Below are 136032 nucleotides of genomic sequence, written 5' to 3' on the forward strand. Positions count from 1 at the left end.
GACCATTGCCTGTGTGACAACGCTGTCACCAGCCCTTACCTCTCCCCACACTCAGTCCTTTCTTCTCCCCCATTATTAAGGAGATCCCTGAGGGGTGCAGAGCATCCTGAGATGCTGGTTCTGGAGACAGACCGTCCTGGGGAGGAATTCCAGATCTGCCCTTTCCTTGCTGAGTGATCCTTGGCCAGGGTCTTAAACCTTCTGAGTCCTGGTTTGTATGGAATGAGGCGGGAAGACCTACCTCTCACGGTTGTCAAGGCTAAATGAGATGATTGATGCATGTGATGTGCTGGTACCTTAGCCTGGGCTGATCCAGGAGCAGACCCTAAACCTAGGACGTGAGTTGCAGGTCGTCCATTTTGGGCTGTGACCTCAGGCGCTCCTGCAACTCTGGCCGTGGCTGAGCGCTGACCTTGAACCATCTGGCCTTTGACCTTGCTGATGAGCAGAGTCCTGATCTGAACACAGACTGACTTCTGTTCTTGTCGCAGACTGACCCCTCAGTCAAACCATATCCTGGCTCCTGACCTGGCCACAGACTGAGTTTTGATCCCAGCCACAGACCGACCCCAGCTATCTCTCTGACCCTGATCCAACCACAAACCTCAGACCCAGGCTGACCTCTGACCCCAACCATAGCCTGACCTCTGGTTTTGGGCAGAGGCTGGTCAGGTTAAGATGAGTCACTGGTGTCCCTTAGCCCCTCTCCTTGCCAGTGGGTTGAGGGTCAGCCCCCTCTAAGTAGGAGAGCTCCCCTGGGGGACACTGGTGACACAGCAGGGCCTTCCTGATGCCTGCAGTCCCACCAAGGCTGACCACGGCCACCAACTCGAGCCCTGCATCCACCAGGCTGGGACTCAGCACCGCTCCTTGGTGGACTAGCCCTTCTGGAGCCCGCTTCCTGCCCTAGTTCTTTGGGGACACTGATCTCTGAGGGTGCCGGACAGGGTGTAACCCTTTAAAATAGAGAACTTTTAATGAGCCCTGGTATGGGAGGCAGAAGACCAGGGTCTGAGTCCCAGCTCTGCACCAACTCTCTGTGTGACCTTGGGCATGACCTTGCTGGGCCTCAGTTTCTCTACCTGCCCTGCCTCTTTCCTACCAGACTTGGGAAGTGCTCCCTAACTCAAGGGAATCTATGAAATGGGAGCAGTGGTTTATAACTCAAGACCTATTGAGATGGACCAAGGAGACCGTTGCCTCAGAGCCTTTGCACTCTCTGTTCCACCTGTCCAGAACACTCTTCCCTCAGGCACCCACAGAGCTCACTTCTTCCTCTCTTTCAGCTTCCTGTTCCAATGCCATCTCAGGAGAACCTCCTCTGACCACACAGATTAAAATTCCTCTCCCTCCCCAAACATTCTCCCTCCTTCTTCCCTACTGGATTTTCCTCCAGAAGTCATCACCCCCTGGAACACGATATATGGGAATTATTTAACTCCTTATCCGTCTCCCTTGCCCAGAATACAAGTTTCCTGAAGGCAGGAACGTCTTTCTGTTTTGTTCACAGCTGTGATGCCCACACCTAAAACGCAGGAGCACAGGAGATGCTTGCTGAATGCCCGTGAAGCGAATGAATGAGTAAATGGCCCATGAAAAGCTTTGAAACCACCACAGCCAGCACTGGAGACTTAGCTGATGGTCTTTGCTGCTGTGGTGACTGTCCTCATCAACGGGTGATGTAACCACATAAGGCGCTGGGCTGGGCTGGCCTTTGAGATGGTAGGGCCCCGCCTCCTCATAGGAGCCTGCTAAGACCACTCGAGTCTGAGCTGGCCACACTCGCTTGGCGCTGCAGTGGTTACCGCATGGGGCAGTGGAACAAGCCCTAGACGGGGGATCTGCCGGTTTGGGGTTCGATTCCCAGGTGCTCTGTTTCCTAACGGTGTGACTGTGAGCACAATTATGTCCTGTCCTTGGGCCTTTGCTTCCTATCAGTCAGTGGGGAGAACATGAGTACCTTCCCCATAGGGTGACGGGGCACCCACAGTCCTGAACACGGTGCTGGGCGCACAGCGTGGCCACTGGCTGGCATCCTTGGCGCGCAGGCACCCTTGCTCTCTGTGTTGTTCCAGGGGCCACCCCGCCTCATCCTTTGAACTGTAAGTCCCTGCAGGGACTGGAACCTGACTCTCTTGGTTCCCTCCCTGTCTTCCCAACAGCCTGAGGCCAGGCCTCCTCCAGTAAGGTGGAGAGGCCTTCTATTGGCTAATGGATTGACAAGGCAGTGACCGTGCTCTGGGTACCTGCTAGTTACAGCCACCAGGGGGCAACCTGGCGATGTGCATAAAGGGCTGCCCCTGGTTGGCAGCTTCCCGTCTGCTATACTGGAGCCCACCTGGTCCTGGCAGAGGAGGGCGGCTTGGTCTGGACGCTGGCCTGACAGCTCTCTCCACCATTCCGTCGGGGGACAGAGCCCGGGAGACCTGGATCCTGAGTGTGGTTCTGCCGCTCACTCGCTATGTGACTTTGGGTCGGAACCTCTCCATCTCCGGACCTCAGTCTCCTCAGCCATCAAAGTAAGAACACCAGCCATCGTATCCTCTCACGTGGGGAGACCCAGTGTTGGTCTCCATTTGTTTTTGATCAAGAGTGGTGTTCTACCTGCCACAAAGTGTTCCTTCCTTTTCCTCCTGACTCCTTCTTCCTGGCAGTGAGAGGAAGGTCTCACCTTGTTCTACGTGCTGCCCTCTCTTGACTGGAAGAATAACGACAGCTTCAGGGAGTGCCCGCCAAAGTGGCTTTGGAGGCCAAAGTGATCCTTACTCAACACTACTGGGCCCCCTGCTGTGTACCAGGCCCAGTGCTAGGCTCTGAGAAGACAGCAGTGAAGATGAGACAGCCCACGCCTTCAAAGAGATCAGTCATTTGCAGGGGGTTGCGCACTAGGCTTCTCCAATCTGACAGGGTAGTGTAATGGTTAGGGGCATGGACTCTGCTGGGAGGGTGCCCGGGTGCACATCTTGACCTTGCCGTTTACTTGGACAAGTTATTTGACTTTTTCTGTGGTTTGTTTCCCCAAATATACAACAAGGATATTACTACTACCTGCCTCATGAAGGCTACTGCAAAGATGGAATTAGTTTATACATCTAAACGACCTAGAACAGTGCTCACTCAGTGCCAGATAGGTGTCAACTAAATAATAATAAGCACACGTTTGTGGAAAGATAGAAGGAGCAACATGCACGTTTTTCCAATCTTTTTTTTTTAATATTTTATTGATTTTTTACAGAGAGGAAGGGAGAGGGACAGAGAGCTAGAAACATCGATGAGAGAGAAACATTGACTAGCTGCCTCCCGCACACCCCCCACTGGGGATGTGCCTGCAACCAAGGTACATGCCCTTGACCGGAATCGAACCCGAGACCCTTCAGTCCGCAGGCCGACGCTCTATCCACTGAGCCAAACTGGTCAGGGCACGTTTTCCCCATCTTAACCGGGTAGGAGCTCACCTGTCTCTCAGGAAGTCTTCTGTGAGGGCCAGGTCAGCCGGGCCCGTTGGGCAGCGGGCATTTCGGTTCAGCACGCCCCCCCCCACCCCCCCCCCCCCCCCGCCTTAGAGCACAGACGCTGGTTTTCACCCCGCCCTCGGGCAGCATCTCCCTCGGGGTCGAGATGACGCCTGAGCCGGGCACCCTGGCTCCCACGGCAGAGTCGGGAAGACCCTAACTGCATGGCGAGGGAGAAGCAGAGCCCAGCCTTTAAGGCAGAGCCCAGGCCGGTGGCCGTGCTGGAGTTGATGGTGGTGCTGATGGTGGTGCTGCTGTTGGTAGTGATGGTGCTGGTGGAAGTGGCGAAGGTGGTGATGCTGGTGGTGATAATGGTGATGTGCTGCTGCTGCTGCTGCTTCTGGTGGTGGTGGTGGTGGTAGGAGCTCTTGGTGGTGGTGGTAGCTTAATCTAACCCTCCTCTGTCCTGTGTGAGCCCCATCTCCTCAGGCCCAGCCTCCCTCGGAACCTCAAATCTCAGGACAGGATGGATGGATATTCCCTCTGAACTTCCCAGGGACTATTTCTGAGCCCAAAAAGTTGGTAATAATAGGAGTACCACATCCCCTGCCGCATCCTGCCTATCAGGCTGTGAGAGTCCTCATCTCTCTGTGCCTTGGTCTCTTCATCTGTAAAATGGGAAAGGGGAGAGAAAGCACATTGGTCCCAGACTTTTAAAGTTTGCTTTGAAGATTTGATGAAATCTGGGCCCTGCCCTCAGGAAATGCAAGCGCACACACACAACCACACACACATGCAAGCACATGCATACACAACCACACACACAACCACAGTCCATGTGTGATCAGGTTTTCAGCTCTTCTGCAGATTCATGGACCCCAGCTCAGCCCCCTAGACGGGCTCATCGCTAGCTCTCTGGTCTGCGGCCCTCTCTCCTGAAGCCCGAGCTGGGCCTGGCCCACCTGCACCAGGCGGCACCGGGGAGGCCTGGTGCGTCAGGGCTGCCCTTGTCTGGTCCAGCCGCTCCCCACCCGAGCCCCCCTCGCAAGGCTGCTCGGGCTCTGGTGTCTTGGAGGGCCCTCTCGGCCTGCAGGAAAGGTGGGGTCGGCCGGTAAAAGCCACACACACTAGGGGTGGGTGTCAGTGGCGATAGCATCTCTGGCGACTGACGTGGGTGAGGTGAGTTCTCACACCTGGCCTCCAGGAGCAGTGGCTCAGTGGAATCGGAGAACGAGATTTGTCACCTCTGACCCAAGAGGCCTGGAAGGAGGCTTCTCTGGGGCCTGGACGCCACTCCCTAGACACGGAGCCTCAGGTGGGGGGCCATCAAAGAGCAGGAAGCATGAGGTCCGGGCTCTGGCCCAGCTCAACCTCAGCTAAGAAGCCGTGCATGGCCCTGGCCGGCTTGGCTCAGTGGATAGAGAGTCGGCCTGTGGGCTGATGGGTCCCGGGGTTCGGTTTCACGCAAGGACACATGCCTGGGTTGTGGGCTCGATCCCCAGTGGGGGGCGTGCAGGAGGCAGCCGATCAATGATCCTCTCCCATCATTGATGTTGCTATCTCTCTCTCCCTCTCCCTTCCTCTCTGAAATCAATATATATATTTTTGAATATATTTAAAACAACAAAAGAGAAGCCGCTCACGGTCACGGCACATTCCAGGTTACAAGGCATCCCCACCTGCATCGTTTAGGTGAGCCCCCGGGTGGTAAGGCTCGATCTCACGGTGCAGGAAGGGGCTCGGGAAGACTGGGTGCCTTGCCCGCGGCCCCACAGCAAGGCAGGAGCTGAGCGAGGCCCTGAACCCAGTTCTGGCTCCCGGTCCAGTGCTCTTTCCAGAACCCGAGGCCCCTCTGCTGAGGCTCCTGTGACTGCTAACGCGGCAGCCGCCTTCTCGCTCCAGCCTCCGTCTCTGGGGACTTTCCAGCCCTGACCTTTTCCAACTGTCGATTCTCACTGTCCCCCGGAGGGAGCAGGTGGGGGAGCATCACCCCACTGGACAGATGGGGAACGGGTCTAGACAGGGAAGCAACTTGGCCAGGGTTTCAGCGCAAGGAAGTGGCAGGGCTGGGAGGAGAACCCCGGGCTGCAGACCCCCCGCCACGAGTCCGGGGGGCCGACTGGAGCTGGGTTTCTAAGAATAAAGCGCGGCTCCCAGGACCCACCGGAGGGAGAGCAGGGACTTTCAGACCCAGCTGTTTCCCAAGTGTGAGCTCAGGCCGGCGGCCGCGCGTGGGGGTGGGAGGCCGACCGCTTCCTGCCGGGCTGGCGCGGTCCCCGTGAGGTGGTCATCAGCGGCCGACCACTTCCCGGTCTGGGCCGCCTTCCCCTTTCTGAGCCGGGTGGCTCAGTGGGCCGCCCCTTTCGTGCTGCTGCGGCCTGGACAGCGTCTGGCCTCTTTTCATTTCCCCCGCTCGCCGCGTCCCTCTCGGCAGCCACCAACGGTCGGTCGGAAGCCGCTCGGAGCGGCCTGCCCGGTCCCCTGTCCACAGCCGGGCCCTCCCTGCCAGCGGGCCTCTGCCCAGAGGCTCCAGGGAGCGGCTCCTGCCCGGCCGCCCCGTGTGCTGGGCGCCCGTGGGTGTCCGCCCTCCGAGGGCTGGGCTGAGGCCTCACATTCCCACCGAGGCTCAGAGAGGTCGTGCTGACCCAGGGTCACACAGCCAGTGAGTGGCCGAGCCAGGATCGGAACTCAGATGCGTGTGATTCCAAAATCCGCCTCCTTTGCACTTTTGAGGTCCCCAGGAGGTCCCCGGAGGAAGTCGGAGCCGGTGGAGGCTCGGGTGTGAGAGACTTGGGAAGGATCCTGCCAGACACCAAGCTCTCCGGGGACAGCGGGGCGGCTGCGGCTCCCAGCACCCAGCCCTGTGCCTGCTCCCATCCGGCTCCGCAGACTCTCATAAGCCCTGGGCTTGGTGACAGATGTGAGGGAGACGCGGCCCTTATGAGTAGCCATCCTCCTCCTCCTATGGGTGCAAACTTTTAAATGCCCCTCGAATCCCACATGGAAGATCACAAAATCCTTTAGGGCTTCTAGCACGGAAGCCAGAGACTCGCGGGATCTCAGCATGTTAAGGGGGCAGCGGACTGTAGGGATAAAGAACGCAGAGCCAGACAGGCCCCGGTTCAAATCCCGGCCCTGCCCAGCCAACTGTGGCCTCGGGCAAATGACTTCGTTGCCTCACTGTCCTCACCTGAAAGTGGGGACGCAACAGAAACTGCCTAACTGGCCTCCATCTAACCAAGTCTCTGGATTGACAAGCACCTCCCTTCCTCTGAAAGGCAGGCTGGCCTCTCTGTGCCACCACATTCTGGGTGCCCCAAGCCGGCCGGCCACGGCCGGTGCCAGCACGTTTCTCCTGCTGGCTCAGGGAGGGCTGTCTCCAGACCGGTCGCTGCCCGCTGTCATTCCTACACCAGTGGGACTGGAATGAGAGCAGGACAGAGGGTTGTGTCCCCGAGAACTAAGAAAGGGCTCTGGAAAGTTCCGCTGAAAGAAAACATGCTGTTGAGTTGGGTGTGAGCAAGACAACTACCAAAGACAACTGGGAGGAGAAACAATTGTTCAAATCCCACACAAATGCGTGTAGGTTGCAACTCGGGGACATGATGACAAATCCAGAAGGATTCTGCGTATAGGTCGCTTCCCGGGTGTCTGTGAAGCCTCTCCACGCTAAAGAGACCCAGGTGGGAACACAAACTGCTGCACAGGTTCGTGCAATGCGAGCAGCACAAGGTAATCCTTTGGCCGCAGGCCCGGGTCTCAGAGAGGCTTGGCTCTGCATCAAAAGATCACCTAACCAATGTACGCGCACCAGCATTACGCTCAATAAAGTGCTCATTTTATGTATCCGAAGATGTCCTGCTTTAAATATTTCTTCTATTAACAAACCACCTGTCTTGCTCTCATTGGGTAAGAGATTTCTGCTATGAATAGCTCTTACCTCACAGGGCAGATGTAAGGGCTGAAGAGGTAACATATGCAAAGCTTTTGGTGCAATGTCTGGTACACAGCAAATATTAGCTCATATAATTATGTCCAGAACCAGCCCTCCCACAGACACCCCCTCGCAGATGAGAAGCCTGAGGCTGAGTGCATAGGGTCTCAAAGTGAGGCCTAGAAGTGGGATCCTTGAATCCAAGTCTGATTCCTGCATTCTCGAGGGTCTCTCCCTGGTCCTGAATTTTAGAGGGACTGCGCTTCCCAGAAGACCAGTGGCAGGCACGTGGCAGGCAGGGAGGTCACTGGCAGCGGGTAGCGCTTTCAGCATCTCTCAAGATCACACTCCCCTCTCCCTGGCCTCCCACCACCCACCCCACTCGGGGGAGAGACATGATTTCTTCCTCTAGTTAAATGTAAGGGAACCGCTGAGTTTATTGTCTCAGTGGCCTCTCTGTATTCACAGATCCCAGAGGCCACTGGGGCGTGGAAGAAGAGACCAAAGGCCAAGAGCCTCCATTGTCTGAGTACCTACTGTGTGCCAGGGACCGGCAGGTAGTCTGTAATTTTATGTCAAAGAGTTTCATTCATGTCATTAATTATTTGGTTTTATTTGTTTGTTGCCTCCACCAGACCAGGAACCTCTGGGGAGCGGACACCAGGTCTGATTTATTTCATGCCCCCCGAGTCTAGCCCAGTGCCTGGCACACAGTAGGCACTTCACAAATGTTTGTTAGACAGATGAGCAAACTGAACAAATGTGAATAACGGGGTGCCACGGATTTCTCGCTCTCTCCACACTAGACATTCTGGCTGGGGCTGTCGTGGAATAGGTCTGGGAGACGTGGCCTGGCCTGGTGCCCAGCCCTCTCCTGCTCCCTTCCTCTCTCATCCATCCCTCCATCCCTCTGGCCCCTGACCTCGTCTTCCTAGGGTGCCTGAGAGGTAGGTATAGGTGGGGCAGGGCGGACCCTGGGAAAGCGGGCGCTGGGTGAAGCCCCCTCTCCAGGGATGGATGGGTGTGGTTTGGAGCTTGGTCTCCTCTGAGTCACCTCCGTGGTGTGGTGGGCTGACTCAGAAGGAGAGAGAGAAGGAGAACTTTGTCGCTCCTCCTGTTTCCATGGGTCCTGAGCCCAGCCGGGTGGGGCTGGGCGTGGTGGGAGGAGGGGAGAGGCCACCACAAGGAAGGTGTTAAGGCCACAAGCAGGGGTCACTGACGCAGATCTCAGATATCCCAGAGCACCTAAGCCCCACGCGTTCCGCACAGGGACACCGAGGCTGGGAGAGGCAGCTGGGTGTGGTGGAGGGAGGAGTCCATCTCTGCTCCCTGAACCTCAGACTCTGCACCTGAGAGTCTAAGCAAGAGGGTGAGACCCAATTCTCTGCCAGCCAGCGCCTCGTTGGAGTGCCAGGGCTTTGCCCAAAGGCCACTGGGGCCGGGAAGAAGAGACCAAAGGCCAAGAGCTACCATTGTTTGAGCACCTACTGTGTGCCAGGGACTGGCAGGTCGTCTGTACACATGATCTAAATTAGTCCTCATGGCAGCCATCTAAAGCCCCATTTTCCGGATGAGGAAACTGAGGTGCAGGAGATGATGACTTGCCCCAGGTTGTACCCTGAGGTGAAGGTCGAGCCAGGGCCCCCTAGCTGCCTGACCCCAAAGTCTTCATCCTCGATCACTAGTCCACAAAGCTCCCGTGTCGCCCCTACCTACATGGGCACCAAGGTGCTCAAAGTGTGTCTTCTGACCCTGAACGAGAACTTGGGAGGCCGGCCAGGCCGCTGGGTCTGGACTTCGCTGGGGAGCTTGTCCTGCAGACCACAGTCCCCCCAGACCACCCCTCAGTGGGACAGCTCTGGGGTAGGCATCTGTTTTTCCCTTTATTGTTGCTGGGGCTTTTTCCAACTTCTTGTAGCAAATTTGGAGACTACAGATACACACAGAAAAGAAAAAGAAAATTCATTCCTTATCCCTGTCACTAGAATATTAACATCTGGGTGCATTTTATTCTGGTATCTATTTTATGCCCACCCCTCCCACTTTTGTTTTTATAAAAACAGGATTATTTGTCAATAGACATTTTCTAAGCCCCCATTGGGAGTGCGGGCCATGCTTGGTTCTCAAGAGCCACAGGCTCCTCTTCTTGCCCACCCCACCCCCACATTCTGCTGGGCCGTGCCGTGCCCCTGAGGCATCCCATCACGGGCCTAGCGGCTCCGGGCTTGAGTTTTGCAGCTCTGAGTTCTGGCCGTGTGGCCACAGCTGTGTCACTTGACATCTCTGAGCCTCGCCCCCCCGCCCCCCCCCTCCCCCCCGCTCCCCGTCTGTAAAGTGAGAATCACAGCACCTGTCCCAGGACAGTTTTGAGAATGAAATGGGTAAACCCATGGAAAGGCACATCGAGTGCCCCGCAGATATTCCGCGCGCTCTCCGAGGGCGGCGGGCCTCGCGCCTGGGCCGGTGCTGCTCTGCTGGCAAAGCCAGACCTGGGTCGTGGAGGACGCCTACTGACAGTTCAGTGATTAGGACAGTGATGGCGAACCTATGACACGCGTGTCAGAGGTGACACGCGAACTCATTTTTTTGGTTGATTTTTCTTTGTTAAATGGCACTTAAATATATAAAATAAATATCAAAAATATAAGTCTTTGTTTTACTGTGGTTGCAAAGATCAAAAAATTTCTATATGTGACACGGCACCAGAGTTAAGTTAGGGTTTTTCAAAATGCTGACACACCGAGCTCCAAAGGTTCGCCATCACTGGAGTAGGATCTTGCCTGTTCGAGCTGAGGTCAGAGCCTGGAAAACCTTTCGCCACCCTGCGGTGTTTCCAGCACACGCAGCATCAGGCCCCCATCGTCTTCCTTCCCGCGGTGGCCAATGTGGGTGTGTTCTCAACCGAAAAACCCACATCGACTTCACAGCTGGCGACCACCAGCCCAGCTCCTCCTTGGTGACAACCATGACCCCTCTGAGTTCCACCCCAGGTCCCCCCTCCCCGGGCTGATGGGGGGATTAGCAGGGTAAGCAGAGGACAGAGATGGAGCACGCTCGGAGGATGACCTGCCAGGATTCAGGTGGGCTCAGGGCAGCTAGTAGGTGCTCAATAAACGCTTGCTGCGTGAACAAATGAACGCAAGAGCAGAATCTGGGGAGAAGAAATCTTCATCTTTTCTGTCCAAATTTCAAACCCCAGAGCTGGCCAGGGCCAAATAAGTGATGTGCACACCCACCTGGTGATGGCTGCCTGGAGGAGGAGCCGCCTGTCCTGGTCACCCACCGCCCGCCTTTGCCACCTGCCACTCCTCCTGGTGCAGAGCCACCAGCTGGCAGATTCCTGGGACGGTGGAGGCCACGTGTCTGGCTGCACGGCTGAGGGCACCGAGGCTGAAAGAAGCCTGCGCAGGGCCAGGCATCTCCACCCCTCACGTCTCTTTCTCTTTGCAGCTTCCCGCTCCCCATACGCCCGTCCTCCCGCCTCTCCCAGGAGCCCCCGAGTGTCGGAGCGGATGCCCCCCCACCCGTGTGAAGAGGCCTGCGGCTTGGGCTTCAGGCCCTGGCTCCCCAGCTTTCAAATTCTCGGACTCCTCTGAGCCCCTGCATTCTCATCCGGGGGGCGCTGGTGGGGGCTGGGGGTGGGGAGCAACAGTCCCTGCTCCCAGCTGGGTGAGGCCTGGAGGCAGGAGAGGGCGTGAGAGGCGCTTTGGGAGTGGGAAGGACGACGCCTATGCCGCAGATGGACCCCCCTCTCCTCACTCCACCTGGGCGCCCAGGCCACTCTCCTGCCATCGTTAGCTTCCCGTTCTCCTGCCAGGGCTCCTCGTGCCCCCGCAGGCCGCTGCTGCCTCTCCAAAGGCCTTCGAGGCCGCTGGGAGTGGTGTGCATCCTCAGGTCCTTCGAGCATTCGATGCCAAAGAGAACGCTCGCTTCTGTGGTCCGCGGGGTGCCTGCTGGTGCGGCCGCTCCCGTCCTCTCCACGATTCGTACCTGGAGGGTTGCTGGCGCAGCCTCCTGTCCTTTCTCCTCTGCTCTGTGCTGGCACGGCTGCCCGGTGGTCAGATAAGCTGACCACCCCCACTGGCCCGGCTGCTGGACCCAGGTCTGAGGCCACGGCTTTCGGCGTTCACGGCAGTACTCGAGGCACCCACCACACTTCACCAGAAGTAACTGCTCTCCTTCCGCTGGCCCGTCACTCAGGGGCCCTGGCTCCCCCAGGCCCTGGAGACCCAAGACTTTGCACTCACCTCTCCCCCGCCAACTCTCTCTGATCCCAGCCCCACCCTGAGGCCAACACCACCCACCCTGGCCCTGGTGGTCTCTGGGCCCCCTGGGGCCCCAGCCACTGCCTGGTGGCAGGAAGTGGTGGGGACACAGGCCACACTCCCTCCCTCTTACTCCACCATGCTCCACGGCCATATGCAAATAGCCTGGGATTCCCACGTCCATGGAGGGGTGGCTACCTGCTGTCTGGGAAAATAGGTCCTCTGCATGACCCCTCTGGGACATTCCTGTCACCCCAAACCTTTGTGGAGCAGCAGGTCCAAGGGCCTGCTTTTCCCAGAGGTCACCAAGGACCTCCATATCAGGAGAGAGAAGTCCTTAGAAAACTTTCCCGGTGACTGCTGTGCCATTGGACACCTTGGTGGGACTTAGTCCAAAATCTTGAGGGCCTACTACGTGCCAATTACTGTGCTTGCCCCGGGGATGCAGCAATGCAGGGCCAGACAGGCTCCCGGGGACACTGGTTAGGGATCGAGGCAGAAAATGGCACAAATCTTGATTTAACTGCAGCCATGATGAGCGTGCAGAGAGGTGCCATGTGCTATGAGCAGAGCCAGTCCCGGGAGGTTCCAGGGGGATATGACCTTCAAGCTGAGGTTCCAGCTTGAGGAGGACATGGTCAGGCAAGTGGGGGAGGAGTCAGTGTCTCTGGTTGAGGGAACAGCATCTACAAAGGCTCTGAGCAGAAGCTTATGCTCTTTATAGTCCTGCAAGTCCCAACTTCACCAGCCACCACTTGCCAAGCTCCTGGGACAGGCGGGCACAGTGGTGACAGCTGGGGCTCTGGTGTCACATCGCCTGGGTTTGAGCCTCGCTTTGCACTTACTAGCTGTGCGATCACGTGTGAGTTACTTGACTCCTGTGCCTCAGTTTCCTCATCTGTAAAATGGGAACGATACTAGTAAGCACTTCCTAGAGTTCTTGGGAGGATTAAATGGGGTCATTCATATAAAGTGATAGGCACAAAATAAGCCTCAACAAGCGTCAGCAGCTCTCATTACTCATAAACCCCATCCACTGAGCACCGACTGTGTGTCAGACAACATGCCACATGCTGTGCAGTTCATCGTCACACAGATCTGCAAGCTTGGATTCACTGCCCCATTTCACAGATGAGAAGACTGAGGGCAGAGGACCGAGTCACTAAGCTGGAGATTGGTTGAGTTATTGGAGGAATCAGGGGCGACTTCTTGGAAGAGGTGGTGGCTGTGACGAGTTTACAAGGATGGGCATCCTCCCAGCCTGATAGCCCCTGACCCCAGCCTCTTGGGCTTCCTGGATCTGGTGATGAGACAAGGGGACTGCTCCGGGCACTCCCAAGGCCTTCCAGGAGTCCCAGCGAGGGAAGGCCCCATCGGGCCAGGTTCTCAAACCACAGAGCCTCGAGCGAGCGTCAAACAACAAAAAGGCCTTTCTCACTCTGGATGAGTCACCAGACTGAGAGAACAGACGCCCGGTCGGTCCCTGTGCTGAAAAAGACGAAACCGCACATCTGAAGAAGTTTCCCACGCCACCACTGGCTTTAAATAGCTGCACAGAAGTGGAGGAGGGAGGGAGGCGGGAGGGGTGGGAGGCAGGGCTCTCCCCACCAGCCCTGGCTGGGGTCTCCACCGTACCCACTGCTGGACCCGGACCTGAAGCCCCCCGGAGGCTGGCTGTTGAGGGGAGCTCAGACCCCCTGGGCACCAGGGCGCCAGCAGAGGTCCCGAGCCCGTGGTGGGCCAGGGGGCAGTGGATGGCCAGCTGCAGAGACATCCAGCTGGGCAGTGGGTGTGTTGGGGTACAAGCCAGGGAAGGGGGAAGTTGACCTCACTCTGCACCCTGTGCAGCCTCCAGGCCCCCAGCCTAGCTTCCTTGCAGGTCACCTGACTCCCCCTCAATGCTCAGGCTGCCCCCCCGCCTGCTGCCTGGGTTCGTGACTGAGCCCTGAGTGGTGTTTCCGGAGGCAGGCCAGGAGCCGGGGCTGCTGACGCACTTGCCGCCCCCCAGCAAGGCCGGGTGAGAAGAGCAGTACCCCCACCCCCTTTCCCGTAAATGAGCTCACCCACCCAGGCCTTGAAGGGATTCTAAGAAGTGGGAGCCTGAGCACCTGCTCCTCGCCCACCATCTCAGCTTCTGCACAGGCGGCGGAGGTGGCAGGTGGGGGTAGACGGGAGGGGCTGGGAGAGGCCGGGGGTCCCCGCTTCTCTCCAGCCCAGCCCTCAGGCCCAGGCTAGGGTTCCGAGGCTGGCAAAGGTTCCTCCCCTTCGGTGTGGAAGAGTACCCTCTGTCCAGGCTGTGACTAGTTCCGGGGCTGTGACTAGTCTTGATGGCGGGGGCCCATTTCAGAGGTCACACTGGGGGAATCCCAGAGATGCCTGGGAGTTCTGTCAGGTCCCCTTCCTGGTGTGCAAGCAGCCTTGGCGGCCAGCAGTGGCTGAGAGCCAGCCTTTCGAGGCCATCTGAGCCAAGGTCCAAGGAGGGCAAGGATTTGCCCAAGGTCAGTGGAGATCCAGGTGGAGCTCTTTGTGGGCCCGCACACCTGGCCGGCCCACCGGTATCAGCACAAGCACTTACTGAGCACCTACTGGATCCTGGGGAGGGACCCAGGATGAAATCAGACGGCCCCCCACTAGGGTCAGAAGCATAGCAGAGAGTCATCAGGGCCCTGGGCCGGGTCCTCAGTGCTGGCTTCTCACCTAGACCTCTAGGCTTTGGAAATAGACAGATTCTAGGACCCCAGCCGTGAGACAACCATTCGGCAGGTTGGGAAGGGCCCGGGAATCGGCAGCTTCCTCAAGTGGATCCGATGACGGAGCTGCTCTGGGACATGAGGGCTTGAGGGCAGCTGCTGCCTCCTCAGGAGGGTGGTTGCCAATGGGAGGCTCACTCCACAGCTTTCCCTCCTGCTTCCACCTCCCTGCACATGCCCAGCCCGAAGAGGCCCAGAAATGATGCCGCACCAAGGTAGGGGCTGCGGGAATGATGCCCTACAGCTCCCCGCTGCAGGGGAGATGGGGCCAGTCTGCAGCTCCACTTGCTTACTCTCGCTCTTGTCCTGGCGCTGAAGGGGCTTGGCTCTCTCAGGCCGGGCAGTGCTGGGTGGCGCCTCTCTGGGTAGCTTGGGAAGCAACATGGAGCACACAGGCTGGGCTGCCTGATGGTTAGGGATGAGCCTGGACTGAAGGGGGCTGGCTGGCAGCAGTGGGCTGAGGTCTGTCACTCATTCCACCCCTGTGCCCAGACCTGTGTCCAGCCAGGACCAGGGTCAGGGAGGATTCCATGACTGATCGATTTGCGGGGGAGGGGGGACCTGGGGCGGCTGGAACCCTGGGGTGAGCAGGAAGTGCTTCCCTCTCTGTGTCTGACCCTGAGGCCCAGGGGACCTTGGTCCTGCCCGCAATACCCAGCTCTGCCACCTTATAAGGGTGCTGTCCTCTTCTGTACAATGGGCAGACTGATCTCCCAGCAGGTGCAGGTGGAGTGGGGAGAGAGTGGCTGGTCCAGAGTCACAGCTGGGGTAACAGCTGCAGTCAGGCCCCTCCGCAGGCCCCGGTGCCCCCCTCCCAGGGGGGGCACATCCCCGGAGCCTCTCTGGCCAGAATGGAGGTCACTGCAAGGAACCAGAGCCCTGTCCCCACCCCTTCGAGTGAGGCTTCGCTTGTCGGCTGTGGGACCTCCTGCAGGCCCAGCCACTCCGCAGGCTCCCACTTCCTCATCTGTCGGCAGAGACCCCCAACTCCAGAGGGTCCTTGTGAGCATCAAATGAACTGCGTCGCGTGACTGTGTGAAGAACAATCACCATTTCAACACCCGTTACTGGTTTTTTCTCTCACTAGAATGTGAGTTCCCGGAGTGGGGAGGGGTCTGTTTTGTGTCCGGGGCCTGACACAGTGGCTGACACTTGTAGGTGCTCCGTTTGTGCTTGTGGAGGGAATAAAGGGGAAGAGAGACAGCGGTCCTCTGCGAGCCTGCGCTCCTTGGCCCTTGTTCATCGCGACTGTGTGTGCACGTGTGTGCACGTGTGTGCATTGTGTGCATGTGTTTGCATGCATGCGCACTCCTCAGTGTGGAAATGTGTGCCTGGGCCTGTCTGGGTCTTTGTTTTGCATGTGGGTCTAGCGTGTGTCTATTTGCATGGATGTCTCAGTCTGTGTGCCTGGACATCTCTGTGTATGAATGTGCTCGCCCACAGGTGTCCCAGCCTTAGGTATACACACACCAGGGGGATGCATTCTTTGTATAGGGGGGAGGGCTGCCCCCTGCTCTCCTGACCTCTCCCTACCCCAGGGGCCCACCTGGAAGAGCCAGACTATGCAAAGCAGAGGCCAGGCCTGGGGAAACCCCTGGAGAGGGGCCTCTGGGGACGGGCCAGACCTCACCTAGCACCCCCACTCCCTGCAGTAGGACAGTCTACCCTTTCCAAAGTCCGATGGCCCTCCATCCCAGGCCTTCTGTGGTCAGGTGCCACGCACCCAGGTTTCCCTGCTTCCCTGGCCCCACCCCTCCTGCTCTGCCTCCGGGCTCAATACGGCGCCTGGCGTCCCCGCTTCCTCGCTGAGACGCCCCTTCCGGACCTGCTTCAGCGAGCTGCACCGTGAAGCCTGGTGCTCCGCCTGCGTCGCCCCGGCCGTCCGCCGGCACCTCCTCACCACAGCCCCAAGAGAGAGGTCTGGCAAGAGCCCCGTCCTACCAATGAGGGAACTGAAGCTCAAAGAAGTTAAGAAACGGTCCAGGGTCACACAGGAAGTGAGTGAGAGTCAGACACGAACCAGACTCCTAGTCCAGGTGTCTGACCCACGAGACCACACGCTTCAAGTCACCTAAGTGGCCAAGCCCTGCTGGGCGGACCCACCCACCCCCCGATGGGCTTCAGGGGCCGGGCACCATCCCATGTGCCCACGGCTCAGGAGATGGAGACACAGACCAGGGGAAAGGGGCCCTTGCCCTCCCAATGGAGGAACCAGGCCCCTCCTCCGCTCCGGGTCTGAGACACAGGTAGACCTGGAACCCTCTGAGCCCACCCCAGGCAGCTGGCGCACAGCCCCGGAGTCTCCCCATTGCCCGGCGGTCCGCACGGGGAGACAGACCCCTTTGGGCAGGGCTTTGCTTTCCCCAGAACGCGCTTCCATTTGGCAGCGGTGCGTGTGCTGGGGGAAGCATGTGGCTTTGATTTACATTTCACCCTGGAAAAACAATGGTTTGGATTAAGGGAAGAAACAGTTGGTGAAAAGTCATGAAAAGAAAGGAGGGGAGACGAGGGGGGCTCTTGTAGCAAACACGGGCCCCAAACTTTCAAACCCACATTCCAGAGGTTTCTCAAGGCCTGCCATCCAGCCGTGACCTCCAACCCTGGCACACTCCCGAACGCTGCGGTAGCTGCGCGGAGAAGCTGTCCCACTGCCTCCTCTGGCAGGAGAGGAAACTGAGGCTCGAGGGGAGGGGGGGTGCGACCCTCCCAGGCTTAGGAGGGATTCCGGTGGCTTCCATGGAGCGCAGAGGAAGAGGGGCAGGCGGTGAAACATGGGGTTCTGCTGCTCCCCGTTGGTAAGGAGCGTGGCCTCTCCACTGAGAAAGGAAGACAAGGGCGTGACAGCAGCTTGAATCGCCGCTGGAGCCGAGAGAAGCCCAGGAACTCTGCAAGGTGCAGTGCTTGCCTCTGAGCGACTCACCCTTCCCCATGCCAGGCCCTGCACGGGTCTTCCCAGCACTCGAACCCCCATTTCACAGGTGAGCAGACTGAGGTGAGCGCTAAGAACCGTGCCCAGGCCCCCCAGCCGGGATGTGGTGATTGGGTCTTGAGGCCAAGGCTGGGTGGCCCCAGGGCTGTTCGTAACCACTGGGTGTGAGGCTGAGGCCGGAGAGGAATGGAGGAGACTCACACTGGGGAAGTGAGAGTGAGAGGAAATCGGGAAACACTCCCACAAGAGCGTGTTGTGTCTCCTGAATCACCTACTGTCAGCTGGGAAGGCCCTCACAGATCATCCATCATCCCCCGAGGGGCACGGGGAAACTGAGGCTGAGGAGGGCGGGGCATGTCCGGGCCATGCAGGGCCTGGTGCGGGGCCCAGCTGCCGCTGCGTCTCCTGAGAGCCAGCCGAGGCCTGTGTGGTGTGTGTCCGGGCTGTCCTGGGGCCGTATGGGTGGCCTTCCCATTCGGGGATGATGCCCCCGGCCCCGCAGGCCAGCCTAGAGCAGCAAGCGGCCTGGGCTCTTCCAGGACCCACAGCCACGCCTCTGACACGGCTGCTTGGGGTCAGGACGCTGTGGCTGTGGTATTGGGTCCATCTGAGACCAGGGTCAGGGCTGGGTGTGTGGCCGGGGCTGTGTGTCAGGAATCAGGGCTTGGTCTGTGGCTGGTGTTCAAAGCCAAGGAGTCGAAGACAATAAAGTGACTGTAGGACATCACATGGACTTCAAACCCCAAAAACCAGAGTTACGAATGGTGAAGCTGTAGGGACTGTGAAGGGCTGGGGCAGAGGGCAAAGCGGGGGCTCTCAGGTCTCAGGAGATGGGGGTTCGCCCCTTCACACCCACCACTGCCTGATTCCAGGTGTGTGCACCTGGCTGTCTCTCGCCTCCCTAGGAGAACCCCACCTCGTTCCTCTGGGGAGAAGCAGCTCCCAGCCAGGCCCGCCCCTCTCCTATGGAACCGGAAGAGCCATCTGCCCCTAGTTCTGGGGTCCAGCTGTGCCCAGATCCCAGTCTCACCTCACATGACGGGGAGAAGAAACCTCTGGGGGCCACGAGAAGGGCAGTTCTGCAGGGTTGGCTGAGGGGATGCTGAGTGATGGACCGCTGTGGGCATCATTCCCATCCAGGACCCTCATCTGACCCCTAAGCCCACCCTGCCCCTGATCTATTCCTACGACTGAACATGCCACCATGCCAGGCCACAGGAAGTTGAGGCAAATACCCTATTTTATGGGAGTGGGAGTGGAGCTTCAGACAGGTGTCTTCACTTGCTCAAGGTCACCAGCTGGCAGGGATGGGCTGGGTTCATACCCACTCCGTACACAGCCTCCTCCATCCCTCTGCCTGTCCTGGGCCCCTGGGGAGCACACAGGAGCTGACCGAGACACCCAGCCATGGAAAAGCCAGACCCGCCTTCTCAGAATCGCAGGAGAAGCTCCCGGCAGCAGGGAGCCAGCCACGGCCACGTCCCAGCCGGCCAGTGTGGGTGCCGGGGTCCCGCCCTCATGCATGATAATAATGATGACAAGCATTTCTTGAGTGCTCAGTAGTGAGCTGGTACTATTCAAAGTGATAGCCATGCACCCACTCATTTTATCCTTGTAACTACCCTATGCAGTGTAGGAACTGTCATTAATTCCATTCAGAAAATGAGCTCCAGCCCTAACCAGTTTGGCTCAGTGGATAGAGCATCGGCCTGCAGACTCAAGGGTCGCGGGTTCGATTCCAGTCAAGGGGATGTACCTTGGTTGCGGGCACATACCCAGTAGAGAGTGTGCAGGAGGCAGCTGATTGATGTTTCTCTCTCATAGATGTTTGTAACTCTCTATCCCTCTCCCTTCCTCTCTGTAAAAAATCAATAAAATATATATTTTTTTAAAAAATGAGCTCAAGTTTTCAGAACAGTTTTAGATTTACAGAAAAACTGAGAAGATAGTCGAACAGTTCCCATTTATCCCCCCTCCCCCAACGCACACACATTTCCCCTGTTACTGACAACTGACATTAATGTGGTGTGTGTGTGTGTGGCACCAATGAGTTGATATTACTGACATCCATACTTTATTCATGTCCTTTTTCTGCTCTAAGATCCCACCCAGGACCCCACTTCACATTCAGCTGCCACGTCTCTTTAGACTCCTCTTGCTCTGACGGATTCTCAGACCTTCCTTTCTTTTAACGACCTTGACGTTCTGGACATGCTGGTCAGGGATTCTACAGAATTTTGGAATTTCTCCGCTTTCTCACAATTAGACTGGTGTTAAGGGATCCCACGAGGAGACCACAGAAGAAACGTGCATTTTCATCGCATCATACAAAGGCACATACTATCCACATGACCTTTTACTGTGGACGTTAACCTTGACCCCTGGCCGCGGTAGCGTTTGTCAGGTGTCTCTACTAAAAGTTACTTTCCCTACCATCACACCCCTCCCTTCCCATATTGATCTCCTCGGAAGGAAGTCATTAATCCATGTTACAGGTGCAACAACGGAGGCACAGAGATGTTAAGTAACTTGCACCAAGTCACACAGCAAAGGTCAGAGCCAGGATTTAAACCCTGATAGTTTGGCTCCTGAGCCCGTGCTGCTAACCGACTGCCACCCACTCCCAGGAGCACAGTGAGGCATTTCTAAGAGGCCTCATTAGCACTATTTTAGCAAAGTAGGGCAGTGGGGGGCGAAGTGCAAAGACTCGGGGTCACACTCAGGCTTGACCCTGCCACTGAGACTTTGAACCAGTCACATCACATCACGGCGCCTGACACATCGTCGATGATCAACAAACGGGAGCTCTACAAGGTCCAGGAAAATGGTGGCCCTGCAGCAGCAGGCTCAGGCCAGGGAGACCCGCCCAGCTGGGGGAGGAGAAGCCAGCCGGGGCCTCAGCTCCTGTCCCCCCGGGAAGGTGCCCCCTCCAGCCCGTCCTGCTTAGAGGACAGTTAGCACGGCTGCCGTGACTTTGTCAAAAGGGCCAGGGTGGGGTTCCAGGTGTTGCTCTCAACCTCGTCTGCTCCAAACTCGTGACCACCACACCTTCTGAAACAGTGAAAAAAACAACCCTGAACAACCGGGCAGGACGAGACCTCAGAAGTCACCCTCCCCGCTCTACAGAACGAAATTGAGGGATAGAAAGGGATTGGGCCAGGGGTGAGGTGCCAGCACATGACAGGCCCAAGATAGGGGCCCCGTGATATCAGCAGGCATTCAAACACCCTACCCTTGACCCCCACCCCCGTCTCATCCCATCTAACCCTGCCACAGCCATAAGCCCACCAGCCCCATCTTTTTTGGGGGGTCCTCTCAGGGTGGAGTTTAAGGCTGCATTCTGGCAAATGGAAGAGGTGAGATTTGAGCCTGAATGCTGGGTACCCAGCCGTATGTCCCCCCTGTGCTCCCAACCTCACTTGTAGTAGCCCAGGCCAGGAGGTCCCCAGGGTTGGACAGCAGCGTGCCCAGCCCCCCTCACCCCAGCATCTTTGCAGAAGTGTGGCCCCTCCTTGTTCCACAAGGAACACTGGCCTCTCCTCTGCAGCCCATCTCACGAGAGGTAAGAGGAAGACAAACCCACAGACACAGGCGCAGCAACCCCACACCTGCCACCGGTTCCCCTGGTGGATTTTCCCCCGGCCTCTGAGTGCAGAGGAGCCCGCCAATCCGGAGAAAACCCGGCTGGGGGCTGGGCAGCTGTGGCCTGAGGCGGGGCTGGGGGGTGGCGGGGAGAGCTAGTGGCCAGGGGTGTGAGTGGGCAGCACATTGACCAACCCCATTCAGTTATTCATTGTGCTTCAGTCTTGACAAGCGTCAGAGTCCTGCTGGGTTGAGGGACCCCAAGACCCAGTTCTAGTGCCACTGACTGGCTGGGTGACCTTAGACGAGTGGCTTGGCCTCTCTGGGCCTTGGTCACCCACCTATAAAATGAGAGCTTGGGCCCCTCAGCGTTTCTCACCCCTGGCTGCTCGGGGGAGTTTTTAGACTTCTTACACATACAGTGCTCATTTAACCAGTGGTTCCCAGCCTTTTTTTGGCCATGCCCCACCTAAGCATCTCCAAAATCCTGATGCCCCACCCCCCCACCCTGTGACATACAATTGTTATAATTAAAAAAGTGAACGCCTATTGACGTGGAGGAAGCCTAAAAGGCCATTCACTTGGTCTAAACAAGCTTCCAAAGAACATGGCATCCATGAAAGAGAAAAATAAAAAAAACGAAAGGACAGTTTAAGTACTGAGGAAGAAATCACTAAGAAGTTGTTTAAAAAAATAATAATAATATGAAATGGTATGAAAAAATAGCAAATAAAGTTTCAAAACATATAATAGAGAACTGCAATGCATAAACATGTCACAATATATGTGTCTAGACTGTATATGAGGCCCCAGAACCATAAGAAATGCAAAAAAAAAATTCACTGTTAATAACTCATTCTCGAATTGTGCCTTTAAAAATCAAATTGCCCCCCTGTGGGTGTGTGCCCCACAGTGGGAACCACTGATTTAAACCCATGGCAGGTGAGTCAACTGAGCAGCCAGGGTCGAGGGGCCCTTTGGCACTGACATTTCACCGGAGCGTAGGGATCAGTGCCTGGCTCTGCCACCTCCTGCTGGTGTGCGTGGGCAGCCCGCTGCGCTGCTCGGTGCCTCGGTGCCTCCATCAGTGGCCATCAGGCTGCTGCCCGAGGCTGCTGCCCCATGGGTCAGTGGGCCAGTTTTGGGACGTGGGCCTCCATTGCTCATGGGCCCCTGGTACAAGGGAAGGATGCAGTGGGCTTCCCGGAGCTGATGCCTTCCCACCAGCTGCCTGAGCCCCACGCCGTGTTCCTGTGTGGCCCCACAAGCCAGCGCTGTCCCCTAGGGCAGGGGACCCCAGGGCACCAAGCTCCCCATGGGCGGGTGTGCAAGCAGAGGCCGGAGGACCCCTGGGCTGGCAGGGACCAGGCTGGTTCGGGCATATTCAGAGGGTCGGACAGAGATGGGGCCCGACCTGTTTAAGGATGTCCCCTTCTCCAATACCAAGATCTAGAGAGTCTAGAGTCTAGACCAGCCGTGGGCAAACTACGGCCCGCGGGCCGGATCCGGCCCGTTTGAAATGAATAAAACTAAAAAAAAAAAAAGACCGTACCCTTTTATGTAATGATGTTTACTTTGAATTTATATTAGTTCACACAAACACTCCATCCATGCTTTTGTTCCGGCCCTCCGATCCAGTTTAAGAACCCAGTGTGGCCCTCGAGTCAGAAAGTTTGCCCACCCCTGGCCTAGATCATAAGGTGGGCTTAGGGCCAAGCGTCGCGCATTATCTCAGTCCATCTCGCTTCTACAAGGCTGTGAGCACCGGTGTGTTCACAGAAGAGAAAGCCAGGCCTGTGTCGCTCACTGCCTGCTGGCCCTATGCTTGTCCCTGAGGCTCAGCGTGGTCAAGCCACTTGTCCGAGGTGTGGTGGCAGCAAGCGCTGGCGCCCGGATCTGAGCTCAGGACCATCAGATGCCCAAGCCCTGAACTGTTATAGCCCAAGTTGACTGAAATGATCTGAAAGCACTTTCCATCCCCTAACTCACAACCATCTAAAAGTCGAACTACCGTCATCCCCATTTTACAGATAAAGAAACTGAGGCGCAGGATGTGCCCCAGGTCACAGAACCAGGAAGGAGCAGAGCCAAGGTTCAAGTCCAAACTCCACACTTGAATAGCTCTGCCTTCAGACCTCAGTGCAGACACCGTATAAACCATGAGGTCTCCACATCCAGCACCCAGCCTCTCCGGCCTGGACTCAGATCGCAGCTCTGCCAACTTCCTGGCTGTGTGACCTCAAGCAGCTTACTCGACCTCTCTGTGTGTTTCAGTTTCTCCATCAATGAAACGGGGACGGAAAGGAAGTACCCGTCTGAGGGGGGCTCTTCTGACACTATGCATCAAGGTAGCCTGGCGGAGAGCAAACCCCAAACATGTTATCTGTGATCGGTATGATTCTACGTGTGCAGAGGGCGTACACGTAGCTGGTGGCCGCGGTAACTGCTGGGAGGGGGATGGCAGCAGGGTTGCCACTTTGCACTCACTACACTGCTACTGCAGCTCCCAGTTTTTTCAATGAACATTCACCTCCATTGTTATACACTTTTTTTTTTTTTAAATAAAGAAAACCCTCTGGCTGAGCTGAGGTGTGAGTAGGCGTCAAGAGGTCTCCTGTGGCTCCTAAGTTGAACTCGTTAGAGGAAAATAGAGAGAGCGTCTGATTGTACTTTGTACAACCTGAGTCACGGCTCGTGGGCGTGCGCGAGGCCAAGGCACTGCCGTCCAGGTTAACAAGAAGCCGTTTCCCTCCCACTGCGCACTCAGAGCGGCGGGAGGAGCGCTGGCCACCATCCCAGTGACCTCGGGGTTAGCCACCCCTCCTGCCATCGCTTGCGAAGAGACCTTCATGTAGTCGCTCAGCAAATTCTCCCTGATGCCTCCTCCGTGCCAACCCCTCGGCTCCCTGGGCTCAGAGTGTCCCGGGACGAGGCAGAGGCAGCCTGTGACCTGCAGTCCAGCAAGGGAGCCCAGCTCTATCCAATCACTCCCTAAGCAAAGGTTGGAGAAGGGGCGGGCACAGGGGCTCTGAGCGCCTCTAGGGGGGCAGTGGGTGGTCAAGGGAAGGAGGAGATGAAGGGTGCACTGCAGGCAGGGAGGGAGGCCTGTTGCAGGAGGCCAGCTGGCTCAGGGGGTCATAGCGAGCCCAAGGGAGGGAACGTGTACCTGGAGATGGGTGCGAGGGGTCCATGGTGTGAGACGAGAGGGCATGAAGGGGCAAGGCTGGGCCCTACAGGGGATTGTGGTAGGGATTTGGACTTCATCCCCAGAGCCACAAAGCCAGAAAAGGAAACCAGGATGAGGTTTTACCTAGTGAGATCCCTCCAAAGCCCGAGGAGAAGAGATTAGATGGAGGGTCAGAGTGGACCCCAGCCAATCTCCAGTTCCTCTAAATGCATAAGCCTGGGCACAGAGCAGCATCGATAAATGGCTCTCCCCCCATGTCCACTCTCCATCAACTCACAGAAGTAAAAGTTAGATAGCAATCTTGCTTTAAATTTAATGACTTCTTTTTCTGATTACAAAGTATGTACTTATAGTGCAGATCAATAAGAAATCACCAAATTTAAAGGGCCGCCATGGGAATTCGGGGTTCGGCGCCCTTTCTGAGGTTCTCTTCCAATGGAACCCAGGGCTAGAGGATGTCGTTGTAGGAAGAGAAGGAGTTCCTACGCCTGTTCTAGGAACTGTCCTAAGATTCCCAAGTCAGTTGAGAGGCAGTGAGTTCTCCATGCGTGGCTGACAGGTAGGACCTGGGTGGCTGCCTGCCGCCAGTGTGCCTGATGGAGGGGTGGGCCACAGCCCCCCACGAGTGCCAGCAGGGCCAACGCTGCAGCAGGAACACTCCAGGCCCCTCGCTAAACACCCTTGAGGAAGAGGAGCAAGAAGGAGGAGTCCAACTTTGCCCAAGGGTTGGCAATGGCCCAAGGTGGAAACTGACCAACCTCGGGCCGTATTCCCAGGAGGCCTCAGGCCCAACAACAGAGGCCCACCCACAGCTTCCAGGAGAGGCAGCTGGATGAAGGGTTTGGGGGTCCAGGGTCCAATCGGGGCTCCGTTCTCTGCCGCATCCACTGAAACCTCAGACAGACTCCTTCCCCTCCTGGTGCTCAGCTCCCACCCCCCTCAGAGGCATCAGAAGGACGTAACATGGGAACAGCCGGCACCATGATGGTGGAGCCAGCTCAGGAGCTCCCGCCAGGGGCTTGGCCCTGCCTCAGCCGGGCCTGGGGGACGCCAGAACCCTCCCTCCTCTCCTGCCAGGCCGGTCCTCACTGCAAGGGAGGGTTTTGATCCCCCTGAACCCCATGCCCAGCTGATGCCCAGGATCTGATCTGGGGTGGGCAACTTCAGGGGGTGGCCCAGGCCAATCCAGCTGGGACTTGAGGTCTGTACAACTGTCCTAGAGGCATCTATTCGGGGAGGAAGGCGGGGGAGTCTGCCAGTTTGGGGGGTAATTATTTTGCAAAACTTTACGAAGTTTCGGAAAATCTTGTTTCCCCCTTCATTGAAACCATTGTTTTTCAAGGGAAATTGAATTAGAAGGTGGTGGCGGCTGGAGGGGCCCGAGAGGGAAGAGTAAGCCACATGTTTTTCTAACTAACTGGGCGTCTGTCCTGTGCCAGCAATTCCAGGAGCTGCTCACACTTGGTGAGTAGGACCACCAGGGCTGCAGCCGGAGCCCGGAGAGAGCCCCCCGCAGCTCCAGGGACGGTGGCAAGGCTGGGGGTGCCCCTAAATCAGCCCTCCTTCCTCTGGCCTGGGAGGACAGTGGACTTTAGCTGAGAAGTGGGGCTGAGGGAGCCCTTGGTGCTGGGCTGGAACCCGGGAAAGGTTTCCACAAAAAGCTCTGGCCTTGTGTAAGCCTCTCCTCTCTGCAGCCAGTAACAGTGGCGAGCCGATCCGAAGGCGAGCTGGCACGAAAGCTCTTCTGCAAGAGGCAAAGTGCTGCTGCCTTCACTTCAGTTAGCCGCAACCTCATCACCTGGCTGAGAGCTGGCCTATCGGCACCCTCCTGCAGGCCAATCCCATGCGGATGCTAGAGCTGAAACGGAGCTCCATGGGAGAAAGCGCAGGGATTGACTAGCGATGCCTGCATGGATGCAGGCATGGAAGTAATGCCACACGTGCCAGGTCTCTGCCATCTCTAATCTAGTCCAATTCCCTCAACCTACTGAGAAAGAAGCTGAGCCTGGAAGAAGCAAAGAGGCATGAAATTTTCAAAAAAATGACTCTTCTTGCTTCACACGCTCTCGATAGGTCTTCACTCAAAAACCTTCAATGGCTCCTGCGGCGTTCGGAATAAAATTAATGAAAATATTGAGCTGGTCATTCGAGACCCACTCTGACCTGGTTCCAAGAACACGTTCCAAGTGATATCTGCCTCCCTGGGACCCTGTTCCAGCTGAGCAGGACCAGGCCCTGCCCCGCATTCCCCTCCGCCAGGCCTCTGCCTTGCTGTGCCGTGCCAGCCACCCTTCCCGTGCCTCACCTGGCCTGCTTTCTCTCCCATCACTCCCACCCAATGCCCCACGGCTTCCCTCTCTACTGTCCTTCCCGGTCCTAGTCAGACTGTCTCTTTTAACAGTATTCCCCCGTGTTCTCTCCCCTGCTGGGCAGTGAGCTCCTGTAACTGACCAGGTCGGCTTCATTTTTCCCCTCCCCCTCTCCAAGCACAGGGCCAAGCAGGTAGATCCTCAGCCACTGCTCACAGAGTAAATGAAATGAATGTCTAAGCTCACAGGGGAAGGCGGCGGCCTCCTTGCACTAGACCCTGACCTCTGACCCCCTGGCCAGTGCTCCTCCCAGAGCCCCAGGCGTCCCTCTGACCGGCTGGCTCTTCTGTGTCAGCTCTCTCATGGCTTTCCCAAGGACAGATCAGCTTTGCTTTCCCCCTTCCCCTCTGCCTCCCATCCCCCTCAGAGGCATCAGGAGGACCCCATTTCAAGGCTGGTCTGCTGGTAATGTGACCCCCACATGGAGAAAGCCTGGAATCCCACGCCTGAAACCTCACCATTCTCTCTCCGACCACCCTTTGGCTCAGGACACTTGCTTCTCCTCACAGGTAATCCTTCAGTGGTTGTGGGCGGACATGGGGACGCTCTGGAGCTCTTATGATCCTTGATCCTTAAGCATGAACTAGCCCAGTGCCAAGAAAAGAGCCCTGGACTGGGGGTCTAAGGCGCATACTCTGACTTGGTGACCTTGGACCAGTGCTCCATCCTCCCTGGGCCTCGTCTGCACAGGAAATCAAAGGACCCCTCCAGCTCCAATAGACGAGGCACATTCATGCCCCCCAGGAGAGGGGGAGGCCTAGGACTACCTCACGGGGCTGGAGATGGGCCCCACGGTGCCCTGCCCCGAGGGCCTGACCTCTTAGCCCAGTTCTCGAGGCCCCTCCTCCTGGGTGGTGTGTCTCTGGCCTCCAGGGGGGCTGATCCTCCTAAACCCAACTGTCTCCAAGGCCTTGCTAGGCCAAGTGATCCATAAGCTGGAAACCAGAAAACAACTCTGGCTTCGCTATACATTTAACAAATTGGGGATGGTGGGTTAGAGTGGGGGGATGCCAGTTACAATTACAGACATTTACTTAGTTAAATATATATGTACATACACACACACATACATATATGTATACTAATAAAGGGTAATATGCTAATTAGACTGGATGTCTTCCCGATGACCTTCCGGGCATCCTTCCTGACAAAGTCATGGTGGTGGGACTGAGGCAGAGGCAGTTAGGGGCGATCAGGCTGGCAGGAGAGAGCAGTTAGGGGGATCAGGCCAGCAGGAGAGAGGAGTTAGGGGGATCAGGCCAGCAGGCAGGTGAGCGGTTAGGAGCCAACAGTCCTGGATTGTGAGAGGGATGTCTGCGAGGGGTCCCGGATTGGAGAGGGTGCAGGCCAGGGTGAGGGACCCCCCCCCCATGCACGAATTTTGTGCACTGGGCCTCTAATATATGTGTGTGTGGGGGGGGGGGGTGTACTCATTTACATTATATTAAAAACAAATAATCCCTGCAAAGAAAGGCAGGATCCAAGAGAGAGGCAGACAGAAAGGAGAGAGGGAGGGAGGAAGGAAGGGAGGAGAACTGGGCTTTGGTGGCTTGGGCATGCCCATAAACATCACAACCACATGCTAACGTCCTGATGGGCAGCAAGCCCTGCTCTACCCCCACTCCTCTTCTTCCCCTTCCCCTGCTCCAGGGAGCAGATGCCAGCTCCAGGCCTTTGCTCCTGCCATCTCCCGCCATCTGGAGCGTCCTCTCTGCCGGCTCAGTCCTGCTGCTCCTCGGGAAGGTGGAACAGGGTGGCAGATAAGGGTTTGGGCTCTGGGCTCAGAAAGGTCTGGCTTCCAGTCCTTCCTCTGCCACCTTCCTGCAAGTTACTTCACCAATCGGAGCCTCGATTCCCTATCTGAAAACAGAGATAACAGTAACACCGCCTGCTGGCTTAGGGAGGTTTAAATGAAATGCTCTGAAGCACTTGGAATGGTGTCTGGTATATACTGACCACATAACTTTAAGGAATTAGCTACTAAATAATGACGCGTCCACACATGCTCCACTGACAGCCTTCACTGACTCCCCAGCCCACGATGCCCCCACCTCTTCCTGGCCTCACTCGGCAGTCTGACTCTCCACACAGCATGGGGGTGCAAATGCCAGGATTCAGTGAACACAGGGTCCATCACGGTGCCCCACAGGGTGTATCAGTGAGTGAATGAATGAATGAATGAGTACTCAGCATGGCTGTCCTGCAAGCCAGTTCATTGCAAGAAACATTGATGGGCCTGCAGTGCACTCCATGCTGGGATTTCTTAGCTGCCTCTATGCGTCCTTCTCTCAAATTAGACCCTGAGCCTCCCTGACCCACCTCGGAGCTGCCTCTGTTAGCAATGCCTCAGTTGCCCACAGGGCAGGGCCTGCAGTAAACACTCGGTGAATGTTTGTCATCGATGAGCCTGTGGGGGGAGTGGCTGCAGCCGCTCATCAAAGGCCCAGCCTCTGAGCAGGCCTCAGCCACAGCTGATCCCAGACAATCGTGTACTTTTTGATTTTTGAACCACGTGCATGTGGCACTAATTGTTCCAGTTGCTCTTGCTGCATAACGAATTCCCCTAACACGTAACAGCTTACAACAGCCAGGCTATTTTGTTCGTGATGCTGCGGTCAGGAGTTCAGGGAGGGCTTAGCAGGGCCCTTCTCACTTGGGGTCTCCTGTGCAGTGGCAGGCAGATGCCGGCCGGGGCTGCACTCATCTAAAGGTGTGGCCGGGCTGCACGTCCGAGCTGGCCCACTCCCACGGCAGGCAGCTCGGCTGGGCTGGCGACTGGCGCACCAGTGGCCTCTGCAGCGTGGTGTCTTCGGGGTAGTCAGATGGCTTTCATGAGAGTTGGCTTCTCAAACACTATTGTCCCAAGAGAACCACGCAGAAACGACGGCCGTGGTTCATTTAGGACCTAAAATGAAAGTCCCTTTGTGTCACTTTCATTATACTCTGTTGGTGGACACAGACACAGGCCCACCCAGGTTCCGGGACAGAGGACATAGAGCCACCTCGTGATGACATGAGCGCCAAAGGATTTGGGCCATTTTGAAATCTGCCACGCTGTTTTACAATCGAATTAATTTAACTTTTTTAAAATGTGAGGAAACCCGTCTCCACACTAACTAGTCAAGTCCACACCAATGTCAAGAAAGTACAAAAATAAACAGAAGGAAACAAAAACATTGCGTTACTTTCCTCTTGCTGTGCAACACATTGAGCGGCTTAAATCAAGACAGAGGTATCATCTCACAGTCGCCGTGGGTCAGGGGTCCAGGCACGGGCTAGCTGGACCCTCTGCTCAGGGTCTCACCCGGCTCGAACCGAGGGATGGGCGGAGCCGAAATCTCAATGGGGCTCAAGTCCCATTTCCACGCTCACTGGTGGCGGCAGCATTCAGTTAGTTGTCGCCGTGTGGTGGTGGTCTGTTTTCTTGCTGGCTGTCACCCAGGGACTGCCCTCAGCTCCCAGAGGTTGCCCGCATCCTTGCCACATGGCGGCCCTCAAGCGAGTCACAATGTGGCCGATTGCTGTCCTCCCGGCCAGCGCTTCACCCTTGACACTTCACCCTCCTGTGAAGGTTCCTCTGATTAGGTCAGGCCCACCCAGGAAAACTCCCTTTGGTGAGCTCCAGGTCACATGCACAGACTCTGCCCATATTCAAGAGAACGGGATTACCCAGGCCTGTATTCTGGGATGGGAAAGATCCCTTAGCATGCTGTCTACCACAAACGTTCTGAGACTCCAGCTAGGTCCTGTGGCCTGGCCCTGAGGCTTTCTGTCTGGATGGGAACCCCTGAGACTTCTGCCCTGGGGGTGATCACAGTGTGAGCAGGAATGGGAAAGGGTGCTCCACCAAAATCGCCTCACAGAGCAGCCGCTGGGAGAACAGACCAGACGTTGGGGGGCCTTTCCGGTAGAACAGTCTGTGACTTGGACCATCCATCCCAGCTCCGTCCTTTTGGATCCTGTGGGCTGAGGCTGGTCATGGTGAGCGGAAGATTTGAGCGTGGGCTCTGCAAACTGTCAAATGCTGTGCTGGTGCATGGGGCGATGATGATCAGTCCTGCTTCCTGAGCTAAGCCACGCTGGACTTCCCAACTTCTGCAGGACTCATCGGCTGTACAGAATGGAGTTCAGCTCCCGATCCGTGCTTATGATTTTAAGTAGCTTTGGGGGTTCCTATAGCTGGAAGTGGCTCAGAAGGGCCAGGCCGTGTCTTCTCAGGACAAGAGATGGGCTCGGGGACTCCCCTAGGGATAACCCTCCGAAGGACTGATAATACATGGTGCAATGCCCAACATTTGCTATTTCATGGTTACTTAATACGCTTAGGGGGAAAGTCTAGGCGCAGTGGTTCTCAACCTGTGGGTCGCGACCCCTTTGGCGGTCGAACGACCCTTTCACAGGGGTCGCCTAAGACCATCCTGCATATCAGATATTTACATGACGATTCATAACAGTAGCAACATGACAGTTATGAAGTAGCAACGAACATAATTTTATGGTTGGGTCACAACATGAGGAACTGTATTTAAAGGGCCAGAAGGTTGAGAACCACTGGCTAGGGAATCAAACCTCTGACTCCACAGGTAAGATCTGTTAGGATTAGACTACGTTTATTTAAGTAAAAAGAATGAATGTTTTTCAAAACATATGTTAAGAAAATACCTATAAGGGATACTATGTACTGTATGAGTTTAGAGTAAGAAAACTTGTGAAGTTGTTACCGGAATGACTGAAATTTGGAGAACAAGCATCTTTGGGAAGACAGTTCACCACAGAGCAGCCCCGCCGCCCAAGCCTGTGGGGTGTGGCTCTGTTTCTTCCTGAGTCATCAAGCCAGAAGCTAGGGCACTCCAGGCGGCCCCTGCCCCAGCCAAGCGCAGGGTGCGCTCCCCCGACAATGGGCAGAGGCAGAGACACAGAAAGCATCTCTTTGTAGATCGGTGGCCTGGCTGGGCCTGCAGGACAGTGGCCTGCTGTGTTCCATGAAGCTGACCAGTGTGTAGTCTGCGGCCACCTCCACCAGGCCAGCTGCAGTGGGTGCCAACTTCGCTAAGGAAGGCTGAGGGGCCCTGAGGCTCCTGAGTCTGATTTCTGGTGCCCGGGGAGGGGACTCGGAAGGAAAGCTGGTGGCAAGGGGGGGGGGGGGGTCCAGGGCGGGGTGGCTGGAAGACATGTGACCCAAGCACCGGCCGGAAACACGGGTAACCAGCAGGCCTTCCCCTCAGGTACAGAAAAACCAGCATGGGCAAAGAGTGAATAAGTCCACCTCCCTGCCCGAGCCTGGGCAGAGAGGCTCACCCCGTCTCTAGTGGTCATGGCGGAGCACGGGGAGGGGCAACTCAGGAGAGCCGGGGGAGAGGCTCTGGAGGTCCTGGTGGGCCCCTTCAAGGTGCCCGAGGACAAGCCCGCAGCCCCTGTCCCATGTCAGGTCCGTGCCAGGGACCACACGAGGGCTCAGAGCCAGGTGACTTGCTGGGGAGGCCCTGGGTTGAGGGGGCTGCAGGTGGGCGGAGAGCAGGATGGGAAAGGAGAGGAGTCCGCGGCTCCTGGGCACCTCCTGAGAGCTGTGATGATCAGAGCGGCTGACACCATGGAGCCCTGAGCGTGCGCCGGGCCTGCCACAGCAAGATCTCATTGGGTCCTCCCGACTCCCCGGGGTGCGGGGCACTATTTACAGACCAGAAACTGAGGCCCAGAGAAGTTAAAAAAAAACTTGCCCAGAGTTGCACAGCCGGGAAGCGGCCAGGCCCTGCCAACCTCTAGAAATGTTCTTTTTCAAAGTGCATTTTTATATAAAGAAAACATGTCCTATGTGTGAATGCCACCTACCAGGATGCGCTCACACCCATCGGGGGCTGCAAACCTCCTGCGACATCACTAACCTCCATTCTGACATCTCCTAAGGCTGCTAGAACCCAGGCCCGGCTTGGCCTCTGCCGTGTGCCCAGCCCCAGGCCAGACACCACAGGAGGAATGGGCAGAAAAGACTGTGTCTCCAGGACTTGCAGAGGGTGGATCCTGCCACCTGGTGAAATCTGGCCAGTGGACATTTGCTCGCCTCATCCGTGCCAGGCCTCGAGCTGGGCTCCAGGGGCAGACACCCTCCTGACACAGAAAGCTCTTGAACTTGGAAGCTCTCGTCTCGTTAGGGCACAAGCAGGAGCCAGATAATTGCAGGACAATGACTTAAATCACCGGGAAGAAGAAAGACCCTTAGCCTTCAGTCCCCCTATAGCGAACAGGGCCCCCATGGGCCGGTGCTCTGCTGGGTGGGGCAGGCAGAGTGCTAGGAGCCCCAGTGGGGGGAGGTCTCGCCATGGACCGTTCTGAGACAGCCTCTGGGAGGAGCGCAGTCCGAGAGCCTCTGGGGATGGCCCCGGCACAGAGGAGGGGCAAGTCGTGTCCACCAGGGAAGGTGAGCCAAGACCCTCAGGAGGAAGGAGTCTGGTAGGCAAGGCGCCTTGACAGTGATACCCACTCGGTTTTCCGAGTGCAGACGCGGGCCTGGCCTTGTGCTGAGCCCTCATCATGCAGAACCTGTGGGGAGGGAATGAGGGTCCCATTTTCCAGAGGAGGAAGCTAGTGTGACCAGCCATCTGGGTGCCCTGGACTGTCCCAGCTTTAGGACAGGAAGTCCCACGTCCCGGGGAACCCCTCAGTCCCAGGACAGTGGCTCAGCGTGGAGCAGAGTTGCTCAGCGTCGGCACGACTGCCATTTGGAGCCGCTCACTCCTGGTTGTGGACTGTTCAGGCCCTAGAGGGTGTTTATGAGTGTCCCCGGCCTCTGCCCACTGGGTGCCAGTCGTATGCCCTGGTTGTGACAACTGAGAATGTCTCCAGTCATTTCCAAATGCTCCCCTGAGGGGCAAATCACCAGGTCTGAGAACCATGGCCCTGGAGGAAACTGAGGCTAAGAGACTCAGACACGTGGCCAAGGCTGCAGAGAGGTGAGCAGCAAGCCTAGGGCTATTTAGGTAGAAAATACACGGAATTTCCACTGCGCCCCGTGGCTGCTCCCGGCCTCGGGGAATCAAGCGATTTGGACCCAAGTCCTCGTTCTGCCGCCAGTGTGCTGTGTGTCCCAGGCAAAGCACGCCCCGACTCTGGGCCCAATTCCCTCGCCTCTGAAGTGTGGGCTTCAACTTGACAACCTGTGAGGCCCTTTGCTTTGAGATGCTTTGCCTTCCCAGGGGCTGGCTGGCCTGGGTGGGAAGGTGCGGTGTGGTGCAAGGCCCGAGGCAGGGGCGGAGGAGGGGAGGGGGGGTGGTGTTAGGTGGTGAGTGCCAGGGCCTGCTGTCTGGGTTTGGCCACTCTCACACCTCTGCCCACAGAGTCTATCTTGTCTGGGCACAGGAGGGCTCTGAGCTGCTTACAGTGGGTGCCTTCAAAGGAGAACAGAGGGGGCTGGGCAGAGGCGGAGAGAAAACAGGGTTGGCAGGGTCCCGCAGCCCTTCAGGAAGCCTAAGCCTGTCTTTGTAGCCTTCGCCATCACACCTGCCTTTGACTCTGCCTGCCAGGTCTTTGCACTCAGTGAGTGCTCAAGAAATCGCGTTTTGAGTGAATGAATGAATGAATGCATGCATGATGAATGTATGTCCAGCCCAGCTCTCACCACAGCTGTGCAGAAACCAATGTCCCAGGGCCCCTTGAGCTCTCCCAGGCTCATAGTGTAGCCCTCACCCACCTCCGCTCCTTCCTCCTCAGGTCCTTCCTGGTCTGAGCCCCTGCCAGGCCCGCCCAGCAGCTGCCCAAGGGCACAGAGAGGGACTACACGCCCCTCCCCCCTGCACGGGGTCCATCCCCCTCTCTCAGAGAACACCTCGCGTGTAAGCTGGGGGATGCCTGGCAAGGAGAGGCTCAGAGCCCCCCTGCTCCCCACCTCTCCCGCCCCCCACATTGTGGTTTGTTAACAGAGGAAGCAGCAGCTGGGACCGAACATGAGGCCTAGAGACGTGCTTGCTGGGGCCGTGTGGAAAGTTACAGCCGCCACCCCTGAGGTCTTTGAACACCAAACTGTTTGTGCTCCCCACAGCTATTTGTGGCCAAGGCGCCCACCGCCCCACCCACCCATCCCGCTCAGCGCTGGAGCCTGAGCAGAACTCAGAGCACTGCGGCTAGTCCCCCACCAGCCGGGAACCCAGGCCAGCCCCGGCCAGCCATGCCCCAGCCGCCAAGACAGCCTATCCCAAGCCAGACAAGCCAACAAACCCAACCTATTTACTAGCCCAGTTCTAGAAACCCAAATGACTTCTCCCATCCCACTACCTCTCCCCAACTAACCCTGCCCATACCAACACAAACCAAACACCTGACCAACTAACCCAACCCAAGTAATGAGCTCAATCCACCGAACCAAGCCTAATTTAACCAACCAGACCAGCTCAAGTAGCACTGCTCCACCAACCTAATCCAGCGTACGCAACGAGTTAGCCCAACTCAACAGACCCATCCCAAGTCAGCCAACCCAACTCCCTATGATTGATTGAATGTTTGTGTCCCCTCCTTAAACTCATATGTTGAAGCCTAAATCCCCAACATGGTGGTGTTTAGAGGTGGGCCTTTGGGAGGTAATGAGGTCATGAAGGTGGAGCCCTCACTGTGAGATTAGTGCCCTCATAAAGGGATGAAGAAAGCAGAGCTCTCTTTGCATCTTGCGAAGATACAAGAAGAAGATGGTCATCTGCAAGTCAGGGAGAAGGTCCTCCACTCACCGAGAGCCTAACCCTGCTGGCACCCTGACCTTGGACTTCCAGGCCCCCGGACTGTGAGAAATAAATGTTTGTTGTTTAAGCCACGCAGTCCATGGCATTTGGTAATTATCGGCCCAAACTAACTAAGCCTCAGTTCAGCAGCCTAACACAACTAACTTAGCTGAATCCAACTAACCAGCCAAATCCAACCAAACTAGCCCAAATCAACCCAACTGAACTAACATAAACAAAGCCAACCTAGTAGTCCAGCTCAACTAGTCCAGACCAATCCAATTTACCAACTCAAGCAAACCCAGCTTCCCCCGCCAGCCGGGAACCCAGGCCAAGTGATTCAACACAATGCAACTAAACAGGCCACTTCCCCTAACCAGTCCAAACCAACTAAGCCAACCCCACCAACTCAGTTTGACTAATCCAACTGACCCCAGCTTAACCCAGCCCAATTAACTCAACTTAACTCTGTCTGGTGTAGGACAAATCCTCCCACACCAGCTCATTCCTATTTAACTCAACCCAGTTTCAGACACTCACGCTCTCTCTTGAGAGGGCACCCCAGCCCAGTGCCACTCAACAAGTTATTATGAAGCAGCTAATTTTCTTCTGTATTAACTTCACCAGAAGAGACTGGTGAAGAAGAGCGCCTAGGCCCTGTCCTCAGGGCCCTCTCCATCTCCCAGAGTTTGGGAGGAGACAGCAGCCTCATGCCATAGAGAGATCCCCGATTGTGGGGGCCACCTCGAACCTGACCCAGGCCCACAGGGTGCGAGAGGCTCTAGCCAGGGCTGTGGGAGCTCTGAGGGGGCACAGCAGGTACAATGGCGACATGACTTAGGTGGCAATCTTGAAGAAGGGGCAGGATTTTTGACAGAAGGAAAGGGAGGAAAGGCATTATAGGCAGATGGAGAGGCAAGAGCAAAGACCCAGGGTTGGGGGAGCCGGGGCCCTACTTGACAAGAGGAAGCAGTGTGTTGTGGCTGGAGAGCTGGTGGCATGGCACAGCAGGGACCCTTGGGGATGGGAACGGAGGAGTGGGCTGGGCAAGAGCATAGAGGGCCTTGAATGTAGCCTGGAGGACTGGATCTCTATGTCTAGGGCACCAGGGAGCCAGGGAGGTTGCTGAACAGAATAGGATCTGATCAGGCACATGATTTCAAAGGTCCATCTTAAAATATAGAGTGGAGCAGGGAAGAGAAGGGCCAGTGTGGGTCAGGAGACCATGAGAAGTCAGCAGTGGGATGTAAGAGGATATGTCAAGAGAGGGTCAGCAGCAGAGAGAGGAGAAAGGAGGGGAGTCAAGACAATGTGGAGAGAACAGAGAGAACACGTGTGAGAACATCAGCTTGGAAGGGCTGTCCCAGCTCAGTGAGCCCCTTTAGCAGGCAGGGACACTGAAGGCCAGAAACGAGGGTGTGTCCAAGGCTTAGGACCCAGCCCAGACCATCATCCCAGCGGTCTTCACCAGCAAATACTGGAGCCCAGCTCCGAAGACCATCATAAGGACCCTGTCTGCAGACCCGACTCCTAACATCCCCTTCCTAGGGGGCAGCCCCACCCCCACAATGATAACTAAAGACCCAGGGCTCAGTCCCTGGCCCCACAGAGAGCTACGGCCTCCTTGAGAGATGTGGGCAGGCCTTCGTGATGGGGGTTGGTGGTTAGGGGTTGGATATCATAAGGCCTTTTGAAGGGAACTTGCCAGGAGGGGATATGAGTGAGTAGAAAGGATAGTGATGGACATTCTGGGATGGCAAGGGCCAGGGTGTGAAATGGGCCAGTTATGCCCCTCAGAAAGGCCATGCTCACTCCATGAACCCTCCCTGGGAAATTCAATATTCCCAGACAGGAGGGAATACTGTCACCACTACCACCAAGGACAGAGCTGGCCTATCCTGACTACTCATTGGTCTGACCTCCTCCTTTGACGCGTGGGGAAATTGAGTCGCAGAGAGGAACAGAGAGTAGCCAAAGATCACACAGCAGGTCCGTGTCAGGGCTGGGGCTACAACCAGATTGATGACCCCAGCCCAGGGCTGTCAGACTTACACCACCAGGCTACTCACCAGGTTCAGGGGCAAGGGCTGAAGGAGAATAGCAAAGGGTTGAAGCACAAAGTTGTCAAAGCATCTGGATTGGCCCTGAACTGAGAAGGTGCCCCCCTGGCCCAGGCCTCAGGGGCTTCCCAGCATGCTCTGCAGTCCTGCCATGCCAGCTGACCCTCCAAGCAAACTGTTTCCGAAACTCAAGGGTAACTTTTTCCTGGCTCCACGCCCTCCATCCTCATCTGCTAAGCTGAGTTCCATTGATCTCAGATTTGGTGGAAAACAACTGCGTTCCCCATGCTGACAGTACCGATCAATAGACACAGCCCTGCCCCTCACCAGGCCAGACAGGCTTGCGTGGCTGGTGGGCGGTGGATCTATACCAACCCTGGACCTTTGCATCCTGCCAGCCTCAGCTATCTTCCTCTTCCCACTAGGGGAGGGCGGCCAGGAGATATACAGACCACTTATACTGCCAGTAAGAGTGGGTCTTCAGAGGAGGGGCTAGGGTTTGGGGAGGGGAGGAATGGACAGCAGGGCGCAGGGGTGGGTGGTGGAGGGGTGCTAAGAGCCAGCCATCCTAAGGAGGTGGAATGAATGTGCAGCATTTCCACGGAGAACCCATCTCATGGATAACGGAAAACAGGCTCAGAGAGGAGGCGAGACCACCAGGGGCCACACAGCTGGATTCACGGATCTGCGACACAGCTCCTTCTACCTCCTCAAAGCCAGAACTAACCAGGAAAACAGAGAGAGGGCCAAGAGCCACCACCACCCTTGCTCTGTGAGGGCGGGATGCAGGCCCCTCAGCAGAGGGCGCATAGTCAGTAGTTTAAGGGCATGGACAACAAGTCAGATACCTGGGTTTAAATTGCAGCTCTACCACTATCAGTTGTGTGAACTCTTGGTGCCTGAGTTATCCTGCCTGTAAAATGGGAATAGCATTTCTCATAGATGTATATTGTTTAGAGCAGCACTGGGTGCATAATGAGGGCTCAATAAATGTTAGCGGTTATTATTCCCCAGTACTTGCCGACTTAAGTAACTGCTGAGAAATAAATGAGAGGGCCTCCCCAAGATCACAGAGGGAGTCAGTGGCACAAACGAGGCTTCTTGACTCCTGTTTCCATCTGTAAAATGGGGAGAATCACGCTGAGAAGGATCAACATCAGGCATAAACTTGCTTGAACAATGCCAGGCACAGAGGGAGGAATGGACACCACCTCCATTCCTCCTCGACAGAGGGTCGAGCTCTCATTGGCCCTGCTTGGGTCACATGCCCAGCCAGAAACCAATCAGGGGAGCCCTGGGTGACCAGGTCTGGGTCAGGTGCCGCCCTGGAGGTGGGGGCGTGGCCAGGTCCTTCTGAGCCCCAGGAACTGGACCACCCCCGGGTCAGGATGTGGCACAGAGAGGCAACACCCTGGTGCTCACCGCACGAGGAATCTGAGCCACCAGGAAGAGAAAGAATAATCACGGCCATTGCTGCCAAGCACTGCCCACGGCCGCTCGGCCACGCCCTGCAGGTGGGGACTGTTACTACCCCCAAGTCATACCGAGGGGTGAAGGGTGAATGTATGCAGATGGTCCCCATCACAGGCCTCCTTACATATCCCCGAGACATGTCACAATGTCCTGGCTGCGGGGGACGTGTAAATTAATAAGAACAGCTGACCCTGATAAAGCGCGCACTATGCACAAGGCATGGTTTCAAGCACTTTCCATGCATTAACTCATTGGATTCATGCAGTACTCCGATGTGGTGGGTCCAATTATAAACCCCACTTTAAAGGTGAGGAACCCAAGGGTGGGTTAAGGAACTAAGGCCGTGCAGCCCATTACTGGAAGTTTCTAGCAAGAGAATTTCCATTTATCAAGGTTTTGCCTTAGGACAGGGTAGACGTCAGTTAGCCTTCATACAGAGCGCCTCCCTTCCGCTCCCTCCCCTCTGGACAGATCACTCATGTTACCTCAGCTCCACCTACTTGCCAGGCATCCTGCCGGGTGTGTTACCTACATTTAGTCTCACTAGCAAGACCCCGAAGTCCTCCTCCTCATCCCCATTTCACAGGGAGGAAACTGAGGCTCAGAGAGGCTGGGGGACTGGCCCTGGGTCACACCCACAGCGGGAAGAGGGGGAGCAGGGCCCGGACTGGCAGGGGCTCCCTCCTGCCCTGTGGTGAGAGCCTGAATAAACGGGGCGGGACTGCGGCGTGGGCTGGAATGTTCTGTTGCCCGTCCCAGCTCTGTCCCAGCACATGGCCGGGACACCTGTCCCCAGGGCCCGCGGGAGTGGCCTGGGCACCCCGTGGGCTGCACCGTGCGAGGCGCGATTCCAGGGGACCTTGACCTGGGCTCCTCCAGGACCACAGCCTGACCCTTGTTTTGCTCAGAAACCCCACACACCATTTCACACAGGAAACTCAACCTGGCCTTCTCACGTCCTGTTCTCAAGAGGAGGGGAAAAAAACCTGTAAAGTCAGTCGCTGTGTTGTTTTTTAAACAGACTTTGAGATGTTTCCTGAGAGGGAGGGAGAGTTCAAGAAAAGGAGAGGCAGAGAAACCTGCAGATAGAAATGGGAGGAGAAACACATCAGAGGGACAAAGAATCCGAGAGAGAGACCAGGCAGAGAGGCTTCTGGGAGGGAGACCCGGTCGGTGTGGGAGAGCATCAGAAGTCGCCAGCAGAGTGGGCGAAGGGGAGTCAGCACGGCCAAGAGAGGCACGGAGAAATGTGAGGCTGGTGGGGGTCCCTACCCCCATCTCCAGGGTCTCCCTCACCCCCATCTCAGCTCTGCTGGCCTGTCCTCCCACCCCCACCTAGTCCAGGGCCTCACCTGGGGTCAGACAGACCTTCAGGGGTTGCTGGTGCTGGCTGCTGCTAGCTTGCAGGGGGCAATTGGGAAATATTTGGGAATGTTGCAGGCCTGTTGTTGGTCGCTTGAGATTGGTCTTGGTGGGAGTGTTTACACCACAGAAATTGGAAAACACTACAGATCAGGGCTTTGCTTTCTTGGTTGGTTTGAGAGCCAGTTTACCACCAGCATACCACTGCCTGGGTCCAATTCTAGCCACGTTTCTTAACAGCTGTGTGACCTGGGTCTTGTCACTCCACCTCCCAGGTCCTCAGTTTCTCTACCTGTTCAATGAGAAGACTGACACCCATCTCGCAGGAACGCCGGGGAAGTAAACTTAGAGTCTGTATGAAGTACCTGCACACAACAGGCAGCCAACGTCTATCCCCTTCTTCCCTTGAGAAGGCGGAAGCCTGTCCTTTACCCTCTCCACTTCCCCTCCGTGTCTAAGGCTCCCCTGCTATAGAAAGATGGGTTTATGCCTTCCACTCATTCAGTAGATGATTACTGGCCTTCCTGGCAAGGGAGGACACTGTATGTTTAGAAGACCTTTAGTCTTGTTGAGTCAGCAGTTATGAAGCCCTTTGGATGCACCCCATGCCAGGGGGAGGGCATGGAAAGGGGATGGGGAGCAAGAGATAAGACACATTCCCTGGAATCCCAGGAGGAGAGGTGAGGGAGCGCATCTGTGAATGATGCGAAGACATCAATGACACGTGGCTTTGAAACAAGGAAACCAGGGGCTCCCAGGGAAGGGCACATTTGAACTGGGTTGTCCTTCCCTCCCTCCCTCCCTCCCTCCCTCCCTCCCTCCCTCCCTCCCTCCCTCCCTCCCTTCCTCCTTCCTTTTTCCCTCCCTCCATCCTTTGCTCCTCCCTTCCATCATTCAATTATAATTTATTTATCCATCATTCATTATTCAGTCAATATTTCCTGCCCAGATGAGGTGAGGATGCAGAAAAACAGCATGTTCCCTTGCCCTCTAGGAGCTCACGGGCAAGTGGGGGAGACCGGCCCACAGCAGCCAGTGCCAGTGTAGTGGGGTCCCCTGGGCAGGCTGGCAGAGTTGTAACACGTGGAGATGGTGAGGAGGACATGCAAGGAGGAGGAAATGGGGCAAGCGAAGGCCCTGAGGTTGGACTGGGCCGAGCATGTGCAGAAGCAATGAGGAGCTGAGTGGCCGGGGAGTGGTCAGGAAGCTGGAAAGAGGTCAGGCCTTGAGTACCTGAGACAGGGCATTGTGGTAGCATCCGGCAGGCCTGTCTCCAAGGACTGGCAGGGCACAGGGAGCAAGAGGGGGGAGGAGGGTCACTGGAGACCAGGCTGGCTGACCCCAGAACAGCCCGTCGTCCCACTCACCAGCCTCCTCCACACAGCTGGGCGGCTGCCGCCCCTCCGCCATGGACACCTGTGGTTCAGGCACCCTCAATGCCCGTGCTCCCTTCCTGGGAAAACATCCTCAGGATTTTCCTTTGAGGAGCCTCCCCTCCTCCATGCTCCCTCCGTGCGGTGCTGCATCACCTGATCGCGAGCAGATCAGGCCCCGCGTCTGCTCACACCCCTCCAGTGGCTCCCACCGCCCTGGGAAGAGAAGACGGAGCCCTCACCACGGGCTTCAGGCCCTGCCTGGTCTGGCCTGTGTCACCCTCCACTCCTTCCCTGCCCCCTCCCCGTCCCCGGCTCCAGTCACACTGGACTGCACTGTTCCTGGAGCACAGCACGCGTGCTCCCACCTCAGGGCCTTTGCACGTGCCGTTCCTCTGCCTGGAAAGCTCTTCGTTCTGCTCACAGTGCTGCTCGTGCTCATTTCGTTCAGGTGTCTGCTCAAAGGTCCCCTCATCGCCGGGCAACTCGCAGTCCTCTTACCCTGCACGTTGTTTCCTTCTCAGTGCTCTTCGCCACTGGACGCATTTCATTTAGTTTGTGCTTTGTGGTCATTCTCTCTCTCTGACCTCTCCCCCCACCCCCACCCCCACAGTGCTGGTGTGTAGGGTGTGAGGGCAGGGATCATGTCCCGTCTACAAGCCCTGGGGCTTTGGCTGTACCCCCAGTGCCTAGATCAGTGCCTGTGTGGTTGTCAGATCAGGGTCAGCTGGTGGGGGAGACACTGCTGGGGCGGCAGCCCTGGGGGGCCGTGAAGAACCTGGAATCCAACGATCCTGGATCCAAATCCCAGCTCAGCCGCTTACCACTCTGTGACCTTGGGCGTGACTCTGGATGTCTCTGAGCTTCGGTTTCCTCATCAGTTAAACGGGAGAGAATAGCATCCACCCTTCGGAGTTGCTGTAAAGAATAAAGAGCGGAGATGATACGGGCCCAACCCACTCGGTCTGTGTTTGCCACAATTGCCACTGGCAGGCATTGGGGTGGGGGTCCAGCCTGGGCCCCTGTTCGGGTTCCTGTCTTAGCCCCGTGTTCCTCTTCTGCCCAAGAAGAAAGTAACAGCTGCCTCAGCGGGCTCTGAGGGGCTGAGGACTGAGGGAGACGGTGGACGTGAAGTGGGTGGCGTGTGTTCAGCACGTGGTAGTTGCTGGTATTCACCTGTGATGTGCAACCTGACAGCGAGGGACCAAGCCCTCAGATGCCCAAAGTGGCCGTATTGTCCCATCTGGCTGCAGCCACAAGCTGGTCTCTTCATTCACCCAGCAAACATTCACTGAGCGTCTAATGCAGGGGTCCTCAAACTACAGCCCGCGGGCCACATGCAAATACAAATATTGTATTTGTTCCCATTTTGTTTTTTTTTTACTTCAAAATAAGATATGTGCAGTGTGCATAGGAATTTGTTCATAGTTTTTTTTTAAAAAACTATAGTCCAGCCCACCAACGGTCTGAGGGACAGTGAACTGGCCCCCTGTTTAAAAAGTTTGAGGACCCCTGGTCTAATGAGCCAGCACTGGTCTCGGTGCTGGGGACACAAGGGAGAATAAGACAGGCAGAGAGCCCAGCCTCGGTGGGGCTTTTATTTGAGGGTGACAGGACAGGTGGCAGAGGGACACGTGTAAGACTGCTGGGCTCGGGTCCCAAATGCAGCAGGAAGAGGCTGCGGTGTGAGGCAGGGAGCCCGAGCTCAGAGGTGCATTGGCTGGGTGACATGGCTGCTAAAATTGATGCGGGAATTTTCGGTTGCATGACTGAAGGTAGGACCCCCAGAGGAAGGAGGTGAGAGTCACATTGTTTCCTGCAATGCTCACACATACCCCGAGACCAACAAGAGGGAAGGTTTGGTTCATACGTGAACCTCTATGTCTGTGCCGACTGCCCAACATTCTCACTTCTTCTGAAAAGAGCACCTTTATTCTTTGGGGGACCCCCTCCCCAACACACACACATACTTTCAGTCCATGTGGTTTGGATGGGCTGAAACAGCTCCAGAGATGTGCACATGACCCAGGCCTGGCCAGTCAGAGCGCTGGCCCCTGCATCGAACCATTGGTTTAAGGGAGCGTGCGTGACCCAAGCCAAGTCAAGGAGAGCCGGTCCTGGGACTTGGCCTAGAACTCTGAGGCGGGGAAGCTCTTCCTCCTGGGATTGCTAAATGGACAAAATGTAAACCTTTGGTTTCTGAAGGCTGCTCAGGGGAGAGGCCTGTCTGAAAATGAGGCCCAGGTGGAGGACAGCATCATGGAGCGCTTCAGGAGGAGAATAAGCCTGAATTCTGATAATATTGTTCGAGCTTCTGGATCCAGCCAGACCTGAAGCCATATCACCCCTGGGATTTTAGTTCTACAAGCCAATAATTAAGCCATTTGAGAGTTATTTCCATAATATGGAGCTATGAGCGCCCTAACCAATATCATTCAGTCCTGGGTACCCAACTTTGAGAAGCTTTGATCCCCTGGACCGTGGCCAGGAGAACTCCAAGGAGGGTGGGGCTCTTAGAAACCAGGTCATTTGAGGAACAGCTGAAAGCAGGGTAGCCTGATGGCAAAGAACAGGGGCTTTGGAGTCAAAGAAGGCCTCTTACTAAGCCCCATATTCATCCGGGGACCCTAAGTAAGCCCCTTCCCTTCTCTGAGGCGCAGTTTCCTTCTCCATGAAAAGGGCACAAGAGTGCCCACCTCACAGAGGTGGACGTGAGATGAGTCGTGTGTTCAGCTCAGCATTTGGAGAACAGCTGTCAGAATGGCTGACTTGGAGGCCTGGGGGACGCTGGTGTGGATGAGGGGTTAGCACAGTGCTGGTCTGGGGCAGGATGGGAGGAGGGGGGAGAACAGGGAGCAGGTAGAGAGTTGAATTGGAACTGATGGGTGGAAGTGCAGAGTCAGACTTTAGCTCAACTTCAGGGAGAACTTTCTTCTGGTCGGAGCTAGCCAAGAATGGCCTGGGCTGCCTTGGTGGGTAATGAGCTCCCTGCCCCTGGCGGTATACAACCACTGGGGAAAGTTATAAAAGGGATTCAAGCCTTGGGCAGGGGCAGGATCCAAAGGACTCCTGAGTCCCACGAGGGGTGGGGAGGAGCCAGTTCCCTGGAGATTTCCATTTCAGCCCAACTTTCCCCAAAGAAATGGTGAACGCTTAGCTCCACCCTGACCCCATTCAAAGGAATCCCTGGCTCCCTCACACTAGCTGCTTTTTCTTCAGATCTGCAGTTCTGATTTCAGGCTGATTCCGTTCCTGGACCGGCCTCAGGGCAGGAAGCAAGCAAATATGTAGGCATCACTGTCAGACCACAGAAAAGAGGGCCACCTCGCCTCCTGGTCAGCCAGAGCCTCAGCCGTTGGCTCCGGAATAGTCACGTGCCCTGAGCCACGCCAATGAGCGTCAACCCAGAACTTTTGCTAGAATTTTTTTTATTTTTTTAAAAAGCCCTCCCTTTTTATGGTTTGCTAAGCTTAGACAATGTTAGAACTGTGGGCAGTTTTTTGTGTGTGTGTGTTTTTGCACCTCCTGAGGAGAGCCTGCTCAAGAATGAAGCCAAAAAAAAAAAAATGAAGCCAACACAAGAGAGAGAGAGAGAGTTCAGCTCACTCTATCTGGAGGCTGGCAAGTCCAAATCTGCAGGGTGGGTCAGCAGGCTGGACACTTAGGGAGCAGCTACTGTTGCAGCTCAAGTCCAAAGGCAGTTGGCTGGTAAAATTCTCTCTTCCTTAGGGGAGGTCAGCCTTTTTCCCCCTCTTGATGCCTTCAACTGCTCGAATGAGGCGCACCCACATTATGGAGAGCAATCTGCTTTAAGGCTTACGTGTTACTCTCATCTAAAAACTGCCTTCCCAGCCGCAGCGAGACCGGTGTGGGACCAAGTATCTGGGCACGGTCACCGAGCCACGTTGACATATAAATTAACCATCACAGTTGGATTTCTGTCGCTTGAAATCATCCAGAGCCCTGACTGAAGGTGACCTTTACGTCCTTCTCTGGCTCAAGGACTCCACCTGCAACAGAGACAGGGGAGTGTCCTGGAAAGAGCACTGGATTGAAAAGTCAGACCTGAGCCCACGTTCCTTCTGTTACAAGAAAAAATAATAAAGAACGAATAGGTTGAGATCAACGTCGGTGTGGAAGCGGCAGACCACTCCTTTCTGCTTCCTCTAAGACCCCATGTGGCGGGAGAGTCACAGAGGTTCGAGCTGGAAGGACAAGGCCGGGAGTCGAAATATCTGGATTCTGAACTCGGAGGGTCTCCGAGTAATTCCGGCTCTGGCTGTGTGACTACGGGGTGTTCCTGGGTGTCTCTGAGCCTCCGTTTCCTGACATGGAAAGTGGGGCAGTGGTTCGGACATCACCACATCCTCATCCAGATTCAGTGAGGCCGCGTGTGTGCATGTGGCAGTGCTGCATGTAGGCGAGCTAAATCTGAGCAGGGTAGCAAATTCAGTGAATGCCTTTACTGATGCTCGTGCCACACACCACACTGTGCCAGGGGCGGAGGGGCAGACAGAAGCAGCCACGGGCATCTCGGCTGCAAAAAGGACAGCAGAATGAGGTTGGCAGCTAGGAGCCTCTAGGAGGAGGGGCATTGAAGCTGGATCGTGCAGGACGAGCAGGACTTAGACAATTGACAACAATTGGCAGAAGGAAGGAAGGGACCCCAGAAGGCGAGACCCCTGTGAAGAGTGATGTGGAGGTTAGAAAGTGCAGACCATATTCCATCCCGGCCAGAGTGCGACGCGTGATGAGAAGTAGCAAGAGGATTGCCCGGAAGGCCTCCGGCTCCAGGCTGAGGAGCGTGGAGGCGATGCTGTGGGTCCTAGGGAGCCATGAGAGATTGTAGAGCAGGAGAGAACCAGGCATTTTGCATCTCCTGGGGCTGCAGTGGGGCCAGGGATGCCACCCCAGCCCAGGCTCCATGAGTGAGTGGCATGTGCCCATGCCTCCCCTGGCTTCCCTGAGGCCCAGCCGAGCAGCGAGAACCACGGAGGGAAGCAGACAGCTGCCGGCCCGTCTGACACCTCGACCACATACAAGACAAGATGCTTATCTGATGTGCCTTAATGTGCAGAGCTGACAGAGCAGATGAGGGAAGTGTCTTGATTTCTCTCTTGTTTCTGGCTCCTCTGTCTTGGGAACAGGATTGCAGCCTCGGTGAGGGCGGGGATGAGCCAACTTGAAGGATGGGGAGGCGAAGGTGAGTCCGGAAAAATGACTGGGAATGTAGGGGTTGGTGCAGGGGAGGGTTTGGGAGGAAGGTGTCATCAGTGGGGGTGAACTGCTGCAGAGAGAGTCTGAGATGTGACCATTGGATTTGGGTGACCAGGATGCTGTTGGTCATGAATTAGGTGTGATTTCAGGTGAGTGCGGGGAGGGGCAGTAGAAGGCAGACCATACTCATTCACTCATCCATTCATCAGTTTACCCATCCTTTCAGACTTGGGGCAGAGAGGACAGCGCCCCTCCCGAGGCCCAGGGCTGGGAGGGCTGAAGGGGTGTGACCAGGAGACAGGAGGGGCCCGGGGAGGAGATGGCCCAGAGGAGCAGAGGGTTCAGTGGGAGGAGAGGGGGCAGCACCTGGAAACAGCCTTGACCGTGGAGAGTGGACACCGGCAGCCTCTCCGGGAGGGCGGCATGAGGCAGGCGGGAGGTGAAAAAAAAATTCCCTGAAGATCTTGAATCTCCAGACAGCTGGCAAACCTCTTTACCCCAACATTTCCACGGCTGTGTGTGGGCAGGCAGTGCCCAAATTCCTGTCTTCTCTCTTGGGCTCCAGAGCTGCACACCTACCTGCCTGCTGGGCACCTCCTCCGGGAAGCCTTCTCAGAGATGGCAGGGCCAAGCTGCACCCCTCACAACTCTGAACTTCACAGGCCCCAGGGCTTGTGCCCTCCAGGCAAGAGTGCCAGGGGTGGAGTAGCATCTCTCCATGTGGGGGGAGGCTGGTGAGAACGTGGGCATGATGCTGACATCTTCCTCGAGGCTCTAACCCATGCCCTCCACCTAGCAGGCTCCACCCCTGTGTCCCTCACCACCAGCCACCCAGGCTCCAGGCTGCAAACCCAGAGTCATTCTTGGCTCAAATGATTGGCCTTTCGCAGTCATAGCTCCCGTCTCCGATATGGGCCTTGGGTGGAGGAGGGGTTCTTAACCTTTAAATGGGCCCCAGGCTCCTTTGGGAATTTTATAAAAGCTAGAGACCCTCTTCCTGGAAACTACACATCTTGCATGGTTTTCCTGGTGGTTTTCAGGGGTCCCCAGGCCCCTCGAAGCTGTGCCCTCTGGGTGGAAATGCCTGTTGTAGAACAGTATCTGTCCATATGGAAGAAGATTCCTGAAGATGTGGACGTGGTGATGCCATCCGGGGAAAGAAAGAGGGAGAGGGGAAAAGACAGACACTGACTCAAGAGAAAAATTCAGCAAAATTTGGCAGTATTTATGTAATTCTGGGTCGTCATAGGACTGGGGTAACTTAGAGTTTCCCTGTAGCCTTTTCAACTGCCAGCGTTGAAGATGTGTTCCCTCTGTCACTAGGGAGGGAGAGGAACCTAACGACAGGGAGAGGAGGGACGGTTCCGTCCGGGTCCAGGCTGGAGGGAGCCCCCAGGGCCAGAGCTCAGGCCTGTGAAGCAGCCCCTCGTCCCCCAGCCCTTGGGTCACTGACTGGCCTGGCCTGAGCCTTCGGTTTCCCACCTTTTAAATGGGGACGGATGGGGACACCTTGGTCAGCGGGTGGGGGTGAGGACGAGGGAGAAGACGTGTGAAGGTGAAGTGTGCACATCAAGAACAGAGCTCGCCTCCCACCTGTCAGCTCTCCCCTCCTGCCCCAGGGCTCAGGGAGGCAACTTCAGCGTCTTCAATCGATCCATCCTGTTTCCTTGAAAGCGGACATTGAACATTTATGCTCGAGGGACAGGGATGGGGTGGGAGCTGGCGATGGAGGGCAGCTTCCCCTCAGCCCCTCAAGAAACTTGGAGGGTACCTTCCCCACCAGGGACAGGACCCTGTTCTGAGAGTCCTGGGCGCCCATGCTATGCGAGGGGGCACAGTCTAGGGACCCCGGTCCTCACTCCCCTTTCAACTCATTCTCCAGAGAAAACTGAAAATATGCCAATCTGATCATGTGACACCCCCACTGCAAGACTTACCAACCCTCTCTATCCCTCTGGTTGCCTTCAACACTCTGCCCGCCCCCACAGCCCAGACCTGGCCTGCCTATCTTCTCTGCCTCTCCTCTCCCTCTCATGCCCCCCTCCAGTCCTAGGCCCACGCTGTTTCCGCCACCAGGCCCACTCTGCACAGACCTTGCCCCACACTTGGGTTGCCACCACTCCTGACTCTGTGCAAATGTCACTTCATGACTAAAATTAAATAATTATTTGTGAAATTGATTGTTGGAAGCTACTTCCCTCATCAGACTCTAAGTCCCACGAGGAGAGAGATCCCATCTGCTGTGCTAACTGCTATATCCTTAGCACCAGCACGGGGGTGACCCATTGGAACTGCAGGGCACATAGCTGTTGAGTAAATGACATTGACTGTCAAGCCCAACTGCCCACACTCCCTTGACTTCAGTGTTTCGGAAAAGGAGGGCATACCTTTGATCCCTAATTTGGTCACTCAATCATATATTCCTTCAACAAACACTCGTGATGCCTTTTCTGGGAACTGGGGGCCCACTTCCTATTGTTGAAACTCGCAGATCAGTGGAGGGGGCCTGACAAGGAACAGAAGCAGCTAGAACTATGAAGGGAGAGGGGAAGGAGCCTGGAGCGGGAGTGGTTTCATGGAGGACTTCTCCATGGACAGGAAGCAGGGCAGGGGGAAGGCAGGAGGGTCAAAGTCGCGGGGATGGGAAGCTGATTAGAGTGACGGAGACACCACACGTGGTCTGGAAGGCTGGAGCTGGGAGGAACAGGTTGGGAGAAAGACCAGGGCTTTCCTGTGGGAAATGGGAGGTTGTTGAACACCTATGAGCCATGATGAGTTGCTCAGACCACCAGGCAAGAAGCGGTATAAGGATATTTTGAAGGTAAGTTAAGTAGTAAATGTGGAGTGGAGCGCGAGCCAGGATCCAGCTTGGTGACCAGGGGGATGGCAGTGCTGTTCATGGAAGGAGAAGGGGGGCCTGATGAAGCCCCTTGGGGAGCGGTGACATTTGCGCTGTCTGTGGGGCCTCTGAGTGGAGTGCCTATAGGTTCTTGGCTATTTCCATGTGTATTGGTTATTCTCCATCCCCTCTCAGATCTGCTCTCTGCCTTTCTCCACCCTGCCCTGGGCACCCGAAGGCTGGCATCTGTGACCTGCCTCGCCTGGTGTCCGTGCCCTCTGGCCTCCCATCTGGGCTCAGCCGGGGAGGCCCTGCAGAAGGTGCTCCTTCCCACCTGGCCAGCCGTGGTTTGGTCAGCATCTCTTCCCAGCGTCAGCCGGCCTCCTAGAGCTGTGGAGTTCCTGTACCCCGGGGGGATGGTGTCCCGTTGCTGCTAGAATCAGGGTACATCAGCACCCCTTGCCGGCTCCATTAACCCTGCACACACATCCCTAAAGAGCTGCTCCACTAACCGCTCCTCAGCTTTGCGGGTTCCACCTGCCTCCTGCAGGACTCTGACGGATGCACCCTCTTAGTGGCATCGGTTTCTGGGTTCTTTTTTCTGTGCCACGGACCCAGTTGTATAGTCTCACGCTGGTACCTCTCTGACTTTATGGCTGTAATGTATCCTGGACCCCTACCCCCACCCTTTCTTGCTTCTCTTTTATACAACTGGCTTTTCTTGGCCTGTTATTCTTCTACATAAGCTTTAGAAACAGTTTGTCAGGCCCTATAAAAAATCCTATCGGGGCCCAGCCAGCATGGCTCAGTGGCTGAACATCAACCTATGAACCAGGAGGTCACAGTTGGATTCCTAGTCAGGCACATGCCCAGGTTTCAGGCTTCATCCCCAGAAGGGGGTGTGCAAGAGGCAGCCGATCGATGATGTTTCTCTCTCATCGATGTTTCTCTCTCTCTATCCATCTCCCTTCCTCTCTCTCTAAAAGAAAAATCAATAAAAACATATTTTTAAAAAATCCTATTGGAGTTTCAATTGGAATTGCTAATGTAATTTACAAATTAATTTGGAGAATTCACCTCTTTTAAAAATTGAGTCTTCTCCAACACAAACAAGATATGTTCTGGAATCCTTATTTCAAACAAACTCTTCCCCACAATCTAGGGAACAGACGGGGGTCGGTTGAAGGTGTGCATTTCCTCTGCTTTCTATCTATAAAGTGTTGTTCTGGTTGGTTGGTTGTTGTTGGTGGTGGTGTGTGTGTGTGTGTGTGTGTGTGTGTGTGTGTGTGTTTTGGTTTGGGATTTTTTAAGGCATAAGCCTATAAAGTCAAAGAGAACAGGGGGAAGGTAACAGCAACAGAGTGTAGGAACCTGGAATGTGTCCGTGTGAGAAGCATGGACGTGGCCGGCCAAAGAGTCAGGAACCCACAGACACAGCAGAGGGGAAAGCCAGAGAGCAACTCAGCTCCTTGCACAGCAAAACCGCCAAAGACACAGGGGTTGGCAACGAGATTTGTCCAGAATGGGGTTGAAGACGTGACTGAGAACGGGAGGGACATTTGAAAGTCGATAGGACGCAGCTGGACCCCCAGATACTCTTCCCCACCCCAGAAGGATATTTGAAGTTTATTTATTGGAGAAAGAAAAACAGAGAGTCCCTGGACAGGAGGGGGCAAAGGCTACGGCACTGTAAATAGAAGATCAAGTGAACATAACACTCATGCAATTGCAACCCCCTTACCCCAGAATATTGGCAGCCGGTGTGACACCTTCCAAGCAGATTAGAAGAGTCTGCCCCCACGCAATCTGAGCAGACTAAAAGGAAAGATGCTGACTAAGTGAATGACCTGGCCAGACCCCTCTATGAACTTCAGAGGTGGGCAGCCCCACACAGTTACACGGAGCTTCCAATCAGAGTTCAGTACCCTGTTATTAAATAGGGCAGACGGCCCGGCATTAGTAGCCTTATGAAGAAAGCCCCTGCCAGGAAAGACAAGACAAAATAAAAGGGGGAAAAAGTAAATTAAAGAAAGCACGTTAGGCTGGAAGATGAAATCTTTTTTTTTTTTAATTCTATCCATATCCTCAGAGAGACAAGAGGAAAGTACAGCATCTATATAATAAGAATAGGCAGTTATGAAATATAATAATTACAAAAACAAAAAGTACAAATTTAAATGATTATAACAGAAATGGGAAACTCAACAGAAACACTAAAAGAAAAAGGTGAAGGTATCTCTTCCCAAAAAAACACAGTGCAAAGAAATAAACAATAAAAAGGATAAGAATTTTAGAATTTATTAGAATCTTAAATTACTTAGAATTTTACAAGTCTCAACAGGAAGAGAAAACAGTGAAAAGGGAAGGAAGAAAATGATCAAATAAGTAATCCATGAAAACTACCCAGGATTGATCACCATGACTATCCAGATCATAGGATTTATTAAATGTCCAGAACAATGAATAAAAATAGAATTACACAAAGGCATCTCATTGTGTAATTTCAGAACACTTGGAACAACAACAACAACAAAAATAACTTCAAAGCTTTCAGAAAGATAGAAAAATACAAGCTATTCTCAGAGATTAAGAACAGATTGTCATCAGACCTCTCCATAGCAGCACAAGAAGCAAGAAGACAATGGAAAAATACCTTTGAGGAGGGAAAATTTATTTAACCATGATTTCTATACCCAGCCAAACTACCCATGAAGTATCACTAAAGGTATCATCAAATGTAACAAATTCGCAAATAAATCTACCTCCTATGCACCCTTTCTTAGGAAGCTTCTGGAAGATGTGCTCCATCAAAACAAGGAAGTAAACTGAGAACAAATCCAGGAAACAAGGGCTCCAATGTAAGAGGGGCCAAAAGAGTCCCAAGATGACAGTGAAGGGAGTTCATCAGGTTGACAGCTGGGCAGCAGGCTGGAGAGCAACCAGCTCAGACTGGAGCAGGTAAGGGAATTCCAGGAGAAATGACTCTAAAAAGACAAAATGAATAGAATACCTGCTGCTACTGAATTTCCCAATAGGACATGTGAACAACAACTGGACAGTTTGGGGATGAATTAGTGGTAAGTACACAGAAAATTATGCAAATGAAAAGCTAAACAAATTACAACTCCAGGGAAAAGAAAAGCTGTGCAGTCAAGGAAGCGTAATCAGCTATATGACTGCAGTCTGCAGCGAGCAGACTATATGACTCGGCTGTGAAAAGCATTTACCCAGTTGTAAAAAGGTAAACACTAGCAGTTAATCTAACCCGAATAAATACAATCCCGGGAAGATAGAAAGGGTGCATGGTAAGGAGAGGGCTGGGCAAAAGGAACCAAATCCTCCTCCATGAGAGCCACTATATAATGTCCAGAAGTAAAAACTCACAAGGAGCTTAGTAAGCATGTTATTTAGGGAAATGGTGTAAATACTCAAAGAAATAGTTAGAAGAGTTAGAAGTGACTTTCTCTGAGGGGTGGTGAAGGGCCTGATAAAAATATTGGACTATTGAAACTATGAGCATGTATAACTTTGAGGGGGGAAGAAAGCTAACATAAAAGCACAAAGTTGAAAGTGGTGGAGAGGACAGAGTCCCATCCCCTCCATTCAGCCTCGTCCTTGGCACATCTCTCCTCAGGGGGCACCCAAAGGCACTCCCTCCCAGGTTTCCGACAACACTATTTAAAAACCAATGGCCAACATGCTGAAGCATGGGCAGAGGTAGCCCTGGCCCAAGTGGCGAGGAAGTGATTTTGTACCCCACCTACCGTGCCAACACATGGCTTCCCTGATGGCATGGCACCTTGGAAGGGTTGATGAAGATGCTTGTGTCCTCTGGCCCTGAGGGAACTTTGCTAGAATTCTAGTAGAGTCATCATTTCCAGAGCAACCCACAACCAATGAGAGATAGGAGCTAGTGGGTACACACCTACCCCCTGGGCCCCAGGGCAGCAGTTGTGCGTGGTGCCCCACCCAGTTCCTCAGAGGGACCCCAGGAGGGTTGAGCTCCAGCTGCCCAGAGCAGTAAGCTGCTTGCTTCTGGCACCTTGGATGGGCTGCCTTCCCTTTCCTGTGTCACTTCCTTCTCTCCCTCACCCCTGCTTCCTGGGATCACCTCCCCAATAAACTGCTTATACCTTACTAGAGGCCCGATGCACGAAGATTCATGAAAGAATGGGCCTTCCTTCCCTTGGCTGCTGGCACCACCTTCACTCTGGCCTTCCCAAGCTGCCCAGAGGCCCAGAGCGGCTGGGGGCAGGGCAAGATGCCTGCATCATCGCAAGCATCCCACCCTGCCCCCAGCTGCTCTGTGTCTGTGTATGCAAATTAACCCACCATCTTTGTTGGGTTAATTTGCATACTCACTCCTGATTGGCTGGTGGGTGTCGTGAAGGGATGGTCAATTTGCATCTTTCTCTTTTATTAGTGTGGATTTCTTAGATACAGGTCTGTCTTTGGGGAACCCAACTAAGATAATGATCTCACTCCTTTCACAGATGAGGAAAAGTGACCCAGAGAGGAGAAAGAACTTGTTGAAAGTGACTTGTATAGCCTGGCATCTTGGAAGAGCATTGGGCCACAAGTCATGTGATACTGAGCTTACCCTTAGCTGTGTGGCCTAGAGCAAGTTCCTGCCCCTCTCTGAGTCTGGTTCTCCCAAGTGTCAGCCTTGTCCTGTGGCCTCATCGCTGGACTCTCTCCTTACCCTAGGCAGCTCCTCTTCCTACAGTGCTGCTTCTTATGTGCAGATCTGAAAGCGTCCTAGTTTACAGTCAAGAAAAAAGCAAGCATGCACGCGTGCGCACACACACACACACACACACACACAGTGATGAAGTAGCCAGGGCCTGCATAGTAGCTAATTCTCTAATTTTCTTGAGGGCTGCTGAAATTCCTGGGATGCTAGATCGGTGGCATACAAAACGCCCCACCATTTCCCAACCACATAATGACACTCCCTCCTTTTGCCTGGGTCAGCAGATTTGCCGGCTGGCACACCCCTGCAAACAGGGTCATTATGAAAGACAGAAAGGAAGGGGGGGCGGAAACATTAAGACCAAATCATTTTTTTAAAAAAAGTACAGCCCAATTCGTGCCTGTCCTGGAGCCCAGCTCTCCCCCCCTCCCCACCACCACCCTCCCCTAAGGAAGCAGCAGGGGCTGGGGCGGTGGGAGGTGGGGACTTGGGATGGCAGCTTGTAGCAACGGCTTCAGGAACTCCAGAAGGTGAGGGTCAAATCCCAACTCCACCACTTCCTAGCTCGGCAACCTCTGGAGAGTCCCTTTTCCTCTTGGAGCCTCAGTTTCCCCGTCAGTAAAATGAGAGGCGGGAGAACGATAGTACACACAGACACACACACACACACACACACACACACACACACCATTTGCTGGGAGCATTCGCTGAGGTCCTAGGTGCCACGCCCTGGAAATCCAGAGGTCAGTAGGGGTGAGTGTCCGGGACAGAGGTCTGGGGTCACAGCCCCTGTCAGGGACCTGGGCCTCACCATCTGGGATCTAGGTTATTTTGAGCAACTTCACCCATTCCCCTGAGCCTCTGCTCTCTCACCTGTGAAGAGAGACGCGCTCGCGATCCCATGGACTGCCTGGGTTCCATCCCGAGCCGGCCCCGCTGAGCCGACCTGGGCCAGCCAGTTCCCTCTGAGTCTCAGCCTCCTCGTCTGTTCACAGATCAGATTATTGTGAGGAAGAAGGGAGTTGGTTTATGCGAGGTTCTTGGAAGGGTGTCTGGCACATGGTGAGTGCTCATTTGTGATTCTTGCTATGGTTATTATTATTATTATTATTATTATTATTAGGTTTGTGGGGAAATGCACTGAGAGGAAATGGGGTGAAGCTGGGGGGCAGAGGCACAGGCCTGGCCCCCAACCCTGAATGGAAGGGCAGGAGCTCTGGGCCAGTCTGGCCTCCGAGGGCCCGCCCGCTGGCCCTGTGGGTGGCGGCCCTCCTGCCCCACCCCTGGGGAGTGCCCGCCTCCACCGGGCCTGTGGTCACACAAAGCTGGTCCCTCAGCAGGTCTAAGCCCCTAGCAGAGTTCTTTGATGCTAAAAATAGGTTATTCCACCAGAAGACCCAGAGAAAGATCCATTTTATGAGCCAAAGGAGCTGCTGCTTGGAGTTGCTTTCCTCCTCAGCGGGGCCTGGGCTCTGAGGGAGGGAGTGTTCGATGGGCAAGACTTTCCGGGTCTCAGAGGAACAGGGAGGCCTCTGGACTGACCAGGATCGTAGGGAGGACACGCGGGCCAGGGTGACCACCCCAGGGCCCTGTCCTACAGCCGGGACCCAGAGTCCCGTGGCCCTGTGCTGGCACCAGCCTCCAGGAGCCCAGAGAGTCGGGCCTCGCTCAGCAGAGCCTTGGTGGGACTGGGTGGGAGGGCAACTTGGGGGGCACCAAGGACCCAGGAAGTTGTGAGTCAGCCACATGCCCTCCCACTGCCCAGCTTTGCCCTTCTCCCCTGCACACACACACACATACACACACACGCACAACCCCTTACACCAGGGCTCTCAGGCTATCAGCAACCAAAAAGCAGCAGGAGAGCTTACCCGGCTGAGGGCTGCTGCCCTGCCGGAGTTCCCTCCCCACTGCACACCCTGGGAGAAAGAAGACTTTGACTGTCCCCATCATGCAGGTAAGTGCAGCGAGGTTCTGCTAGGCCCATTGACCTTGCACAGGTAGGAAGTGCCAAAGCTGGGATCTGAACCCAGCTCACCCAATCCCACGGCTCAGCTCCTCCACCTGGACGAAGAGAGAAGGGAAATGCCCCGGGCATGGGCATGGCTGGGTGTGGCAGCAGCCGACCTGCAGTTGACTCTCCTTACTCACCATGTGACTGTGTGAGGCCCTTCCCTCTGCAAGCCTCAGTTTACCTGGCTGTAAAATGGGCAGACCCATCTCAATCTGTCTGCCTGGTTTGCTCTGTGTGTAGTGGTAGTGGCATGGAGGGGCCCGTGGATCATGCTTTTAAGGATTGGGGAGAGTCTGCAGAGAGAGAGAGGCAGCATGCCCACTGAGGGGGACCCGGGGGGAGCCCAGCCTGTGCTGTTCTCCCGAGTTGGCTACCCTCCCTCCAAGACTCCGTTGCTCCCCTGTCTCTTTAACAGAAGACTTATGGCTAAACCCATATTTGGATTGATGCATCCAAACCCAAATGTGACTAATGGTAGAATTTCAGGCAGGAGGAGAGGCCATGAATGGAGCCATTGGGGTCCCTGGTGAGACAGGTACAGTGGTTAAAACTGTCATCAGATTATCCTCAATGCCACTGCGGTGTGTGAGGAGGCAGCTACCCTGGGCTGGCAGTGAGGCCAGCAGCGGAGGGTCCTGGAGAAGGGGCCGAGGCAGGAAGGTGGAGTGGGAGAAGGGTGGGGTTTGCTTCTGAAGGGGGCACCGTGAGCAGTTCTCAAAGTAAACAACAGGAAAGAGAGAGGCTGGGGGTGGGGGTGGGCGAAGAACCAGAAAGCAGGCAGAGGGCAGGCTGCTTTGAGTCCTGCCTCCTCCACCTGCCAACTGGGTGGCCTTGAGTAGGTCTCTTCTGGAACCCGGCAGGTCCCTCACTGGGACCCGTACCTTCTGCTCCCACCAGCCCCCTGAGCAGTCAACTTGTCAAACATCAGTTGGGTTTGCTTCCAAGCCTGTTCAGGCCCGTTTGGTTTTCATGGTTACAGAACTTCTTTGGATATTATGCCAGGCCGAGGCCAGCTTGCCCTCAAATCCATTCTACCCCACCCCCCATTTAGCTCTATAATTCCGGGGTCTGATTTCACATAGTCAGCTGGTTCCAGCTCCATTTGACCGACGATGGGAGGCACTGGGAGGGGCTGACGGTGGGAGGGAGAGAGATGCCCCTTTACTCTTTGTCTCCAGGGCATCTCTGTAGTGGCTGGGGCTCCCCTGTGGCTCCAGCAAATGCTAGGCTCTCCCACCACATCCTTCCTCCACTGGGGGTCCCTGGCAGCACCACCTCTCCTTGTGTCCCTCTTGCCGAAGGGTGGCAGTGACTCTGCAGTGGCTAATCTTGGGGCTCCTCGCCATCTTTTGGGGGGAAGAGCTCTTGCATCACCTGGGTTGCCTATAACCCCTGATTTAACTTCCTCGATTTCCAACACTCAAAGTGGCCTCTCTTTGCCTGATGGGCCCCATTATCGATGATACGGTACAAAACCAGAGTATCTGTTCCTATGGAAACTAGCGGGATGCCCTGGAAAGACTCAGTAAAGGCAAGTTACTAAGAAAAAACTAATTGAATGAAGTCTGGGCGGGACAGTGTAAAGGACGGGGGTAGACAGCCACTCCAGGTGCTACCGGGTGCTGATGGCTTCACAAGCATCCTGACGTTCATGCTCCACGTGAAAGAAGCCACTGGAAGCTGTACAGTGGTTCTCAACCTTCTGGCCCTTTAAATACAGTTCCTCATTGTTGCGACCCCAACCATAAAATTATGTTCATGGCTACTTCATAACTGTAATGTTGCTACTGTTATGAATCATCATGTCAATATCTGATATGCAGGATGGTCTTAGGCGACCCCTGTGAAAGGGTCGTTCGACCGCCAAAGGGGTCGCGACCCACAGGTTGAGAGCCGCTGCTGTAGGAGGTGCTGTCAGGGTTGACTTAAGCCAGATGAACAAGAGGAAGGCCATGTCAGGCACGTTTATACGTTTAAAGTTAAAATTGAAAGTTTAAGGAACACAAGTACTATTTTTTTATGATTCTCTTATCCAACCAGATTTTGGGATTAAACTAATCTAGTTGGTTCAGATGTTTCTGAGGTGTCAGATAATTTTTTCCAGTGGAGAACAAGGGGGAACCCAACTGCCCGCTGCCTGCCAAGAGAATGCACAGTCAGAAGGTGAAGGAAAGGGACACCCCGGAAACCGGGCACCTCCGGGGCGCCAGGCACACTCGGGGCATGTTCTCACTGAGTCCTCTTGGCCATTTTGGGAGGTGGGTGCTGCAACCGGCCCCACGTCACAGGTTCCATCACAAGCAGGTTCAGAAGAATAAAGCCTTTGCTCACCATGTCCTTCCTAACTCACAGGCACCCAAGTCAGGCTTCCGGAATGTTCTTCCTGCTCCCCAGGCAGGCTGCAGGGGTTCGCTCAAAGTCTGGCACATGCTTTCGAGGGGCCGAGTGGAGATTATGAGCCTCTTGGGGGAAGGATGGACCCTGGCAACCAGTACGTGTTTGCTACCTCACGCCAGGAACACGCTCAACCACCCCTGAGCAGATGCGCCCCTGGGCCCCTCCTGTTCCTAGGCCTAGACTCAGTTTCCCCGGGAGGGGGAGTCCCTCGGGGTAACCAAGTTATAGGTGTTATGGGGGGCCCACTCTTAGGCGTGGAAAAACCAGCAGCGTGCGTAGGGTGGTATGTTAGAAACTGGAGGTGGTGTTGGTGAAGCGGAAAGAACTCCTGGGCCGGGAAGCAGGGCCCGGGGTGGCGGGGGGCGGGGGAGTGGGGTGTTGGAGGGGGGTTCCACTGACTCACTGTGTCTGGGGTGAGTCTCTGCCGCTCCAGGGCCTCGGTTTCTGCTTCTGTTAAAGGGGGTCTTCCCAGCCATGTGGTCTCTGATCTAGTCCACAACATGGCGGACTCCACACGCTCCAAATTTAACCGGGAGGCAAGGCCCCTGGCAGGTCCTGTCCAGCTGGCGAGCGTGCATGGGAACAGCCTGTCCTCCTAGGGCTGTGACGGTTCCCTACCTGCGCTGACTCATAACGGAGCCCGGGTGACGTCACTGAGGCTCAGGCAAGGAAACTGACGTGGACATGTCCTCACCCAGGTGCCTGTCTCTCCGAGAAATGTGTTATCCCCACTTTACAGGGAAGGAAACAGGCCGAGAAAGGAAGTGGCTTGCCCGTGGTCTTGCAGCTGGGAGTCAGCAGAGCTGGGACTGGAACCCAGAAATGCAGCTCGCGGGCCCCGAAGTTTTCGCCATAAACCTGCTTCCTCCCTGGACAAGTTAGGACCCCCCCACCACCATCTCGCCATTCAGGGTCCGAAGACTGAGCCTTCATGGAGCTCCATATGCGGCCCAGACAGCCAGTGTCCCAGGGTGCCCTGCTCCCGGGGGCTCTGTGCAGCTGTGGGCAGAACCCGGTCTCTGTGGGACCTTGGACAAGCCCCTCCTCCTCCCGGATGCTCCTCCTGCTCCATGAGCCTCTGGAGACCACCAGGAGCCTGAGGCTGGTGCTGGGGCCTAGCCCCAAGTGTGGGCTCCCCGGAGAGGACCGGGAGCAGCGCCGGCTGCAGGGGGTTTCTGAAGGCTCAGGACTTAGCTTAGGGGACACTGAAGGGTGCTGTGGTCATGACGGGGGCCGGGGCTGGCGCGTCAGAGACTAGTGTTCTGGTCCCACTCAGAGTTCTATGTCCTTGGACAAGCTGACTGGGCTCAGTGATCTGGCCTGTGAAATGGGAGACTAGAGCCTGCACGGGAAATAGTATAAGCCACCACCCTCCCCCCAGGCCTGACCAAGCTTCTGGGAACATCGAAGTGTAGGGTTGAATCATCTTCCACGTCTTGCCTATTTTTGAGTCCCTCTGGGCCTCAAACCCTCTGGGACATGAAGGACTCAAAAGGGAGCTGACGAAAGGCACGCTGAGGGGGCACAGCATGAGCAAAGGCCCCGAGGTAGGAAAGCCCGGGGAACGTTCGATCGGAGCCGGGAACCCAAAGGGGATGCACAGGAGAGCAAAATGAGCAAAGGGCCTTCACGAACGCGCTCGGGCCTCAGGACCAAGCTCCGCGGAAGGCCGACACCGTGCCGCCGGCTTTCACAAGGAAGCCCTCTCGGTGGGCAGGCCCGGGAGGCGCGAGCGCTGGAGATGCCGCTCATGTGTTTCCCATTTGTACTTAATCCCAACTCCCATAAACCCCCCTGAAGTGCCACCCAGCCACACATGTGGACGCCTCTCTGGCAATAGCGGTGGTGGTCAGTGGTGGTGTCGGCGGCAGCCAGGAGGGGCGGCAGGGAGGGAAGCCCTCTGCACTCCCCCCCCCCCACATGGGTCCAGGCTCCCGGTGCCCGGTGAGGGCCCTGCGGGGCTCCTCGCCCGCCCAGGCCATCGCTGGCCTTCATTCAAAAGGAGTCTCCCACAGGATCCAAACCACCGCCCCGCCGCCCCCGCGCCAACTGCTCTCAGTTCTGTTTCTGGGCCGCGTGCTGAGGCCAGCCCCACAAATAAAAGCCATCACTTTTCTCTCTCTTTTTCCCTTTCTTTCTTTCTTTTTTTTTCCCCCCTCCAAAGGAGAGAAAGGCAGCCACAAGCTCCTCTAAGAGGCCGTGACATCACGGCCCAGGTGACCACCGCCCAGCCAATGGGCCCAGGCCGCGAGCTGGCTTCTTGCATCCTGTGAGCTGAGGTTGGGTTGACACTGTGAAGGCCTGGTCCCTCAACCACAGAACCACAAGGCCAGGCCCTCGGCTGCCTGCGGGGCCCTGCGCAGGAGCTGGTTGGCTCCCGGTCCTCCCCACCCCCGGGCCACCCTCGCACCCACTGGAGCCTGGGCTCTGTCAGGGGGCCGAGCCTCATTCATTCATTCCCCGAGGCGCTGGTGCTGGTGTGCTTTGCTGTCGCTGCCCCGCGAGCTCTTCCGCCCTGGCTGCCCGAGGCCCCTTCCCGCCATCTAATGATACACTCTGCGTACGCTTCTGTTGAAAATTTGTGGCTAGACATTCCTGTGGGACCGAGAATCCAAATTCTTGGGTACAAACAGAAACTTACTTTCCTTGGGGATTTTTTTTTCCTCTCTCGCTCACACACGCTCTCGCGTTCTTTCCTTTTCTCTTTTTTGTAACAGGAGGGGGGTGGTGGTGGTGGGGGGGGACAGACAAAACAAAACAAAACAAAAAAACCCTAAAAGCAACACCACCACCACCCCCTTTATTTTCAAAAGTAGCTAGGAAAAAATAAAACAACAGCCAACCAAATCAATCCCAACCCACCCCCCTGAAGGGCCGAGTTCTCGCCTTCCTCAGCGCGGGGCATGGCATCAAACAGCATCTTCGATTCCTTCCCGACCTACACGCCGACCTTCATCCGCGGTGAGTAATATTGCCCAGGGCGCGGGGCCGGTCCTTGCGGGTGGGGAGCCGTGGCCAGGCCCCGGATCACCTCCCTCCACCGACGATCCTGGCTGCCTTCAAGGGCACAGCCTGCCCACCTAAATCCGCTATCTCAGCCCGAGGTGGGAAGGGGGGTGGGTGGTCTCCTGGAGCGAAGTAGACTTTTACCCTCAGCTGGTGGGGACAGTTGGTGGTGGGGGCCAGGGTTACCACAAGACCTCAAGACTTCAAAGGGCAGGTCTGGGAGGGTTCTGGGGTCGAGGATTTGGGGGGTGTCCCTGTGACCCGTGGCTTCCTGCCTCCCTCTCGGGGCTCCCGGGTCCTGCAGCCCCAGCCTCTGGCCCTCCGGAGAGCTTGGATCCCCCACCCGGACTCAGGCAGCCACGGACGCGGGCCAGCTTCTGAGAGCCGTGGGGCAGGCAGGAGCCAGGCTGCCCCTGCGCGAGACCCTCCTGAGACCCTCCTCCGGACGGTCCTGGGGTGAGGGAGCAGCGGGAGGAGAGGGAGGCTGTAGGCTTTCATGAGAACCGTGTCGCCCTGGATGGCACTGAGACGGCCTCGCGAGGGGGGAGCCGGCCTCGGGAAGGTGTGCAAACCTGGTTACAGAGGACGAGAAAGTGTTTCTGGGCAGCTTATACCTCCATTCATTCCCAAAGAGACCCAAATGTCTGGGTTGAGTCCTTCAACTAGGATAGGGGCCCGGGACCCCCAATTAGAACCTCTGGTTGAGGCTGGAACTCAGGGGGAGCCTTTCTCTGACTCGTTCTGGTCTGTGGGGTTGATGTGCTGTGACCTCAGATAGCCCCCTACTGCCTTCCCCTCACCCCTTCCCGAGCAGGAGCCCAGATGGGCTTGAGGCACCTGAGACTGGGGGTCAAGAGTCCCTGAGCTTGGGTCCCCACTCAGTTGCTGTCTTGCTGAGTGTCCTTAGTCAAGTTACTTAACCTCTCTGTGCCAAAAACAGGGGCCCCTCCGGCTGTGACATGCTGAAGGTCTGAGGCTAGGAATGGACTGTGTCTGAAGGCGGTGCCTCTGGGCTGGACATGGAGACCAGCTCCCCTCCCAAACAAAGGGGCTGCGGAGGCTCTAGAAGCCCAGGGTTTGGGGGGCTGTGTTGCTGTTACCCGGCTGAGATGGTGAAGTCAGTCTGACTGTTTGTCTGCCCTTCTGCCCGCTGCTAGCAACCGGACCTGGGTGTCTTGGCTCTGGGCAGGGACCGAGGCACATCCGGGTGCTTATTGTCCAGAGGGCTTGCCTGATGGTAGGCCCTGTCCCTCCTCCCTGGAGAGAAGCTGAGGCAGGCTGTGCGGCTGCGGACGGGGGCTGAGTGGGGGGCAGGGGGGCCTGCCGTCCCGGCAGCGGGGGCCTCCCACCAAACCTGCTGGTGGCTGCTGACAGCAGCAGCCCGTCCAGGAGCCAAGAGCCCTGGGCTCTTTCCTTTAAGCTGCTCCTATTATAACGCTGTTCCCTTTGTAGTCCTCGGAGCTAATTAAAGGCAGTTCTGTGGCAAGAAAATAAGAGTTTATAAAAACCATTTGCTGGGTCTTTGTAATCTGTGTTTATTTCCCCCTCCATGAGCAAGATGAAGAAATGTAGAGTCTAAAACAAAGGAACATTGGGAGATGGGATGAAAGGGCTGACCCACCTAGGATGGGTCCTGACGCCGCGTAGCCCAGGAGATGGGAGATGGCGACTCGCAGGGAGGGGGGGGGGGGGGGCCTGGCGGATGGCGGACCAGTGTGTGCCGGAGGCAGGAGGCCCCTGGCAGAGCAGGCTAGTCCCTGGTCACAGGGACCCTGATGTGTTTTCTAGGCCTGGGCCTGGGGTCTCAGGCTTTCTCTGCAATTCACAGAGAGGTTCCGTCCTGCCCACGTCTGCTCTCCAGGTTCCGCTCACAGCTCAGGTCAGGGATCTGTCTCCCGGCTCCCGGCTCCCGAGGCTCCCGGGGCTGGGGCTGCAGCTGCCCATCGGTCCCCGCGGAGCTCTGAGCTCTGGGTCCCGCGGAGCTCGGCTCCACACTGCCCCACGCAGGGTCCTTAACCTGTGCTGGCCCACGGACCTTTCCGGAGCCTCAGGCAGTCTCCGGACTCCTCAGAATGGCATGTTTAGATGCATAAAACAACACCCGCAGGATTACAGAGGAAACCAGCCCTTTGGGAAGGGCGCTAGCAGACTGTAAAAAAGCAAGCTTGTGAGATCGTGGCCATGTGACCTGTTAGTAACACGGGGAGCAGAGCTCACGGAGCCCCAGCGACGGCCGCGACACGGCGGTGACGAGTGAGGAGCGTGAATAGTAGTTGGAGATCCTCTGTGACAACCCTAATGAGACGAGAATATCTGTGCTTTCCACGGTGACAAAGACCCTGTGGAAAAAGATGCTACATGTTAGTGAGAGGCCAGTGAAAGGAAAGAAGTCTGTGTTTCCTGCCCAAGTTCCCAGACCCCCTGAATTCTGACGGAGCAGAAACCCCAGGCCCTCAGTGGGCGGTGATGCAGCCACTGGGTCTGGGACGTCACCCAGAGAGCTTCTAGCCTCCCGGACTTCCAACTCCCACCTCTGGCTGTGGAATCAGAATCTCTTGAGTAGGCGCCTGGGCATGGGTGGTTTTGAAAGTCGCCCCCCCCCCCCCCCCCGCAAGCTGATTCTGATGCACAGTCTGGGCAGGTTTGGGTACCACTGACTAGGAGCCCTGTACCTGCCTGCCTCTGCCACCCAGGTGCTGTGTGACTCCGTCTGAGTCACTTGACCTCTCTGGGCTGCCTTTCCTTCGTAGGTAAAAGGGAGCAGTGAGTTGGATTTGATGCCCAGCCCTGTGTGGCCTTCACTGTCTTCAACCCCCCACCCCAACCCCCACCAGCGTGGTCGCCAGCACCATCACCAAGCTCCTGCTCCCTGTGTCCCCACAGACCACAGGGAGGTGACTGCTCTTTCGTTTGCACTGCGGGGTGATGCTCTAGCGTCTTACCCTTCCCCCCGCCTTCACACCCAGCTAGTGACAAGGGGTCTCTAGGAAGCAGTGAGGCAGACCCCTGGTCCCCTGACGAGTCTGACTCCTTGTGAGTAACAGCCAATAACTGCCCCTACCCCCCCCCCCCCGGGTTTGTCTAACTCGGGAGAGCAGGGAGCATTCATTTTGAGTCAAGAACCAGAGCTCCCCTCAGCTCACTGTGGAGAAGAGGGTGAGGAGGAGAGCAGAGAGCAGTGCTGAACCCCACGAGTGGGCAGACTGACGGCAGCATTCCAGACCTGAGGTGGAAGGCCTGGGAGAGCAGGGTGCCTGGGGAGCCTCTGGGCCTCAACACTTCATCCTCCTCCCATCTCTGCTCCCGGGACTCTCCCAGGCGGGACAAGGGGGACCTATTCTTCTCTGACAAATGGGGGAGCTGAGACCTAATGGCTGTGGCTCGGCCACACTGTGACTACCTATGGGCAAGTCCCCTCCTCTCTTCGGGCCCTGGTTTCCCATCTGACAAATGTAGGCAACGGCCTTAGGATGCCTGAGGGCCCGTCCACAGCTGGTGAGGGCCAGCACCTCCATCCTGAAGGCCCATGAGGCTCTGCTCTGCGTCCCCTGGGACGGCCCCTCACCGCAGGTCCCCCTGACAGCACCCCTTAGCTCACCCCCAGAGGCAAAAGTGCTCTCCCCAGGACAGAGAACCAGAGACAATGGCCCTCAACTGCCACGGGCAGGATTTAGAAGACCCTGGAGAGGCCAAGCTTTTCATTTATTCATTAATTCTGCAAAAGCTTATGAAGGAGTACAGTGGCGAGATTCAAGCTTGGGCCCTAGAATCAGACTCTCCTGGTTCAAATCCTGACTCCACCTTTCACTCGCTGTGTAGCCTGGGGCAAGTCACTTCACCTCCGTGTGCCTCTGTTTGTCCATCTGTGCAATGGGGGTGATGATTCCACCAACCTCATGGAGCCCTGGAGAATGAAATGAGTAAGCTGCCGGGCACAGAGTAAGCGCTCAGTCAATGTTTCCATTACTCCGAGCCTGGCCTTGTGCTGGGGGCTCGGGTACTAGGGAGGTGGACTGGGCCAGGCTCTGCCCTCGAAGAGCTCATGGGCTCATGGAAAGAGATGGGTAAACTGGAAACTGTACTGGGGTGTAATACATGTTGGGGGACAGGGGGGTGGGGCTGGAGATCAAAGAGAGGTACGAACCCACCTTGGAGCAGAGAATAATTTTCCTGGAGTAGTGACACTCGGTTGAGCCTTGCAAGGTAGGAGGTGACAGTTGGGGAGTGGGGGGGGGGGGGGGAGGTTGTCCCAGGCAGAGGAATGGCCTGGGCGGAGGCGTGGAGGAAGTAAAGACTCTGGGTGCCCCCTGGGCTGGCTGAGGGCATGGCAGAGGCTGGGGGACGGCTCTACTGTTGGGCCAAGGCTCTCTGAGCAGCTGGTGGGTAGTGGCCGGCAGCTCCTCCCTGGAAGGTGCCTGGGAGAAATGGAGAACGGCCTCTGAGGGGTGAGGCAGGCCTGCGTGGAGGCCGGGGTGCACAGCATGGCCCCGCAGGCCCCACAGGCCTCGCTGGATGGTCTGACTCAGGGGTCACTGGACAGGAAGGAAGCTGTCCAGACCAGAGGGATCAGTCACTGTGTCCCTTCCTGGACTCTGGGCAGCGGCCAACAGCAAGGGACTCTCCCGGTTCTAACGCAGAAAGTCTCGAGTCCCGGGCACCCCAACATGGTGGGTCACCCTGAGGAGCGTGTCCGTGGCGGCCTCCCCATCCCCCACCAACCCTGGGAGATGAATGAACCGACCGCCAGCCATCCCGCGACCACCATGGCGCTCGCCTGGCGCCACCTCTGCCCCGACCCTTTGATGGCAGCTCCTGAGGCCGCCCTGCACACATCCGGCTCCCCGGACCACCCTGCCTGTCCAAAGTGCCCCCCAGGCTGGAAGGGCATTCCTGGGAGCCCCCCACCAGCCACAGGGTCGGGGCGGGCAGGAGCGGGCCCCACACAGTGGGACTGTGTGTCCAGGCTCACCGCGCCCACGACGGCCAGCGGCCCCACTGGGCACATAGAGGGCCCATTGACGGTGCGGCCTTGAGGTGGCCGCATCAAAGCGGAGGCTTGCTCAGTTACCTGAGCGGGTGGGGCGCTTACAGAGGGGAGGGGGGCCGAGATGGATGCCCCTGAGCAACTGGGCCTGAAACCCTGATCTTCCAGAGGCTCTGAGAGGCAGGAGATAGCATCGGGCCCTGACTCCAGCCCGACCAGACGCCTCCATCACGGGGTAGCTGAGGCTGGGGCTCCGTGGGGCAGCTGCAACACCAGCTCTCACTGCAGACCCTTCCTCAAGTCCACCCTCAGAGTGGTGGGGTCTCACCCAGTCTCCACGCCTGAGCTCCGCCCCCTTCGGCAGGAGCGTCCCCAGGCCCACCTGCAGCCACAGGGAGCCCTGGCTCCAAGCTGCCGGTTCGGTCCGGGGCCAGCCTGGGCCTCGCCAGCCGTTCCCACCTTAGTGCTGAGTACACAGGCGGGGGAGGGCCGGCTCTAGCCCTCCGTGGATTTGGAAGCCAGGCCTCCATCGCCGGCATTGAAATAGCACCTCCTGGAGGAAGCACCTGGCATAAGGGGGGGGGGGGGCGCGCGGGGAAGAGCAGGGCTCAGGAACTGGGACTGGGAGTGGGAGTGAGACTCCCTCAGACCTTGAGAATCACAGGAATCAGGAACCGTGAGCAAATTCAGGAGAGGTTCGGAGTTCCAGCCAGGGCTCGCGTTCAGCAGCAGGAAAGCAGACTTTTCTCAGCTCCCTGGGCTCCACCCTCTGCCTGGCACATGGTTGTGGAGTGGGACCAGACTTAAGCTGTTCATACCTGGGTGAGCCGACCTGCTCACTCCCCTCTTTGAGTCTCTTTCCTCCTCTGTGAGATGAGGCCGGGGGCACTGACCTCGAAGGGGGTTGCACAGGGTGAATGTGACCGGCCGGGGCGCCCTGGGATGGCACCTGGCAGGCAGTGCGCGCTCACGCAGTACGGCGAGCTCCTTGGGCCCCTCGGCAAGCCTCCAGTGTGATCGCTTGCACTTGGCAGATGTGCCCTTGGCTCACCCCCCTGCTCCCTCTCCAATACAGACCCCCCCCCCCACAGTGGGCACAGGGGAGACTGTAGAGGGACTGCCAGGCCCCTTGTCGATGGCTTCCAGAGATGGGGGTGAGAAGAGGGTGCTCTTTGGGGAAGAGGCGACACGAAATGCCCGTAGGAGACCCAGGCCCCACTGCTTTCTCACTGCGTGGCCTTCGACGGAGTGCTTCCTTCTCTGGGCTCGGTTTTCTCATCTGGTCAATGGGGAGAACAAACAGTATCCTCCTCAAGGCTTGTTGGGTGGATTTAATGCAATAATGTACATTATGTGCTTCTACCAGGCCTGGGGCAGAGGCAAGCCCTCCAGAAACGCTATATTCACTACTTAATAATTACTATTTTATGTTCGGCCTCTTCCTGGGCAAAAGAGGCTCTGGGACTCTGAGCAGAATGGGGAAGGTGAGAAACCGGGCCCTCTCCTCCCAAGGCCCAGCCCCGCTGGGAAGCTTCCCGGGTCCTTCTCCTTCTCCCCTCCAGGCCTCGGAGCACCCACCCCGCCCTCAGACACCCCTCACCTCCCCCTTGTCAGGAGGGCAGCCCCGGGTAGCAGGATGGAGGGAGGGAGGATGAATGGACGAATAAATGAATGAACCAACAAGTGAGCAGCCGCAGAGGCTTCCAGCTTCTCCCTTCACTTCCCCCTTCGCCGTCTGGCCTGTTCTTTGAAACGCTTGCTGGTGAGAGCCTGAGCTCTCACGTCCAATCGTCCAATCGGAGCAGCAGCACGAAGGTTTAGGTTCCTCTTTGGGGTTTTCTCTTGCGTCTGGGAAAAATGTTTTTGGCAAAAGGTTCAGACTTACGTGTGGGCGGAAAAGGGGGGGGGGGGGTGCCATAACGTAGGATTTGCAGAGGTGACCAAAGCCGACCCCCCCTCCAAACATCCTTCACTGTGACATGGGGACTAAAACACCACCGTGAGCGCCCGGCCCCTCTGGACTGAAGCGTTGCCCATCTGGGCTTGTTTTCAACATGCAGGGCCTCTCTCATGCGTACTTGACTCTGAGTCCACCTGGTCTGCTCACCTTTGTTAGGGAGGAAAGGTGGCTGGAATCAAAGGGCGCGCGAACAGACACGAGGGTGAGATGAAAAGGGGGAAAGAGGGCCATGCCCCACACTCAGCTTGCCTGGTGCCCGGTGGCTGCGGGCCAGCGCTCCCTGAGAGTTTGCCCTCAGCCTCCCTCAGTGAACCTACGTTCTGCCGCCCCATGGGAAAGCGGGGGTGGGGGGTGAGGGGGTTGGTGGGGGGAGGCTAGACCTGCTCTCCCCGATGGAGGAAGTGGGACCGGAGGCTAGACCTGCTGACACGCCCCCCACAGCTCTGCGCGCCTCCTGTCTTAGGAAGACGTGTCAAGGCCAGAATGGGTGGAGTAGGGAGCCCCATCCTAGGGGTGGTAGGAGGCCCAGGGGAGAGCCTGGTCCTCCTCTACAAGCAGCCATACCCCTTCCCAAGGGGAAGAAAACAGGCCGCCTTAGAACACAGACGGGAAGGAAAACACTAAAATATCATAGTTAATGCGACGCGGTGCACTCGTGCCTCCTTTCGAATTCTTTCGGTGATCGTGTGTTTTCCAAACCTCTAAACACTGAACGTGTATGGCTTGTAGATTTAGGGGGGGAAACTGTTGTATTTTTCAAAGAAAGAAAGAGGAAGAGGCAGCCCCACCCTCCCAGGAGCAGGTGAGCCAGGCCTCCCCTCGGGACTGCAGCTGGGCCTGTTCCTGCCGATCCAGGGCCCAGCTGGCCACCCCTCCCCCCCCCTTCCTCTTCCCACGTCGCTGTGTCTGCCTCTCACTCCCGGCCCTGCCCTATCGGGCTGTGGAGCAAGGGCCTGCCGTGCATACAGCAGGTGCTCAGGAAATGCCCGTGGCTTGCAGTGTGCCCCCAGTCTGGAGACAGACTCCCTGGAAAGGGCTGGCCTCCCTGGGTTCTCACATTCCCAGTACTCAGGGCTTAGGATGTGATACCGGCCAGTTGGTGCTGCTGGTCTCTCAATAGACATTTACTGAGCATCGACTGCATGCCACACAGCTCTCCACAGGGGATCCGAGAGCAAACAAAACCGATCAAGGGCTCTCCTCCGGGAGCTGACGTTCTAGTGACAGTGGAGAGTTTGTCTCAGGACAGCATCCCAGGGAGAGAGGCCAGCACACCTCTGGCTTGTGTCCTTTCTATCGATGTGGAATCTCAGCTTCTGGGACTTCTACAGATGCCTCCTCTGCAGAGATGAATTAGCAAATAGGCTCAGAGTAATGCGGAGAAACTAACGTTTAAGAGGAGAAAAGGCGATGAGGGAGGGAGAAGGGGACCACATTTGTTGATGACTTAACCAAGCACTGGTGGTTTCTCTGCAAGCGTTTCTCTTTTCACTAAATCTCTACAGTAATCCATGCCATAGGTGTTATTGTTAATATCCCCATTTCATAGATGGGTAAACTGAGGCTCGGCAAAGGGAAGTAACTCATGCAACTAATAACAGGCAAAGCCCAGATTCATACCAGGGTCTGTCTGACTTCCAAGCCACCCAACAAAACTCTCCCTTCTACCTGGCAGACATCTCTTCTTTCTTAAGGCCCAGGCTCACCACCTCCATGGAGCCCTCCCTGATTCCTCCCGGCAAGGTGATTCATCTCCTCCTGTGTGCCACCAAAGCACCATCAGGCCCTTCTCAAATACCTCCAGAAGGCTTCCCAGAAAGGGTGGACTCTGATATAGGTCTAGAATAGGAATCTCTGAGAAGGAGGAAACATTGGTGACCCAGATAGAGAGAATGGCATGGCAGAGGTATGGAAGAGGTTGGGGAGGAGGGAAGGTGGGCCAGGCCTGGAGGTGGGCATGGCCTTCAAAGCAGGGGAGGTCCAGGCAGGATCTGAGCTGGGCAGTGATGTGGAGCAGAGAATCCCATAATGCACCGTGCTGCTCTCTGAAATAGGCCGGTGTCGACCTGCACCTCGAATGCGTGTGTGTGTGTGTGTGTGTGTGTGCGCGCGCGTGTGTGTGAACACAGACCACAGGGGCCCTCCTGCACCGGTCGCAAGCCCTATTTTTATCACCCTCTAGTCTAGACACACATCCGAGCAGCCGAAGTACACTAGTTCTCAGGCGTGTGGAGTGCGGCACCGACGAGCACCCTCTGTGGTCGGACGCGGACAAGGGCAGCGGTTCGAGCAGTCAGACTGAGACCTCCCCTGAGGACAACCCCAGGACCGGGGCCCACAACACAATCTGCAGGGCACAGTGCAGAAGACAAACGCAGGGCCCCTGGTTCAAAAATGGAGAATTTCAGGATGGTTTCAGCAGAACACTAAATGAAGCCTGGGGCTTGTCTCAGCCAGGGACCCCGTGTGATTGCACGGCCTGTGTGCCCACGAAGGGCCCTGCCTCCGCCAGCCGTGGGCTGCAGGGGCCCTGGGCCTGGAAGCAAACCCCTGCCGCCTTCCCTGCGTTGGTCTTTACGCATCTGACTCGGGCAGGCTCCCATTCTTCATGAGTCCACAGTTAAACAATAATGACTTAAGCCTTGGGCGAAATCACGCCTTGAAGGTTTTAGAAAAGCAAGAACATTGAGGGAAACACGAATCCACAACATCCCCCACACCTGCGTCTAGGCTGCAGCTCGCCGGAAGGGCCTGGGCAATTTAAAATGAAAGTCTGTTATCTCGACACCCAGGGAAAACCGCTAGCATTGGGCGTATTTCCTTCCAGACCAGTTTTCCGAGCGCCTGGCCTTCGCCTGCGGCGGCTCTCTTCCCTCCGTGGGTGGGGCCATGCAGAAACATATGACGCATCCACTAACCTCATCAAGACTATTAATAATCGCTGTGCACGTGGGCCAGCAGAGCAGCACGGTGCCATCGCGCCTTCGGTGAGGATGGAAACGTTTTATGTCCACACCGCCCAATACCGTAGCCCAGTGGTTCTCAACCTTCCTAATGCCGCGACCCTTTCATACAGTTCCTCATGTTGTGGTGACCCCCAACCATAAAATTATTTTCGTGGCTACTTCATAACTGTCATTTTGCTACTGTTATGAATCGCAATGTAAATATCTGATATGCAGGATGTATTTTCATTGTTACAAATTAAACATAATTAAAGCATAGTGATTAATCACAAAAACAATAGGTAATTATATATTCAATATGTGTTTTCCGATGGTCTTAGGCAACCCCTGTGAAAGGGTCGTTTGACCCCCAAAGGGGTCGCGGCCCACAGGTTGAGAACCGCTGCCGTAGCCCCTTGCGGTATGTGGATACCCAGTCCTTGGAATGTGCCGGCCCAGGACTGCATTCTCAGTCGTTTCGTTTTAATTCGTTTAATCGAAATAGCCACGGGTGGCTAGCAGCTACCGTGTTGGAGCTGGAAAGAGTCCCTTGTCCAGCTGTTAACTCAGGTGACCTCTTGGGGTGAGATGATGGAGTTTCTCACTTGCCAACTCGAAGTGCTTGCAAAGTCTCACACACAACAAGAATGGATGCTTTTAGCAACCAGAAGAAAGCTACTGAACATTTAACACAGTCGATGTTATGGGGGAGAAAATAGCTTTAGTCTTTTTAAAGCATATCGCCGGGGAGGGCTGACCCTGGCAGAATGGGGTCTATTTTTATTTTTCCTATTAATGCACAGCAGAAAGAAGGTGGCGTTTAGAATCAGAAGCTGTGGGTTTGTCTCCCGGATCTGCCACTTACTGGCTGTGCGGCCACTTAACCTTCGTGAACCTCAATTTCCTCATCTGTAAGATGGGGCTATCGACGCCGGTGAGGTGACCGCCCCAGGCTGCTGTGGGGACCGGATCAGACCGTGACGGTGGGAGCGCGGGCCCGGCTGAGCCCTGGGAGCGCCGTGTTACTGGAGACGGTTTCTGTGGAAGGGAACCTCTTATCTCTGCGAAGGGAGGGACTCGCAGCTCTCGCTCCTCTCTGCCATTTCCTAGAAACAAGGAAGTGAGGGGGGCATCTCCCACCGTGTGTTCAGCAGATGTTATCAGGTGTTAAGCAGAAACTCAGGGGCTCTGTGGCCAACAAGCTTGGGAATGGCTGTATCGAGCAGTGTTCAACAGGGTGTTTTGCTGCAGAACTTTTCAGAGCCTCTGATATGCTAATGAACGTAGGCTTCTCCCCCTGCACTGGGGTGCCTCGGGGAGCCCACTTTGGGAAAAGCTGCTCGAAGGCGAGCTACGAAATCCAGCGCGGCTACAGGCTCTGTGGCGGCAGAGAATTACCTTTCCAAGGACCTAAAAAGCCGTCTGAGACTTGAAAGGGAAATATTCTGGTCCTCCATACCAAAAGGGAAAGCACAAAATTGGAATTAGTAAATGCATAATTGTCCAGGAAGTAGAAATCGTGACAACTCAACTCTTAAATAGTCATATCAACAGTCAACACTTGCATAGCGCTTACCAACAGCAGGCTCAGGCTAAGCGCTTCACGCCTCTTTGATCGTTTCCTCTTCGCAGCCCTGTAAGACCGATTGCTACGATTAAGCCCCTTTTATAGGTGAGGAAACTGAAGTCCAGAGAAGCTAAACAACCTGTGTGGCCTGCATCCGGGGCCTGTGTGCCTCTCCCAGCACAGTAGCTGATCGAGTTCATGAGTTCATCCAGGTTTTCCTGGATCAAGAAGCCACCCCTTGGCTCCCACTGGTCCCCTTCCTGGGAAGAAGGTGGCGCTTCCAGGAGCCTGGCCAATCAGAATCAGGTTTCTCATGGGGAAGGAGGGCCAGTAATCATGTGAGGAGCAGGAGAGGGGAGATCTGCACACCGCATGCATGGTCCCTCAGCAGGCCCTTGATATCTGGTGGTCCTCTCCTTCACCAGAGCATAGTTTGGGAAACTGAGGCACTGAGAGGGGACATGGTCAGGGCTGAGCTTAGAGGGCACCCCAAGGAGCCAGGCAAAATTCCCGTGGCTGCCCAGGCCCACAGCAAAGGGCTTCTTTCTCATTGTCCTTCTCACAGCAGCACCTTGGTGGGGCCCTACCCCGTGGGCCCCTCTCCCTGGTCCCCCCAGGTCTCCCGGGGGTCCCTCCCACCTAGTGCAGGTTCTGTCTGGTCCAGTATCATGCCCAGGGCCTACTGCCATGGGCGTTCTGCTGAAGTCCCTTAGAAGTCCCCTCTCAGGTCCCCCCGGTGTGATGAGGGACATGCACACAGACAGGCCTCTGCCCCTGTTCGCCGGCCCCCATGCTTGCCTGGGGGAGGACATTCCTCTGCCCGGAGTCACCTGACCGAGGGCCAGCATCAAGGCGGCCACTTTATGCGCATCACTGCTGCTTCTCACAACGGGTGGTCAGTATTTTTGTCCCCATGGTGCAGGAGAGGAAAGGGACGCCCAGAGAAGCCAAGCCAGGAGCCGGAGTTCACAGGGCTCATAAGCGGAGGAGCTGGGGTTCAAACCCAGGCTCTGCTCACCCCGCCGCAGGGACCCCATGGGCACAGCCCTGAACACGTGCCTGAGCACACACCACACACCCTGCAGGCTGCGAGCCGGTGGCCGGCCCTCCTGTCTGAGCCGGGTCCCTCCCCCAGGAGGACCAGGTCCACAGGCTGCAACCCAGGGGGTGTCACATGGCTCCACGCTCAGAAGGGGGCCCCACACTTGGGCTCAAAGCTCTGCAGTTGCCGTCTTGAAATTAATCATTTTATCACTGGATTGGTGTTTTGGAAGTGATGTCTGATGCAGGAGTGACCCCCCCCCCCCGCCCCCCCCCCGCCATGGGCAGGGCCTGGGCGTGAGTGCGGGTTGGGGAAGACAGGGGCTTGTGCCCCATATGCCACATTTTGGGGCGGGGACCCGGTGTCTGTGGGGGTCTGCACTCACCCCACAAGATCCCAGGTCCAAGGAAGAGCGGCGTACAAAACACAAGGCAGGCCTGGGGATAGCGGGGGACGCAAAAGGCTTTTTTCCTTCTTTCCGATCAGAGGCCCCCTATTTCCATTTTGCACTGGGTGCTGCCCGCTAGGTAGCTGGGCTTGACTGAGGTTTGGGGAGAACATGCAGGGCCCCCAAAGACGTGGTGTGGGTGGGGAGTCCAGACCAGACCCTCCGTGCTGCTTTGTGCCAAGCGAGTGAAGGAGTCTCTGTTCCCCATGTCCTGGGGCCTCTGGGCCTTTGTCAGGAAGAGGAGACCCAGTTTGAGGACTTGGGGCCAAGGAAGCCCCCCAGTGGCTGCCCTGAGCGCAGCAATGCTGCCTGGGGCTGCTCAGGGTGTGCACCAGCTCATGCTCCCCGGGCAGCCCATGCAGAGGTGCATTTGGCCAAATGTGAGAGGGGAGCTGAGCGTCTACGCCCGCCCTGGTCGGGGTGGCCTGGGGCAGGCACAGCTCAGCTCCTACCCCAGGAGTCTTGGCCCAGAGTAATGGGCCTGAGGGGGTGGTGGATGGTCTCCCTGTCCGGGTGTACCATGGACCTGGTGAGGTGGATCACCTGACCTTGGCTTTTAGACCCATCGTGGCCCATGAAAAGCTCATAGAGGTCTCTGCTCAATGTGGGAGGTAGGATCATAGCTCAATCAGCCACAACCTGGATTTGGAATCAAGCTGTGGTCAAGGGTGGGGCTCGGTCTGTGGCCATCTGGGGGCTGAGTGGGGCTGTGTCTGTCTTGTTCACGGCTGAGTACCCAGGGCTGAGCCAGATCTGACTCACAGGAGGGCTTGGTAAATACTGCAGGAGGAAGAATAAGTGGGCACCGTTTGCCCAGAGATCCAAGGCCTGGGCCCTGAGAACAGCTAGCTTACCTTCTAATTAGCCAGACCTGAGTTCAAATCTTGGCTCTGCCACTTACTGCCTGAGGGATATCTTTCCCCTCCCTTTCACTCAGTTAATTCATCTGTACAATGGGGAGAAGTAGGTAGGGCAATATTTAAAGTGCTCAGCTCCGCCGGCAGCCCACGTGAAATGCTCAGTATGTGAGAATAAGTATGATTCTACTAAGACCCTGAACACCCCCAACCCCTTCAAAGATACTCACTCTGGCTCTAAGATTTCAGGCTTTGACATTTTTTAAGTGTTTTTCTGTATTTTCCAAGGTTTTTTTCACTGTGCTCATATTACTTGTATCGCACGGGCATGCGTATGTGTGTGTATGTGTGTTTCAATAATGTTATTTATGACAGCATTGTTTTACATAGACAATAAATAGAAGGAAGCAAGTCAGTTCCCCTCAAGCATTCACTGGGGTTCCAGCTTCCTAGAGGCCCTCACAGCATGTGGGCTCTGTGCCCTCCCAACATGCACCCCTCCCCTGCACGCACCCCTCTCCCACACAAGCCTCTCACTTGCATATGCCCCTCCCCGCTATGCATCCCACCTCCAGGCAAGACCAGCACCAGCAGAGAGGTTCTGGGTAGGAACCATGGGTGTGGTGGGGCATCTGTCACCAGCTTAGCAACCAAAGTCTGGTCCCACCCTCACCTTGCACCCGCCACCCCCCCCCCCATGCTCACCCACCCCACCCCACATGGGAGCACCCCCACACACACACAGGATAACACACATCAGAGGCCGCACCCAGGGTGACAGACAACCCAGTTTTCAGGAACCCCTGCCTGTGGGGACCAAGGGACACCTGGTGGTGTGGCCTGAGGGAGGCCCAGGCTGAAGCTGCTTTCCCTGCCCAGGCTGGTCCCTGCTTCTCTGCTTATGAAGTCCCTCCTCTTCTGGGGGCCCCTAGACACTGTCCACGGGCCCCTGTCCACTGGGCTAACGCTGCTGGAGGAGACCCGGGACCGACGGGACAGTGGAGGTTTCCTGTCTGGGAGAGGCCTCAGGTGGGGAAACTGAGGCTGGGAGGGGCAGGGTCACCCCAGGAAGGTGGGGAAGGACGTGACCTGGCCCTGTGGGAGTGCACAGCAGAGACGGCAGTGAGGAAGGTGGCCTGGCCAGCCCTCTCTGGGCTTCTGTGTCCTCACCCATCACACTTGGGCCAACAGGACCTTCCAGCTCCAACAGGCGGATGTTCTGGGAGCTCTGGAAGGCTCCGAGGGGCTCCAGGCGAAGGCCACAGGGCGCCCTGGCTGGTCGGGGAAAGAGGATGCAAATAGGAAGGCTCCCCAGGGGCCTGGGTTAACCCCTTGAACTCATTTCTGGCCTCTTCTTCCTGTGGGGCCGGTTAAAAAATAGCTGCCCATCTGGGGAGGCTGGAGGGAGGGGGGCAGGCTCCATCTGGTCCTCCCAGCCTAGCCTGGGACTGACACTTGCCCACTCCAGCCCCCCAAAGTTCAGGCTTGGCTGCCCGTCGGGAGGTGGCCCGTCTGACGGAGTTCTTCTCCCTTTGACTCAGTATCACCACGGCTCTGCTCAAGCCGCCGCAAGCCCAAGAGGCGGCCACCTGAGTCCCTGAGCTCCCACTTTACAGACGGAGAAGATGAGGCACAGTGACCTCCCAGGACACCTGTGGAGTCAGGACAGGGGACAGCTTTTGGGACAAAGCTCGGTCCTTGCTTCCCGGTGAGGCTGGAGCTGTGTCCCCCGTGGGTAGCAGGCAGCAGGTGTAATGGGGCAGGGTCGCTGCCCCCCCAGATTACAAGGCCCGCAGCTCAGTAACCTACATGAGCAGAGTCAGTGGTCTGAGCAGGTGCAGCCCTGGGAGGCGGGAGAGGCAGCCGCACGCGCAGTCAGCCCAGCCTGGGGTGGGCCCCGGGCCCTGCTTCCCTGCTCCGGGACCCCAGCTAAGCCACTTAGTTCTCAGACCCTCGGCGCCCCCACCCGTAGGATGAGGCAGCCTACTTCTGAGGGTGACTGCGGGGACACACCGGGAGGCACAGGGCCGGGGACAAGGAGCCCTCAATGAATTATGAACAAGTGTGATGACTACACTGGCCTGAGGTGGCGAGCGCCCTCAGTCTGTGGTCCTCTCTGAGGCTGGAACCGAGTGTCTGAGACGGAAACCATGAGCCTGAGCCCATAATGTGAACAAATGGCTGAATAAATGGATATTTTCAGCCAAGATGGACCCAGGGAGGCCTTGGGTGTAAATGGGGCTTTTCTTCAAAGGAGGCCAAATAATTTCCGCGGTTTCCTGCCAAGCCCAGGAGGCCGAGGCTGCTGGTGGGAGTGGGGCTGCGGAGCCCGACGAGGCCCACACTGGGCTCCCCTGGAACTTGTCCCACGGGAGGAACCAGGGACGTGGCTGAGACATCCGCACCAGGGTGCTCCCGGCAGTGTCTCTGTGACTGAAGTCCAGAAACACTCTAGAGAGACCACCACGAGGGGACCCCACAATGGTCCCGCCGGTGTGGTGGGGGGGTCTCCCCACTTCTATCCCCATCGCACCCCGTCAGCGCAGGCACGTCCCCTGCCATCAGGAACGGGATTCACGACATGGGGCGATGCACAGTATATGTTGCATTTCAAAAGCAGGTTCAAAACAGCATATCCCATATGATCCCAACATCATAAAAGAAGGAAGGGAGAGAGGAAGGGAGGGAGGGAGGGAGGGAGGGAGGGAGGGAGGGAGGGAGGGAGGGAGGGAGGAAGGGAGAGAAGAAATTAAATCTATACGTAGAGTAAGAATACCAGAAGTCTCAAAACCAAAATGTTAACAACTGTTCTGGGTGGCAGGACGAGGGGTGGTTTTAATTTTCTTCTTCATAATTTTATTATTTTCCAATGTTTTCTTTAATGAATGTGTATTATTCTTATAATCAGAAAACAATGTGTTTTGTTTTAAGAGATGGGGGGGCGGGGTTGTTAGAGATTGTTCTTCCCTTTCATAGACGCTGAAACTGAGGCCCAGAGTGGGAAAGATGTCCATTCACTCACTCACTCACTCACTCACTCACTCACTCATTTGTTCATCCTCGAAGGTTCCTGGAAACCCCCCTAGAGCCAGGCTCGGTTCTACATTCTATGGCAGCCGTGGGCAAACTATGGCCCGCGGGCCGGATCCGGCCCGTTTGAAATGAATAAAACTAAAAAAAAAAAAAAAAAAAGACCGTACCCTTTTATGTAAGGATGTTTACTTTGAATTTATATTAGTTCACACAAACACTCCATCCATGCTTTTGTTCCGGCCCTCCGGTCCAGTTTAAGAACCCATTGTGGCCCTCGAGCCAAAAAGTTTGCCCACCCCTGGTCTATGGCCAAAGACCTGAAAGTGACCCATGTCTGTCCAGAGTGCGGTCACCGTCTGGGGGAGAAAAGGACGCAACAGCAAATCCTTAAAATGCATTCCGACCAGGGGCCGTGGGGGTGGTAGGAGCGGGGGGCCAAATCCTCCTGGGAGGGTCAGAGATAGTCTCACACTAAAGGGACACGAGGACAGGGCTTGGTGTGCGAGCGAGAGTTCTGCAGCCAGAGGACGGGGAGGGCACCCCGTCAGAGGTGCCATGGGCCTTGGAAGAATCTGCCGTGCGGAGGGGAGTGTGTCCGGAGACAAAGCTAGAATGTGCTGTGAGCCAGGTTCTTCAAGGGTCTTAACTGCCTGGCTCTGTCACTTACTGGCTGTGTGACTGAGCAAGTCACCCAACCTCCTGGGCCTCAGTTCCCTCAGCTGGAAAATGGGCTAATGACCTCACTGGGTTCCTGCAGGACCTGAGCGAGTAAATGATTGTAACGCACACAGAACAGTGTCTGGTGTGTACGGAGGGCTATGAAGGTGTTTGCTTTTGTTATTTGCTATCACCTACACGTATACCTGCAGGCATCCTGAAAGCCAAACGTATTTTTAAGCTAGAAATTAGTGTTCATTCGTTCATTTATTTATTTCAACAGATATATTTATTGAGATCCTAGAGTGAACCCAAGCACTTTTTTAGGCACCGGGGATAGAGTTTCCAGACAAAATACGAGACACTCAAAATGCTTGAATTTCAGACAAATGATGAATAATTGCAGCATTTGGGACAATGTGATACAAAAAAACGAAAAAGCGTTTGCTGGTTATCTGAAATTCAAATTTAACTGGGGGTTCTGTATTTTGATTTAATAAATCTGGCAACTCTAACTGGGGATGAAATACCAAATGACAAAACAAAACCCCTGCCCTCTTACGGGGGAAAGAGACGACAATTCCTAAGTAAAGGTATGACTGTCAGGCGGTCACAAACGTGCTGAAGAAACGGACACCAGGGGAGAGGGCATTTGCTTCCGATTGCTGCCATAACAAGTCGCCATGCTTAATACAACTCAGTAATTATCTCACAGCTTGGGGGGTCCAGAAGCCCTGCGTGAGTCTCTCTGGGCTAAGACGAAGGTGTTGGCAGGGCTGTCTGTGTTCTGGAGGTTCTGGGAGAATCCGTTTCCTCACCTTGTCCAGCTTCGGAAGGCTGCCCACTTTCCTCTGCCTTCACAGCCAGCAACACTGGGTCAAGTCCTCATCTCTCTGCTTCTCCGATCAGTTTTCCGATCACGTCTCCCTCTGTCTGCCTCCTCTCCCACTTGTAAGAGCCCTCACGATATGCTGGGACCACCCAGATAACCCAGAGCCACCCTCCCATCTCAAAGCCCTGAGCCTTCGTCACTGCAAAGCCCCCTTTGCCTTGTCAGGTGGCCTATTCACAGGTTTCAGGGGTTGGGTTGTGGATATCTTTGGGCCGTTATTCTGCCTACCGCAGAAGCTCCCAGAAGGCATCGCATGGGGGTACAGGGACCTGAATGAGATGGACAGCGGAGCCATGCAGACAGAATAACAAGGGCAGCCCAGCCAACGTGGCTCAGTGGTTGTGTGTCAACCTATGAACCAGGAGGTCACGGTTCCATTCCCGGTCAGGGCACATGCCCAGGTTGGGGGCTTGATCCCAGTGTGGGGCCTGCAGGAGGCAGCTGATCGAGGATTCCTTTCCATCATTGATGTTTCTATCTCTCTCTCCCTCTCCTTCCCTCTCTGAAATCAATAAAAATATTTTAAAAAGAAGAAGGACAGGATGTGCAAAGGCCCTGCGGTGGGGGTGGGACTGGTGTGTCGAGAACCAGAGAGGAGGCCAGTGTGGCTAGAGCAGGATGAGGGAAGGGGAGAATGGAAGGAGATGAGGACAGAGAGATGGAAGGGGCTGGTCATGCAGAGCCCCTCAGGGCTGATTGGAAGGAAGAATCGGGGGTGCCCCTCCCCACTCCTGGCCTTCAATGGCCCCAACCCCTGCCCTCAGCACCATCCCGTTCTGCTAAGCCGACACCCACTCCAAGAGTGTTCACCTCAAAGGCCAAATTCCTCTGAGTCCGAGAGGAGAAGGGAGAGGGTTTCCCTGCGGCATGAGGGATTAGGGTTGGGGGTTTAAGAGAACGTCCGGTGTGCTAGCAGGAAACTGCTGGCTACCAACCAGGAAGGCTGGTAACCGTAGGAGACTGGGTCTTGGCTGAGGGTCAGGGGGGCCAGTGCCCTCAGGGACCTTGCCTTCAGGGACCAGCCAAGCTCCCGAGATGGCGCGGAGGAGTCCTGGGTCCTGACGCTGGACTCCCCTTGGCTACTGGTCACCTGTGGCCTGAGAAGCCATGCCCCCCACCACCCCGCAACCTGTTTCTCCAGCGCGAGCGAGTTCGACTCAAGGATCCTCACGGTCCTCCCAGCCCTGGCCACTGCGCTTCCCACACTCTCAGGCCCTCTGAGCTGGGGATCTCACATCCCAGACAAAACCTCCTATCTGGGTGACCCCAGGCAGGTTGCTTACCCGGCTGAGCCTGTTTCCCCGCCTGTAAGCGGGGATGATCATAGGAACCACCTCCTAGGGTGGAGTGAGGATGAGGAGTTAAGCCCCAGAAAGCGCTCAGAGCTGTGCCTGGCACACAGTGGGCGCTCGGATAAACGTGAGCTCTGACGACCAAGAGCCGAACATTCTCGGAGCCCAGAGCCCGTGACCGTGTCTCCAGGAGCCTGACGCTGGCTGGCTGTGGGATTCCGGGTCTCCAGACCCCCCTCCTGCAGCATGCCCCCCAACGCCCTGGCCTCCCCCACGTGCTGGGTGGCAGACCTACCCCAGAACCACATGAAAAGCCGTTCCCCCGGGGTGTCCCCACACCTGGGAAAGCCGGCAGCCTGCCCGGCACTGGCCCCGCCTGGTGGCTGGAACACCGGGCAAGATCAATGAAGCCCGGCTGGGCTCCCAGGGCCGCCACCTTGTTCCAATCAGCGCGGGCGCCTTCCGCTCCGGACCCCCGCCCAGCCCCTCCCGGCCCTGCCCAGCAGCCCACGGTGCCAGCCCCGTGACCCCTGGGGAGCGGTGCCCACAGCCTGACTCCGTTCTGGCCGCAGCTTGCCTGGGCTTGTGGGTAAAGAACATGCTAGATGAGGGGGTGACCAGAGCAGCTACAGGCCATGGTGGGGACCGGGCATCCAGACACTGAGTGATGCTCTGTGAGCCCCACCCGTCCCTGCCTCAGTTTCCTCAGCAGCCAGTGGGCTATTTAAATGCACCCCATTTGGCCCTGGCCGGTGGCTCGGTTGGTTGGAGCATTGCCCGCGCACTGAAAGGTGGCCGTTAGATTCCCCATCAGAGCACTTACCTAGGTGGCAGGTTCAATCCCCAGTCAGGGCATATACAGGAGGCAACCGATCGATATTTCTCTCTCACATCAATGTTTCTCTCCCCCACTTCCTCTCTCTCTAAAAATCAATATAACATATCCTCGGCTGAGGATTTTTTAAAAATTCACCCCATCTGGGGCTATTGTGGGAGAAGCAAAAGAGATAAAAGGGAGAAGAAAGTTTTAGACATGGTGGGTGTGCCCGGTGGAGAGGAGGGAGCAGAAAGCCTCTGGGAGAAGCCAAGCAGTGGACCACCCCACCCCCCGGCAGAGACCTTCACTGGCCGCCTTGTCTAAAGTATTAGTGACCACCCGCTCGCCACACCCGCCCACCCAGCCCCTCACTATCCCTTCGCTCAGTCTGTTTTCTTCACCACCAGGAGACGCTGTCGAGTTTTGGCGTGTTTACTTATCTGCCTCCTTCTCTATCTCCTGCCTTCTCTGCTGGAATCCAGGCTCCATGGGGCGCCCTGGCTGCCTTGTCCACTGCTGTAACTCCAGCACCTGAAAGAACCCCTGGCGCATAGTAGGTGCGCAATGAATGCTTGCTGACTGAATGAGTCTGGTGCCTCCTCCTCCATGTGTGTCTTATTTCTCCTTTTCCGGCCCATCCCAGCTCTTCCCCCATCAAGTGCAGGGTTCCCAGGGGACAGGACTGGAACATTTCCCCCTGTGCCCCTGAGGGGGGCCAGGCCCCTGTGAGCTAAAGACCTTGACACTCTCAAGGTCCCCTGATTTGACTGAGGATCAGAAAAGGGGCAGAGGGCCCAGCGCCCCCTACCCCAGGTCTGAGCACATCCTATGACCCCCTCCCAGAAGCCAGCTCAGCCAGAGATGCACACACGAGGAACGTCACATTCCTGCCAGTGACAGAGTCATGCCAACAGCAAATGACAAAGAGAGCCCAGTGTCTGCGCCTGTGGCCTAGACATGCCAGGCGCGATTTATGAGCCTGCTCTAGTGTCTATTCGGCTCTGCCCACATCCTCAGCACCTCCCCACGGGCCACAGGCCTAGTCAGCACGGAGGGGACACAGCTCATGGCATAGGGCTGGCGTCACTCTGGGAGCAGATCTCCCCAGCTGCATGCCTCCACCCCCGCCACCCACCCTTGCTGGGGGTCATCTGTGGACTCTGGGTAACAGCTGTGTCTTGTTTCCAGGGTGTCTGTGCTCCCCATGGGCTGGGCCAGGCAGCACAGGCTGCCTAGGTTCAAAGCTCAGCTCTGACATTCACCTGCTGTGTAAACTGGGACAAGATACTAACCCAGCCGTGGGCAAACTTTGAAATGAATAAAACTAAAAAAAAAGACCGTACCCTTTTATGTAATGATGTTTACTTTGAATTTATATTAGTTCACACAAACACTCCATCCATGCTTTTGTTCCGGCCTCCGGTCCAGTTTAAGAACCCATTGTGGCCCTCGAGTCAAAAAGTTTGCCCACCCCTGGGCTAACCTCTCTGTGCCTCAGATTTCCTAGTGTTATAATGGGAGCGATAATAAGAGTGCCTTACACATAAGGCAGCTGCGAGGATTAAATGAATTAATACATGTGAAGTGTAGATATAGCATTAGCTATTATCATTGAGGGGCCTGGTCCTGCTACGCGGACAGCAGGGCACAATTTCAGCATCAATAGATCTTGGTTCAAATCCCAGCTCTGCTCCTTCCTGGCTGGGTTCAGGAGACTTACTGGATGAACTTCAGTTCCTCACCTATAAATTAGTCCAGTGATATACCTGAAAGGCTTTGGTAAGATTTAAGAGGTCATAGGGTAGGGGTGGGCAACCTTTTTGTGAGTGCGTGCCAAAACCAGCAAAATCTCTGAGTCAAAATTCTTCTGCATGCCAACCCTAATTTTTTGAGAACATGTTACGCCTACTTGATATCTCTTAAGGTGTACGTATGTGAAGAACCTTGAAGAAATAATAAAATTCATTCAAGCGACAAAAACACAGTATATGATGATGAAAAATACATTTATTTTTTAATGTATACATGTTATGTAAAATTATTTATTTACCTAAGATGCACCTACACTGAATTTATCTGAAAAATAAAAAAGTCGATATTAAGAAAAACATTGTAAATGGAAAATTATAAGAGAGGGTTTCGCATGCCAGCAAAAGTTACTGGCGTGCCATGTTTGGCACGCGTGCCAGGGGTTGCCCACCCCTGTTGTAGGGAGTGTGCTCAGCAGGGGCTGGGTACCCAGAAACGCCCCACAGGGGGGGTTGCCATAATGAGGATGGCTTCAAGGGCCACCAGATGATTCGGCGGAGACCTGGTGGACAGGACCACCTGGTTGAAACAGTGACTTGGCCAAGAATAAACACTCACAGCGTGGCTGCACCTCGGGCACTGCTGTGACTATGCAAATGTCAGCGTTTTTGTCCATTCTTTTTTCAGAGGTTTGGGGGAAGGGAGCTTTCTCTATGTTTTATCTTTTGCTTTCCTTTTTAGATATTTTATTGTAAAATATGGTCACCATAAATATAAAGATTGTTTGGAGAAAAATGATAAAACAGATATTCATCTACCCACCACTTAGCTTTACCAAACCCGTCCAGCCCGGCTGGCATGGCTCAGTGGTTGAGCGTCAACCTATGAACCAGGAGGTCATGATTCGATTCCCAGTGTGGGGCCTGCAGGAGGCAGCCGATCAATGATTCTCTCTTATCACTGATGTTCCTATATATCTCTCTCCCTCGACCTTCCTCTCTGAAGCCAATAAAAAATGTATTTTTTAAAAGCCCCTCTGATAGGACCTTAGGGCTCCCACCAGTCTCCCCTCCCAAATCACATTCCCTCTTCACCTTCCCCCTGCGGTGGCGGGAGAGGGGAGCCACTCTCCTGGCCTTGGTGTCACCATTCTCTTGCATGTGTGGGTGCTTTTTGCTTTCAGTGTCATTTTCTACTTATAAGAGCGACATGGTGGCTGCACCAAAAGGCAGCAATGGGGATGTGAGCTGTTAAGCGACTGAAGAAGCTTTATGGGGCGGGCGGGGGTAGAAGAGCATGAAAGATGGTTAGTTCTCCCCATTTTACAGATGAAAAAACAAACAAACTGAGGCTTGAGGAGGCTCAAGGTCACACAGCCAGAAGGTAAAGACTCCAGGGTGGGAACCCAGAGCTGCTATGCACTGAGTTGCAGATGATCAGGTTAGAAATGGAGCTTTGGTTTCACGGTCTCATTTGATCAATAAATGTTTGCTATGAGCCAACCCTGCGCTGGACGCCAGTATCTGGTCCAGCCTCCTGCCCCCTCCAACACTTTGAACTCCCCCTACAATATCCTGGCCTCAACTTGAATATCTCCCATGACGGGAAGCTCTCTGCCCTGGAGGGGTGTGTCTCATCCTCTCTCTGGTTGGCTCTCAATGCTTCTTTTCCTTGTATGTTGCCCAATACCCACGGGCCCTGGTTCCATCCCAGCACCCATGTGGTCCCCTGCCACCCAGGAGCTCTTCATGGACCTGAAAGTGAGCTCTCAGCCTCCAGACCTGCTCTTCTCCAGGACCAAGGCCCAGTTGCTTTACCAGTTCATCATGTGACATGGTTTCAATACCAGTCCCCACGCTGAGGTCCCTGGAGGTGTCACCTGGGCCCTAACAGAGGGGGTGTTGAACTGTGACGACTATTGTTTCAAAGCGCCCACTGCGTGGCAGCAGCCCCTTCACACCCGCTTCTCAGGGAACCCTACGTGCAACCCTCTCGTAACAGCCACCGTTCTCTGGACCCGGCGGGCAGGCTCTCCTAGCCTCCTAGACATCTGGGGAGCAGGAGGGGAGGGAAAGGTTAAAAGGCAGGTGCTGGGGGAGTGTCTGCAAACCTGAGGCCGACAAACTGCCTGAAAGTCGATGCCCCTGAATTAAGGAGACGCAGAAACTTGCATGGCCAGGGTTCCACTCTGCCCAGGGCTGACCGGGATCACAGAGCCACGCTCTCAGCCCTGATTCCGCACCTGCCTCGGAGTCTGCGTGTGGATCCATCCACAGGCTGGTCTGTCTACACGACCTTGACGTGTGCCTCTGCCTGTGTGTGTGTCTCTGCCTGTGTGTGTGTGTGTGTGTGTCTGCCGTGTGTGCGTCGATGCAGCCTTAAATGAAGGCGTACCTGTGCCTGCGTCTGCGTCTACCCTACTGGGCCTGTGCATGTCTCCTTACGAGTGTCTTTGTCCACATGTACACTTACATGTGTTTACAGGTGTGGCTGCATCGTAACAGTGCTGGCCTCCATGAGGGCTTGTCCACATAGAAGTGTGAGTCGCCGGTGAGTGTGTGGGAGAGGGTATGCCCATGATCATGTGTGCTGTGGGTGTGCCCAGGAGAAGAGGTGTGTGTGTGTGTGTGTGTGTGTGAGCGTGTGCACACCCTGTGTGCCAGGGCTCCCGTGGAGCCTTCCCACCCTGGCTTCCCGGCACTCTCTCCCTCACCTGCTCCCCAGACCTTAGCGTCTGATCCTTCCTCCCCATTTTCTAGCCGAATTATAACCAGTGGAAAAGGGCCCTTTATTATGGAAACAGTGACACAGGAAACTGAGGCTTGGAGAGGCCTGAATGTGAATGAGGGGAAAAAAGACATTGCTATCCTCAGGCACATTTTTTTCTAAAGTGAGCCTTTAGTTCCTACCAAGGACCCTTAGCCATGGATTCCAGGCTTGGTGCTTAGGGTGGGCTGGGCATGAGGGAGGGGCACTAGACCAAGGCTTTTGCAGAGTAGAGCTGGGCCTGCAGGCAGTCCCTGAGAGTTGGTCCAACTCCCAGTGAGCATCTTGTGCGACCCTGAGCAAGTCCCTAACCTTTCCTGGGCCTCCGTTCTCCCAGACCTGTCCTGGATGAGCATGGAATTCTAGACCCGGGGGAGCAAGTGTGTCCAATGCACTTATCTCCCTGATGGGCTGTCTGAGGTCCAGAGAGGGAAGGGATTTTCCCAGGGTCACCCAGCAGCTCGGTCCATGAGCCTCAGGCCCAGCACAGGTTACAGGTCATGACGGTCCTTAGGCTCCATTCAGCGCCAATCAACTGCTTCCACAACCAAGGAGAGTGGCAGGGGATACTGAGCACGAGAGAGCAGGGGCAGTCACAGAGAAGGACTTGCAGAAGTGTAGAGCGGAGAGCTGCCGGGGCCAGGACTCCTGCTACGTCCCAGGCCTGACGGAGGCACTGGGCCACATAGGGAGAGCTAATAAATGCGTAAGTGGAACAAACAGCTGTAAAACTGGGACACGCCTCCCCGGCCCTATGGAGCCTGGCCCAGGCCCAGGCCCAGGCCCAGGCCCAGGCCCAGGTTCACTGCCGCACATCCTGGTGCCGGTGCCCCATTCGGCATTGACTGGGTGCGACCGTGAGCACCTTTGCTTCCTTGGCCTCAGCTATCCCTTCTGTCATCCTGTATAATAAAAGGCAAATTGTCCCCACGGGTGGGAGTTCCACTGACCGGGAGTTAGATGTTGCTGACCACCAGGGGGTGGTGCGGAACATGGTGGGCGTCAGTGATGTGGTGCTGGCAGCGGGCAGCAGTGGAGCTGCTGCCGGCCCGGATGGGCCCTGATGAGAACAGGACCATGGTGGGATGGTGGAGCAGGTGAGCGGGCAGCACCAGGCCAAGGTGGGTGTGAGCGGGGGCCCCAATCGCCCCACCGGTCCCCCACAGATGGCAACTGGTGGTGGGGGCAGGGCTGGTGAGCGGGTGGCACCAGTCCAAGGCAGGTGTGAATGGGGGCCCCCAATCGCCCTGTTGGTCACCTGACAGATTGGCCCTGATCTCTGGCCAGGCCTAGGGACCCTACCCATGCACAAATTTTGTGCACTGGGCCTCTAGTTTGGGAATAAAAAAAAAAAAAGCCTGACACATGCATCACCCCCCTCCCCCGGGAAACGGCAAAGATGGGATATTGCAGAATGTGGCGTGGGTAAGACACTTACTCCTGGCTCCAAATCTGGGCTTTCTTGCCACCTGGAGGCCTCTCTGAGCCTCAGTTTCCACAGCTGCTCAGTTCACAAGGTTGTTTGAAGTTCATCTCAGACCACATAAGCAAAGCAGGTGCTCAGAAACACTGCCCCCAGGCCTGGGCAGGTGGCAGGGGCCAGGAGACATGTGGCAATTGGTTGATGGGGTAACCGGTTACATCATTTGGGGGACCCAGTGCAAAATGAAACCACAGGCCCCTTGTTCAAAAAGTCTTAAGAAATTCAAGGCAGTGATGGCAGAGCGTTCGGCCAAGCATGGCACCCTTCTGAGAGCAGGGCCCTGTGTGACCAGGAGCTGGTCCTGCCTGTGGGACAGGGAAGGGGCTGAGGCCCTCGCACTGTGACTTCCATCCCTGCGCCGAGGGCACCCTCCCCAGGGCCGCAGCTGGGCCGCGGCTGCCGGGCCTGCCACTCGCCCTGGCCATGGGAGGCAGCATAAAAGCCCAACTGTTCCCCGCCTCGTTATGCCCGTTTTTATCTCCTGCCATGCATACAGCACAGAGTTGATTTCTTTCCGCAGCGGGCTGCGCTTTTTTTCTTTTCCAAGGGCGACGCTGGAAAGCCATGTGGCTTTTATTGCTGGCAGGAATGTCTGAGGCGTTCCTTCGCCACCACATGAAATGGAGCCGTAATCTTCATCTGCGCAAGGCCCGAGCCCCCGGTCTCCTCCGAGCCACCGGCCTCTGAGATTAATTAAGGCTTCACAAGGACTGACAGTCATTAGGGCCTTTTGGGGAGGTGGAAAAGCCCTAATGGGACTGGCTGAGCCCCGTAGCCGCTGGGTGGGCAGGGAGACGGAGGCATCAGGGAGGTGGCAGGAGGTGGCAGGAGGGGGTTCCAGACGCTGCCCCTGGCCTAGGCTGCGACCTGGAGTGCGACCCTTCCCCTCCCTGGGCCTCCGCTCCGCCAGTGGATAAGCAGGAGATTGGGAAGTGATATCTCAGAGCCCTGTTGAGTCTGACATTATACAATTCTGCATCTCGCCCACAGTTCTCCTGCCAGGATTCCAATTCTGTTCCATGACTGCAACTCCAAGCATCTGATTCTCGTCCATGAGAACAGAGTGTGGTGGTCAGGCACGTGGGCTCTGGGGCCAGGCTGCCCGGTTGGAATCCCAGCGCCGCACTTTCCCAGCTGTGTGTCCTTGAGCAAATGACTCAACCTCTCTGTCTTCAGGGTTTTTTTTAATCTTATGCTAAGATTACTCTGAGGCATAAATAAGTAGAAAGTGTGGGGTGAGGCCTGGCCTGCCGTCAGAGCTTAACTGTTGTTAGAAAAACACTGAGAGAGTTCAGGATCCTACTCCTGTGGTTCCAGTCCTCTTCCAAAAATTGGCTTCTGACTGGCTCCTATTCTTGCCACCTGGTTACGGTTTGGAGGCATTTTGAACCTGGAAGTCCTTCTGTCTTTCCTCCACTAGCTGGGATGTGAGGAGCCCTTTCTCTCCCTGGGGGGCAGGAGTCCGGGCCGGCAAAGGTCGGAAAGCCCTCTTTGGGCCACACCATGCGGCCCCCTGGCCTTGCCCAACCTCAGTCTCCATCTCGCTTCTTCCCATGTTCCCATCTGTAAAGTGGGCCTGTGACTGGGTCTCCTCCGCAGGCGGTCCCCAGGCTGAAGGGGAGCAGCCGGCGGGAGGGCCCAGCGAGGACCCCCGCAGCACCCTCCCTGCCTCCCACCCCGGTGTGAAGGGTCAGCTCATTTCCAAATCTGCAGCTGCCCGGCCGCTTGCATTGCCTCTAGTCCCCCCACCCCATGTACTGAGCACTTTCAACATCTGTATACCTGGCTCTTCCCACTACTTCCTTGATCAAGGAGGAGGATGTGCATAGCCAGGTGGTGCCGCAGCTGCCCAAACTGTGAGCCAGATGGGGCTTTTAGCCTGTCGGGTTCTCAGCCCAGAAAACCCTGAGCCATGCGCCTCTTCATTGAAATGGGTCTGACACCTCCCACATCCAGTTGCTGTGAGGATGGGACTTAAAGCCCAGACAGTGCCTGGACGCGGTGACACCTCAGCGAACCTGGTTGTCACTGTTCTTCCCATTATACCGGCCAGGGCGATGCGAAAGTTACACAGCCCATCAATGGCGGAGCCAGTAGCTGTATCCTAACCACAGTGCTCTCCCCAGCTCCCCCTCCTCCCCTCAGAGTCTGGCCCTTTCCAAAAAAACAAACCAAAAAAAAAAAAAAACACTCTGTAATTTGAGAAGCGCACTTGTCTGCCTGAACATTCTGGGGCCTTCCAGAGGCTGCCGGGAGGGATGGCTCGGAGCTGGATTCTCTGGGGTGAGGGCCCCCAACCCGGAGGCAACACCCTTCAAACATAATACGGGTTTTTATGACCCTTTCTAACTTGATATACGTTTTATGTATCATGTTACATATAATTCCTATTATATGTAACATACATGTATACTCATATATGTATGAATATATCTCTGAAACCAGGAGCCGGCGAGTGGCTGGTTTAATTAGCAGCGTTGCCTTTCTTTATCTTTCACATGGAACAATTGATGGAATTTTAGATCCGGTGAAACTCAATGCCTCTCCCCTCCTAGATGGGGCCTTGAATCCCTCGGATTTGTAACATGGAGCTAGTAGAGCAGCCTCCATTCGCAGAGAGGACACAGGCTCCGTGAGGGACAGCAACGCCCCACCTGGAGTTCTAGGGCACCAGGCAGGAGGGTGACTCTGTGATACGTATTCCTCCGGAGCTGAGGTGTGGAGGCCAGAGTGGGAGAAATCGCTAGCTTCGAGGAGACAGTCTGCACTGGTCACTGGACTGGGGCTCCTGTGAGACTCCGGATAAAGGGAATAGATGCCTCCTGGGGAGGGTCGGAGGGGGAGGAGGCTGACAGTGTCAGCTGAGGCCAGTTCCTACTTAGAAAGATGTCTGCCTGTGGGGGAAGGGGGGAGGGGTGGGGACCAGGGGGTTTCTAGAGTGAGGGTCTGACCCAGGGAAGGTGGACTGTAAATAGCCACAGGCAGCCCTGTGATGGGTGCTGGAAGCCCTCCTCCCGCTGCCGCCGCCCCTGTCTGGAGCCAGGCCATAGTCTTCACCTCCCCAGGCAGCCCCTAGGCGAACCCAGGGGGCAGGATGGCCAGGGACTAGGCTCCAGGACCCGGCAGGCTTTGAACATGAGAACTGGATATTTCACACTGGAAAGAGTGAGGCCCAGAGCGGGGAGGGGACTTGCCCAAGGCCCCTGACAAGGAGTGATTCGGTCTTATTTTAACAGTATAACAACGACAGACGGTTCGCATGGATGGAGCACCCCCTATGTCCCAGGTCTGTGCTAAGCACCTGACACACGAGGAGGCCAGTATTATTATCCCCATTTTCAGAGAACACGGATGAGGCTCAGGGGGGTTTCAGCAATTTTCTAGACCAGAGTAGGTGGTGGTAGAAGTCAAACCCAGGCAGTGAAACTGCAGACCCCAGCTCCCTCCACAACCATGGGACCTCGTAGAAGGGTTTCCATATATGTTCATTGTCTGGCACATATGGGGGTTCCTTCAACCTCCCCAAGCACCAGGACTCCCCAGGAACTAGGAAGCACCAGGACAGCATGCAGAGCGCACCCCGAGACCCGGAGACCCCGAGACCCGGAGACCCCAAGACCCCGAGACACCGCGTCTCTGGGGGCAGGAGGAGGGCTTCCTGACACAGGGTCCTTCTCACCCACGCAAGCCTCTCCCAGGGGAGAAGGACACTGGGGGAAGGAGGGGCCCCCAGAATCAGGGCTCTGCAGGCCCCAGGCTGGGTCCCTGTTTACCCAGCTCTCGGCCAAGGTAGGACCAGACTTCCTGTCTTCCTCACCCTGCTGCGGACAACTTAGGGCCTTCTTAGGTGAGAGCCATTTGTGAGAAAGCAGGGTGTTTGCCCATCAGTCTAGAGGGGAAGGGAGAGAAGAGATGGCTGTCCCTACAAGATGGAAAAGGGAGAGAGTATCCACGTGTCCCAGGTAGGGGAGTGGGAACTGTCCAACTATCTTCCCACGGGAAAGAGAGAGGAAGAGAGGAGGGAGAGAGGGAAGGAGACGGGAGAGAGGGAAGGGGATGGGAGAGAGGGAAGGAGGCGGGAGAGGGGAGAGGAAGTCGTGGGGAGAGAGAGAACGCTAGTGTTGGTCCAGGATGGGGAAGAAGTAGGTCGAAATTGGTCTGTTCTGTGCGCCCTACTCGCCCTGCCCCGGAACAGGACAGGAAAGGGAAGAATGTTCTGTTGATCGAGGGTGCAGGGACCCTCGGATTCTGAGATGCCAACGCAGGATGCACGAGTGCCAAAGTGTTATGTCCATGGGGGCGGGGAGGGCAGCCTTCGGTAAGGCTGAAAGCCTTTGGTTTGTTCGAGACGTGGCCGCACAGACGGTGAGGAGTCGGACGAGACGTCTGTCCAGAAAGGGCAGCTCTTAGGAGAAGACTCCCCGCGCCTGGACACCGGGACCGCAGCTGGCGCACATGTGTGCGCAGGCCTGCGGGGCAGCGCCGCGGCTGGCAGAGTGCAGGCGCCAACTAGCGGTGGCTCCCGGAACTGCTCCAGCTCCGCCGGCTCCGGCGACCTCCGGCTGGGGACCCGAGCCCCAACAACTGGGGTCCCCCGGTTCCCGCGCGCACCTTCAGCGAGCGCCCACCCGGGGGCTGGTGCTGATGCGGGTCCTGTGCCAGGTGCCGAGGCCCACAGGAGCCCCATTCTCAGGAAACCCATTTGTAAACCACCCGTCGGATGAGAGGGAGAAATCAGGCGGAGGGGCGACTGAGGGCACGGGTGCAAACCGAAACCATTAGACAAATTGAACTTACAGACTTCGCGTGAAGGGGTCCTGGCCCCACGGCCGCTCCAGGGCAGCCCGCGCCGGCCGCCCACCTGGCCCGGGCCCTACCTGGCTACGGCGCAGTGGGCCTTTCGTTGGGCGGCACCGAGAGGAGAGGCCGGACGCACCCAGGCCCAGGTCCCCCGCTTTCTTCTGGTCCCGCTGCTAGTGCCAGCGCTCCCGAGAGCGCGCGGGCCTCGGCGAAGGCTCTTTGGAAAGTCCAGACAAGGGCCCTCTCGTCCCCACTTTCCAAATGGCCCGAGGACCTGACCGGAGGCTCCGAGCGGGGCGGGGACCAGCGCTCCGGGGGGTCGAGGCCGGCCCGGATTCCGTTTGCTCAGCCGTGCACACTGGGCTTGATTTCGTTTGTCTACGACGCAATGGCCACCGCTGGGCCAGGGTCAGACCCAGGGCGGGATCTTGCGGTCACCATCGGAGTCGACGCTGCTTTGCGCCTGGGGCTTGGAAATTCGTCGTTTTGCGCCTGTCAAGGGCTGGGAGCAACGAATACTCGTCCCAGCCTCCAAAACGGCGGGTCAGCCGGCACCAGTGCGTTCCCCGCACTCCAGGGAGCGCCTCTGGACCACCACCCAGAGTGAATGGGTCTTGATCTTTTCCTGCTCCCCTCTCCTCTGTAGCCGGTCCCCAGGCCCGCTGGCCTGGCTCGGGGGGCAGGAGAGGAAGGGATTGTTTGACGTGAAGCCCCGGGAATGGTTGGGCCGCGCCGGGGAGTGGGAGCGACTCGCCAGGGCCGGCTCGCAGACCGCGCCTCGGCGGAGCTGCCTGCGCTCCTGCGGCTCGGCGGCCGGAGCGCACCGTCTGGGGAGACGGGGGCTTGGACCCGCGGGAGCCAGTTTGCATCCACGTGGAGGAAGGAAACTCCCTCCGTTGGAAGCCTGGGCCCTTAACTTTGCAGCCATTCCCGTTCTCCGCACTCGTTTTCTTCTGGCTACAAACTAGCGTCCTTTCCCACGATGCAGGACCGTGGTTACAAGCACGGGGGCTGATGTTGGGGTGGGGTGGGGTAGTGAGGTGGTAGGGGAGGGAGATCAGGGAAAAGCACTCGCATTTTCCAGGCTCATCCTGTTTCTCAACAAGCCGCTGACCTCCACAACGAAGGACTCAGCGAGGCCTGCGCGGTCTTCGCAGCTGTGTGGCAGGAGAGCGTTGAGGAACAGGGTTAGTCGCCCCCGAGCCGGATGCGGGCCCGTAGGGGCACCCTTCCTTCTGTCCCCGGGCTGACACTGGGGCCTCCACGGCCCGGATCACAGCCGCACGGGGCTGGGAGCTGCAGAGGCCGCTGGTGCGCACTTACTCTCTTGTGCTGTGGAAGCTCTTGGGTCAAAATAATTTGCAGGCGGGGCGGGGCGGTGTGAAGCCTTTTGGGGGGGCAGCTCCCCGCGCGATGTCACCCGCCTTGGGGCCCCCGCGGCTCCCCACTGGGGTGCAGGCTGCACAGGCCGAAAGCAGCTGGAGTGGGGGAGGCCCGGCCGCAGGCAAGCAGCGGGGCAGGGGGAGAGAAAGGGAGGCGCGCCCTGGAGACAGTGGCAAATGAGCCTTCGGTAGGAATCGGGTGTTTTAAACTCATTTCTAGCCGCGGCCCAGTTCCCCGGAACCCTCGAGGAGCCGCGGGCTATCGCGTGGGGGCAGCCGGCCCCGCGCGTCCTCCTCGGGGCGGGGCCTTCCGCCCCTCCGGGTGGGGCGGCCTTCGGCGGTCCCGTCCTCCCCCCGCCAGCCCGAGGTGCCCGCGATGGGGGCTGCGATTGGCTGCGCGACGCGTCGCTCCGGCCGGCCCCGCCCCACGGGCCCCGGGTACTAACCCCGCGCGCGGGCGGCCGCGGCACCGCCACTTGATTCTCGAGGATTTGTTGTGGGGCTGCGGCCGCGAGCGGGCTGCGGGGGCGGAAGACGGCGGCGGCGGCACAGGGCGCGCGGGCCCCACCGCGGCCGAAGCTGCCGGGACCGGCGCGCGGGGCGGCCGCACCGGGGCCGCGCGCCCAGGATGCGGGACTAGCGGGCTGGCTGCACGGCCGTCGGGGCTGCGAGGCTTCGCTGCGGGCGGGCCCGGCGGGGCGTCCCCGGGCGCCGCCCCCTGGGCCCTGAGGCCCGGGTCGGGCGCTTCTGCTTTCCCGCTTCTAGCGGCAGCGGCGGCGGAGGAGGCGCCCGCGCCGGCTGCCCCGGGGGAGCCGCGCCGCCGCCGCCGCCCGGCCGGCGCCCTGACGGCCGCTGTTATGCGTATTCCTGTAGACCCGAGCACCAGCCGCCGCTTCACACCTCCCTCCACGGCCTTCCCCTGCGGCGGCGGCGGCGGCGGCAAGATGGGCGAGAACAGCGGCGCGCTGAGCGTGCAGGCGGCCGTGGGGCCCGGCGGGCGCGCCCGGCCCGAGGTGCGCTCGATGGTGGACGTGCTGGCGGACCACGCGGGCGAGCTCGTGCGCACCGACAGCCCCAACTTCCTCTGCTCGGTGCTGCCATCGCACTGGCGCTGCAACAAGACGCTGCCGGTCGCCTTTAAGGTGAGCTCGGGACCCGGGGAGGGAGGACACGGTCCCTGGGGCGCGGGGTGTCCGCGCTGCCGGAGCCAGGGCCGGGGAACGGAGGGGAGGGGACGTGCCCGCCACCCCGAAGCCAGAGCCAGGCACCTGGGCCACCAGCCCCGGTCGGTCTCAGGACGCGCTCCACCCAGAGACGCAGGCGTTTCCTTTGGGGTGCACCCCGCACTGGAGACTTGTAGGGAGGCATGCCCCCTCCATCTTCGGGGAGCCCTGGGGAGAAACGTTGATACGGAAGCGGGCCGGAGGGGCTCCCCTCCAACCCGGATCCTTCGGACACAGCCCTGCGGGGAGGGGAGAAGCGGAGCCCGGGGCCCCGGGCGAGGACACGGAGGTGGGGTGCGGAGGGTGGATAGGCCTGCCCTGCCCTGCGGGCACCCCTCCTCCTGCACAGCTTCAGCAACACTTCCTGCTCACACCCTCAACCTCCCGCTTCAGAAACCTTACACCGCGCGGCTCTGGGCCGGGACCAGAGACACTGTCCCTAACCGGTTGCTGCGGGGATCCCAAATGTTAGGCAGAGATTGGGGGTGCTCCCGCCCCTGGCAGCCCCCAGTCATGCAGAGGAGCTTCTCTTTGCCAGGGAGTAGGCGACTGTTTCATTTTCATTTTTTTTAAGGGGGCAGCGAGATGAAACGAAAACGACTTGGTTTTCCCCTAAACCTCTCGCAGCTGCCGTGAGAACGGGCAGGGCAGGGAGGGCCGGCGGCTGGGGGTGGCGGTGCCCGAGGTGGCTGCTGGCGGCGGCTTCTGGCAGCGGAGGCCGGCCTTGCTCCCATTAAGACGACTCCAAATTGGAAGGGGGGGGGGGGGGGAAAGGATGAGTGGCCCTTTGAGGTCCCCCGGGTGACATCTTAAAACACCAGTGGGGAGAATCTCCTGGGGACCGGCAGGCGGAGGCCCCTGTGACTTTAATCCTCAGATCGGAGGTTTTACTGTCACTTGGAGCTTAAAAGGAATCTTTGAAATTAAAAGAAGACAGGATGTTGACAGGAAATCTGGCCTTTTTAATCAGACCCCAAACATTTTCTCCTTGAAATTTTTACCATCTGGATCCCTCGTCCCTGCACGCGGTGGCCACGTTCAGATACATGGCTGTGACTGTGTCTGCAGCCTGATTCCTTTTCAAAAGGCATCTGCCTCTCCGAGCTCCGAGGGGTGAGGCTTGGGGGAGACATTTTAGGGGGCACCTCCACCCCCACCCCGCAATTCCCAGCAGGTGCATCCTCCTGCTATCAAAAGCCCCTCTGGCGCTTTAAAGGGGTTTTCTGGACAGACCCTCTCAAAAGGACAGCTTGTTTTGCATTTTCCCTGCATAACGAATTCAGGCTACGCAGAGGCCGACACACTGGGCTGAGGCCACATTTCAGGGCAAGCATCATACCCCCAAACGGCTCTTGCATTATTTGAGTCTCCTAATTATTGTTGTTGATACTGTTTTTTTAACGTTAGAGACTGGGTTGCTAGAGGCAGTGTTGATTCCTCTTTTGCTCACAAGCAAAAGGAAGAAGGAAGCTGCGTCCTACGTCGCAGTGACTGAGCTGGTGCCCAGCTCTCCCTTAGGCTTAATGGATGGAAGGGATGCTTTCCGGGGCATGGCTTCACCAGTTTATCTAGGATTTTGGTTCGGAAGGTGGAGATCTTTTTGTTTTGGGGGGAGGGGGAGGGAGAGGTCTCTATTGTTCGTAAGCCTCCTCTCCACTCCGCATTTGAGAAATCCGCAGTGCGCCTGGGACCTAGGGGAGCTGCCTGCCCCAGCCCCTCCCCCCCCCCTTTCCCTGGCCTCCCGCTACCTTTCTAAGCTGTCCCCCTGCCCCATGCCCTCAGGTGGTGGCACTGGGGGATGTGCCAGATGGCACGGTGGTGACGGTGATGGCGGGCAACGATGAGAACTACTCTGCCGAACTGCGCAATGCCTCTGCCGTCATGAAGAACCAGGTGGCCAGGTTCAACGACCTTCGCTTCGTGGGCCGCAGTGGGCGAGGTGAGTGGGAGGGAGACTGCGCCAGCCCAGCACTGGCCGTAGCAAAGATTGGGGGGAAGGAAGCTGAGAATGAGAGGTTCCCGTGGGAGCCCCAGAAACAGGTCCATGCCCAGTTCGGTCTAAAACAGCAGTTTGCAACCCCTTAGGGTATTACGGACCCCCCTGAAGATGTGAGGGGAAAAGCTGCCATTTCCCCCCCAGTCTCTGGGGCTTCCTAACTCCTGGAGCCCGCCATGCCTCCCCTTTCCTGATTAAGGGCACTGATCTCACAAAAGCTGCTGGGGGAAGAGGAACAGGCTCAAAAAAGGGCCTTCTAAGTCTTTTCGGCAGGCGGTTTAGAGGACAGATCCTTGGTCTTCGGGGACCCGGCACCCCAGCCACTCTCCCCACTGGGGCAGAATCTCCCCCACACTTTGGGGCTGCCTCTCCGCAGCTGTGGTCTCCCAAAGCCACAATTTCCCCAGCCCTTTGAGCCTTAACGTGGTTTAGAAAAGAAACAAATGCAGTACAGGATGCTGAATACTGGAAAGCACAGCTCAAAGGCTGCCATCTCCCGCCCCAGAGTCAAGGGCGATGTGCCAGCCTACCTGCCTGACCTACCCCCGGGGCAGTATGAAGGAAGGCAGGATCAGGCACAGCTGCGGCTGCCACCAGGGGCTGTTGAGTAGGAGGACCTGAAACCCATCACCACTTCTGGATGCAGAAGTCCTAGAAACCCTGCCGGGGGGGGGGGGGGGGGGGGGGGGGGGGGGGGGGGGGGATGGAGACTTGAGGGCTCGCTGGCCCTTTAAGACCAGCCTGCTGAAAATTGGGGAGTGCCCTTCCCTGAGCACCTGGCCTGCCCCTCCAGCTTCGTTAAGAAAGTAAGCTAGGTTCCCTCTGGCCCCAGCCTCCACAGAGGCCGAGGCAGAATTGTACTTTTCATCACCAATAAGCAAGACCTTTGCAAGGTTTTAGCTCCCTCTGAGCCGCCAGCCCTGCTCGGAAGTGGGCATCTGGGCACCATTTTTTCCTCTTCAGCCGTTCAGTGTATACATACAAATGTCAAACATATTTTGACTTTTCAGCATTAATTAAAACCAGGGCATTATTTGCATGTAATAACTGTTTACTTGTTACTTTTCATGAAACCGAAATAGTTTACATTCTTTCAAACATTTCCTGTTCCTGTTGGCTCCCTTCCCCATGCACAGATTTCTTTCAAACGTTGCCCTTAACTGGTTGCAGGTTGATGGATGGAAAATGTTTGCTTTTATGAATTAAGCTTTCATTGCTGCTCCTAATTAGTCTCCAAGCCCCTTTTGTCATCCCCAATATCTCAAGCCCTTTGCAACTTAATCCCAGCCCCCGCCCAGAGTGGAGAGTCGCTAGCTGCCACTGCCTGGCGGAGGCTTGCTCAGATGCAGCTCGGCTGTGGGGCGGTGGCCCCGTCTGTCAGCCCAGGTGGCGGTGATAGAGAGGGAGCCTGCTAGAGCTGCATCCCCGAGGGGGCAGGCAGAAGGGAAGCTTAGTCCCTGGGGCCCGGCACGGCACCAGGAACATGGCATCGCACCCCCTCTTCTAGGAGGTGCATTATAGAAAGAGAAGAGATGATGATTCTCTGAGTTACCCGAGACCTTGCCTGGCCATTCTGTTGCTGAAAATGATTTCCTTGCCCTGGCTCAGTGGTCGGCAAACTCATTAGTCAACGGAGCCAAATATCAACAGTACAATGATTGAAATTTCTTTTGAGAGCTATATTTTTATACTTAAACTATATAGGTAGGTACATTGTTATTAACTTAATTAGGGTACTCCTAAGGCTTAGGAAGAGCCACACTCAAGGGGCCAAAGAGCCGCATGTGGCTCGCAAGCCGCAGTTTGCTGACCACTGCCCTAGCTGGTTTGGCTCAGTGGATAGAGCGTCTGCCTGTGGACTGAAGGGTCCCAGGTTCGATTCCGACCAGGGGCACATGCCCAGGTTGCAGGCTCGATCCCCAGTGTGGGGCGTGCAGGAGGCAGCCGATCAATGGTTCTCTCTCATCATTGATGTTTCTGTCTCTCTCTCCCTCTCCCTTCCTCTCTGAAATCAATAAAAAAATATATTAAAAAAAGAAAAGAAAATGATTTCCTTGTGGCATTTATGCCCACAGACCTGTGCCCACCCATAGGGCCTGCTGGGCAGCCCACTCTTAGAGCAGGCACAGCGGAGGCTGGATTGTGGCTCCCGAAAATAGGTGCAGGAGGCTGCGCTCCTCTCCCCTGTCTCGATGGTCCTGGGAAGCAGGAAAAGGCCTCAGTTGAGGTTCTGATGCCTGTAGAAGTCCACAGGACTTCTAGGCCTGCGAGGCTCATGGTATTCAACCACCTGGGCTCTAAAACATTAAGCCCCAGCTCCACCGGTGACTTGCTGGATGACATTGAGCAAATGGCTTAATCTCTCTGTGCCTCAGTTTCCGCATCTGTAAAATGGGCATCATACTGGTACCTACCCCATGGGATTTTGTCAGGGCTAAGGAACTTGGTACAAGTGTCCCCATTGGCAACTATTGCGAGCTGGATACATGATAGAGATTTTGTTACTTCAAATGCCTGGGACTAGAAGAGATCTTTGAAGTCCCTTTGAGTGGTGACAGTCACTGATTCTCTGATTCGGTGCGGTTTGGGCGGGGGTGGGGGAAACCCAGAACGTGTGAATTCTTGAGTGGGAGAAGTGGAGGCGGGTGGCTGAGGAAGGAGGGCGAAGGGCTCCTGTGGCGAGCAGCCTCTCGCGTCGTAGGCTCTGCCCATCCTGCCCAGTGGGAAATTCCCTCGGAGAGAACAAGTCAGTGATTGACACGGACGGTTTGGGCCATTTCAGGAGTGGGTCCAGGTTTGGGGACCCGGAGCCTTTCCCTGGCTCTCCGGCCTCTGCCAGGGCCAAGGAGCCAGATGGAAACTCCTGCTTGTTTCCTTGCCTTTCATTCCTTGACTCTGTCTTAATTCCAGGAAGATAGATACCTTTCCAGGAAAGACATGCACACACCGGCAGCACAGAGCTCTCCTGCTTAGGCGGAAGGTGTGAAGCAGGAGCAGGGAGGGAAGGAAACCGAGCCATCGGTGTCTGTTGCAGTGATTAAGGCCCAGGTCCTCACCCTCCCAGACGCAGCGCCCCTTCAATAACGGTAACGCCCTTTACCATCTCACAGTGAAATGTAGCTAATGTCACCCACCTACCTACGCAGTTCCAAAGCCTATAGAATTCCACAGCCCTAATAAAAAATGGGGAAAGTGGTTTATAATAAAATATCTATTTGAATATGTAAATGTTGGGCGAGACCACAGCGTCTGATGGATGGGCGCTTCCGCCTCTGGTAGGTGGCCTGTGACTGGCGGCGAGGTGTACATGACTCAAAGTCTGAGCCCCGCTCTGCCGTCACTGACATGATTTTCTGAACTTGTGAACAATTCTTGGTAAAGTTCTGAACACATTTTTTTTTAAGACTGTCTTTCCTCCTGGGAAATTCAGTAGACGTTAAAAGTGTACAAAAAAATTTACCTTGTTTTATGCAAAATTCAGTTCAGTTCATGGCTCAGATCATCTTTATCAGCAAGTTTTTCATGCACAGAAAGTATGACTATTTCACAGCCCTGTGCAGTGCTGGACATCTCCCCCCCTCCCCCCAAAGCAATCCCACCTCTTGAGAATCACACACCACAATCCCCAAAAAGCCCTCTAGGAGGCGGCCATGGGCCTAGGTCAGTGGTCGGCAAACTGTGGCTCGGCAAACCTTGGCTCACGAGCCACATGTGGCTCTTTGGCCCCTTCAGTGTGGCTCTTCCACAAAATACCGACTTCTGCACATGGGCCATGAAGTTTCAGTCGCACTGTATGTGTGCACCCGCACATGGTATTTTGTGGAAGAGCCACACTGAAGGAGCCAAAGAGCCACATGTGGCTCGCGAGCCGCAGTTTGCCAACCACGGGAAGTGAAAAGAGCTTTAGTTCCCAAACTGTCGTTAACTGGTTAAAAAGACCCGGCCGTAGTGTGTGGAGAGAGATTTGGGTGAAAGGTGTGAGCTGCAGGCATAGGGGGACCACTGGTGGGGAGGAGATAGATGGCTTCTTGGCCTCTGAGAAACCCAGAGGTTCCCGAGACGGGTCCCCTTCCGCGACCCATGAGCCCTGTGGTAGGGACACCTCCCACAGGGACCCTGGCTGAGAGGGACGGGGACGGGGACTTGCCCAAGGTCACACTGCCAGACCCAGCCGTGTGTGCTGATTGGTTCAGGGCCACAGGTGCTTCTGGGATGTCTGGGGCCACTCCGAGCCCCTAGGCACGGCTATTTCCAGACGAGGACTGCTCCCCCTCCAATCACCAGCCCTTGGAGTGCCTCGATTTACAATTCCTAGACTCCTGGCTGGTTGCAAGTTTGCCCGGGGTTCCATCACAACGTTGTCCACTTCCTTGATTTTCTCAGCTTCCTCCTCCAAGAGGAGAAGAGAGATGATGGGTGGGTTTGCTGCTAGGCACAGAGAGGGGTGAGGGCCACTCAGGGAGACAGCTTTTCCTCACCCCCTGGTTCAAGGGGTCCCTGTCTCTTGTTACCTGCTACCTGCTCTGCCCTCCCACTCTTGCTCCCAGGTCCCAGCCTCTCCCTTTCTCCCTGCCCCCTCCCGCCTCTCTGGGAGTGCCTGGGAGGGTTAGTGCCAGGCCTGGAAACTGAGAGGAAGCTGTCCAGGAGGGCTGGTGACCTCGGGTGTCCTGTGGGTTGCTGCCTGATGGGGAGAGGGGCTTCTCACAGCAGGCCCTTAGTATCTGTGTAGAGGGGCTGGCTCCCTCATATTCTAACCGCCCTGGGCTCTGCCTGGAGACTGTGTGACCTGGTCTCCTCATTGCCTTTCTGCCTCAGTTTTCTCATCTATAAAATGGGAGCAGTCATCTCCGCCCTTCATTCCTTTAACAAACATTTATTGAGCACCTACTACATGCCAGATGCTGTCCTAGGGGCTTGGGAAACAGCCATGAAAAGCACAAAAATTCTGGTCTCCAGGGAGCTCACAGTCTAATACTGGGAGACGAGATAACTAAGTAGATGAATTGTGAGAAGTAGTAAGCATTTGGGGGAATTCAGTCAGGGAGCAAGGGGAGGTTTGTAACGCTTCTGGTTGAGCTTCTTCGTCTTTTTTCACCCTGTGGACCCCGTTGACAGTCTCAGGATAATGTTTTTCAAGGAACAAAATAAAATATAAAAGATGACATTGGGAACCAATTATGTTAAAACATAGTTAGCGAGCTGTCTTTTAAAATTGTGATAGATGTGCCCACTTTGTTAGCATATTAAGTAATAAGATCTAGCAGTGACGACCATGATTTTGAAGTTGTGACGAGCGTAGGAGCTATTTAGAGGAATCTGCAGCGTCTGTAATGTGATATGTAAATACCTGTGACGTCTGTGTGACAAGGTCACGGGGACTTCTGTGATGCTTTGTGGCTTGTTGCTTATGTTCAGCCTCGAGAGAGATGCTAAATTTCATTTCGAGGTTAGGGACAATACAGTGGCCTGTCTTTTTCTTTCCTATCCCAGTTCTCGGGCACACTCAGTTCTAGAGGAGGCTGCACAAGTCAAGTTAAAGACTCCTGCTTTAGAGAAAATGAGCAGGGCAGGCCTCACTGAGCATGTGACTTCTCAGTGAGGGAGGTGAGGTGATAAAAGGGGGGTTTTCAGGGGCTTGGGCCCCACCTGCCTGGCAGCCCCCTGGCCGCTGTCCACCTAACCTCCTCATCACTTGGTGCCCTGTGCACCAAGGAAGTGATACACAGAGAGGCCCAGGGGCCCCCAGAGAGTGCCTGGCTGGTTGGGGCAGGGGTGCCCAGGAGGGAAATGACTTCAGAGTGAGGGAGAGCAGTAGGGGGGTCCCCTGGAAAGAGTGGGCAGGGAGCCTGAGCCCACCTGCCTGTCATTTCCCTAGCCCTCCTGCACGTCCTGTTTTCAGGAATCACGGAAAGTGCCCCTGTGGTCTGAGAGTGAGGGGCCGTGTGTCCCTCTGACCCGGGGCTCCAGGGGCGGGGACCACTGGGGCATTTGCCTCGCTGCCTTTAGCCGGCTGGCTCAGGAACATGCTCCCAGAGGGGCCCGTGCTTTCCAGGTCCAGTCACTTGTACTTGAGCCCCATCCTCCCAGCCCTGATGTCTGAGAGCCCGTGGGCCCCTGGGTGTGGCCCCAGCGGCCTGGCAGGTGACCTTGGTCTGGAGTCTCCTGTATCGGCCTAGAAGCACTCAGAAGCACTGAGACAGGGCCATGCAAAGAGGACTGTAGGCTGTCAGTCTCTCTGAGTTTTCATCCCCCACCTGTGAGGTGGGCTGTCAAACCCACCCGCCCGCCGGCCTTGGAGAGCCGTTGGGGGCACAGGGACAGCAGAGGGGTCCGTTCGGGCAGCCCTGGGGGACACAGGTACCCCGGGCCAATGACCCTGCCCCTGGGGCGTCTCCAAGCCTGTAACCGGGGTCCAGAGATAGGGGTGCTCAGACAGAGGCGAAGCTCCCCCACATCCTCCAGTCTCATGTGTGTGGAGGTTTTGATGGTAACGGAGAGCAGGCAGGCAGGGGGTGCTCGCATTCCAGGGAGGTGCTGGGAAAACGGGGGTTGCCCTTTGAGGAAAAATCCTTCCCTTATACCTTATGGAGCAGTCATCCCCCGAAGAATCAAAGAATTAGATGTAGGAAGTAAAGAGAACACAGTTCATCAGAGGCAAGCCTTTATCGGCCCCGTTACCCAGGGCAACCTGCCTAAACATAAAACCCATAGGAGCCACCACAGACCAGAGAAAGAAATGAAAACGCAAACCAGCTCAGAACCAGAGAGGGAAACGTGCAGGCCAGCGAACAGGGCAGCTGATCGCCACAGATAGGACAGGAGGGTGTTAACGAGCTCATTAAGGAGGGATGGCTTTTTGTTTGTTACACCCTCACCCAGGGATATTTTTCCATTGATTTTTGGAGAGAGTGGAAGAGAGAGGGAAAGACAGAGAGAAATATCTGTGTGAGAGAAACTCATCAAGGTGTTGCCTCCTGCACGAGCCCCAACCAGGGCCGGGGCCTGCAAACAAGGTGCGTGCCCTTGACCGGAATCGAACCCGGGACCCTTCAGTCCCCAAGACAACCGCTCTATCCACTGAGCCAAACCGGCTAGGACTACAGAATGATGTTTTAAAGGCACTAAAACCTCAGTACGAAATCATAAAAGAACACAAAGCCATCATTTGTGTTGGGTTAGGACGGATAATAAACATATAAAAAGCTTCATTCTCACTAGTATTAGAAAAAAGTCTAGTTCAGTCAGGAGCATTTAAAAGATCTTCCACCTCAATAGACGGTGCCGATGGCGCCAGGGTGACTCGCGGCCTCACACCCGTCACAGTGGCTCTCTGGAGAGCCATCCCATCTCTGGAGTGATCGCGGCCCCTAAGTACGTCCCAGCCCTCTGCTCCGATGGACTCGCGCGCCACTTATTGGAATCCATGCTGAGGAAGTCAGCAGAGAGGCAGACAAAGACTCTTATAAGCAGAAGGTCATTTTCGTTTTATTTCAAATGGTAAAAAAAATAAATTATTGTAAAAGTTTTTTCCCCTCTCAGGAATTTTGAATGGAGACTTTGGAGCCAAATGCCTATTTAAAAATAGAACAGAGCCCTGGAAATAACAGTTGTGTCTCCAAATGAAATGTCTGCAGCTCCCAAATCAGCCCTTGTCCAGCCCCAGCCGCACACACCGTAAGAAATCGGCAGCAGGGTAATGCCGAAGAGCGAGGAGATGAATGAATAAAAGATGAGGCTCCTATGAGTTGAAATATTTTTGCAGCCATTAAAAATGAAGTTTCTGAAGAATTTGTAATGACACGGGAAAGTGCTGATGATGTGATGTTAGATGAAAAACAAAGCAGGGTACAAAATAGATGTATATATATTGGAATCACTGCAACTTTTTAATGTGCTTACCCACACAAAAAGGACCGGAGGAGAAAACACCCAAGCTGTAACAGTGTTTATGTCTGGCTAGTGGGATTATGGGCATTTTCTTCTTTTTTATATCTTTTATGTTCTCATAATTCTCTATAAAAATCATTAATTACTTTCGGGGGGAAATATACACACACACACACACATACATACATACACACACACACATTCATACATACACACACGCATACATACATACACACACACACACATATAATCTCTCCATCCTTGCTCCCCACCCCCAAATCACAGGGGTCTCTGCATAGAAGGAACACAAACAGGATAAGAAACAGGGATACGCCAGGGCAGCCTGAGCAGAGCAGGGAGGTGGAGGAAAAATAAAGTTGGTGCCAGACCTCCTGGAGCCTTGAATGCCAACCCCAGCAGTTTGAACTTCACCCAGAGCCCCGACTTCTGCCCAGGTTCAAAGGAGAGTGATCTGCCCCTTCTGGAAGGTTAGGGGGCTTCTTGGGGGGACCAACGTGTTGTGAGTGGCTCCAGGTACCAACCTCCTGCCTTTTCCCCACTCCCCCCAGGGAAGAGTTTCACACTGACCATCACCGTGTTCACCAACCCCACCCAAGTGGCCACCTACCACCGAGCCATCAAGGTGACTGTGGATGGACCCCGGGAGCCCAGACGTAAGTGTCCGAGCCACTGAGTCCCCTGGGAGGGGGAAGGAGGGTCCAAAGGGAGAAGGGCAGCAGCCGAGGTCAGACAGATGGCACTGGGTTCTGGGAGCACTCCGGGGGGCGGGGATGTGGTCTCTGCTCTGCACCCCCAAACCCTCTGTGCTTGGCCTGGACTTCGGGAGGCCAGTGAGGAGGCTAGGACAGGGAGATAACAGGATCAGCGGACCCTCTCCCATGGGGTGACCGCCGTTGGGAGCCTCTGGGGAGTATGGACTTGCATGGGGCTGGAGGCCGGGCCGGTGTGCTCTGCTCCACCCACCTTCCTCCACCAGTGGCTGAAGGAGGCCGGGTCCCCTCCTTGGAAACTCTTTCTTTGAATCTGAGTCTGTGACGTACTCAGGTCGCCCAGGGGCCGGGCAGGCTGACCCCTGGGCCCAGTGTCAAGGTCAGGAATGCAAATTTGATTCTGCAGATATTTATCGAGCACCTGCTGTGTGTCGGGGGCCCTTGTCCATGCATTTTAGCATCAAAGAGAGTTTGTGTTTCATTGCTTCTGCTGAAGGGCCTGGGGTTTGCAGAGTCAGATGAGGGAACTGGAGCGGCGGCCACGGAGTGGGCCAGAGGCCGTGGTCACTGGATGGAGGAGTGAGTGAGTGAGTGAGGGGATGGATGAGTGAACGAAGGAAGCAGAGAGCCAGCTGGCCATCTCTGGACTGGCTGCTCCTGAGCTCTGAGCAGAGCTCTTGTCTGGACTGCCCCTCACTAGCACACGCTCGCTGGTGCACTGAGAGCTACCCTGTCCTTGTCTTTCTTTGTAATTGTGGCCCCTTGCAGTTTAGGCAACCCTCTCGCATTTATTGTCTCATGTGAGATCCTCGTGCTACCAGAGCCCAGGGTCACCCAGTCCCAGTGAGGAGAGAATTCAGGCCTGGGGACATGGAGGTCCTGGCTGGGGCCTCACACTGTCTTAGCTTCCGGGAGGCGGGGAGGCGGGGAGGCGTCCAGGATCCTAGAGACAGCCTTTGATCCCAGCTCAGGAGGGTGTAAGCCTGGCAGGAGGACAAGCTCCTGGTCTCCCCGTGCCCAAGGCTCACAACGGGAGTGTGACTACCAGGGCGTGGTCAGGGAGGGCGCCCAGGCCTGGCCCCGGGCCTCCGTTCCTGGGAATCGGGCATGGCCCATCCGGGGAAGGCTCAGAGCTGGCCCTGGAAGAGTTCTCTCCCGCCTCTCAGGACTCCCTCCTGCGGCCTCCCCCTGAGCTGTCAGACGTGGTCATCAGGCCCACAGGCAGGCAGCTCCCAGCAGGCACTGGGTCTGGTCAGATTCCTGCTAGGATTGGACATGGGTGTGTCCGTGCCCTGGCCTTGGGCTTCATAGCTCCAGCAAGTCATGTCTCCTTTTTGGCATCAGTTTTGTCAGCGGTGAGCTGGGTCAGTGACTCCCCAGCATCGCCAGGTGATAAAGGCGGGCAAGCCCTGTGTGTCACAGGCCTTTGTGCAGACAGCAGAGTCTAAGCCAGTTTCCCTGGCTGGGGGACCTTGGGCAAGTTGCAGACCTCTCTGGGCATCCGCTGCCTCCTCCGGGAAGCGGGAGAATACCCCCACCCTGCAGGCCTGGAGGTCTGTGCCCACAGGCGGCAGCAGAGGGAGGCTCCTTGTGAGTCACTGGATTCTGTTCTGTTATCTCTGGCTCTGGGCCGTCTCCCTGGGCCCCCATCACCACCACCATTAGGGTGGCTGCTGGAACCCCAGGCCATGGTAATAGAGGTCTAAGTTTCTGTCGAAGGAGGTGATATTCTACTCTGAGTCTCAGGGGCAGAATCAGGATGGACGGAAGCCACAATTGGGCTCAGTGTGACTGATGCGGCACAAAGCAGTGAGCACCCAGTGTGGAGAGGCATGTTAGCCGGGGCGTGGAGCCTGGTGGGAAGGTTCCCAGGGGCCGGGCAGCACCTGGAATCCCTCAGAGCCCTCCACGTTCAGCCCGCCCAGCCCAGAGCTGCCCACCGGCCCCCACTGAGGCCCCTGGAGGAGGGTGAAGACTTGGCCTCCCCCTGCCTGCTCGTCTCTCCTGGGGTCCCCCACACCTGAGACAGCCCCTTCTTGGAGTGAGCTGGTGGGGGAGTGGGTGGCACAGGAAGAGGCAGCGAGAAGGGAAAGCCAGGCCTGGAGATAAGCTGGAGTGAGAGGCCAGGCTTGCTGCGTGACCTGAGGCAGATGGCGCCCCTCTCTGGGCCGTGGCACAGGCCAGATCCGTGGTTTTAAAGTGACTTGTTCAAATAAAACCTTAGCAAAAGCTCATTTATAGGAAAGAGCAGCCATGGGCATGGGGGCAGGCAGGCCGTTCTCCAGGTCTTCCATCCCGAGGACCTGCTGCCCTCCTCCCCTGCCCCTGTCCCTGGCCCAGCCCTCAGGTCAGGTCTCCCCAGCACCCTGGGTTCCAGTCCCAGCCTGGCCTTCTGCCTGTGACCTTCTGGGCCTCAGTTTCCCCACGGCTGGTCATCCAGCCCCCCCGAGTGCCAGGCCCTGGGCAAAGCCTCGGTTAACTGATCCTTAATGGCCCCAGGAAGAGACAGGCCAGGAGGCAAAGCCGCTTGCTCAAGGTGCACCCAGGGCTCCAGCCCGGGGCTCAGGCCAGCAAGTCACTTAGAAGGGCCTTCCCACCTTCATGTGCGCGTCTGTAAAATGGGGGCGATGTTAGCATCTCCTCTGGGGAGTTCTTGTGGGCATTAATCCAGCTTACAGCTGCCCTCCTGCAGGAAGTGTTCAGGAGCCCTCATGGTTTATGTCGGGATTTTCTTTCTGGGCCTTTCTCCTGCTTTGTGCCCCCGTGGTGGAGTGGGAGGGGAGTAGGAGCTGGTCCAGGGAGCCAAGGAGTGGAGCCTGCAGATCTCTGAGGCCGCTGTGGGTTCTGTGGCTGGGTCGTTCCCCTCCAGTGCCCTGCAGAGCGTGCCCCAGCTGCAGCCAGGTGGCCGGCTGGGCTGGAAGGCTGGCTTGGTGGCTTCCTGCCTGTGTGGCCTTGGTTTCTGAGGTTCTCGATACTGGTGTCCCTCACAGTCGCTGGGGGCTTGTTACAAGGAAGGTGGCTGAGCGGGATCCAGGATCTGGGCAGGAGGCAGGACGGCGCCTGGCAACTCTCGTGGACCACAGTTTGGGGACTGCGCGCTCCACGTCTTCCAGGCTTAGCAGGTGCTGGTACCTGAAAGGGTAGGACCCAGGTTCTTAATCCCGCCCGTGGCTAAGAGAGGGCAGCCCTGGCATCTTGCCTGTGGGCCCTTCCCAAAAATGTACATGGAAGGATTTCAACCAATATTTTCCTAGGCACCTCCCGTGAGGAGGCACTGTTCTAGAAGCTAGGACACCTCAGTGAACCCAGCAGATGGGTCTCACACACAGGGGTGGGGAGAGATGGTAAACAGCTCCGTTATCACCATGGCAACGAGGCCCCACCTGATCTGTGCCCATTACTCCTCTGTCTTCCTCTCAGACGCCTTCCTCCTCACTCTCCCCACACTGGCCTCCTGGCTGGTCTTCGAAGTGGGTAGTCTCACTCCTGCCTCAGGGCCTTTGCACTGCTATTCCCTCTACCTGGAACACCCCCCGGGCACCCCCAGATTCATGGCTCACTCCTTCCCTCCCTGAAGTCTTTCCGCAAACTTTGCAGAGAGCCCTTTGCTGATCGCCCTGTTTCAAATCACAGGCACAGCAATCCCCCCAAACCCCCTTATACCTCCGGCTTCCATTTGAGCTCGAGCACCTTCTATGAAGCTGTGTAGTCCACTCATCTCTTTTCTTGCTTTCTCGTCTCCCCCACTCGTGCATACGTTCCACAGGGTGAGGTGTTTCCTCTGCTTTGTCAGGCACTTGGTATAGACCAGGGGTGGGCAAAGTTTTTGACTCGAGGGCCACAATGGGTTCTTAAACTGGACCAGAGGGCCGGAACAAAAGCATGGATGGAGTGTTTGTGTGAACTAATATAAATTCAAAGTAAACATCATTACATAAAAGGGTACGGTCTTTTTTTTTTTTAGTTTTATTCATTTCAAACGGGCCAGATCCGGCCCATGGGCCATAGTTTGCCCACGGCTGGTATAGACCCTGGAATACAGAAATGAACACTTCGTAGGTGCTTGATAAACACTTATGGAATAAGTGAAGTAAACGAATGATTAGCTGATTTAATTTCAGGTAACATGAAGTCCTGTAAGAAAAGAAAGTCAGGGGTGAGCGGGCAGCGTGTGGGGATGAGACATGGCAGGGTGGGGGACGGGGCGACCTCCTGAAGAGGCGATATTTGAGCAGGGCCCGGAGGAGGTGAGCAGTCACTGTGGCTGCCGAGGCTCCGGGCAGCATGGGCGGGAAGAGGTAAAGCTGCCGGTTTTGTCCTCAGCTCCAGGTGTGGGGAGGCGGAGGGATGCCCCAGGTGAGGAGAGCCAACAGCTCCTGGCCCCAGTCCCCGGACCCCCCGATCCCCAGGGGAGTGTGCCAGCAGGAGGGAAGGGGTTAACCTTAGACCTCCCTGGCTCCCTAATCAAGCCCAGGCCGCTGGAAGCCCCAGTGGCAGGCCTGGGAAGGAGCAGCTTGCCTCCCTGCCCGCTGGCCCCCCGCCAGCCACCAACCGGCTTTCATCTGCTCACAGGGGGCCGATTCACGGCAGACCACCCGGGGCCCAGCACCCGCCTGCGATTCCATGCGGTTGTTAAGAGTCGGGTGTAAATCTCCTGACAGGCCGCAGAGCGGGCCTAGGGCCTGGGTGCCCCACCCCTCGGCTGGGCAGACAGTGGCTGCTGTGTCTGGGTTGTGGCCGCACCAGAGCCTGGCCAGGCGGCCGAGTGGCTTCATCCGGGTGCCCACATTGTTCCCCACAGATGACCCTGCTCCTCTGCTCCCTGCCCTCTGCCTTTGTTGGCCTCCTGGCCCCCTCGGTGCCGCCAAGACAGGACACTGAGCTGGCCTCTTGCCAGTCGCACCTCAATGCCAGGCAACCCCCCTCTCCTTCTCTTGGAGGTCTCGGGAGGCCACGACCTTAGCAGCCAAGTTACATGCAATGTGCTGACCTTTCTAGGTTTGACCTTGACCACGTGCCTCCACTTTCCCATCTGCAAAATGGGGTGACCGTGGCAGTCTCGCATAGCAGCACACAGGCTTGGTGACGCTGGAGGGCCTGTCAGGGGTTTGAGCCCAGCTTCTGGAGGCCGACAGGCAGCCTGAGCCAGTCCTGGGTGCCGAGTGCTCCCTGTCCTCCCCACAGAGTGCTCTACTTTTCAGTCCTGGGCTCTGTCCTCAGCTCCTCCTCACTCTCTGGAGATGACCATTTTATAGGTGTGGAAACTGAGTCCCGGGAGGGAAGAGGGACTGGGAGGGATAGAGCAGGGCGTGACTGGAGCCAGCCTGTCAGCTCCTGAGAAAGTCCACTGATACTGTCATCTTCTCCCCAGGCCCAACCTCCCGGGCCTGCGGGAACCCCTTCACAGCCCAGGCTCCTTTCCTGCAGGGTGGGCTCCAGGAAGAGAAGGTGGGAGGTGTGTCCGTGGGCCCTGAAGCGTCACTGGCCTTCTCCAGGCTGTTTCTCACCTTAAATAGGGGCAGTGGTAGACCTCCGGGTGGGACGATGCAGTGTCACCTGCTCAGACACGGGCGTGGAGGAAGCACGCTGCTCTTCCCGTCCACCGCTGGCCACTGCTCCCGGCCTGCAGAGGGGCTGGGGCTCCTGCCGGAAGGAGGCCTTCCTGGAGGAGCAGCTCCTGGGCTGAGCCCCAAAGGACTCCTGGCCCCAACGCATTCCTGGCCGGGCCTGTCCTGAGCTGTGGAGGCAGAGAAAACTCGAGAAACCCCGGCACGGTGGCAGCAGCAGGAGGTGGTGGTAGGTGGGCCCTGGAGCAAGCAACCCTGCCTTCTCCATTCTGGGGTCCCAGTCTGGCCAGCGGCTGATCCCTGCAATCTTAAGTCAGAGACTTCCCGAGCCAGCGGGCTCCGTGAGCAGCCTGTGCAGGGGAGACGGAGGCACCGCGAGAGGGCCCGCCCGCTCCCACTGTGGGCAGCCACATGAAAGAGCTCTGCTCCGCAGCCCCATCTCCTTCCCTGGGGCACCGGACGTTCCTTCTGCTCCCAACATGAAGGCCCGGCCCGCGGCGCTGAGACGCTCCGGCACCCTGGCCATGCGGAGCCTCGGCTTCCCTCGGCCCCGCCCTGCAGCCGTCTGCAGCAGCAAGGAAGCCATTCCCAACGCGCTGCTAACATCCCCTCCTCCAGCAAGTCTGCCCGATGTGAGGGCAGAACACGCATGGTGGGAACATGCGCTCGGGGGCCAGAGTACCTGGTTTCTATCCCAGACCAAGCACGGAGCACCGGTCTCGCCGTGAGGTCTCAGTGGCCCCATCTGTACAATGGGAGCAGAAGGGAAAGTGTCAAGGGAAAGAGCACTTGAAGTTCTTGGGCTCTGGACGACAGGGCTGGCTCTGCTGTCCTGGCGTTGTGTCCCAGACACAGAGACGCGACTTACCCGGCCTTGGTGTCCTGTTCTAACATGGGGGCGATCACCCTGCCTCCCTTGGAACGAGCAGGGGGGGCGGGGGCGGGCGGGGGGGATAGAAGTTCCAGGCGCGATGCGGGGCCCGTGTGGGTGGGGAGCGTTCACAGAACTTGTTTGGCCAGCGCCACAGCCCGGGAGGGTGTCATGATGGGGACGCTGTGGCTCGGGGTGGGGGGAAGGGAGTGTGACTTTAGTGAGGCCACCAGGCTGCAAGCAGCAGGGCCCAGCCTCGAACCCCGGCCTGCTGTGAACCCCGCCCTCCTCCTGCTGGGCCACAGCTTAACTGTAAACACCTGGGACACAGTGTGACTCAGAAGCGGAGCTTCATTCGCCCGTGAGGATCATAACAAGGCCTGAGGTTTTGCACCAGCTTCTGTGTAGCCCCATTGGCTCACGTCAAGCGTGTGGCTGAGACACCCGGATCCTGTGCACCCACTGCTGTCAGGTCAGCCTGCGGCCTCCAGGCCCGCCCGCCGCTTCCTGCCTTGAGATGGTTCTGAATCCGTTCGTCCCCCAGTTGTCCACTTCGCGGCTGCCATCTTCGGCGTCTCTTTCCCCCAGGGCTGAGGCCGGGCCCTTCGGCACTCGCCTGGAAACCACGTTAACCATTCTTGGTGGCTGAGCCTTCTCTACTAACCAGATAATGAAGCTTTAAACTTGGAGGGCACAAGCTGGCAGCCCTTGGGCAGGACACATCCTACAAAGTGATCAGTTTGGCGCTTTTTTGATTCAGTATTTGAATTAATTGCCAACATATAAAATATGGGAGATTTCCTATAAAAACAGGTTTACGGTTTCAGAAGCTCTGGCAACACTGAGCCCATATCCCCCTCCCCCACCCCCCACCCCCCACACACACACCATCGGAGCACCAGTCAGCTGTACTTGATGGTGACTACCCCCCTTACAAGGCACATCCTCTCTGGTCTGCCCCCGTCCCCACCCATCCCCTGTGCCTCGGTTACCTGACTTGCCAGCCCCCCTAGGCATCTGCATTCTGGGCCCTGGCTCCCGCTGAGCTCACCCCCAACCATACTGTCCCGTTGTTACCAAGGGTCCTAGGAGGCAGCAGCGGGGCCCTGCCTGGAGGCCGAGCGGTTTCATTCCAGCTGCCGAGTGTCCCCTGGGCTCCAGGCCTGGGGCCTCGGAGGAGGAGGAAGTGGGTTCCCTGGCTCTTGGCGTCTTGCTAAGCCCAGGGTGGCTCCCAGGACTCCTGCTCCGTTTCTGCGGGCTCTCAGAGGTCCTGTGAGCGTGCGGCAGGGGTGTGTAGAGAGCTCAGGGCCTGGGGTCCTGGAACCCATTGCACCCCCGTTTTGGAAACCAGCAGCGAGGCCCCTTGCTAGCCTCTGACTCTCGCCCCTCATTCTCAACGGTGGTCGGCACTTTCCCCCAAAGATGCCATTTTCCAGGCCTCAGGAAGGACGGTGAGGATTCTGTTTTAACTCCCACCTACTCTCTTCTTCTCTCCCTGTTGGTCTAGAAAGTTCCGCGCATCACTGCAGCCCTAAGCACTCAGGCAGGCCTTGCCCTCTCCCTGGGCTCCTCCCCTCATTCTTTTCCAGGGGATCCGGGGGCTCCGTCCCCCTCCCTCACTCTGTGACCTCCGTGAGCCACAGTTTCTCTTGCCTGTGAAAGGAGAAAGGGCCCCCAGCCTGCCTGGCCCCCTCCCCCGGCGTCGCTGGAGCAGGATGGGCAGCCTCCTGGCGGGCTGAGCAGCAGAGCCCGGGAATGCTCAGCCCTCTGCCTGGACAAACCCCCGAAACACGGTGTGAACAGGGCGTGCCTGGGAGTATCGCACGTGCGGGGATCATGCAGGAGGTTTGGAAACTACCTGAGTGTCCGTCCGCCTGAGAAGATGGGCTGAGTAAACTCAGTGCCCAGTGAATGTGAGCAGCGGGCTCAAGGGACACCCACTGGCATAGCGGGCAGCCCTCCTCGGCTCCCCGTGGGAGCTCTGCTGTTGTCTTGGGGCTGGCTTATCCTCCCCATTTCACAGGACAAAAAACTGAGGCGGAGCTCCAGGGTGCGCTCCTAGAAAGGCAGATTACAGAGTGGCACGGCCAGGCTGAGCCCACTCAGGAAAGTTCCACAAGAAACTTGCTCTGTGTTGCCATGCGTGTGAAACAGAGGCTGGAAGGAAAGACCCCACACGCGGACTTCTGGGGAGGGGCTTAGGGGGGCCCCCAGGAGCCACAGCCCTGTCTGCAATGCTTTTATTTTTGTAGATGCTCGTGTGCTGCTTGTGAAATGTAAAGTGAGTCATTGAAGAGTGGGGTGTGTGTGTGTGTGTGTGTGTGTGTGGCCCCTGTAAGCTCCATGTCTTCCGAGGACCCTGGGGGAGGCTCTGCTGGCTGCACGAGGCGGGGCATGGCCACCTTGAGCCTGCAGCACCCTCGGGCCTGGGAGCAGAGGCTGGGCTCCTCCTGTGTGGGCCATGGGAGAAGGTGACGGGAAATGCTGGCACTTCCTCCAGGTGCCGTGCCCCAGGCCAGGCGCTCTGGTCCCTGTCCCCACCTTCCCGTCAGAAGCACCCACGGCCTTTGCTCCGTGTCCTGGCGATCATTCCCTTCTGTCTGAGGCCTGACAGGAGAAGGCCTGTGGGTCCCGAGTGGCTCAGGGCGGGATGGAGGGACAGTCTCATCCCAGGGGTGGGGTGGGGCCTGGGGCGCTGGGAGGCAGAAGATGGCAGCTCTCCTGGTTGTCTTCCTGATCCCCACGGGAGCCTGCTGGAGTCCCTTGCCCATGCCTGTGGTCTCCGTGTCCCCTCCTGCCAGACAGTGTGCTGTGGAGGGTGAGGTATGAGAACGGGTAGCCTGCTCAAGAAGGCAGGTAGGCCCTTGTGGCCGCCCCGGGGCAGCACCCAGGGCCGTTTTCTGCAGAAAGTCCGTGGAGAACCCGAGGAGGAGGTTGCTAGACTGAGGGTCCCGTGCAGAAGCCCGAGCTGAGACCTCGGGGAGAACATCCCGGCGGAAGAGGCATTTCTGTCTCCCCGAGACGCTCGGGGACCAGCTGCTGACGGGCTCCCCTTGCTCTGCAGGGCACCGGCAGAAGCTGGAGGACCAGACCAAGGCGTTCCCCGACCGCTTCGGCGACCTGGACCGGGTGCGCATGCGGGTGACCCCGAGCATGCCCAGCCCCCGCGGCTCGCTCAGCACCACAAGCCACTTCAACAGCCAGGCCCAGACCCCCATCCAAGGTACGGACAGGCGGGGGGAGGGGGGCCAGGACCTGGACGTGGTCCTGGGGCTCCAGGCCAAGAGCCCGTCCGGAGGCCGTTCACTGCCCGGGTGCTCCGGCCCGGGCCTGGCCAGGCCCTGCGTGCATTCGCACAGCCCACATTTATCGACTCCCACCACCTGCCATGCGGTGCCTGGCCCCAGGATCAGCTCGGAATCCCTGGGGCAATGGGGTTACGCTCCTAGTGCACCCTTTAAAATTGGGGTATGACTTGTCCAAGGAGCCTGTGGCACATGTGTCCCTGCTGGAGACACCTCCCTCCAAGCTCAGCTTTCTCATTGGAGAGTGGGGTGCCTCTGCCCAAGGCTGGGGTGACGTTCAAGCGCTGTTACTGCCCTCAAAGTTTGTGAACGGTAAGGGACGTTGCAGCCCTGGAGAGATACACAGCATCTCCTGGGAAGGGTCCCGTGGCCCAGGGACCCTACCAAACAGAAAGGAGAAAGGCCTCTGGGCCGAGGCCCCTAAAGGGGTCTCTATCCCCACTGCCTGGTGGATGCAGCAGGCACCCTCCGAGCTAGATCTCAGGCAGGACTTCCGAGCAGACAGTGCCTGGCACGTAGCAGGTGCTCAGTAAACGCCTGGATGATGCATAGTCACTCTTCTCCAGGCCCTTTCAGCAGTGGGCTGGGCACGGGAGGCCGTGTGCACAGTGGCACGCAGTGGCGGTACTGAACGGAGGCAGGAGGGCTGGCCGTCGCCTGGTTAGAACCCACTTGGCAGATCGGTGATGGTGGCAGACTTGACGTAGCCCCGGAGCATAAAGAGAAGGCCCTCCCGTCTGGCCTGAGAAGCTGGGCCTTGGGGAGGTGGGGAGGGCCCCAGGTCCAGCTGCTCCGAGCCTCAGGGCTAGCGAGTTTGAGATACTCGGCAGCTCTGGGGCCGGGAAGGAAGGGCGGGGTGTGGTGCTGCAGGGCGGAGGCCTGACCTCAAGAGGCAGTGGGAGGTGCTCTGCACTGGGGCTCATGCCCACCCCTGCCCGGAAGCTGGCTGTGCTCCTGTCTCCCTCAACATCTGTCGGGGTGCAGTAGCCTAACACTCCAGGCCTTACCCTGCCAGGGCCAGAGCTGGGGCCCAGTGGGGTGTTGGGGCCCAGCCAGGGGGCCCCGGAATCCAGCAGGTGGGGGTGAATAGAGCCTTCCTGTCCAGCAGCTCCCACAGCTATGTGGACATGGCTGGGGAATCGGTGCCTTAGGCTCCCCACCCTCTGTCCAGCCCCAAAGGGCCGGGTCTAGCCAGGCAGCAGGTAGAGCTCCTGCCTCCACGCTGAGGCTGGGAGGAGAGGTGGGGCCTGTGTGGATGCAGCTGACCCAGTCCTTCCCCTTCTGCTGCACCCGAGGCAGGGCTCCCCCGCCCCTCCCTGACCACCCACAGCACTGGGCTCAGGCCGCCGATGTGGCCCTTCAACCCAGCCAGGCCGCCCCTCCCAGGCCCGGCCCCTTTGGCGTGAGCGGAAGGGCTCTTGACAACCAGGACAGGGAAGGAGTGTGAACTTTGCAATCAGATGGGCCGGGCTTGGGACTCTGCCTCTGCCAGGCACTGGCTGTGTGTCCCTAGGCTAGTCACTTCACCTCTCTGAGCTCAGTTTTCTCACCTGCAGAATGGGAAGAAGGAGGTGCCTGCCTCAGAGGCGTGTTGGCAGGGCCGGGTTTCGGGCCCTCTCACCGGCCCTCCCCGTCTGGTGGGGCCAGCCTCTGCCTTCACACTCCATCCTGGGGATCCCCTCAGGACACCCCACCACCACTTTTCTTGGTGCCTGTTAATAGCTTTGACCCCCGGCTTTGGTCACTGGCAAGCAGTGCCGAGGCCCCATCCCCTCCATACCCCAGCCCCAGGCCCCCCCAGCTGTGGCCGCCCACAATGGGGGCTTCTAACAGCTCAAAGGGCTCATTCAGCCACCACACAGCAGCTGGGGCAATTTGGAGAAGAAAATAAACATTTCCTTCCAGTGTTGGGATTGGCTGCTCGACAGCCAGCCAGCTCCGGTTTCCTGGGGCTACTGGGCTGGGAGGGGCTGGGGGGGCAGGAGCCTCAGGGGTCCCAAGGGCAGATACTTCCCCACCACCCTGGGGGGTGGGGGGGGGCGGGCAGGAGGGGACAGGGGCCGTCTGGGCAGGCCCTGCTCAGAGCCCGGAGCCCATGTGAGCGCCAAGGGCCACACACACCGGACCAGGTCCACCTTGCCCAGCCTGTTTCCGGGCCGCAGCCCTGCTGTCTCATCCTGGGGTCCCTGTTTGGGGTCTTTCACTTTGAGAGTGGGGTTCCTGTCAGTGGACAGCACTCACTTCCTGGGCTCAGAGCAGAAGGGTCAGCCTCGTGCTTGGCTGTGTTTGGAGTGCCAGGCAATGCCAACGAGACCTCTGGGGTCCTGAGAGTGGGGAGCCAGGCACCTCTGGCCCCTTAGGTTTCAAGGCAGCACTGACCAGCCAAGGAGCCCAGTAGGGAGGGTGCCAGACATTCCAGGAGGACCCCTGCCCCCCAAGCCCCCCACCTTCAGCAGGGAGCACCATTCCATTCTGACCCACAGCGAGGATCAGCGCGAGCCCAGAGCCCAGAGAACCTCCAGGTCTCACCTGAGGTCACAGCACCTCAGGCAGATCTGAGAAGCAGGAGAGCTGAGGGCACCTGCAGCTGTCGGTGCTCAGCCACGCCTCAGGCACAGGGGCAGTGCCAACCTGGAGCTGCCCAGGGGCAGAGGCTGGTCTCCCTGAATCCTCTTTGGTGGGGTGGCATAGAGGGGTTGGGCCCAGACAGACTTTTCCTCAAGACCACTGCTGGGGACTCACCCCCTCCCCACTGCTGGGGACTCACCCACCTCCCCACTGCTGGGCACTCCCCCCCTCCCCACTGCTGAGGGCTCACCCACCCCCCACTGCTGGGGGCTCGCCTGCCTCCCCACTGCTGGGGGCTCACCCACCCCCCACTGCTGGGGGCTCGCCTGCCTCCCCACTGCTGGGGACTCACCCCCTCCCCACTGCTGGGGACTCACCCCCTCCCCACTGCTGGGGACTCACCCCCTCCCCACTGCTGGGGACTCACCCCCTCCCCACTGCTGGGGGCTCCCCTACCCCCTCCCCACTACTGGGGGCTCACCCACCCCCTCCCACTGCTGGGGACTCTCCCACCTCCCCTCCCCACTGCTGGGGGCTCGCCTGCCTCCCCACTGCTGGGGGCTCACCCACCCCCCACTGCTGGGGGCTCGCCTGCCTCCCCACTGCTGGGGGCTCGCCTGCCTCCCCACTGCTGGGGGCTCACCCACCCCCAACTGCTGGGGGCTCGCCTGCCTCCCCACTGCTGGGGGCTCACCCACCCCCCACTGCTGGGGGCTCATCTATCCCCCACTGCTGCCAGAGTCACCCCTTGGCCAGGACGTACGGAAGGCTCAGGGTCAGGGGATCCCTCTGCAGAGCCCTGAATGGGTGTCCCGGAAGCCCAGCGCAAGACTGTCACAGCCGCTGCAGCGGCGCCAACCCTCCTCAGGCCTCCCCTCTGTGCCCAGTCTGAGCACTGTACATGCATTAACTAATTTAATTCTAGGGTCTGTCACTGTCTCCATTTTTTATGTGGGAAGGTTGACACACAGAGAGGTTAAGTGACTTGCCCAAGGACACACAGCAAGTAAGTGTCAGAGGCCACACAGTTCGCCTTTGTGCTGTGCTGTGCTGCCTCAGCGACGGGACAGCTGCCTCTCAGACCCACACGGGGGCTCAGGACTGGAACCCGGGTTTGTGCGGGTCCGGTGCTCTGTGTGGCCCTCAGGCTCGTGCCTCACCTTCTCTGGGTCTCGGTCTTCCTGCCGAGGGAGTTAGCCCCATCCCAGAGCCCCTTGGGATGCTGAGGTTTGGGGGTCTTGAATGCAAACGTAGGGGGCAGAGGCTCAGATGCCCTTGTCTGGGAGTCCAGTGCGGGGCCAAACTGGAGGGGCAGGGGCAGGACTGGGCTGGACGCTGGTGCCTCTTTGCCAAGGGCAGGGTCTAGGCCACGAAGGCCCTCTGGCTGCCACCTCACTTTGCTGCCAGGGAGACGCAGGCAGCCCTGGAGACACAGGCCCAGGGTGAGGGGGGGCGGGCACACATCTCCTCTGGGCCTGACCCCCACCACACAGGGATAAGCTCACATAACCTCACCAAGCCACCGGGCAGGAGAGGTGCGGGCAGCACAGCAGCCCAGCAAAGCAGAAAGCAGAGGTCCCCTGAGGAGTTTGAGTCCTTTCTGCAACATCCAGGAAATTAATCTTCCTCTGCGCCTGTCTCCCTATCTGAAAAAGCAGGCTCCAAATCCCTCTCACAGGGCCATTGCAGACCCTCTCCACACCCACAGTCTTGCCAGCTCTTAACAGGAGAGAGGGAGGCAGAAGCTGCCAGGCCAGACCGGTCCTGTCCCTGGTGGGGGCCCACCTTCACCGCCCCCAACAGGCCTCTGCACTGCCAGGCTGTGAAGAGGACTCCGAAGACAGAAAGGAGCCTCCCCCTTCCCTGTCAGCCCGGGAGGCGCCCGTGGCCGCCTTCGGCCCGGGTACCTGCCCACCTGCTTCCCAGGCAGGACCGTTACCAGGTCAGGAGGGCTCCCCCCCGCCCCCAGCAGCCAAGGCGGTAAGAGCAGAGCCAGAGCTTCTTTTTGAATTAAATTTATTGGGGTAACATTCATTAATAAGATCGATACATTCCAGGCATACAGCTTTGTCATACACCCATATACTCTGGTGTGCTCACCACCCAAACCCAGTCTCCTGTCACCCTGTATTGGACCCCCGTAACCAAGGACATTCTTAAAGAATTCCGCCAGGGCCCACCTGCGTGGCTCAGTGGTTGAGCATCAACCTATGAACCAGGAGGTCACGGTTCGATTCCCGGTCGGGGCACATGCCCGGGTTGCAGGCGCCATCCCCAGTGTGGGATGTGCAGGAGGCAGCCGATCCATGGTTCTCTCTCATCATTGATGTTTCTATCTCTCTCTCTCCCTCTCCCTGCCTCTCTGAAATCAATTAAAAATATCTATTTTTTTAAAAAAAGTAGTAGTGTGCTGGGTGGTGTCCAGCTGCGACTGATGGTCCTCTTTGCTGTCCCCCAGGCACCTCGGACCTGAACCCTTTCTCCGACCCCCGCCAGTTCGACCGCTCCTTCCCGGCGCTACAGACCCTCACGGACAGCCGCTTCCCGGACCCCCGGATGCATTACCCGGGGACCATGTCGGCGGCCTTCCCCTACAGCGCCACGCCCTCGGGCACGAGCATCAGCAGCCTCAGCGTGGCCAGCATGCCCGCCACCAGCCGCTTCCACCCCACCTACCTCCCGCCGCCATACCCCGGGGCCCCGCAGAACCAGAGCGGGCCCTTCCAGACCAACCCGTCCCCTTACCACCTCTACTACGGTGCGTCCTCTGGCTCCTACCAGTTCTCCATGGTGGCCGGCAGCAGCGGCGGGGGCGACCGCTCGCCCACCCGCATGCTGGCCTCCTGCACCAGCAGCGCCGCCTCCGTGGCCGCGGGCAACCTCATGAACCCCAGCCTGGGCGGCCAGAGCGACGGCGTGGAGGCCGACGGCAGCCACAGCAACTCGCCCACTGCCTTGAGCACGCCAGGCCGCATGGACGAGGCTGTGTGGAGGCCCTACTGACCTCCCGGGGCAACGTGGACTGCTCCCGATGGAGGCAGGGACCCCGGAACCTTCCCGGCCAGGGGCTGGCCCAGCTCCGAGGCTCGGGCAGGAATGAGACCTGGGCCCAGAGCTGGTGGGTGGCTCCGAGAGCATCCAGTCCAGCCGTGTCTTTGTACAGAGGGGTAAGGACCAGCCCCTGGGCCCCGACCCCGAGCCCAGATCCTAGTCATCTCATCCCACTGTCCTGTGGGAAAAACATCCTCCTGCTGTCTCCTGCCCTGGTGACCTGGCTGTGCCCAGTGTTGTCACAGGACCCGGGTCTCCGAGGACAGAGACCATCTCTGCTCCAGAGGGAGGCAGCGTTTGCCCACACAGTCTGGCCTCTTGTCCGCTGGGCCCTGGACAGGCCTCCCCACCCCCACCTTCCTCAAAGACCCTGCACCTCATGGGCCCAGCCCTTCCTCCGCATTTATACAAATTGAGGCAGAACTGGAAGGTCCCCCACCCTCAGAGGGGTACCCCTCGTTGTACCCTCGCCCAAGGGTACAGGCTGCATGGACTCCCGTGTCTGAGTTCTCTAGTTCTAGGGAAAGGCCCGTCCAGAGTTCCAAAAAATCACTGGCACAAATGGGATGAGAGCACCCCCTAGCCAGTCCCCCCACAGCTAACAGCTAAGCAGCCCTGTCCCCGTCCAGCTGCCTGTGAGCCCCAGGCCCAGTGTAGACAGCCTCTGGCAGCACCTGCAGACAGGTACTCTGTGCACTTTCCCAGCCCAAGGCACCCACCCACCGCTCTCGGGGGGGGCCGGGGTCCTTCACCCCACGCCGGTCTCAGAATTGCAATTTTGGAGGGAGCACCGAGGCCAGAGCAGTTCTAACAGAACGCACTGGGGTGAGTTCAGGGAGCAACGTCCCTGTCGCCCTCGGTCCAGCCAGCCCAGCTGTGCACACCCCACCCGCCTCCTGGGAAGGCCCAGCCGCACCTCCCAGCCTCTGCCACACAGCCCTCCACGTAACCAACCATGGTCCACAGCCGTCTTACAAAGACTAGTTTTTAAAGTGATTTTAGAAGAGCTTCCAACTTTTTCAAACACGGCCTCTTACAGGTGAAGCCGTGGTCGCCAACCTCAGCACCTCCTGAGGAGGCCACCGCATTCCTTTGGCAGCACCCCACCAACACCCCCAAAGGCGGGCCCTGGTGGGGACCACGGGAAAGGCCGGTGCGATGCCGGGGCCTCACATCGGTGGCTCTCGGGCCGTTGTCCGAGAGGATGCTCTGGGTGTTGCATCCTGGTGGGGGGGCTGTGAGGGGGCGACCCGTGGCCAGGTGAAGGCAGGACAGAAGGGGGAAAGGGCTCCCCAGCCTCCGCTCCCACGCCTTCCAGGGGCTGCCCCTTCAGTTTGCAGGTGGGAAAGCGAGCCTTGCCCCAGGTGCGGCTGCAAGGACTCCCGCTCCCGAGTACTTTGGTTCTAGAAAGGCCACGAAAACTCAGGAGTCGGCAGCATGTGGTTTTCCGCCATTGTTTCAGCCACATCCTCTGTGGATGGGAAGTCTCCCTTACGAAAGGCTCCTTAAGTGTCTCTGTCATAGCACCAGGCCTGCCTGTCCACCATCCATGCCCCCCCCCCCCCCCCCGGCCGGTTAGGAAGTCCTGGTGAGCTCACTCATTGCTCAAACCCCTCCTGCTGGCTCCCCTGTCCTGCCCTCCCTGGAAAGAGCAGTCTCCATCTCTTCAGATTCGCTGCTGGGGGTGTCCTGCTGACTCCCTCCACCCAGGGGCGCTCCCACCCCTTCTCAGGAAGCAGCTACAAATCCATTGTCTTCGTACCTTCACTCCCGTGCTCTGTGGTTGCTGTCTGGCCCCCGGGTTCCCAGTGCCCAGCACTTTGTAGTCCTACACCCCCTCCCTGACATCCAAGCCCTGGTAAAGGCAGGGACAGGAAATAAATGGGCCCACCCCCCACCCCCTGACTTAGTGACATGACAGCAGCTATGCTGAGTCCTAAGGCCCACAGCGGGCGCAGACAGCCTGGGCTTGTAGATGTGGGTCCTTATGGACGAGGCTGCTTTAAAGGGATGCTCCGCAGACACTGACTTAGGAAGCGCAGGAGACCGAGATTGGACGCCATCTCACTGCAGCCTGGTGGTGGGTGTGGGTGCGTGTGACATATTGTCATGCTGAGGCGTTGGCACCTGCTATCCTCACATCTCCTATCAAACCGCCCAGAGCCGGGGAGGGGTGGAAACCGCTTTGCACTATAATTTGCTTGGTGTGTGTGTTTTTAATGCACAAGTTGCTTGTACAGTAAACTGTCTTCTGTATTATTTAACTGTAAAATGGAATTGTGACTGATTTGTTATAATTCGGAGGCGTGTGGAAGGATCCGATGCCAGGCTCCTAGGGCTGTGTGCAGGGGGTGAGGGAGGATGGAGACCCGCCCCCTCCCCCCTCCCCACTGTGGCCAAGGAGGAATGGGGCAGGGCCTCGGCCTGGGCAGGAATAGGACTAAGCCTTACCCTGCTGAGGAGACCCCCAGCGCCTTGGCCCCCCTGCGTCCGCTCCGTCAGGAATGGCCACTGAGCCCACCCCGGGCAGGTGCGGCCACTGAGGCCTCCTGGTGCGTCTGGGGCGCCAGGGGAATGTCCGGTCTTCAGGTACCACCACCCCTTCTCCCTCTCAAGTGGCCCCAGACGAGGGAATGGAAGAAACCACCCCTCGCAGCGCGTTCCCACGCGCAGGGCTGGGGAGAGGGCAGAGAGGTGGAGCCTAAAGCAGGCTGGGTGGGAGCCGCTCAGGGCCCGAGCGGCTGGAAGAGCAGCGACTTATCGGCAATCAACTGCCGCGCGAGCAGCTGGGTCCGCTCCCCCATTTTGCAGATGAAGAGACTGAGGTGCAAAGAGAGGGTGTCATCTGGCTTCACATCTCCCTGGGCGAGGACCACAGCCTGCTGGTGGGGGCTGTGGGCGGGTGTGGGGGGACGTGCCTTGGCAGCCCCCCAACCCTGCCAGCCAGGAGGCCTGGCCCACCCTGCCTGGCTCGTCAGGACTTGTGGAGGGGAATTTTCATAAAACAGACCTTATTTTCAAGTGAAAGTACCCACTTCAAAAGCGAGTCCCAAGATTTAGCCCTGTGCAGTTAGGTCGGTCTGCCTGAAACCCAGCACCCAACAGGAAGTTGCCTTTCCCCAGCTGAACCCCACCCCACCCCCCAGCACCCCTCTGCCCCAGGGACCAGCCATGGCTGCAGAATTCCACTCTGGGATGTGCTCTGAGTGAGGGGGCTGGGCGCGAGGGCTGGTCCCGGAGCCGTCTGCAGGCTGACACTCTGCTTCCTCTGTGAGTTTATCTGCGGGCACTTTGTAGGGATGATGGGGATGATGAGGGGACCACAGTTCAAGCCCCTCCCCCCAGCCACACTTGCTGCAGCTGATGGGAGGGGAGCTGTGTTCTCCAGAGCCCCCGATGCAGAGCTCCATCCCCTTCACCCCACCAGGCGCAGACCAGCCCACCCAGCTTCCTGGGGAAACTGGACCAGAGAAGGCTGGGACTTACACCCCCCCCCCCCCCCCCCCAGGTCACACAGTTTGAGGGCTCTGGGGGAAGCACTGCAGTAACCACAGCAGCCTGCAGGTGGCAGCAGGTGGAGGAGTGGATTCCCCTCCAGACAAGGGTGAGAGGGGGCTGCCTCCATAGCAGCCAGAATTCAGCTGAGATGTTAGAACTTCCCAGCCCCTGGAAGGGCTGGGGAAGGTCTTAATGTGGAAGGGGGGTTTTCTCTCCTCCTTTAGCTGTGTGTGTGTGTGGGGGGGGGGGAGCCCTGTCCCTCTCTGAGCCTCTTTTCATTCAGATCTTACATGAGCACCTACTGTGTGCCAGGGATGTAACAGAATTGCCAGCCGGCCCCATGCTCCCTCCAGGTTCTGCTTCAGGGCAGGGGTGGACTCTGCGCGAAGGGAAGGGTGACATCCCCGGCCCAGCAGCCCAGCCTCCCGGAGCCCCCAGCGGGAGCTTGGACATGAAGCAGCCCGGCCAGGTGAGGGGGCCACCTTGTTCCAGCGTCCAGGGCCCTTGGGCCCAGCTGCATTCCAGAGGCTCTGGGAGTCGCTTCGGTTTGGGCAGTGTCTGAAGTTTCTACAACCCCCATAACCTCCACAGCCCCCTGAGCCCCCACAGCCCCCCACCCCACACCCCCACAGCCCGTGACTGGCTGGGGACAGACTGGGAGAGGTGGTGCAGGCCTTTGGGGCTCCCAGGGGGGCCTCCACTCCTGAGAAGTGAAATGGCCTCCAGACGGACCTGCTGCTCCCCTCCACCCCCCATCCCCCCACCCCCGGCCTCAGAGAGCAGCCCTGCACTGCGAGGCTTCTCCCATGGAGACGGCTTCGCCTGGACGCCTGGACGCTGAGAACGGAGGTCCTGGCAGGCCCTGCAGGCCTGAGGCGATGGAGGGAGCTGTGAGGCCGAGGAGACGCTGTGGGGCTGTCCCGGTGCGGGCCAGACCCTGGCCTCCTCACTCCTCCTTTGCCCCAGACGCACCCCATAAACACAGTCACCGGATCTCCCCAGCACGGCCCAGGGTGGGGGGCAGCTGTTCGCCTGCAGACACCCAGCCTGGCCATGTGAGCAGGGCCTGCACCTCCATGGCTGGTTCGTTTGGGTCCTTAATGAAATGAGCTGTCAGACGGACAAGGGTGGGGGCCAGAGAGAACGCATGAACTGTTCCTTATGGAAACCCGGAGTGCCCCCAGCCTCCCCCCACGAGGGCTGGGGGGCCGGGAGGAGGCAAGGGGCCATATCCCCCCAACATTCGCACCGCACTGTGTGGCCCAGCGGCTAGCGGAGCCGGCCGGATTCCAGGCTTCCTATTTTTAGCCCTGCAGCTAACGCACTGTTTGTTTTATATATTTATATTCACCCGCAGAGCGAGCCGCCCTGAGCCGGGCCGGGCTCGGAGGAAGCCCTGGGCGGAGGGGAGGGGCCAGCCGAGGGCCAGCTCTCTGGAGCCACCCTCCCTCTGTGCCCGTGCCCACTGCTGGGAACATGGGCTCGTGGGTGTCCTGATGGGTGGCAGCTGTCTGGGCCACACCACCCCCCTCTGCTCTGTGGGCCTGGTGCCTGCGAGGCCTTGGCCAGAGTTCATTCACTCATTCACCCAACAGAGGCCCAAGCCGCGCCCTACCCCCAGGTGCCAGACAGCAGGAGAAAAGGCGCACAAGTCACAGCCGTGCCCTTGAGGAGCCCACAGGGCAGACAGACAGGAAAACAATGCTAAGCCGTGGGATACGGGAGTGGGTGTGGGGGCGGGGGGAGACAAGGTGGAGAGGTGAGTAGACAGTCACCCCACAGAGAGGCAGCAGGAAGGCCTTCTAAGGAGAGGGAACCTCCTGGCCTGGAGGGAGGGGCGTGGCTGAGCTAGAGGGGACGGTGGGGAAGGTGGGATAATGGCCATGGGGTCGGGGAGGTGGGCAGGCTCAGGTCATGGGGGCTGCGGCCACGCTGAGGGACTTGGACTTGGTCCGGGGGCCCTGGGGAGCCCAGCTGAGGAGTGGAGGCACGTTCTGATGGGCACGTGTCCCAGGGGTTGCCGTGCAGTGTGGAGCGTGGGCTGCGCGCAGAGCTGAGCCCTGGTCACAGGCTGCTGCAATGGTCCGAGCAAAGGAGGATGAAGTTTGTGCAAAACAATGTGGAGAGGAGCCGAGCACTGACGTTACAGGAAGGGCCCTGTGCCCCCGCCCTCGGGTGTACGGGTCTCTCCGCTTCTCGGAGCTCCTGGCATTTGATGGGACCATTGTGGACAAGGTCTTGGTAATATTTTTGCTCTTTCTGACTGTGCAGTGACAACAGCCCTGCCCTCTCCCTGACTCCTTCACCCCACAGGTTTGTAGTGAAGCCTCATGTCCTGCTCATGACACGCCCTGAACACACCTGAGGCCACAGGCAGCTTCTGTGACTAAAAGGTCCAGGGCTCAGAGTCTGGTCCAGCCTCCCAACTCTCCTCCGTGACCCGAAGATGTAATGACTGTCAGACTCTGAGTCTGAGGTGCCCACGTGTACATATTAGACTTTAAAACGACACTAGTACATTATTGTGGGATAAAAAGTAGATAATACAGATCGCCAACAAGCGCACAAGAATAATTACCCATAATCCCACCCCTCTAAAAATAACAATTGTTAATATTTTTACGGATGTTTTATTTCCCATACAGACCTCTATTTTCTATACAAATATAAATGTTTTCATAGGAATAAACATGTTTTTCTAGCTAGGTACACATTGCATATACTATATCTCAATTAATATAAGTTAAAAATAGAAATAAAGGTAATCTAGAATGAAATCACTAGAAAGATGGGTTATAGTTGTTTTGTCCTTTATAGTATATTTCCTGGCATTTTCCAAATTGTCTAAAATGAGCACATTTGTTAGAGGTATAGTATATTGAACTACTAGATCTTGATAAATATCTAAGCAGAGTTCAAGAGCATGCTTGGCCAACTCATTAGCTGATATGTCACCTCTTACAGGTAGCCTTCCCAGATAACCCATGTTGAAAATCTTACCATTTTAAACTCAGCCCATTAAGGGCTACCATTTTACAGATGAGAAAACTGAGGAATAAGAACAGAATCCCCTCTCAATCCTAACAAGGGCAGAGTAATACCTGAAAAAGTTGAGTTTAAGTTTCTCATCAGCTAAAGGTATTAGAGGCTTAAAGTAAAAATTAAGTTAACTTCAGAAAAAAGGTAATATTTCTTACACACCTGAGTTTGTTTCCCATGACTTATATCCTATATAATAAAAGGCAAATACGCAAATTGTCCCCTTGACTGGGAGTTCCACTGGGAGTTCGACCAGGGGGGGGGGGCTGGCTGGCCAACCACCCTCGGCCCCTCCCCCCGGCTGGCCCTGCCCCCGGTTGGCCCTTCCCACCCTGATTGGGGTGGGCCAGTAGACCCCACCCGTGCACGAATTCGTGCACTGGGCCTCTAGCTTGCTATGAAGACAAATCATCAAGGGGAAAAAGACAGAAAGGAGAGAGAAATGAGGAAATGTTGTTTTATAAGCAGAAGCAGAAAAGACACAAGTCTTTACGGCTCTTTCTCTGCTTCTGAGAGCGATATGTTTGCCTTTCTGAGTTGTGATTCTAAGATTTCACACATTTTGAAGTCAAAATACAGAATTCACTGTCTCGGGACCCTCCCATGGGGACGCCCTGTGGATGAGGCCCGGCCTCTCTGCGGCAGGGCGCCCTCGGCCTGGAAACGCACACCGCGGGGCTATCTGCCGAGGTGGCAGGCTTTCCCCGTCTCGCACAAGTTCCAGTGCTTTTTCCATGAAAACAACTCAGTCCTAAATCACCGACGCCTGAAATTAGAAAAATACGAGCCCCATATTATCATAAAACTATTTTAGCACAGTGGGGCCCTCTGGGTGGCGGGAGGGGGGGGCCAGCGCTGCGCGGCAGCCCCTTCCAGTTGCAGCCCCTGGAAAGGCTCCGCGGGACGAGAAATTTGGTTTTCATTAGCAGCGAATGTGAAGCGTTCTGTCGCTCTGAATGGACCTTTGATTCTGGCTGGCGGTGGACTCTTTCCAGGACCCAACGAGTTTTGTTTTGTTTTGTTTTTTTCATATAAAACGGGCCCGGCCCTTCTAGCTTATATCTCCCTGAACTACACAGGAATTGGGCAACACCCCAACCTCTTGGCTTCTAAAGTCAACAGCTGGGGCGGGCGGGAGGGTCACCCGAGACCATTCGGCTTTGTTGACTCTGAGGTTTTATTAAAAATGTTATGTTTCCTTGAGGTCTGCGCCAGACCCAACCGAAAAAAAAGCCAGAGAGGGGCTGGGAGGGGCCGAGGGCATTTTCAGCACCTGGAAGACAGCCCACCTTGACCTGCCTTCTCCCACCCAGCGGCCCTCAGCAATGGCCTCCGCTGCAGAGTCTCTACAGAAAGCACTCTTTATGCCTGTCTGTCTCCTTCCCCTGGAAGAACATGGACTGCTCCTTTATTCGTTTGACAGAGGCCGGGGAAGCACTTTCTACAGTGTTGGAGCGTGGGATGCAGCTGTAATTATGTCAAAGTCCTCAGCCCATGGAGCTTCCGCCCCCATTGGAGAAAGACCATAAACAAACAAATAAATATATGACATGATTTCAGGTAGTAATTAGAGCTATAAAAAAATAAAATGGGAGCCCTGGCCAGTTTGGCTGAGTGGATAGAGTGTGGCCTGCGGACTGAAGGGTCCTGATTCAATTTCGGTCAAGGACACATGCCTGGTTGCAGGCTTGATCCCCAGCAGGGGGCATGCAGGAGGCAGCCAATCAATGATTCTCTCTCATCATTGATGTTTCTATCTCTCCTTCTCCCTTCCTCTCTGAAATTAATTAAAAAAAATATTAAAATTAAAAATAATTTAAAATAATAATCCTATATAATAAAAGGGTAATATGCAAATTGACCAAATGGTGGACAACCAGTCGCTATGGCATGCACTGACCACCAGGGGGCAGATGCTCAACAAGGAGCTGCCCCCAGCCTGCAGGCCCTGATCACCCTATCGAGGCCTGCTGGTCAACCTCTCAGTCCCTTCCCTGGGCTGGCAGGCTCTGATCACCCGATGGTGAACAGGGATCTGGGGGTGGGTGGCAGTAGACCCGGGCAGCGCCAGGCCAAGGCCCCCATCCCACCAGTCACCCCACACACAGAGGGTGACCAGCTTAGGGGACAGGGCACCGGTGAGTGGGTGAGAATGGCCAACCTCTCAGTCTCTTCTCCCCCTCCCCCCCCCCACCCCTCCCACCCCACCCCCGCTGCAGGCTCCGATCGCCTGATGGCTAACGGGGAACCGGGGTTGGGTGGCAGTGGCGGCCAGGGCCTGGGAAGATGGTTCTGATCACAGGCCAGGCCTAGGCACTGTACCCATGCATGAATTTCATGCACCAGGCCTCTAGGAATAAAAATAAAATGGGAGAATATGATGGAGGGAGCCTGGGAGTGACAAAGTGACACTAGGTGATCAAGGAAGGTCCCTCTGGAGGGGACTGCAGATTCGCAGGAGCTTAGCCAGGAGCAGCCCGATCTCAGTTACTGTACTAAATGTGGTATCTGTACTGGGGCAAGTCAACAGAGTGTCTGGAATTTGGTATCAGCTCTTGATTTGGCAAAGACTTTCCTCGTGATGCCCAACAGCAGAGGGGAGCCATCGCAGTTTGCCTTCCCGTGGCAGGGGCAGCAGGACACCTTCACGGTCCGGCCCCGGGAGCCATGTTAACTCTGCTCCCCATCACAAGATCATCGCCAGAGACTCTCTTAGGTCAGTTGCCCGGAAGCAGAGCTGGGGGTTTGGTGGGGTGGGCTTCCAAAGTGAAATGAGGGGAGTGGGCAGAGCAGGGAAGAAAGCTAATCCCTGATGTCTGGGCTGGAGACTGGGCTCATTCTGGTCTCACGGGGGCCTCTGGAGCATGAATTTCACCACTGAATCCCCCCCCCCCTTCTCAGCCAGCCCGATAGTATGGGTGCTGACCCCCTGGAGGGGTGTAACCTCCTTGGTAAGACCCCTACTATTAGGCAGAAAGCAATTCTCCAGAGAAGGGATAGCTATGAGCTGTTAGCAGCCAACACGCACGCGATGTCAACATGAGGGATCTGGGTGATGTCTGTGGAATGTCAAGCTCCCTCCATGCTGTGTACTTGGGAAGCTAGAAGTGGCAAGAACATGTGTGCCAGAGGGTGGAGGGTAAACCCCATGAAGATTCAGGGGTCCACCATGTGGATGAAGATATTAATGAGCCAGGGAGCTGAGCTGAGGCAGTTCCCGCCATCACCTCTAAGATAAAAGGTAAGCTGCTGCAAGGTGCCTCTTGCACCTTCTACCACACAGTAGGCAAAACAATGTCACCCCACCCCACCCCACCCCTGCAAAAGACATGTCCATGCCCTAATCCCTGAAACCTGGGACTATTGCCTTACTTGGAAAATGGGTCTTTACAGATATAATGAAGTTAAAGATTTCCAGATGAGGACTATCCGAGAGAGTCCGAAACTTAATGACAAAGGCTCTTATAAGAGACACACAGAGAAAGACGAGGACATAATGTGACCCCAGAGGCAGAGACTGGAGTAAGGAAGCCACAGGCCAAGCAATGTCTGGAGCCACCAGAGAGGTGGATGGAGGCCAAGAATGGATTGTCCCCCCGAGCCTTCCGAGGGAGCACAGCCCTGCCAACACCTTGGTTACAGACTTCTGACCTCCAGGACTCGGGGGGAATCAATTTCCATCGTTTCAAGCCACTCTCTTCGGCCTCTTTACATTTTGGAACAGCGTATGCCACACTTGGGAATACTGTTCTGGCCTATTTATTAGAAGATCATAAAACTATCAGCTTTTTATTGTGTTTAAATATGTGGCAAAAAAATTTACCATCTGAACCGTTCCAGTGTGCAGTTCAGTGGTATTAAGTGCATTCACGTTGTTGCGTCACCGTCACCACCATTCATCTCCATAACTCTTTTCATCTTGTAAAACTGAAACTCTACGTTCATTAAGCAATAACCTCCCCCCTCACTTCCCCTTTCCCTTGCCCCTGGCAACCATCATTCTACTTTCTGTCTCTGTGATGTTGATTACTCTAAGCATCTCATGTAGCGGAATCATACTGTTGTCTTTCTGTGACTAGCTGATTTCACTTAGCAACATGCCCTCAAGGCTCATCCGCATTGTAGCATATGACAGGATTTCCTTCTCTTATTCTAAGGTTGAATAACATATCACTGTATGGTTATACAACATCTTGCTTATCCATTCATTCATCTATTTTAAATTGCATTGCTATAAACATGGGTATGAACCTATCTCTTTAAAACCTCACTTTCCATTCTTCTGGGGTATCTACCCAGAAGTGGAATTGCCAGATTATATGCTAATTCTATTTTTAATTTTTTGAGGAGCCACCATACTGTTTTCCATAGTCGGCAATACTGTTTGACATTCCCACCAACAGTACACGAGGGTCCCAATGTCTCCACACCTTCACCAACATTTGTGTACAGAAGGCTGTCAGTTTGAGACAAAGAAAGAGATGACTCTGCAGCGGTCCAAGCGTCAGTGCCAGCTGCCCTGCTATTGAAGCCACATGACCAAGAAGATTCCAAACTGTAGATAAGACTATGGGGCGGAGTCTTAGGCAAACCCCGGTAGGAGAGTGCTGACGACGACTTCTAGGGTTTTCTACAGCAAAGAACTATTCCCCCTTAGAAAGACAATTTCTGGCATGCGACTGGTCATCATAGAGACTTGAGCACCTGCCCATGAGATATACTACCTGAGCTTCCATAGTGAGCTGGGTATTATCAGATCCAGCAAGTCATCATATTAGGGCACAGCCACAATCCATTACAGATTGGAAATAATATATTGGGCATTGGGGCTGGGAACGTCCTGAGAATCCAGGCATATTCCATGAAGAGAAGCCAGCTCCCCGTGTCACCTACTCCTGTTGCATCTATACCCATCCCTCAACACACACATGTAGCCCCATGGTCACAGTTCCCGATGGTCAACCATCAGGGGAGTAAAGAACTCGGGTCTGGTTTGTGGGCTGGCACACGGGACAATGAGCAGCAGATGGTCATCCCTCCATATGAAGGAAGAAGTTACGCATCAGCACTAACTCCCGGGTTGGTCGGTCAGCAGCGTGAAAGGACAGGTTAGACCTGAGGTGACGTGGCTGGGGGAGGCCTGCCTGAGGAAGGGACAATTGGGCAGGCATGTGGGACACACCTCAATGCACAGAGCTTTGCTCCCAATGGGAGGACAATGAGCTGGGCTTCCATACTCCTGCATGCATGTCTGTCAGTCATTATCGTGCTAAGGCTGCCCCAGGGGACACCAATGCCAAGGCACTTCTAGCTCTGTGTGTGTGTGTGTGCACATGCTAAGCAGTTGTAGTAGCTTGAGGAAGGCCTCCGAAGAGAGTCACAGGTCAGGCTGTTAGAAGCAAAGGCACACAGGAGGGGCTCACAGGATGGGGTGTCAGCTACAGCCTCCTTCCCAGTTATGGTCTCGGCATTTCCTGGTGCCCTGGGTTGCATAGTGTCCCCTCTGAAATTCCTGGCCTTCTGAGCACTTCAGAATGTGGTCTTCTTTGGAAACTAGAGGCCCGGTGCACAAAATTCATGGACAGGGCGGGGGGGGGGGGCGGATAGCGTGCCTCAGCCTGGCCTGTTCCAATCCGGGACCCGTCGGGGGATGTCCAACTGCTGATTTAGGCCCGATCCCCTGCTGGCCTGATCCCCCTAACTCAGTGGTTCTCAACCTTCTGGCCCTTTAAATACAGTTCCTCATGTTGTGACCCAACCATAAAATTATTTTGTTGCTACTTCATAACTGTAATGTTGCTACCGTTATGAATCGTAATGTAAATATCTGATATATAAGATGGTCTTAGGCGACCCCTGTGAAAGGATCGTTCGACCACCAAAAGGGTCACGACCCACAGGTTGAGAACCGCTGTGGCCTAACTGCTCTCCCCTGCTGACCTGATCGCCCTAACTGCTCTCCTCTGCCGGCTTGAGCCCCCTAACTGCTCTCCCCTTCTGGCCTGATCACCCCTAGCTGCCTCTGCCTCAGCCCCACAACCATGGCTTTGTCCAGAAGGACATCCAGAGGGTTGCCTGGAAGATGTCTGGTCTAATTAGCATATTACCCTTTTATTAGTATAGATAAGATCACTGTAGATGTAATTAGGTAGGTTAAGATGAGGTCATGCTGAAGTAGGGAGGGCTTTTAATCCAATATGGCTGGTGTCCTTAGAAGAGAAGACACAGAGTTAGAGACACAGGAAGAAGGTCATGTGAGGAAAACGGTAGAGATTGGTATGATGTACCTACAGGTCAGGGGACACCAAGGACTGCCAGTGGCCACCAGAACCTAGAAGGGAGGCATGGAACTAACTCTGACAACACCTTGATTTCAAATGTCTAGTCTTCACAACTGTGAGAGACCAGCTTGGTGAGAGGTAAGAGACAGCGCATGGAGCTCCTGGGCTCTGACAGAGGCCAAGAGGCCTGCGTGTCTTCATTTGGCCAGTGAGACCCAGGAAGATACGTATGTTCCAAAAGGAGAAAAGGAAAAACCACACACTTCCACTGTCTTCCAGGAGGTAAGGAGCTGCCTCCCACTCACAGGAACCTGGGTCCAGGCTGTGGACAGGAGTGCCATTAGTTAGGGCTGGAAAACGTATCCAAATGCTCCTGAGGTTGTTTTTGGAACCACATCTGGCCAGATGGTAGAGGTGTTGGGCTTGACAGCTGGACCAAGGCCAAGTTAAGGCAAGAGGAGGGAGTGGCTAGTACCAGTGAGCAAGCGAAGGAGGGGTTCTCTCCCCTTTGCTCCCAGAGACCCCTTGTTCATGAATGAAGGTCTAGGACAGTGATGGCGAACCTATGACACGCGTGTCAGAGGTGACACGCAAACTCATTTTTTTTGGTTGATTTTTCTTTGTTAAGTAGCATTTAAATATATAAAATAAATATCAAAAATATAAGTCTTTGTTTTACTATGATTGCAAATATCAAAAAATTTCTATATGTGACACGGCACCAGAGTTAAGTTAGGGTTTTTCAAAATGCTGACATGCCGAGCTCAAAAGGTTCGCCATCACTGGTCTAGGGAGAGCAATGGATGTTGCCAAATTGTCCCTCTGGGTGGGACACCAGTAGCCATATCGTCTCAGTTCTGTTACCTTTTATATATATATATATTTCATCTCCCAGACCAGAGGAAATCCTTAAGCAGCAAGAATCCACTAAAAATGGCATCTCCCAAACTTCACTCAGTCAAATACCATCTTTCACTTTTTGCCATTTCTGGCACATATCAGCTAACTAGTATTTTACTCAACATTTTTCTTGAAAACATTGCCTCTTTCTAGTCTCTTCAAATTGGATATCCGTATGCAAAAGGATGTGGTTGGATCCCTACCTCACACCATTTAGAAAAATCAACTCAAAATGGATCAAGGGCCTAAAGCTATAAAACTCTCAGAAGATAACATGGGAGTTAAATCTTCATGACCTTGAATTTGGCAAAAATAAAAATAAATTTAAAGATGACACAAGCAACAAAAGAAAAAATAGATAAATTGGACTTCATCAAAATAAGAAATTTTTGTGCATCAAAAGACACTATTGCCCGAGCCAGTTTGGCTCAGTGGATTGAGCGTCAGCCTTTGGACCGAAGGGTCCCAGGTCCAATTCCAGTCAAGGGCACCTACCTGGGTTGCAGACTCCTCCAGGGCTCATGCAGGAGGCAACCAATTGATGTGCCTTTCTCACATTGATGTTTCTCTCTGTCTTTCCCTCTCTCTTCCATTCTCTCTAAAAATCAGTCAATAAATATCCTCAAGTGAGGATTTAAAAAAAAATTGACACTATCGACTGAGCAAAAAGGCAATCTATAGACTGAGTGAAAATATTTGCAAAGTACATATCTGATAATGTAGTAATATCCAAAATATATAGAGAATTTAAAACTCAACAACAAATAGATAAACAATCTGATTAAAAAATGGGCAAAGGAGTTAGATTGACATGTCTCCAAAGAAGTTATGCAAGTG

General features: G+C 56.6%; 1 protein-coding gene across 1 annotated transcript; it reads left to right on the forward strand.

The window, feature by feature from the left end:
• Positions 1 to 61144: 61144 nt before the first annotated feature.
• Positions 61145 to 121429, forward strand: RUNX3 (RUNX family transcription factor 3; the record flags this gene model as incomplete). Its single annotated transcript, XM_081088364.1, has 7 exons — positions 61145 to 61221; positions 61471 to 61559; positions 95152 to 95420; positions 97284 to 97440; positions 105954 to 106058; positions 115618 to 115776; positions 120885 to 121429. The coding sequence occupies 7 exons, from the start codon at positions 61145 to 61147 to the stop codon at positions 121427 to 121429; spliced, it is 1401 nt and encodes a 466-aa protein (XP_080944490.1).
• Positions 121430 to 136032: the final 14603 nt, after the last annotated feature.

Source organism: Myotis nattereri, assembly GCF_964212035.1.
Source record: "Myotis nattereri genome assembly, chromosome: 3".
Lineage (NCBI taxonomy): Eukaryota > Metazoa > Chordata > Mammalia > Chiroptera > Vespertilionidae > Myotis > Myotis nattereri.